The sequence below is a fragment of the Bombus fervidus genome, chromosome 9 (assembly GCF_041682495.2).
Source record: "Bombus fervidus isolate BK054 chromosome 9, iyBomFerv1, whole genome shotgun sequence".
Classification (NCBI taxonomy): domain Eukaryota; kingdom Metazoa; phylum Arthropoda; class Insecta; order Hymenoptera; family Apidae; genus Bombus; species Bombus fervidus.
This window is the reverse complement of record NC_091525.1, coordinates 5673060-5817238: the sequence shown is the minus strand read 5'-3', so window position 1 is coordinate 5817238 and position 144179 is coordinate 5673060.

Below are 144179 nucleotides of genomic sequence, written 5' to 3'. Positions count from 1 at the left end.
GTATAACGTTATGTAGCACTACGTTATAACGTATAACGTTATGTAGCACTACGTTATAACGTATAACGTTATAAACTATTACCTTATAACGTATAACGTTACGTAGCAATACGTTATAACGTATATCGTTATATATTGTTACCTTATAACGTTATACGTTATATACTATTACCTTATAACGTATAACGGTATGTAGCATTATGTTATAACGTATATCGTTGTATACTATTACGTTGTAACGTATAACGTTATGTAGCACTACTTTATAACGTATAACTTTATGTAGCACTACGTTATAACGTGTAACGTTATATACTATTACCTCATAACGTATAACGTTATGTAGCATTACGTTATAATGTATATCGTTATATATTGTTACCTTATAACGTTATACGTTATATACTATTACCTTATAACGTATATCGATGTATACTATTACGTTGTAACGTATAACGTTATGTAGCACTACGTTATAAGGTATAACGTTATATACTAACTCCTTATAACGTATAACGTTATGTAGCTCTACGTTACAACGTATAACGTTATGTAGCACTACGTTATAACGTATAACGTTGTATAATGTTACCTTATAACGTATAACGTTATGTAGCACTACGTTATAACGTATAACGATATATAGCACTACGTTATAACGTATAACGTTATATACTACTACCTTATAACGTATAACGTTATGTAGCTTTACGTTATAAGGTATAACGTTATATACTATTACCTTATAACGTATAACGTTATGTAGCATTACCTTATAACGTATAACGTTATATACTATTACGTTATAACGTATAACGTTATGTAGCACTACTTTATAACGTATAACGTTATGTAGCAATACGGTATAACGTATAACGTTATATACTATTACCTTACAACGTATAACGTTATATACTATTACCTTACAACGTATAACGTTATGTAGCACTACGTTATAACGTATAACGTTATGTAGCACTACGTTATAACGTATAACGTTATGTCGCATTACGTTATATCGTATAACGTTATATACTATTACCTTATAACGTATAACGTGATGTAGCACTACACTATAACGTACAACGTTGTACACTATTACGTTATAACGTATAACGTTGTGCAGAACTACGTTATAACGTGTAACATTGTATACTGTTACGTTATAGCGTACAACGTTATGTAGCACTACGTTATAACGTATAACGTTATATACTATTACCTTATAACGTATAACGTTATGTCGCATTACGTTATATCGTATACCGCTATATACTATTACCTTATAACGTATAACGTTATGTAGCATTACGTTATAACGTATATCGCTATATATTGTACCTTATAACGTTATACGTTATATAGTATTACGTTATAACGTATAACGTTATGTAGCACTACGTTATAACGTATAACGTTATGTAGCACTACGTTATAACGTATAACGTTATAAACTATTACCTTATAACGTATAACGTTACGTAGCAATACGTTATAACGTATATCGTTATATATTGTTACCTTATAACGTTATACGTTATATACTATTACCTTATAACGTATAACGGTATGTAGCATTATGTTATAACGTATATCGTTGTATACTATTACGTTGTAACGTATAACGTTATGTAGCACTACTTTATAACGTATAACTTTATGTAGCACTACGTTATAACGTGTAACGTTATATACTATTACCTCATAACGTATAACGTTATGTAGCATTACGTTATAATGTATATCGTTATATATTGTTACCTTATAACGTTATACGTTATATACTATTACCTTATAACGTATAACGTTATGTAGCACTACGTTATAACGTATAACGATATATAGCACTACGTTATAACGTATAACGTTATATACTACTACCTTATAACGTATAACGTTATGTAGCAATACGGTATAACGTATAACGTTATATACTATTACCTTACAACGTATAACGTTATGTAGCACTACGTTATAACGTATAACGTTATGTAGCACTACGTTATAACGTATAACGTTATGTCGCATTACGTTATATCGTATAACGTTATATACTATTACCTTATAACGTATAACGTGATGTAGCACTACACTATAACGTACAACGTTGTATACTATTACGTTATAACGTATAACGTTGTACAGAACTACGTTATAACGTGTAACATTGTATACTGTTACGTTATAGCGTGCAACGTTATGTAGCACTACGTTATAACATATAACGTTATATGCTATTACCTTATAACGTATAACGTTATGTAGCATTACTTTATAACGTATACCGTTATATACTATTACCTTATAACGTATAACGTTATGTCGCATTACGTTATATCGTATACCGTTATATACTATTACCTTATAACGTATAACGTTATGTAGCATTACGTTATAACGTATATCGCTATATATTGTACCTTATAACGTTATACGTTATATAGTATTACCTTATAACGTATAACGTTATGTAGCATTACGTTATAACGTATAACGTTATAAACAATTACACTATAACGCATAACGTTACGTAGCAATACGTTATAACGTATATCGTTATATATTGTTACCTTATAACGTTATACGTTATATACTACTACCTTATAACATATAACGTTATGTAGCATTACGTTATAACGTATAACGTTGTATAATGTTACCTTATAACGTACAACGTTATGTAGCATTACTTTATAACGTATACCGTTATATACTATTACCTTATAACGTATAACGCTATGTAGCAATACGTTATAACGTATATCGTTGTATACTATTACGTTGTAACGTTTAACGTTATGGAGCACTACGTTATAACGTATAACGTTATGTAGCACTACGTTATAACGTATAACGTTATAAACTATTACCTTATAACGTATAACGTTACGTAGCATTACGTTATAACGTATATCGTTATATATTGTTACCTTATAACGTTATACGTTATATACTATTACGTTATAACGTATAACGTTATGTAGCACAACGTTGTAACATATAACGTTATGTAGCACTACGTTATAACGTATAACGTTATATGCTACTACCTTATAACGTATAACGTTATGTAGCAGTACGTTATAACGTATAACGTTATGTAGCACTACGTTATAACGTATAACGTTATATACTATTACCTCATAACGTATAACGTTATGTAGCAGTACGTTATAACGTATATCGTTATATATTGTTACCTTATAACGTTATACGTTATATACTATTACCTTATAACATATAACGTTATGTAGCATTTCGTTATAACGTATAACGTTGTGTAATGTTACCTTATAACGTACAACGTTATGTAGCATTACTTTATAACGTATACCGTTATATACTATTACCTTATAACGTATAACGCTATGTAGCAATACGTTATAACGTATATCGTTGTATACTATTACGTTGTAACGTATAACGTTATGTAGCACTACGTTATAACGTATTACGTTATGTAACACTACGTTATAACGGATAACGTTATATACTACTACCTTATAACGTATAACGTTATTTAGCATTACGTTATAAGGTATAACGTTATATACTATTACCTTATAACGTATAACGTTATGTAGCATTACGTTATAACGTATATCGTTATATATTGTTACCTTATAACGTTATACGTTATATACTATTACCTTGTAACGTATAACGTTATGTAGCACTACGTTATAACGTATAACGTTATGTAGCACTACGTAATAACGTATAACGTTATATACTATTACCTTATAACGTATAACGTTATGTAGCACTACGTTATAACGTATAACGTTATGTAGCACTACGTTATAACGTATAACGTTATGTAGCACTACGTTATAACGTATAACGTTATGTAGCACTACGTTATAACGTATAACGTTATATACTATTACCTTATAACGTATAACGTTATGTAGCAGTACGTTATAACGTATATCGTTATATATTGTTACCTTATAACGTTATACGCAATATACTATTACCTTATAACGTATAACGTTATGTAGCACTACGTTATAACGTATATCGTTATGTATTGTTACCTTACAACGTTATACGTTATATACTATTACGTTATAACGTATAACGTTATGTAGCACTACGTTATAACGTATAACGTTATGTAGCACTACGTTATAACGTATAACGTTATATACTAATACCTTATAACGTATAACGTTATGTAGCACTACGTTATGACATATAACGTGATATGCTATTACCTTATAACGTATAACGTTATGTAGCAATACGTTATAACGTATAACGTTATGTAGCGCTACGTTATAACGTATAACGTTATGTCGCATTACGTTATAACATATAACGTTATATGCTATTACCTTATAACGTATAACGTTATGTAGCATTTCGTTATAACGTATAACGTTGTGTAATGTTACCTTATAACGTACAACGTTATGTAGCATTACTTTATAACGTATACCGTTATATCCTATTACCTTATAACGTATAACGCTATGTAGCAATACGTTATAACGTATATCGTTGTATACTATTACGTTGTAACGTATAACGTTATGTAGCACTACGTTATAACGTATTACGTTATGTAACACTACGTTATAACGGATAACGTTATATACTACTACCTTATAACGTATAACGTTATGTAGCATTACGTTATAAGGTATAACGTTATATACTATTACCTTATAACGTATAACGTTATGTAGCATTACGTTATAACGTATATCGTTATATATTGTTACCTTATAACGTTATACGTTATATACTATTACCTTATAACGTATAACGTTATGTAGCACTACGTTATAACGTATAACGTTATGTAGCACTACGTAATAACGTATAACGTTATATACTATTACCTTATAATGTATAACGTTATGTAGCACTACGTTATAACGTATAACGTTATGTAGCACTACGTTATAACGTATAACGTTATGTAGCACTACGTTATAACGTATAACGTTATGTAGCACTACGTTATAACGTATAACGTTATATACTATTACCTTATAACGTATAACGATATGTAGCAGTACGTTATAACGTATATCGTTATATATTGTTACCTTATAACGTTATACGCAATATACTATTACCTTATAACGTATAACGTTATGTAGCACTACGTTATAACGTATATCGTTATGTATTGTTACCTTACAACGTTATACGTTATATACTATTACGTTATAACGTATAACGTTATGTAGCACTACGTTATAACGTATAACGTTATATACTACTACCTTATAACGTATAACGTTATGTAGCACTACGTTATGACATATAACGTGATATGCTATTACCTTATAACGTATAACGTTATGTAGCAATACGTTATAACGTATAACGTTATGTAGCACTACGTTATAACGTATAACGTTATGTCGCATTACGTTATAACATATAACGTTATATGCTATTACCTTATAACGTATAACGTTATGTAGCACTACGTTATAACGTATAACGTTATGTAGCACTACGTTATAACGTATAACGTTATGTAGCACTACGTTATAACGTATAACGTTATATACAATTACCTTATAACGTATAACATTATGTCGCATTACGTTATATCGTATACCGTTATATACTATTTCCTTATAACGTATAACGTTATGTAGCATTACGTTATAACGTATATCGCTATATATTGTTACCTTATAACGTTATACGTTATATAGTATTACCTTATAACGTATAACGTTATGTAGCATTACGTTATAACGTATAACGTTATATGCTATTACCTTATAACGTATAACGTTACGTAGCATTACGTTATAACGTATATCGTTATATATTGTTACCTTATAACGTTATACGTTATATACTATTACGTTATAACGTATAACGTTATGTAGCACTACGTTATAACATATAACGTTATATATTGTTACCTTATAACGTATAACGCTATGTAGCAATACGTTATAACGTATATCGTTGTATACTATTACGTTGTAACGTATAACGTTATGTAGCACTACGTTATAACGTATAACGTTATGTAGCACTACGTTATAACGTATAACGTTATATACTATTACCTTATAGCGTATAACGTTATGTAGCATTTTTTTTTTTTTTTTTTTTTTTTTTTTTTTATCGTGGGGAAATCCTCATGGACACTCGGCGCTGCGTAGCAACGACCGTGTAGTGTCGGACTCCTACCGACTAAAACCCCACGGTGGTCATCCCGACGTTCGGAGGTGCACCCGGGGTCTCTTGCGAATCACTACCGAGTGCAGCCTCGTCGTCCATCTCCCTGCCGTTGTAGTTGTCTAGGGAGGCATCCCGGCTTGAGTTGGGAAGCTAGGGGGAACCACTCCTCCTAGCGCCACGTCCCCTAATCTGGCGCACCCGGGGCAGCGACGGCGGCGCCGCGCCCCTGCGTCGTACGGAGCCCCTGCGACGTTGATGCGATGATCTACTGGGATCGGCTCTTCTCTTCCGGTCCCTCTCTGCCCGCTCCTTTCTCTGCATAACCTCCTCGCAGTAGGCGCGGACAGCGTTAAACTCCCGGGGCCCTCGGAGCATGGCCTCAACGACCGCTTCCGGAGCCAACCTCTCGCCGATGTCGAGCTGCAGGACGCGCCGCGGTTCCGCCCACGCTGGACAGAACTCCAGCGTGTGCTGTGCCGTGTCCTCCTCTTCCCCGCAGTGGTGACAGGTGGACGTCACCTCCCGCCCGATCTTCAGCAGGTACTCACCGAAGACCCCGTGTCCGGCGAGCATCTGTGTCGTCCTGAAGGTGAGCGGAACCCCGCCTTGATCTCTCCAAGCCTCCCAATTGGGAAGCACGGCGCGGACGGCTCGGTGTGGCCGCCTGGCGTCCTCCTCCATCAGCTGGGAGCGCCACCGCTCCCAGATGTAGCATTACGTTATAACGTATATCGTTATATATTGTTACCATATAACGTTATACGTTATATACTATTACCTTATAACGTATTACGTTATGTAGCACTACGTTATAACGGATAACGTTATGTAGTACTACCTTATAACGTATAACGTTATGTAGCATTACGTTATAAGGTATAACGTTATATACTATTACCTTATAACGTATAACGTTATGTAGCATTACGTTATAACGTATAACGTTATGTAGCACTACGTTATAACGTATAACGTTATATACATTTACCTTATAACGTATAACATTATGTAGCATTACGTTATAACGTATATCGTTGTATACTATTACGTTGTAACGTATAACGTTATGTAGCACTACGTTATAAGGTATAACGTTATATACTAACTCCTTATAACGTATAACGTTATGTAGCTCTACGTTACAACGTATAACGTTATGTAGCACTACGTTATAACGTATAACGTTGTATAATGTTACCTTATAACGTACAACGTTATGTAGCATTACTTTATAACGTATACCGTTATATACTATTACCTTATAACGTATAACGGTATGTAGCATTATGTTATAACGTATATCGTTGTATACTATTACGTTGTAACGTATAACGTTATGTAGCACTACGTTATAACGTATAACTTTATGTAGCACTACGTTATAACGTGTAACGTTATATACTATTACCTCATAACGTATAACGTTATGTAGCATTACGTTATAATGTATATCGTTATATATTGTTACCTTATAACGTTATACGTTATATACTATTACCTTATAACGTATAACGTTATGTAGCACTACGTTATAACGTATAACGATATATAGCACTACGTTATAACGTATAACGTTATATACTACTACCTTATAACGTATAACGTTATGTAGCTTTACGTTATAAGGTATAACGTTATATATTATTACCTTATAACGTATAACGTTATGTAGCATTACCTTATAACGTATAACGTTATATACTATTACGTTATAACGTATAACGTTATGTAGCACTACTTTATAACGTATAACGTTATGTAGCAATACGGTATAACGTATAACGTTATATACTATTACCTTACAACGTATAACGTTATGTAGCACTACGTTATAACGTATAACGTTATGTAGCACTACGTTATAACGTATAACGTTATGTCGCATTACGTTATATCGTATAAAGTTATATACTATTACCTTATAACGTATAACGTGATGTAGCACTACACTATAACGTACAACGTTGTATACTATTACGTTATAACGTATAACGTTGTGCAGAACTACGTTATAACGTGTAACATTGTATACTGTTACGTTATAGCGTGCAACGTTATGTAGCACTACGTTATAACATATAACGTTATATGCTATTACCTTATAACGTATAACGTTATGTAGCATTACTTTATAACGTATACCGTTATATACTATTACCTTATAACGTATAACGTTATGTCGCATTACGTTATATCGTATACCGTTATATACTATTACCTTATAACATATAACGTTATGTAGCATTACGTTATAACGTATATCGCTATATATTGTACCTTATAATGTTATACGTTATATAGTATTACCTTATAACGTATAACGTTATGTAGCATTACGTTATAACGTATAACGTTATAAACTATTACACTATAACGCATAACGTTACGTAGCAATACGTTATAACGTATATCGTTATATATTGTTACCTTATAACGTTATAGGTTATATACTACTACCTTATAACATATAACGTTATGTAGCATTACGTTATAACGTATAACGTTGTATAATGTTACCTTATAACGTACAACGTTATGTAGCATTACTTTATAACGTATACCGTTATATACTATTACCTTATAACGTATAACGCTATGTAGCAATACGTTATAACGTATATCGTTGTATACTATTACGTTGTAACGTTTAACGTTATGGAGCACTACGTTATAACGTATAACGTTATGTAGCACTACGTTATAACGTATAACGTTATAAACTATTACCTTATAACATATAACGTTACGTAGCATTACGTTATAACGTATATCGTTATATATTGTTACCTTATAACGTTATACGTTATATACTATTACGTTATAACGTATAACGTTATGTAGCACTACGTTATAACATATAACGTTATGTAGCACTACATTATACGTATAACGTTATATGCTACTACCTTATAACGTATAACGTTATGTAGCAGTACGTTATAACGTATAACGTTATGTAGCACTACGTTATAACGTATAACGTTATATACTATTACCTCATAACGTATAACGTTATGTAGCAGTACGTTATAACGTATATCGTTATATATTGTTACCTTATAACGTTATACGTTATATACTATTACCTTATAACATATAACGTTATGTAGCATTTCGTTATAACGTATAACGTTGTGTAATGTTACCTTATAACGTACAACGTTATGTAGCATTACTTTATAACGTATACCGTTATATACTATTACCTTATAACGTATAACGCTATGTAGCAATACGTTATAACGTATATCGTTGTATACTATTACGTTGTAACGTATAACGTTATGTAGCACTACGTTATAACGTATTACGTTATGTAACACTACGTTATAACGGATAACGTTATATACTACTACCTTATAACGTATAACGTTATTTAGCATTACGTTATAAGGTATAACGTTATATACTATTACCTTATAACGTATAACGTTATGTAGCATTACGTTATAACGTATATCGTTATATATTGTTACCTTATAACGTTATACGTTATATACTATTACCTTATAACGTATAACGTTATGTAGCACTACGTTATAACGTATAACGTTATGTAGCACTACGTAATAACGTATAACGTTATATACTATTACCTTATAACGTATAACGTTATGTAGCACTACGTTATAACGTATAACGTTATGTAGCACTACGTTATAACGTATAACGTTATGTAGCACTACGTTATAACGTATAACGTTATGTAGCACTACGTTATAACGTATAACGTTATATACTATTACCTTATAACGTATAACGTTATGTAGCAGTACGTTATAACGTATATCGTTATATATTGTTACCTTATAACGTTATACGCAATATACTATTACCTTATAACGTATAACGTTATGTAGCACTACGTTATAACGTATATCGTTATGTATTGTTACCTTACAACGTTATACGTTATATACTATTACGTTATAACGTATAACGTTATGTAGCACTACGTTATAACGTATAACGTTATATACTAATACCTTATAACGTATAACGTTATGTAGCACTACGTTATGACATATAACGTGATATGCTATTACCTTATAACGTATAACGTTATGTAGCAATACGTTATAACGTATAACGTTATGTAGCACTACGTTATAACGTATAACGTTATGTCGCATTACGTTATAACATATAACGTTATATGCTATTACCTTATAACGTATAACGTTATGTAGCATTTCGTTATAACGTATAACGTTGTGTAATGTTACCTTATAACGTACAACGTTATGTAGCATTACTTTATAACGTATACCGTTATATACTATTACCTTATAACGTATAACGCTATGTAGCAATACGTTATAACGTATATCGTTGTATACTATTACGTTGTAACGTATAACGTTATGTAGCACTACGTTATAACGTATTACGTTATGTAACACTACGTTATAACGGATAACGTTATATACTACTACCTTATAACGTATAACGTTATGTAGCAGTACGTTATAACGTATATCGTTATATATTGTTACCTTATAACGTTATACGCAATATACTATTACCTTATAACGTATAACGTTATGTAGCACTACGTTATAACGTATATCGTTATGTATTGTTACCTTACAACGTTATACGTTATATACTATTACGTTATAACGTATAACGTTATGTAGCACTACGTTATAACGTATAACGTTATATACTACTACCTTATAACGTATAACGTTATGTAGCACTACGTTATGACATATAACGTGATATGCTATTACCTTATAACGTATAACGTTATGTAGCAATACGTTATAACGTATAACGTTATGTAGCACTACGTTATAACGTATAACGTTATGTCGCATTACGTTATAACATATAACGTTATATGCTATTACCTTATAACGTATAACGTTATGTAGCACTACGTTATAACGTATAACGTTATGTAGCACTACGTTATAACGTATAACGTTATATACAATTACCTTATAACGTATAACATTATGTCGCATTACGTTATATCGTATACCGTTATATACTATTTCCTTATAACGTATAACGTTATGTAGCATTACGTTATAACGTATATCGCTATATATTGTTACCTTATAACGTTATACGTTATATAGTATTACCTTATAACGTATAACGTTATGTAGCATTACGTTATAACGTATAACGTTATATGCTATTACCTTATAACGTATAACGTTACGTAGCATTACGTTATAACGTATATCGTTATATATAGTTACCTCATAACGTTATACGTTATATACTATTACGTTATAACGTATAACGTTATGTAGCACTACGTTATAACGTATAACGTTATGTAGCACTACGTTACAACGTATAACGTTATATACTATTACCTTACAACGTATAACGTTATGTAGCACTACGTTATAACGTATAACGTTATGTAGCACTACGTTATAACGTATAACGTTATGTAGCACTACGTTATAACGTATAACGTTATATACTACTACCTTATAACGTATAACGTTATGTAGCAGTACGTCATAACGTATATCGTTATATATTGTTACCTTATGACGTTATACGCTATATACTATTACCTTATAACGTATAACGTTATGTAGCACTACGTTATAACGTATATCGTTATGTATTGTTACCTTATAACGTTATACGTTATATACTATTACGTTATAACGTATAACGTTATGTAGCACTACGTTATAACGTATAACGTTATATACTACTACCTTATAACGTATAACGTTATGTAGCACTACGTTATAACGTATATCGTTATGTATTGTTACCTTATAACGTTATACGTTATATACTATTACGTTATAACGTATAACGTTATGTAGCACTACGTTATAACGTATAACGTTATATACTACTACCTTATAACGTAAAACGATATGTAGCACTACGTAATAACGTATAACGTTATATACTATTACCTTACACCGTATAACGTTATGTAGCACTACGTTATAACGTATAACGTTATGTAGCACTACGTTATAACGTATAACGTTATGTAGCACTACGTAATAACGTATAACGTTATATACTATTACCTTACAACGTATAACGTTATGTAGCACTACGTTATAACGTATAACGTTATGTAGCACTACGTTATAACGTATAACGTTATATACTATTACCTTATAACGTATAACGTGATGTAGCACTACGCTATAACGTACAACGTTGTATACTATTACGTTATAACGTACAACGTTATGTAGCACTACGTTATAACGTATAACGTTATATACTATTACCTTATAACGTATAACGTTATGTAGCATTATGTTATAACGTATAACGTTATATACTACTACCTTATAACGTATAACGTTACGTAGCATTACGTTATAACGTATATCGTTATATATTGTTACCTTATAACGTTATACGTTATATACTATTACGTTATAACGTATAACGTTATGTAGCACTACGTTATAACGTATAACGTTATGTAGCACTACATTATAACGTATAACGTTATATACTACTACCTTATAACGTATAACGTTACGTAGCATTACGTTATAACGTATATCGTTATATATTGTTACCTTATAACGTTATGTAGCACTACGTTATAACGTATAACGTTATATACTAATACCTTATAACGTATAACGTTATGTAGCACTACGTTATGACATATAACGTGATATGCTATTACCTTATAACGTATAACGTTATGTAGCAATACGTTATAACGTATAACGTTATGTAGCGCTACGTTATAACGTATAACGTTATGTCGCATTACGTTATAACATATAACGTTATATGCTATTACCTTATAACGTATAACGTTATGTAGCATTTCGTTATAACGTATAACGTTGTGTAATGTTACCTTATAACGTACAACGTTATGTAGCATTACTTTATAACGTATACCGTTATATCCTATTACCTTATAACGTATAACGCTATGTAGCAATACGTTATAACGTATATCGTTGTATACTATTACGTTGTAACGTATAACGTTATGTAGCACTACGTTATAACGTATTACGTTATGTAACACTACGTTATAACGGATAACGTTATATACTACTACCTTATAACGTATAACGTTATGTAGCATTACGTTATAAGGTATAACGTTATATACTATTACCTTATAACGTATAACGTTATGTAGCATTACGTTATAACGTATATCGTTATATATTGTTACCTTATAACGTTATACGTTATATACTATTACCTTATAACGTATAACGTTATGTAGCACTACGTTATAACGTATAACGTTATGTAGCACTACGTAATAACGTATAACGTTATATACTATTACCTTATAATGTATAACGTTATGTAGCACTACGTTATAACGTATAACGTTATGTAGCACTACGTTATAACGTATAACGTTATGTAGCACTACGTTATAACGTATAACGTTATGTAGCACTACGTTATAACGTATAACGTTATATACTATTACCTTATAACGTATAACGATATGTAGCAGTACGTTATAACGTATATCGTTATATATTGTTACCTTATAACGTTATACGCAATATACTATTACCTTATAACGTATAACGTTATGTAGCACTACGTTATAACGTATATCGTTATGTATTGTTACCTTACAACGTTATACGTTATATACTATTACGTTATAACGTATAACGTTATGTAGCACTACGTTATAACGTATAACGTTATATACTACTACCTTATAACGTATAACGTTATGTAGCACTACGTTATGACATATAACGTGATATGCTATTACCTTATAACGTATAACGTTATGTAGCAATACGTTATAACGTATAACGTTATGTAGCACTACGTTATAACGTATAACGTTATGTCGCATTACGTTATAACATATAACGTTATATGCTATTACCTTATAACGTATAACGTTATGTAGCACTACGTTATAACGTATAACGTTATGTAGCACTACGTTATAACGTATAACGTTATGTAGCACTACGTTATAACGTATAACGTTATATACAATTACCTTATAACGTATAACATTATGTCGCATTACGTTATATCGTATACCGTTATATACTATTTCCTTATAACGTATAACGTTATGTAGCATTACGTTATAACGTATATCGCTATATATTGTTACCTTATAACGTTATACGTTATATAGTATTACCTTATAACGTATAACGTTATGTAGCATTACGTTATAACGTATAACGTTATATGCTATTACCTTATAACGTATAACGTTACGTAGCATTACGTTATAACGTATATCGTTATATATTGTTACCTTATAACGTTATACGTTATATACTATTACGTTATAACGTATAACGTTATGTAGCACTACGTTATAACATATAACGTTATATATTGTTACCTTATAACGTATAACGCTATGTAGCAATACGTTATAACGTATATCGTTGTATACTATTACGTTGTAACGTATAACGTTATGTAGCACTACGTTATAACGTATAACGTTATGTAGCACTACGTTATAACGTATAACGTTATATACTATTACCTTATAGCGTATAACGTTATGTAGCATTTTTTTTTTTTTTTTTTTTTTTTTTTTTTTTATCGTGGGGAAATCCTCATGGACACTCGGCGCTGCGTAGCAACGACCGTGTAGTGTCGGACTCCTACCGACTAAAACCCCACGGTGGTCATCCCGACGTTCGGAGGTGCACCCGGGGTCTCTTGCGAATCACTACCGAGTGCAGCCTCGTCGTCCATCTCCCTGCCGTTGTAGTTGTCTAGGGAGGCATCCCGGCTTGAGTTGGGAAGCTAGGGGGAACCACTCCTCCTAGCGCCACGTCCCCTAATCTGGCGCACCCGGGGCAGCGACGGCGGCGCCGCGCCCCTGCGTCGTACGGAGCCCCTGCGACGTTGATGCGATGATCTACTGGGATCGGCTCTTCTCTTCCGGTCCCTCTCTGCCCGCTCCTTTCTCTGCATAACCTCCTCGCAGTAGGCGCGGACAGCGTTAAACTCCCGGGGCCCTCGGAGCATGGCCTCAACGACCGCTTCCGGAGCCAACCTCTCGCCGATGTCGAGCTGCAGGACGCGCCGCGGTTCCGCCCACGCTGGACAGAACTCCAGCGTGTGCTGTGCCGTGTCCTCCTCTTCCCCGCAGTGGTGACAGGTGGACGTCACCTCCCGCCCGATCTTCAGCAGGTACTCACCGAAGACCCCGTGTCCGGCGAGCATCTGTGTCGTCCTGAAGGTGAGCGGAACCCCGCCTTGATCTCTCCAAGCCTCCCAATTGGGAAGCACGGCGCGGACGGCTCGGTGTGGCCGCCTGGCGTCCTCCTCCATCAGCTGGGAGCGCCACCGCTCCCAGATGTAGCATTACGTTATAACGTATATCGTTATATATTGTTACCATATAACGTTATACGTTATATACTATTACCTTATAACGTATTACGTTATGTAGCACTACGTTATAACGGATAACGTTATGTAGTACTACCTTATAACGTATAACGTTATGTAGCATTACGTTATAAGGTATAACGTTATATACTATTACCTTATAACGTATAACGTTATGTAGCATTACGTTATAACGTATAACGTTATGTAGCACTACGTTATAACGTATAACGTTATATACATTTACCTTATAACGTATAACATTATGTAGCATTACGTTATAACGTATATCGTTGTATACTATTACGTTGTAACGTATAACGTTATGTAGCACTACGTTATAAGGTATAACGTTATATACTAACTCCTTATAACGTATAACGTTATGTAGCTCTACGTTACAACGTATAACGTTATGTAGCACTACGTTATAACGTATAACGTTGTATAATGTTACCTTATAACGTACAACGTTATGTAGCATTACTTTATAACGTATACCGTTATATACTATTACCTTATAACGTATAACGGTATGTAGCATTATGTTATAACGTATATCGTTGTATACTATTACGTTGTAACGTATAACGTTATGTAGCACTACGTTATAACGTATAACTTTATGTAGCACTACGTTATAACGTGTAACGTTATATACTATTACCTCATAACGTATAACGTTATGTAGCATTACGTTATAATGTATATCGTTATATATTGTTACCTTATAACGTTATACGTTATATACTATTACCTTATAACGTATAACGTTATGTAGCACTACGTTATAACGTATAACGATATATAGCACTACGTTATAACGTATAACGTTATATACTACTACCTTATAACGTATAACGTTATGTAGCTTTACGTTATAAGGTATAACGTTATATATTATTACCTTATAACGTATAACGTTATGTAGCATTACCTTATAACGTATAACGTTATATACTATTACGTTATAACGTATAACGTTATGTAGCACTACTTTATAACGTATAACGTTATGTAGCAATACGGTATAACGTATAACGTTATATACTATTACCTTACAACGTATAACGTTATGTAGCACTACGTTATAACATATAACGTTATATATTGTTACCTTATAACGTATAACGCTATGTAGCAATACGTTATAACGTATATCGTTGTATACTATTACGTTGTAACGTATAACGTTATGTAGCACTACGTTATAACGTATAACGTTATGTAGCACTACGTTATAACGTATAACGTTATATACTATTACCTTATAGCGTATAACGTTATGTAGCATTTTTTTTTTTTTTTTTTTTTTTTTTTTTTTTATCGTGGGGAAATCCTCATGGACACTCGGCGCTGCGTAGCAACGACCGTGTAGTGTCGGACTCCTACCGACTAAAACCCCACGGTGGTCATCCCGACGTTCGGAGGTGCACCCGGGGTCTCTTGCGAATCACTACCGAGTGCAGCCTCGTCGTCCATCTCCCTGCCGTTGTAGTTGTCTAGGGAGGCATCCCGGCTTGAGTTGGGAAGCTAGGGGGAACCACTCCTCCTAGCGCCACGTCCCCTAATCTGGCGCACCCGGGGCAGCGACGGCGGCGCCGCGCCCCTGCGTCGTACGGAGCCCCTGCGACGTTGATGCGATGATCTACTGGGATCGGCTCTTCTCTTCCGGTCCCTCTCTGCCCGCTCCTTTCTCTGCATAACCTCCTCGCAGTAGGCGCGGACAGCGTTAAACTCCCGGGGCCCTCGGAGCATGGCCTCAACGACCGCTTCCGGAGCCAACCTCTCGCCGATGTCGAGCTGCAGGACGCGCCGCGGTTCCGCCCACGCTGGACAGAACTCCAGCGTGTGCTGTGCCGTGTCCTCCTCTTCCCCGCAGTGGTGACAGGTGGACGTCACCTCCCGCCCGATCTTCAGCAGGTACTCACCGAAGACCCCGTGTCCGGCGAGCATCTGTGTCGTCCTGAAGGTGAGCGGAACCCCGCCTTGATCTCTCCAAGCCTCCCAATTGGGAAGCACGGCGCGGACGGCTCGGTGTGGCCGCCTGGCGTCCTCCTCCATCAGCTGGGAGCGCCACCGCTCCCAGATGTAGCATTACGTTATAACGTATATCGTTATATATTGTTACCATATAACGTTATACGTTATATACTATTACCTTATAACGTATTACGTTATGTAGCACTACGTTATAACGGATAACGTTATGTAGTACTACCTTATAACGTATAACGTTATGTAGCATTACGTTATAAGGTATAACGTTATATACTATTACCTTATAACGTATAACGTTATGTAGCATTACGTTATAACGTATAACGTTATGTAGCACTACGTTATAACGTATAACGTTATATACATTTACCTTATAACGTATAACATTATGTAGCATTACGTTATAACGTATATCGTTGTATACTATTACGTTGTAACGTATAACGTTATGTAGCACTACGTTATAAGGTATAACGTTATATACTAACTCCTTATAACGTATAACGTTATGTAGCTCTACGTTACAACGTATAACGTTATGTAGCACTACGTTATAACGTATAACGTTGTATAATGTTACCTTATAACGTACAACGTTATGTAGCATTACTTTATAACGTATACCGTTATATACTATTACCTTATAACGTATAACGGTATGTAGCATTATGTTATAACGTATATCGTTGTATACTATTACGTTGTAACGTATAACGTTATGTAGCACTACGTTATAACGTATAACTTTATGTAGCACTACGTTATAACGTGTAACGTTATATACTATTACCTCATAACGTATAACGTTATGTAGCATTACGTTATAATGTATATCGTTATATATTGTTACCTTATAACGTTATACGTTATATACTATTACCTTATAACGTATAACGTTATGTAGCACTACGTTATAACGTATAACGATATATAGCACTACGTTATAACGTATAACGTTATATACTACTACCTTATAACGTATAACGTTATGTAGCTTTACGTTATAAGGTATAACGTTATATATTATTACCTTATAACGTATAACGTTATGTAGCATTACCTTATAACGTATAACGTTATATACTATTACGTTATAACGTATAACGTTATGTAGCACTACTTTATAACGTATAACGTTATGTAGCAATACGGTATAACGTATAACGTTATATACTATTACCTTACAACGTATAACGTTATGTAGCACTACGTTATAACGTATAACGTTATGTCGCATTACGTTATATCGTATAAAGTTATATACTATTACCTTATAACGTATAACGTGATGTAGCACTACACTATAACGTACAACGTTGTATACTATTACGTTATAACGTATAACGTTGTGCAGAACTACGTTATAACGTGTAACATTGTATACTGTTACGTTATAGCGTGCAACGTTATGTAGCACTACGTTATAACATATAACGTTATATGCTATTACCTTATAACGTATAACGTTATGTAGCATTACTTTATAACGTATACCGTTATATACTATTACCTTATAACGTATAACGTTATGTCGCATTACGTTATATCGTATACCGTTATATACTATTACCTTATAACATATAACGTTATGTAGCATTACGTTATAACGTATATCGCTATATATTGTACCTTATAACGTTATACGTTATATAGTATTACCTTATAACGTATAACGTTATGTAGCATTACGTTATAACGTATAACGTTATAAACTATTACACTATAACGCATAACGTTACGTAGCAATACGTTATAACGTATATCGTTATATATTGTTACCTTATAACGTTATACGTTATATACTACTACCTTATAACATATAACGTTATGTAGCATTACGTTATAACGTATAACGTTGTATAATGTTACCTTATAACGTACAACGTTATGTAGCATTACTTTATAACGTATACCGTTATATACTATTACCTTATAACGTATAACGCTATGTAGCAATACGTTATAACGTATATCGTTGTATACTATTACGTTGTAACGTTTAACGTTATGGAGCACTACGTTATAACGTATAACGTTATGTAGCAATACGTTATAACGTATAACGTTATGTAGCACTACGTTATAACGTATAACGTTATGTCGCATTACGTTATAACATATAACGTTATATGCTATTACCTTATAACGTATAACGTTATGTAGCACTACGTTATAACGTATAACGTTATGTAGCACTACGTTATAACGTATAACGTTATATACAATTACCTTATAACGTATAACATTATGTCGCATTACGTTATATCGTATACCGTTATATACTATTTCCTTATAACGTATAACGTTATGTAGCATTACGTTATAACGTATATCGCTATATATTGTTACCTTATAACGTTATACGTTATATAGTATTACCTTATAACGTATAACGTTATGTAGCATTACGTTATAACGTATAACGTTATATGCTATTACCTTATAACGTATAACGTTACGTAGCATTACGTTATAACGTATATCGTTATATATAGTTACCTCATAACGTTATACGTTATATACTATTACGTTATAACGTATAACGTTATGTAGCACTACGTTATAACGTATAACGTTATGTAGCACTACGTTACAACGTATAACGTTATATACTATTACCTTACAACGTATAACGTTATGTAGCACTACGTTATAACGTATAACGTTATGTAGCACTACGTTATAACGTATAACGTTATGTAGCACTACGTTATAACGTATAACGTTATATACTACTACCTTATAACGTATAACGTTATGTAGCAGTACGTCATAACGTATATCGTTATATATTGTTACCTTATGACGTTATACGCTATATACTATTACCTTATAACGTATAACGTTATGTAGCACTACGTTATAACGTATATCGTTATGTATTGTTACCTTATAACGTTATACGTTATATACTATTACGTTATAACGTATAACGTTATGTAGCACTACGTTATAACGTATAACGTTATATACTACTACCTTATAACGTATAACGTTATGTAGCACTACGTTATAACGTATATCGTTATGTATTGTTACCTTATAACGTTATACGTTATATACTATTACGTTATAACGTATAACGTTATGTAGCACTACGTTATAACGTATAACGTTATATACTACTACCTTATAACGTAAAACGATATGTAGCACTACGTAATAACGTATAACGTTATATACTATTACCTTACAACGTATAACGTTATGTAGCACTACGTTATAACGTATAACGTTATGTAGCACTGCGTTATAACGTATAACGTTATGTAGCACTACGTAATAACGTATAACTTTATATACTATTACCTTACAACGTATAACGTTATGTAGCACTACGTTATAACGTATAACGTTATGTAGCACTACGTTATAACGTATAACGTTATATACTATTACCTTATAACGTATAACGTGATGTAGCACTACGCTATAACGTACAACGTTGTATACTATTACGTTATAACGTACAACGTTATGTAGCACTACGTTATAACGTATAACGTTATATACTATTACCTTATAACGTATATCGTTATGTAGCATTATGTTATAACGTATAACGTTATATACTACTACGTTATAACGTATAACGTTATGTAGCACTACTTTATAACGTATAACGTTATGTAGCAATACGGTATAACGTATAACGTTATATACTATTACCTTACAACGTATAACGTTATGTAGCACTACGTTATAACGTATAACGTTATGTCGCATTACGTTATATCGTATAAAGTTATATACTATTACCTTATAACGTATAACGTGATGTAGCACTACACTATAACGTACAACGTTGTATACTATTACGTTATAACGTATAACGTTGTGCAGAACTACGTTATAACGTGTAACATTGTATACTGTTACGTTATAGCGTGCAACGTTATGTAGCACTACGTTATAACATATAACGTTATATGCTATTACCTTATAACGTATAACGTTATGTAGCATTACTTTATAACGTATACCGTTATATACTATTACCTTATAACGTATAACGTTATGTCGCATTACGTTATATCGTATACCGTTATATACTATTACCTTATAACATATAACGTTATGTAGCATTACGTTATAACGTATATCGCTATATATTGTACCTTATAACGTTATACGTTATATAGTATTACCTTATAACGTATAACGTTATGTAGCATTACGTTATAACGTATAACGTTATAAACTATTACACTATAACGCATAACGTTACGTAGCAATACGTTATAACGTATATCGTTATATATTGTTACCTTATAACGTTATACGTTATATACTACTACCTTATAACATATAACGTTATGTAGCATTACGTTATAACGTATAACGTTGTATAATGTTACCTTATAACGTACAACGTTATGTAGCATTACTTTATAACGTATACCGTTATATACTATTACCTTATAACGTATAACGCTATGTAGCAATACGTTATAACGTATATCGTTGTATACTATTACGTTGTAACGTTTAACGTTATGGAGCACTACGTTATAACGTATAACGTTATGTAGCAATACGTTATAACGTATAACGTTATGTAGCACTACGTTATAACGTATAACGTTATGTCGCATTACGTTATAACATATAACGTTATATGCTATTACCTTATAACGTATAACGTTATGTAGCACTACGTTATAACGTATAACGTTATGTAGCACTACGTTATAACGTATAACGTTATATACAATTACCTTATAACGTATAACATTATGTCGCATTACGTTATATCGTATACCGTTATATACTATTTCCTTATAACGTATAACGTTATGTAGCATTACGTTATAACGTATATCGCTATATATTGTTACCTTATAACGTTATACGTTATATAGTATTACCTTATAACGTATAACGTTATGTAGCATTACGTTATAACGTATAACGTTATATGCTATTACCTTATAACGTATAACGTTACGTAGCATTACGTTATAACGTATATCGTTATATATAGTTACCTCATAACGTTATACGTTATATACTATTACGTTATAACGTATAACGTTATGTAGCACTACGTTATAACGTATAACGTTATGTAGCACTACGTTACAACGTATAACGTTATATACTATTACCTTACAACGTATAACGTTATGTAGCACTACGTTATAACGTATAACGTTATGTAGCACTACGTTATAACGTATAACGTTATGTAGCACTACGTTATAACGTATAACGTTATATACTACTACCTTATAACGTATAACGTTATGTAGCAGTACGTCATAACGTATATCGTTATATATTGTTACCTTATGACGTTATACGCTATATACTATTACCTTATAACGTATAACGTTATGTAGCACTACGTTATAACGTATATCGTTATGTATTGTTACCTTATAACGTTATACGTTATATACTATTACGTTATAACGTATAACGTTATGTAGCACTACGTTATAACGTATAACGTTATATACTACTACCTTATAACGTATAACGTTATGTAGCACTACGTTATAACGTATATCGTTATGTATTGTTACCTTATAACGTTATACGTTATATACTATTACGTTATAACGTATAACGTTATGTAGCACTACGTTATAACGTATAACGTTATATACTACTACCTTATAACGTAAAACGATATGTAGCACTACGTAATAACGTATAACGTTATATACTATTACCTTACAACGTATAACGTTATGTAGCACTACGTTATAACGTATAACGTTATGTAGCACTACGTTATAACGTATAACGTTATGTAGCACTACGTAATAACGTATAACTTTATATACTATTACCTTACAACGTATAACGTTATGTAGCACTACGTTATAACGTATAACGTTATGTAGCACTACGTTATAACGTATAACGTTATATACTATTACCTTATAACGTATAACGTGATGTAGCACTACGCTATAACGTACAACGTTGTATACTATTACGTTATAACGTACAACGTTATGTAGCACTACGTTATAACGTATAACGTTATATACTATTACCTTATAACGTATATCGTTATGTAGCATTATGTTATAACGTATAACGTTATATACTACTACCTTATAACGTATAACGTTACGTAGCATTACGTTATAACGTATATCGTTATATATTGTTACCTTATAACGTTATACGTTATATACTATTACGTTATAACGTATAACGTTATGTAGCACTACGTTATAACGTATAACGTTATGTAGCACTACATTATAACGTATAACGTTATATACTACTACCTTATAACGTATAACGTTACGTAGCATTACGTTATAACGTATATCGTTATATATTGTTACCTTATAACGTTATACGTTATATACTATTACGTTTAAACGTATAACGTTATGTAGCACTACGTTATAACGTATAACGTTATGTAGCACTACGTTATAACGTATAACGTTATGTCGCATTACGTTATATCGTATAACGTTATATACTATTACCTTATAACGTATAACGTGATGTAGCACTACACTATAACGTACAACGTTGTATACTATTACGTTATAACGTATAACGTTGTGCAGAACTACGTTATAACGTGTAACATTGTATACTGTTACGTTATAGCGTGCAACGTTATGTAGCACTACGTAATAACATATAACGTTATATGCTATTACCTTATAACGTATAACGTTATGTAGCATTACTTTATAACGTATACCGTTATATACTATTACCTTATAACGTATAACGTTATGTCGCATTACGTTATATCGTATACCGTTATATATTGTTACCTTATAACGTTATACGTTATATAGTATTACCTTATAACGTATAACGTTATGTAGCATTACGTTATAACGTATAACGTTATAAACTATTACACTATAACGCATAACGTTACGTAGCAATACGTTATAACGTATATCGTTATATATTGTTACCTTATAACGTTATACGTTATATACTACTACCTTATAACATATAACGTTATGTAGCATTACGTTATAACGTATAACGTTGTATAATGTTACCTTATAACGTACAACGTTATGTAGCATTACGTTATAACATATAACGTTATATGCTATTACCTTATAACGTATACCGTTATATACTATTACCTTATAACGTATAACGCTATGTAGCAATACGTTATAACGTATATCGTTGTATACTATTACGTTGTAACGTTTAACGTTATGGAGCACTACGTTATAACGTATAACGTTATGTAGCACTACGTTATAACGTATAACGTTATAAACTATTACCTTATAACGTTTAACGTTACGTAGCATTACGTTATAACGTATATCGTTATATATTGTTACCTTATAACGTTATACGTTATATACTATTACGTTATAACGTATATCGTTATGTAGCACTACGTTATAACATATAACGTTATGTAGCACTACGTTATAACGTATAACGTTATATGCTACTACCTTATAACGTATAACGTTATGTAGCAGTACGTTATAACGTATAACGTTATGTAGCACTACGTTATAACGTATAACGTTATATACTATTACCTCATAACGTATAACGTTATGTAGCAGTACGTTATAACGTATATCGTTATATATTGTTACCTTATAACGTAATACGTTATATACTATTACCTTATAACATATAACGTTATGTAGCATTTCGTTATAACGTATAACGTTGTGTAATGTTACCTTATAACGTACAACGTTATGTAGCATTACTTTATAACGTATACCGTTATATACTATTACCTTATAACGTATAACGCTATGTAGCAATACGTTATAACGTATATCGTTGTATACTATTACGTTGTAACGTATAACGTTATGTAGCACTACGTTATAACGTATTACGTTATGTAACACTACGTTATAACGGATAACGTTATATACTACTACCTTATAACGTATAACGTTATGTAGCATTACGTTATAAGGTATAACGTTATATACTATTACCTTATAACGTATAACGTTATGTAGCATTACGTTATAACGTATATCGTTATATATTGTTACCTTATAACGTTATACGTTATATACTATTACCTTATAACGTATAACGTTATGTAGCACTACGTTATAACGTATAACGTTATGTAGCACTACGTAATAACGTATAACGTTATATACTATTACCTTACAACGTATAACGTTATGTAGCACTACGTTATAACGTATAACGTTATGTAGCACTACGTTATAACGTATAACGTTATGTAGCACTACGTTATAACGTATAACGTTATGTAGCACTACGTTATAACGTATAACGTTATATACTATTACCTTATAACGTATAACGTTATGTAGCAGTACGTTATAACGTATATCGTTATATATTGTTACCTTATAACGTTATACGCAATATACTATTACCTTATAACGTATAACGTTATGTAGCACTACGTTATAACGTATATCGTTATGTATTGTTACCTTACAACGTTATACGTTATATACTATTACGTTATAACGTATAACGTTATGTAGCACTACGTTATAACGTATAACGTTATGTAGCACTACATTATAACGTATAACGTTATATACTACTACCTTATAACGTATAACGTTATGTAGCATTATGTTATAACGTATATCGTTATATATTGTTACCTTATAACGTTATACGTTATATACAATTACCTTATAACGTATAACGTTATGTAGCACTACGTTATAACGGATAACGTTATATACTACTACCTTATAACGTATAACGTTATGTAGCATTACGTTATAAGGTATAACGTTATATACTATTACCTTATAACGTATAACGTTATGTAGCATTACGTTATAACGTATATCGTTATGTAGCACTACGTAATAGCGTTATACGTTATATACTATTACCTTACAAGGTATAACGTTATGTAGCACTACCTTATAACGTATGACGTTATATACTATTACCTTATAACCTATAACGTTATGTCGCATTACGTTATAACGTATAACGTTATATACTACTACCTTATAACGTATAACGTTATGTAGCACTACGTTATGACATATAACATTATATGCTATTACTTTATAACGTATAACGTTATGTAGCACTACGTTATAACGTATAACGTTATGTAGCACTACGTTATAACGTATAACGTTATATACTATTACCTTATAACGTATAACGTTATGTAGCATTACGTTATAACGTATATCGCTATATATTGTACCTTATAACGTTATACGTTATATAGTATTACCTTATAACGTATAACGTTATGTAGCATTACGTTATAACGTATAACGTTATGTAGCATTACGTTATAACGTATAACGTTATAAACTATTACCTTATAACGTATAACGTTACGTAGCATTACCTTATAACGTATATCGCTATATATTGTACCTTATAACGTTATACGTTATATGGTATTACCTTATAACGTATAAGGTTATGTAGCATTACGTTATAACGTATATCGTTATATATTGTTACCTTATAACGTTATACGTTATCTACTATTACCTTATAACATATAACGTTATGTAGCATTACGTTATAACGTATAACGTTGTATAATGTTACCTTATAATGTTATACGTTATATACTATTACCTTATAACGTATAACGTTATGTAGCAGTACGTTATAACGTATATCGTTATATATTGTTACCTTATAACGTTATACGTTATCTACTATTACCTTATAACATATAACGTTATGTAGCATTACGTTATAACGTATAACGTTGTATGATGTTACCTTATAATGTTATACGTTATATACTATTACCTTATAACGTATACCGTTATGTAGCTGTACGTTATAACGTATATCGTTATATATTGTTACCTTATAACGTTATACGATATATAGTATTACCTTATAACGTATAACGTTATGTAGCATTACGTTACAACGTATAACGTTATATACTATTACCTTACAACGTATAACCTTATGTAGCACTACATTATAACGTATAACGTTATATACTACTACCTTATAACGTATAACGTTATGTAGCACTACGTTATAACGTATAACGTTATATACTATTACCTTATAACGTATAACGTTATGTAGCACTACGTTATAACGTATAACGTTATGTAGCACTACGTTATAACGTATTACGTTATGTAGCACTACGTTATAACGTATAACGTTATATACTATTACCTTATAACGTATAACGTTATGTAGCAGTACGTTATAACGTATATAGTTATATATTGTTACCTTATAACGTTATACGATATATACTATTACCTTATAGCGTATAACGTTATGTAGCAGTTCGTTATAACGTATATCGTTATATATTGTTACCTTATAATGTTATACGTTATATACTATTACCTTATAACGTATAACGTTATGTAGCATTACGTTATAACGTATAACGTTGTATACTATTACCTTATAACGTATAGCGCTATGTAGCATTACGCTATAACGAATATCGTTGTATTCTATTACGTTATAACATATAACGTTACGTAGCACTACGTTATAACGTATAACGTTATATACTATTACCTTATAACGTATAACGTTATGTAGCATTACGTTATAACGTATAACGTTATATACTATTACCTTATAACGTATGACGTGATGTAGCACTACGCTATAACGTACAACGTTGTATACTATTACGTTATAACGTATAACGTTGTGCAGAACTACGTTATAACGTGTAACATTGTATACTGTTACGTTATAACGTATAACGTTATGTAGCACTACGTTATAACGTATAACGTTATATACTATTACCTTATAACGTATAACGTTATGTCGCATTACGTTATATCGTATACCGTTATATACTATTACCTTATAACGTATAACGTTATGTAGCATTACGTTATAACGTATATCGCTATATATTGTACCTTAATACGTTATACGTTATATAGTATTACCTTATAACGTATAACGTTATGTAGCATTACGTTATAACGTATAACGTTATGTAGCATTACGTTATAACGGATAACGTTATAAACTATTACCTTATAACGTATAACGTTACGTAGCATTACGTTATAACGTATATCGCTATATATTGTACCTTATAACGTTATACGTTATATAGTATTACCTTATAACGTATAACGTTATGTGGCATTACGCTATAACGTATATCGTTATAAGTTGTTACCTTATAACGTTATACGTTATATAGTTTTACCTTATAACGTATAACGTTATGTAGCATTCCGTTATAACGTATAACGTTATATACTATTACCTTATAACCTATAACGTTACGTAGCATTACGTTATAACGTACATCGTTATATGCTATTACCTTATAACGTATAACGTTATGTAGCACTACGTTATAACGCATAACGTTATGTAGCACTACGTTATAACGTATAACGTTATGTCGCATTAGGTTACATCGTATATCGTTATATACTATTACCTTATAACGTATAACGTGATGTAGCACTACGCTATAACGTACAACGTTGTATAGTATTACGTTATAACGTATAACGTTGTGCAGAACTACGTTATAACGTGTAACATTGTATACTGTTACGTTAGAACGTACAACGTTATGTAGCACTACGTTATAACATATAACGTTATATACTATTACCTTATAACGTATAACGTTATGTAGCATTACGTTATAACGTATAACGTTGTATACTATTACCTTATAACGTATAACGTTATGTAGCACTACGTTATAACGTATAACGTTATATACTATTACCTTATAACGTATAGCGTTATGTAGCATTACGTTATAACGTATAACGTTATATACTATTACCTTATAACGTATAACGTTATGTGGCATTACGCTATAACGTATATCGTTATATATTGTTACCTTATAACGTTATACGTTATATAGTATTACCTTATAACGTATAACGTTATGTAGCATTACGTTATAACGTATATCGTTATATATTGTTACCTTATAACGTTACACGCTATATAGTATTACCTTATAACGTATAACGTTATGTAGCATTACGTTATAACGTATAACGTTATATACTATTACCTTATAACGTATAACGTTATGTAGCATTACGTTATAACGTATAACGTTATATACTATTACCTTATAACGTATAACGTTATGTGGCATTACGCTATAACGTATATCGTTATATATTGTTACCTTATAACGTTATACGTTATATAGTATTACCTTATAACGTATAACGTTATGTAGCATTACGTTATAACGTATAACGTTATATACTACTACCTTATAACGTATAACTTTATGTAGCTTTACGTTATAAGGTATAACGTTATGTAGCACTACGTTATAACGTATAACGTTATATACTACTACCTTATAACGTATAACGTTATGCAGCATTACGTTATAAGGTATAACGTTATGTAGCACTACGTTATAACGTATAACGTTATGTAGCACTACGTTATAACGTATAACGTTATGTAGCACTACGTTATAACGTATAACGTTATATACTACTACCTTACAACGTATAACGTTATGTAGCACTACGTTATAACGTATAACGTTATGTAGCACTACGTTATAACGTATAACGTTATGTAGTACTACATTATAACGTATAACGTTATGTACTATTACCTTATAACGTATAACGTTATGTAGCACTACGTTATAACGTATAACGTTATGCAGCATTACGTTATAAGGTATAACGTTATGTAGCACTACGTTATAACGTATAACGTTATGTAGCACTACGTTATAACGTATAACGTTATGTAGCACTACGTTATAACGTATAACGTTATGTAGCACTACGTTATAACGTATAACGTTATGTAGCACTACGTTATAACGTATAACGTTATATACTACTACCTTACAACGTATAACGTTATGTAGCACTACGTTATAACGTATAACGTTATGTAGCACTACGTTATAACGTATAACGTTATGTAGCACTACCTTATAGCGTATAACGTTATGTAGCAGTACGTTACAACGTATATCGTTATATATTGTTACCTTATAACGTTATACGTTACATACTATTACCTTATAACGTATAACGTTATGTAGCACTACGTTATAACGTATAACGTTATGTAGTACTACATTATAACGTATAACGTTATATACTATTACCTTATAACGTATAACGTTATGTAGCACTACGTTATAACGTATAACGTTATGCAGCATTACGTTATAAGGTATAACGTTATGTAGCACTACGTTATAACGTATAACGTTATGTAGCACTACGTTATAACGTATAACGTTATGTAGCACTACGTTATAACGTATAACGTTATATACTACTACCTTACAACGTATAACGTTATGTAGCACTACGTTATAACGTATAACGTTATGTAGCACTACGTTATAACGTATAACGTTATGTAGCACTACCTTATAGCGTATAACGTTATGTAGCAGTACGTTACAACGTATATCGTTATATATTGTTACCTTATAACGTTATACGTTACATACTATTACCTTATAACGTATAACGTTATGTAGCACTACGTTATAACGTATAACGTTATATACTACTACCTTATAACGTATAACGTTATGTAGCACTACGTTATAACGTATAACGTTATGTAGCACTACGTTATAACGTATAACGTTATATACTATTACCTTATAACATATAACGTTATGTAGCATTACGTTATAACGTATATCGTTATATATTGTTACCTTATAACGTTATACGTTATATACTATTACGTTATAACGTATAACGTTATGTAGCACTACATTATAACGTATAACGTTATGTAGCACTACGTTATAACGTATAACGTTATATACTACTACCTTATAACGTATAACGTTATGTAGCTTTACGTTATAAAGTGTAACGTTATATACTATTACCTTATAACATATAACGTTATGTAGCATTACGTTATAACGTATGTCGTTATATATTGTTACCTTATAACGTTATACGTTATATACTATTACGTTATAACGTATAACGTTGTGTAGCACTACATTATAACGTATAACGTTATGTAGCACTACGCTATAACGTATAACGTTATGTAGCACTATGTTATAACGTATAACGTTATGTAGCACTACGTTATAACGTATATCGTTATATATTGTTACCTTCTAACGTTATACGTTATATACTATTACGTTATAACGTATAACGTTATGTAGCACTACGTTATAACGTATAACGTTATGTAGCACTACCTTATAACGTATAACGTTATGTACTACTACCTTATAACGTATAACGTTATGTAGCACTACGGTATAACCTATAACGTTATATACTACTAGCTTATAACGTATAACGTTATGTAGCACTACGTTATAACATATAACGTTATATACTATTACGTTATAACGTATAACGTTATGTAGCACTACGTTATAACGTATAACGTTATATACTACTACCTTATAACGTATAACGTTATGTAGCATTACGTTATAAGGTATAACGTTATATACTATTACCTTATAACGTATAACGCTATGTAGCACTACGTTCTAACGTATATCGTTATATATTGTTACCTTCTAACGTTATACGTTATATACTATGACGTTATAACGTATAACGTTATGTAGCACTACCTTATAACGTATAACGTTATATACTACTACCTTATAACGTATAACGTTATGTAGCACTACGTTATAACCTATAACGTTATATACTGCTACCTTATAACGTATAACGTTATGTTGCATTACGCTATAACGTATATCGTTATATATTGTTACCTTATAACGTTATACGTTATATAGTATTACCTTATAACGTATAACGTTATGTAGCATTACGTTATAACGTATAACGTTATATACTACTACCTTATAATGTATAACTTTATGTAGCTTTACGTTATAAGGTATAACGTTATGTAGCACTACGTTATAACGTATAACGTTATATACTACTACCTTATAACGTATAACGTTATGCAGCATTACGTTATAAGGTATAACGTTATGTAGCACTACGTTATAACGTATAACGTTATGTAGCACTACGTTATAACGTATAACGTTATGTAGCACTACGTTATAACGTATAACGTTATATACTACTACCTTACAACGTATAACGTTATGTAGCACTACGTTATAACGTATAACGTTATGTAGCACTACGTTATAACGTATAACGTTATGTAGTACTACATTATAACGTATAACGTTATATACTATTACCTTATAACGTATAACGTTATGTAGCACTACGTTATAACGTATAACGTTATGCAGCATTACGTTATAAGGTATAACGTTATGTAGCACTACGTTATAACGTATAACGTTATGTAGCACTACGTTATAACGTATAACGTTATGTAGCACTACGTTATAACGTATAACGTTATATACTACTACCTTACAACGTATAACGTTATGTAGCACTACGTTATAACGTATAACGTTATGTAGCACTACGTTATAACGTATAACGTTATGTAGCACTACCTTATAGCGTATAACGTTATGTAGCAGTACGTTACAACGTATATCGTTATATATTGTTACCTTATAACGTTATACGTTACATACTATTACCTTATAACGTATAACGTTATGTAGCACTACGTTATAACGTATAACGTTATGTAGCACTACGTTATAACGTATAACGTTATATACTACTACCTTATAACGTATAACGTTATGTAGCTTTACGTTATAAAGTGTAACGTTATATACTATTACCTTATAACTTATATCGTTATATATTGTTACCTTACAACGTATAACGTTATGTAGCACTACGCTATAACGTATAACGTTATGTAGCACTACGTTATAACGCATAACGTTATGTAGCACTACGTTATAACGTATATCGTTATATATTGTTACCTTCTAACGTTATACGTTATATACTATTACGTTATAACGTATAACGTTATGTAGCACTACGTTATAACGTATAACGTTATGTAGCACTACCTTATAACGTATAACGTTATGTACTACTACCTTATAACGTATAACGTTATGTAGCACTACGGTATAACCTATAACGTTATATACTACTAGCTTATAACGTATAACGTTATGTAGCACTACGTTATAACATATAACGTTATATACTATTACGTTATAACGTATAACGTTATGTAGCACTACGTTATAACGTATAACGTTATATACTACTACCTTATAACGTATAACGTTATGTAGCATTACCTTATAACGTATAACGTTATATACTACTACCTTATAACGTATAACGTTATGTAGCACTACCTTATAACGTATAACGTTATATACTACTACCTTATAACGTATAACGTTATGTAGCACTACGTTATAACGTATAACGTTATGTAGCACTACCTTATAACGTATAACGTTATATACTACTACCTTATAACGTATAACGTTATGTAGCACTACGTTATAACCTATAACGTTATATACTGCTACCTTATAACGTATAACGTTATGTAGCACTACGTTATAACATATAGCGTTATATACTATTACGTTATAACGTATAACGTTATGTAGCACTACGTTATAACGTATAACGTTATATACTGCTACCTTATAACGTATAACGTTATGTAGCATTACGTTATAAGGTATAACGTTATATACTATTACCTTATAACGTATAACGCTATGTAGCACTACGTTATAACGTATAACGTTATGTAGCACTACGTAATAACGTTATACGTTATATACTATTACCTTACAACGTATAACGTTATGTAGCACTACGTTATAACGTATGACGTTATATACTACTACCTTACAACGTATAACGTTATGTAGCACTACGTTATAACGTATAACGTTATGTAGCACTACGTTATAACGTATAACGTTATATACTATTACCTTATAACATATAACGTTATGTAGCATTACGTTATAACGTATATCGTTATATATTGTTACCTTATAACGTTATACGTTATATACTATTACGTTATAACGTATAACGTTATGTAGCACTACATTATAACGTATAACGTTATGTAGCACTACGTTATAACGTATAACGTTATATACTACTACCTTATAACGTATAACGTTATGTAGCTTTACGTTATAAAGTGTAACGTTATATACTATTACCTTATAACTTATATCGTTATATATTGTTACCTTACAACGTATAACGTTATGTAGCACTACGCTATAACGTATAACGTTATGTAGCACTACGTTATAACGTATAACGTTATGTAGCACTACGTTATAACGTATATCGTTATATATTGTTACCTTCTAACGTTATACGTTATATACTATTACGTTATAACGTATAACGTTATGTAGCACTACGTTATAACGTATAACGTTATGTAGCACTACCTTCTAACGTATAACGTTATGTACTACTACCTTATAACGTATAACGTTATGTAGCACTACGGTATAACCTATAACGTTATATACTACTAGCTTATAACGTATAACGTTATGTAGCACTACGTTATAACATATAACGTTATATACTATTACGTTATAACGTATAACGTTATGTAGCACTACGTTATAACGTATAACGTTATATACTACTACCTTATAACGTATAACGTTATGTAGCATTACGTTATAAGGTATAACGTTATATACTATTACCTTATAACGTATAACGCTATGTAGCACTACGTTCTAACGTATATCGTTATATATTGTTACCTTCTAACGTTATACGTTATATACTATTACGTTATAACGTATAACGTTATGTAGCACTACGTTATAACGTATAACGTTATGTAGCACTACCTTATAACGTATAACGTTATATACTACTACCTTATAACGTATAACGTTATGTAGCACTACGTTATAACGTATAACGTTATGTAGCACTACCTTATAACGTATAACGTTATATACTACTACCTTATAACGTATAACGTTATGTAGCACTACGTTATAACCTATAACGTTATATACTGCTACCTTATAACGTATAACGTTATGTAGCACTACGTTATAACATATAACGTTATATACTATTACGTTATAACGTATAACGTTATGTAGCACTACGTTATAACGTATAACGTTATATACTGCTACCTTATAACGTATAACGTTATGTAGCATTACGTTATAAGGTATAACGTTATATACTATTACCTTATAACGTATAACGCTATGTAGCACTACGTTATAACGTATAACGTTATGTAGCACTACGTAATAACGTTATACGTTATATACTATTACCTTACAACGTATAACGTTATGTAGCACTACGTTATAACGTATGACGTTATATACTATTACCTTATAACGTATAACGTTATGTAGCACTACGTAATAACGTATAACGTTATATACTATTACCTTACAACGTATAACGTTATGTAGCACTACGTAATAACGTATAACGTTATATACTATTACCTTACAACGTATAACGTTATGTAGCACTACGTTATAACGTATAACGTTATATACTATTACCTTATAACGTATAACGTTATGTAGCACTACGTAATAACGTATAACGTTATATACTATTACTTTACAACGTATAACGTTATGTAGCACTACGTTATAACGTATAACGTTATATACTATTACGTTATTACGTATAACGTTATGTAGCACTACGTTATAACGTATAACGTTATATACTACTACCTTATAACGTATAACGTTATGTAGCATTACGTTATAAGGTATAACGTTATATACTATTACCTTATAACGTATAACGCTATGTAGCACTACGTTCTAACGTATATCGTTATATACTATTACGTTATAACGTATAACGTTATGTAGCACTACGTTATAACGTATAACGTTATATACTATTACGTTATAACGTATAACGTTATATAGCACTACGTTATAACGTATAACGTTATGTAGCACTACCTTATAACGTATAACGTTATGCAGCACTACGTTATAACGTATAACGTTATATACTGTTACGTTATAACGTATAACGTTATGTAGCACTACGTAATAACGTATAACGTTATATACTATTACCTTACAACGTATAACGTTATGTAGCACTACGTTATAACGTATAACGTTATGTAGCACTACGTTATAACGTATAACGTTATGTAGCACTACGTTTTAACGTATAACGTTATATACTGTTACCTTATAACGTATAACGTTATGTAGCATTACGTTATAACGTATAACGTTGTATAATGTTTCCTTATAACGTACAACGTTATGTAGCATTACTTTATAACGTATACCGTTATATACTATTACCTTATAAGGTATAACGCTACGTAGCATTACGTTATAACGTATATCGTTATATATTGTTACCTTATAACGTTATACGTTATATAGTATTACCTTATAACGTATAACGTTATGTAGCATTACGTTATAACGTATAACGTTATATACTATTACCTTATAACGTATAACGTTACGTAGCATTACGTTATAAGGTATAACGTTATATACTATTACCTTATAACGTATAACGTTATATAGCACTACGTTATAACATATAACGTTATATACTATTACGTTATAACGTATAACGTTGTGCAGCACTACGTTATAACGTGTAACATTGTATACTGTTATGTTATAACGTACAACGTTATGTTGCACTACGTTATAACGTATAACGTTATATACTATTACCTTATATCGTATAACGTTATGTGGCATTACGCTATAACGTATATCGTTATATATTGTTACCTTATAACGTTATACGTTATATAGTATTACCTTATAACGTATAACGTTATGTAGCATTACGTTATAACGTATAACGTTATGTAGCACTACGTTATAACGTATAACGTTATATACTACTACCTTATAACGTATAACGTTATGTAGCATTACGTTATAAGGTATAACGTTATATACTATTACGTTATAACGTATAACGTTATGTAGCACTACGTTATAACGTATAACGTTATATACTATTACGTTATAACGTATAACGTTATGTAGCACTACGTTATAACGTATAACGTTATATACTACTACCTTATAACGTATAACGTTATGTAGCATTACGTTATAAGGTATAACGTTATATACTACTACCTTATAACGTATAACGTTATGTAGCATTACGTTATAAGGTATAACGTTATATACTATTACGTTATAACGTATAACGTTATGTAGCACTACGTTATAACGTATAACGTTATATACTATTACGTTATAACGTATAACGTTATGTAGCACTACGTTATAACGTATAACGTTATGTAGCACTACCTTATAACGTATAACGTTATGTACTACTACCTTATAACGTATAACGTTATGTAGCACTACCTTATAACGTATAACGTTATATACTACTACCTTATAACGTATAACGTTATGTAGCACTACGTTATAACGTATAACGTTATGTAGCACTACCTTATAACGTATAACGTTATATACTACTACCTTATAACGTATAACGTTATGTAGCACTACGTTATAACCTATAACGTTATATACTGCTACCTTATAACGTATAACGTTATGTAGCACTACGTTATAACATATAACGTTATATACTATTACGTTATAACGTATAACGTTATGTAGCACTACGTTATAACGTATAACGTTATATACTGCTACCTTATAACGTATAACGTTATGTAGCATTACGTTATAAGGTATAACGTTATATACTATTACCTTATAACGTATAACGCTATGTAGCACTACGTTATAACGTATAACGTTATGTAGCACTACGTAATAACGTTATACGTTATATACTATTACCTTACAACGTATAACGTTATGTAGCACTACGTTATAACGTATGACGTTATATACTATTACCTTATAACGTATAACGTTATGTAGCACTACGTAATAACGTATAACGTTATATACTATTACCTTACAACGTATAACGTTATGTAGCACTACGTAATAACGTATAACGTTATATACTATTACCTTACAACGTATAACGTTATGTAGCACTACGTTATAACGTATAACGTTATATACTATTACCTTATAACGTATAACGTTATGTAGCACTACGTAATAACGTATAACGTTATATACTATTACTTTACAACGTATAACGTTATGTAGCACTACGTTATAACGTATAACGTTATATACTATTACGTTATTACGTATAACGTTATGTAGCACTACGTTATAACGTATAACGTTATATACTACTACCTTATAACGTATAACGTTATGTAGCATTACGTTATAAGGTATAACGTTATATACTATTACCTTATAACGTATAACGCTATGTAGCACTACGTTCTAACGTATATCGTTATATACTATTACGTTATAACGTATAACGTTATGTAGCACTACGTTATAACGTATAACGTTATATACTATTACGTTATAACGTATAACGTTATATAGCACTACGTTATAACGTATAACGTTATGTAGCACTACCTTATAACGTATAACGTTATGCAGCACTACGTTATAACGTATAACGTTATATACTGTTACGTTATAACGTATAACGTTATGTAGCACTACGTAATAACGTATAACGTTATATACTATTACCTTACAACGTATAACGTTATGTAGCACTACGTTATAACGTATAACGTTATGTAGCACTACGTTATAACGTATAACGTTATGTAGCACTACGTTTTAACGTATAACGTTATATACTGTTACCTTATAACGTATAACGTTATGTAGCATTACGTTATAACGTATAACGTTGTATAATGTTTCCTTATAACGTACAACGTTATGTAGCATTACTTTATAACGTATACCGTTATATACTATTACCTTATAAGGTATAACGCTACGTAGCATTACGTTATAACGTATATCGTTATATATTGTTACCTTATAACGTTATACGTTATATAGTATTACCTTATAACGTATAACGTTATGTAGCATTACGTTATAACGTATAACGTTATATACTATTACCTTATAACGTATAACGTTACGTAGCATTACGTTATAAGGTATAACGTTATATACTATTACCTTATAACGTATAACGTTATATAGCACTACGTTATAACATATAACGTTATATACTATTACGTTATAACGTATAACGTTGTGCAGCACTACGTTATAACGTGTAACATTGTATACTGTTATGTTATAACGTACAACGTTATGTTGCACTACGTTATAACGTATAACGTTATATACTATTACCTTATATCGTATAACGTTATGTGGCATTACGCTATAACGTATATCGTTATATATTGTTACCTTATAACGTTATACGTTATATAGTATTACCTTATAACGTATAACGTTATGTAGCATTACGTTATAACGTATAACGTTATGTAGCACTACGTTATAACGTATAACGTTATATACTACTACCTTATAACGTATAACGTTATGTAGCATTACGTTATAAGGTATAACGTTATATACTATTACGTTATAACGTATAACGTTATGTAGCACTACGTTATAACGTATAACGTTATATACTATTACGTTATAACGTATAACGTTATGTAGCACTACGTTATAACGTATAACGTTATATACTACTACCTTATAACGTATAACGTTATGTAGCATTACGTTATAAGGTATAACGTTATATACTACTACCTTATAACGTATAACGTTATGTAGCATTACGTTATAAGGTATAACGTTATATACTATTACGTTATAACGTATAACGTTATGTAGCACTACGTTATAACGTATAACGTTATATACTATTACGTTATAACGTATAACGTTATGTAGCACTACGTTATAACGTATAACGTTATGTAGCACTACCTTATAACGTATAACGTTATGTACTACTACCTTATAACGTATAACGTTATGTAGCACTACGGTATAACCTATAACGTTATATACTACTAGCTTATAACGTATAACGTTATGTAGCACTACGTTATAACATATAACGTTATATACTATTACGTTATAACGTATAACGTTATGTAGCACTACGTTATAACGTATAACGTTATATACTACTACCTTATAACGTATAACGTTATGTAGCATTACGTTATAAGGTATAACGTTATATACTATTACCTTATAACGTATAACGCTATGTAGCACTACGTTCTAACGTATATCGTTATATATTGTTACCTTCCAACGTTATACGTTATATACTATTACGTTATAACGTATAACGTTATGTAGCACTACGTTATAACGTATAACGTTATGTAGCACTACGTAATAACGTTATACGTTATATACTATTACCTTACAACGTATAACGTTATGTAGCACTACGTTATAACGTATGACGTTATATACTATTACCTTATAACGTATAACGTTATGTAGCACTACGTAATAACGTATAACGTTATATACTATTACCTTACAACGTATAACGTTATGTAGCACTACGTAATAACGTATAACGTTATATACTATTACCTTACAACGTATAACGTTATGTAGCACTACGTTATAACGTATAACGTTATGTAGCACTACGTTATAACGTATAACGTTATGTAGCACTACGTTTTAACGTATAACGTTATATACTGTTACCTTATAACGTATAACGTTATGTAGCATTACGTTATAACGTATAACGTTGTATAATGTTTCCTTATAACGTACAACGTTATGTAGCATTACTTTATAACGTATACCGTTATATACTATTACCTTATAAGGTACAACGCTACGTAGCATTACGTTATAACGTATATCGTTATATATTGTTACCTTATGACGTTATACGTTATATAGTATTACCTTATAACGTATAACGTTATGTAGCATTACGTTATAACGTATAACGTTATATACTATTACCTTATAACGTATAACGTTACGTAGCATTACGTTATAAGGTATAACGTTATATACTATTACCTTATAACGTATAACGTTATATAGCACTACGTTATAACATATAACGTTATATACTATTACGTTATAACGTATAACGTTGTGCAGCAGATACGTTATAACGTGTAACATTGTATACTGTTACGTTATAACGTACAACGTTCTGTTGCTCTACGTTATAACATATAACGTTATATACTATTACCTTATCACGTATAACGTTATGTAGCATTACGTTATAACGTATAACGTTGTATACTATTACCTTATAACGTATAACGTTATGTAGCACTACGTTATAACGTATAACGTTATATACTATTACCTTATAACGTATAACGTTATGTAGCATTACGTGATAACGTATAACGTTATATACTATTACCTTATAACGTATAACGTTATGTGGCATTACGCTATAACGTATATCGTTATATATTGTTACCTCATAACGTTATACGTTATATACTATTACCTTATAACGTATAACGTTATGTAGCACTACGTTATAGCGGATAACGTTATATACTACTACCTTATAACGTATAACGTTATGTAGCATTACGTTATAAGGTATAACGTTATATACTATTACCTTATAACGTATAACGTTATATAGCACTACGTTTTAACATATAACGTTATATACTATTACGTTATAACGAATAACGTTGTGCAGCACTACGTTATAACGTGTAACATTGTATACTGTCACGTTATAACGTACAACGTTATGTTGCACTACGTTATAACATATAACGTTATATACTATTACCTTATAACGTATGACGTTATGTAGCATTACGTTATAACGTATAACGTTGTATACTATTACCTTATAACGTATATCGCTATGTAGCATTACGTTATAACGAATACTGTTGTATTCTATTACGTTATAACGTATAACGTTATGTAGCACTACGTTATAACGTATAACGTTATATACTATTACCTTATAACGTATAACGTTATGTAGCATTACGTTATAACGTTTAACGTTATATACTATTACCTTATAACGTATAACGTTATGTGGCATTACGCTATAACGTATATCGTTATATATTGTTACCTTATAACGTTATACGTTATATAGTATTATCTTATAACGTATAACGTTACGTAGCATTACGTTATAACGTACATCGTTATATATTGTTACCTTATAACGTTATACGTTATATACTATTACGTTATAACGTATAACGTTATGTAGCACTACGTTATAACGTATAACGTTATGTAGCACTACGTTATAACGTATAACGTTATATACTATTACCTTATAACGTATAACGTTATGTAGCACTACGTTATAACGTATATCGTTATATATTGTTACCTTCTAACGTTATACGTTATATACTATTACGTTATAACGTATAACGTTATGTAGCACTACGTTATAACGTATAACGTTATGTAGCACTACCTTATAACGTATAACGTTATGTACTACTACCTTATAACGTATAACGTTATGTAGCACTACGGTATAACCTATAACGTTATATACTACTAGCTTATAACGTATAACGTTATGTAGCACTACGTTATAACATATAACGTTATATACTATTACGTTATAACGTATAACGTTATGTAGCACTACGTTATAACGTATAACGTTATATACTACTACCTTATAACGTATAACGTTATGTAGCATTACGTTATAAGGTATAACGTTATATACTATTACCTTATAACGTATAACGCTATGTAGCACTACGTTCTAACGTATATCGTTATATATTGTTACCTTCTAACGTTATACGTTATATACTATTACGTTATAACGTATAACGTTATGTAGCACTACGTTATAACGTATAACGTTATGTAGCACTACCTTATAACGTATAACGTTATATACTACTACCTTATAACGTATAACGTTATGTAGCACTACGTTATAACGTATAACGTTATGTAGCACTACCTTATAACGTATAACGTTATATACTACTGCCTTATAACGTATAACGTTATGTAGCACTACGTTATAACCTATAACGTTATATACTGCTACCTTATAACGTATAACGTTATGTAGCACTACGTTATAACATATAACGTTATATACTATTACGTTATAACGTATAACGTTATGTAGCACTACGTTATAACGTATAACGTTATATACTGCTACCTTATAACGTATAACGTTATGTAGCATTACGTTATAAGGTATAACGTTATATACTATTACCTTATAACGTATAACGCTATGTAGCACTACGTTATAACGTATAACGTTATGTAGCACTACGTAATAACGTTATACGTTATATACTATTACCTTACAACGTATAACGTTATGTAGCACTACGTTATAACGTATAACGTTGTATACTATTACCTTATAACGTATAACGTTATGTAGCACTACGTTATAACGTATAACGTTATATACTGCTACCTTATAACGTATAACGTTATGTAGCACTACGTTATAACATATAACGTTATATACTATTACGTTATAACGTATAACGTTATGTAGCACTACGTTATAACGTATAACGTTATATACTATTACGTTATAACGTATAACGTTATGTAGCACTACGTTATAACGTATAACGTTATATACTACTACCTTATAACGTATAACGTTATGTAGCATTACGTTATAAGGTATAACGTTATATACTACTACCTTATAACGTATAACGTTATGTAGCATTACGTTATAAGGTATAACGTTATATACTATTACGTTATAACGTATAACGTTATGTAGCACTACGTTATAACGTATAACGTTATATACTATTACGTTATAACGTATAACGTTATGTAGCACTACGTTATAACGTATAACGTTATGTAGCACTACCTTATAACGTATAACGTTATGTACTACTACCTTATAACGTATAACGTTATGTAGCACTACGGTATAACCTATAACGTTATATACTACTAGCTTATAACGTATAACGTTATGTAGCACTACGTTATAACATATAACGTTATATACTATTACGTTATAACGTATAACGTTATGTAGCACTACGTTATAACGTATAACGTTATATACTACTACCTTATAACGTATAACGTTATGTAGCATTACGTTATAAGGTATAACGTTATATACTATTACCTTATAACGTATAACGCTATGTAGCACTACGTTCTAACGTATATCGTTATATATTGTTACCTTCCAACGTTATACGTTATATACTATTACGTTATAACGTATAACGTTATGTAGCACTACGTTATAACGTATAACGTTATGTAGCACTACGTAATAACGTTATACGTTATATACTATTACCTTACAACGTATAACGTTATGTAGCACTACGTTATAACGTATGACGTTATATACTATTACCTTATAACGTATAACGTTATGTAGCACTACGTAATAACGTATAACGTTATATACTATTACCTTACAACGTATAACGTTATGTAGCACTACGTAATAACGTATAACGTTATATACTATTACCTTACAACGTATAACGTTATGTAGCACTACGTTATAACGTATAACGTTATGTAGCACTACGTTATAACGTATAACGTTATGTAGCACTACGTTTTAACGTATAACGTTATATACTGTTACCTTATAACGTATAACGTTATGTAGCATTACGTTATAACGTATAACGTTGTATAATGTTTCCTTATAACGTACAACGTTATGTAGCATTACTTTATAACGTATACCGTTATATACTATTACCTTATAAGGTACAACGCTACGTAGCATTACGTTATAACGTATATCGTTATATATTGTTACCTTATGACGTTATACGTTATATAGTATTACCTTATAACGTATAACGTTATGTAGCATTACGTTATAACGTATAACGTTATATACTATTACCTTATAACGTATAACGTTACGTAGCATTACGTTATAAGGTATAACGTTATATACTATTACCTTATAACGTATAACGTTATATAGCACTACGTTATAACATATAACGTTATATACTATTACGTTATAACGTATAACGTTGTGCAGCAGATACGTTATAACGTGTAACATTGTATACTGTTACGTTATAACGTACAACGTTCTGTTGCTCTACGTTATAACATATAACGTTATATACTATTACCTTATCACGTATAACGTTATGTAGCATTACGTTATAACGTATAACGTTGTATACTATTACCTTATAACGTATAACGTTATGTAGCACTACGTTATAACGTATAACGTTATATACTATTACCTTATAACGTATAACGTTATGTAGCATTACGTGATAACGTATAACGTTATATACTATTACCTTATAACGTATAACGTTATGTGGCATTACGCTATAACGTATATCGTTATATATTGTTACCTCATAACGTTATACGTTATATACTATTACCTTATAACGTATAACGTTATGTAGCACTACGTTATAGCGGATAACGTTATATACTACTACCTTATAACGTATAACGTTATGTAGCATTACGTTATAAGGTATAACGTTATATACTATTACCTTATAACGTATAACGTTATATAGCACTACGTTTTAACATATAACGTTATATACTATTACGTTATAACGAATAACGTTGTGCAGCACTACGTTATAACGTGTAACATTGTATACTGTCACGTTATAACGTACAACGTTATGTTGCACTACGTTATAACATATAACGTTATATACTATTACCTTATAACGTATGACGTTATGTAGCATTACGTTATAACGTATAACGTTGTATACTATTACCTTATAACGTATATCGCTATGTAGCATTACGTTATAACGAATACTGTTGTATTCTATTACGTTATAACGTATAACGTTATGTAGCACTACGTTATAACGTATAACGTTATATACTATTACCTTATAACGTATAACGTTATGTAGCATTACGTTATAACGTTTAACGTTATATACTATTACCTTATAACGTATAACGTTATGTGGCATTACGCTATAACGTATATCGTTATATATTGTTACCTTATAACGTTATACGTTATATAGTATTATCTTATAACGTATAACGTTACGTAGCATTACGTTATAACGTACATCGTTATATATTGTTACCTTATAACGTTATACGTTATATACTATTACGTTATAACGTATAACGTTATGTAGCACTACGTTATAACGTATAACGTTATGTAGCACTACGTTATAACGTATAACGTTATATACTATTACCTTATAACGTATAACGTTATGTAGCACTACGTTATAACGTATATCGTTATATATTGTTACCTTCTAACGTTATACGTTATATACTATTACGTTATAACGTATAACGTTATGTAGCACTACGTTATAACGTATAACGTTATGTAGCACTACCTTATAACGTATAACGTTATGTACTACTACCTTATAACGTATAACGTTATGTAGCACTACGGTATAACCTATAACGTTATATACTACTAGCTTATAACGTATAACGTTATGTAGCACTACGTTATAACATATAACGTTATATACTATTACGTTATAACGTATAACGTTATGTAGCACTACGTTATAACGTATAACGTTATATACTACTACCTTATAACGTATAACGTTATGTAGCATTACGTTATAAGGTATAACGTTATATACTATTACCTTATAACGTATAACGCTATGTAGCACTACGTTCTAACGTATATCGTTATATATTGTTACCTTCTAACGTTATACGTTATATACTATTACGTTATAACGTATAACGTTATGTAGCACTACGTTATAACGTATAACGTTATGTAGCACTACCTTATAACGTATAACGTTATATACTACTACCTTATAACGTATAACGTTATGTAGCACTACGTTATAACGTATAACGTTATGTAGCACTACCTTATAACGTATAACGTTATATACTACTGCCTTATAACGTATAACGTTATGTAGCACTACGTTATAACCTATAACGTTATATACTGCTACCTTATAACGTATAACGTTATGTAGCACTACGTTATAACATATAACGTTATATACTATTACGTTATAACGTATAACGTTATGTAGCACTACGTTATAACGTATAACGTTATATACTGCTACCTTATAACGTATAACGTTATGTAGCATTACGTTATAAGGTATAACGTTATATACTATTACCTTATAACGTATAACGCTATGTAGCACTACGTTATAACGTATAACGTTATGTAGCACTACGTAATAACGTTATACGTTATATACTATTACCTTACAACGTATAACGTTATGTAGCACTACGTTATAACGTATAACGTTGTATACTATTACCTTATAACGTATAACGTTATGTAGCACTACGTTATAACGTATAACGTTATATACTATTACCTTATAACGTATAACGTTATGTAGCATTACGTGATAACGTATAACGTTATACACTATTACCTTATAACGTATAACGTTATGTGGCATTACGCTATAACGTATATCGTTATATATTGTTACCTTATAACGTTATACGTTATATACTATTACCTTATAACGTATAACGTTATGTAGCACTACGTTATAGCGGATAACGTTATATACTACTACCTTATAACGTATAACGTTATGTAGCATTACGTTATAAGGTATAACGTTATATACTATTACCTTATAACGTATAACGTTATATAGCACTACGTTTTAACATATAACGTTATATACTATTACGTTATAACGTATAACGTTGTGCAGCACTACGTTATAACGTGTAACATTGTATACTGTCACGTTATAACGTACAACGTTATGTTGCACTACGTTATAACATATAACGTTATATACTATTACCTTATAACGTATGACGTTATGTAGCATTACGTTATAACGTATAACGTTGTATACTATTACCTTATAACGTATATCGCTATGTAGCATTACGTTATAACGAATACTGTTGTATTCTATTACGTTATAACGTATAACGTTATGTAGCACTACGTTATAACGTATAACGTTATATACTATTACCTTATAACGTATAACGTTATGTAGCATTACGTTATAACGTTTAACGTTATATACTATTACCTTATAACGTATAACGTTATGTGGCATTACGCTATAACGTATATCGTTATATATCGTTACCTTATAACGTTATACGTTATATAGTATTATCTTATAACGTATAACGTTACGTAGCATTACGTTATAACGTACATCGTTATATATTGTTACCTTATAACGTTATACGTTATATACTATTACGTTATAACGTATAACGTTATGTAGCACTACGTTATAACGTATAACGTTATGTAGCACTACGTTATAACGTATAACGTTATATACTATTACCTTATAACGTATAACGTTATGTAGCACTACGTTATAGCGGATAACGTTATATACTACTACCTTATAACGTATAACGTTATGTAGCATTACGTTATAAGGTATAACGTTATATACTATTACCTTATAACGTATAACGTTATATAGCACTACGTTTTAACATATAACGTTATATACTATTACGTTATAACGTATAACGTTGTGCAGCACTACGTTATAACGTGTAACATTGTATACTGTCACGTTATAACGTACAACGTTATGTTGCACTACGTTATAACATATAACGTTATATACTATTACCTTATAACGTATGACGTTATGTAGCATTACGTTATAACGTATACCGTTGTATACTATTACCTTATAACGTATATCGCTATGTAGCATTACGTTATAACGAATACTGTTGTATTCTATTACGTTATAACGTATAACGTTATGTAGCACTACGTTATAACGTATTACGTTATATACTATTACCTTATATTATGTAGCATTACGTTATAACGTTTAACGTTATATACTATTACCTTATAACGTATAACGTTATGTGGCATTACGCTATAACGTATATCGTTATATATTGTTACCTTATAACGTTATACGTTATATAGTATTATCTTATAACGTATAACGTTACGTAGCATTACGTTATAACGTACATCGTTATATATTGTTACCTTATAACGTTATACGTTATATACTATTACGTTATAACGTACATCGTTATATATTGTTACCTTATAACGTTATACGTTATATACTATTACGTTATAACGTATAACGTTATGTAGCACTACGTTATAACGTATAACGTTATGTAGCACTACGTTATAACGTATAACGTTATATACTATTACCTTATAACGTATTACGTTATGTAACACTACGTTATAACGTATAACGTTATGTAGCACTACGTAATAACGTATAACGTTATGTAGCACTACGTTATAACGTATAACGTTATATACTATTACCTTATAACGTATAACGTTATGTAGCAGTACGTTATAACGTATATCGTTATATATTGTTACCTTATAACGTTATACGTTATATACTATTACCTTATAACGTATAACGTTATGTAGCACTACGTTATAACGTATAACGTCATATACTACTACCTTATAACGTATAACGTTATGTAGCACTACGTTATAACGTACATCGTTATATATTGTTACCTTATAACGTTATACGTTATATACTATTACGTTATAACGTACAACGTTATGTAGCACTACGTTATAACGTATAACGTTATGAAGCACTACGTTATAACGTATAACGTTATATACTACTACCTTATAACGTATAACATTATGTAGCTTTACGTTATAATGTATAACGTTATATACTATTACCTTATAACGTATAACGTTATGTAGCACTACGTTACAACGTATAACGTTATGTAGCACTACGTTATAACGTATATCGTTATATACTATTACCTTATAACGTATAACGTTATATAGCATTACGTTATAACGTATATCGTTATTTATTGTTACCTTATAACGTTATATGTTATATACTATTACCTTATAACATATAACGTTATGTAGCATTACGTTATAACGTATAACGTTGTATAATGTTACCTTATAACGTACAACGTTATGTAGCATTACTTTATAACGTATACCGTTATATACTATTACCTTATAACGTATAACGTTATGTAGCATTACGTTATAATGTATATCGTTCTATATTGTTACCTTATAACGTTATACGTTATATACTATTACCTTATAGCGTATAACGTTATGTAGCAGTACGTTACAACGTATATCGTTATATATTGTTACCTTATAACGTTATACGTTACATACTATTACCTTATAACGTATAACGTTATGTAGCACTACGTTATAACGTATATCGTTATATACTACTACCTTATAACGTATAACGTTATGTGGCATTACGTTATAAGGTATAACGTTATGTAGCACTACGTAATAACGTACAACGTTATGTAGCACTACGTAATAACGTATAACGTTATATACCATTACCTTACAACGTATAACGTTATGTAGCACTACGTTATAACGTATGACGTTATATACTATTACCTTATAACGTATAACGTTATGTAGCACTACGTTATAACGTATAACGTTATATACTACTACCCTATAACGTATAACGTTATGTAGCATTACGTTATAAGGTATAAAGTTATATACTATTACGTTATAACGTATAACGTTATGTAGCACTACGTTACAACGTATAACGTTATGTAGCACAACGTTATAACGTACAACGTTATGTAGCACTACGTAATAACGTATAACGTTATATACTATTACCTTACAACGTATAACGTTATGTAGCACTACGTTATAACGTATGACGTTATATACTATTACCTTATAACGTATAACGTTATGTAGCATTACGTTATAACGTATAACTTTGTATAATGTTTTCTTATAACGTACAACGTTATGTAGCATTACGTTATAACGCATATCGTTATATATTGTTACCATATAACGTTATACGTTATATACTATTACGTTATAACGTATAACGTTATGTAGCATTACGTTATAACGTATAACGTTATGTAGCACTACGTTATAACGTATAACGTTATATACTACTGCCTTATAACGTATAACGTTATGTAGCACTACGTTATAACATATAACGTTATATACTATTACGTTATAACGTATAACGTTGTGCAGCACTACGTTATAACGTGTAACATTGTATACTGTTACGTTATAACGTACAACGTTATGTAGCACTACGTTATAGCGTGTAACGTTATGTAGCACTACGTTATAACGTATAACGTTATGTAGCGCTACGTTAAAACGTATAACGTTATGTAGCACTACGTTATAGCGTATAACGTTATGTAGCACTACGTTATAACGTATATCGTTATATATTGTTACCTTATAACGTTATACGTTATATACTATTACGCTATAACGTATAACGTTATGTAGCACTACGTTGTAACGTATAACGTTATGTAGCACTACGTTATAACGTATAACGTTATATACTACTACCTTATAACGTATAACGTTATGTAGCACTACGTTATAACATATAACGTTATATACTATTACGTTATAACGTATAACGTTGTGCAGCACTACGTTATAACGTGTAACATTGTATACTGTTACGTTATAACGTACAACGTTATGTAGCACTACGTTATAACATATAACGTTATATGCTATTACCTTATAACGTATAACGTTATGTAGCACTACGTTATAACGTATAACGTTATGTAGCACTACGTTATAACGTATAACGTTATGTAGCACTACGTTATAACGTATAACGTTATGTAGCACTACGTTATAACGTATAACGTTATGTAGCACTACGTTATAACGTATAACGTTATGTAGCACTACGTTATAACGTATAACGTTATGTAGCACTACGTTATAACGTATAACGTTATGTAGCACTACGTTATAACGTATAACGTTATGTAGCACTACGTTATAACGTATAACGTTATATACTATTACTTTATAACGTATAACGTTATGTAGCATTACGTTATAACCTATAACGTTATATACTATTACCTTATAACGTATAACGTTATGTAGCACTACGTTATAACGTATAACGTTATATACTAGTACCTTATAACGTATAACGTTATGTAGCATTACGTTATAAGGTATAACGTTATATAATATTACCTTATAACGTATAACGCTATGTAGCACTACGTTATAACGTATAACGTTATGTAGCACTACGTTATAACGTATAACGTCATATACTATTACCTTATAACGTATAACGTTATGTAGCAGTACGTTATAACGTTTATCGTTATATATTGTTACCTTATAACGTTATACGTTGTATACTATTACCTAATAACGTATAACGTTATGTAGCACTACGTTATAACGTATAACGTTATATACTACTACCTTATAATGTATAACGTTATGTAGCATTACGTTATAAGGTATAAAGTTATATAATATTACCTTATAACGTATAACGCTATGTAGCACTACTTTATAACGTATAACGTTATGTAGCACTACGTAATAGCGTTATACGTTATATACCATTACCTTACAACGTGTAACGTTATGTAGCACTACGTTATAACGTATATCGTTATATATTGTTACCTTATAACGTTATACGTTATATACTATTACGTTATAACGTATAACGTTATGTAGCACTACGTTATAACGTATAACGTTATGTAGCACTACGTTATAACGTATAACGTTATGTAGCACTACGTTTTAACGTATATCGTTATATATTGTTACCTTCTAACGTATAACGTTATGTAGCACTACGTTATAACGCATAACGTTATATACTACTACCTTATAACGTATAACGTTATGTAGCTTTACGTTATAAGGTATAACGTTATATACTATTACCTTATAACGTATAACGTTATGTAGCATTACGTTATAACGTATACCGTTATGTAGCACAACGTTATAAGGTATAACGATATGTAGCACTACGTAATAACGTATAACGTTATAGACTATTACCTTACAACGTATAACGTTATGTAGCACTACGTAATAACGTATAACGTTATATACTATTACCTTACAACGTATAACGTTATGTAGCACTACGTTATAACGTATAACGTTATGTAGCAACTACGTTATAACGTATAACGTTATATACTACTACCTTATAACGTATAACGTTATGTAGCAATACGTTGTAACCTATAACGTTATATACTATTACCTTACAACCTATAACGTTATGTAGCACTACGTTATAACGTATAACGTTATGTAGCACTACGTTATAACGTATAACGTCATATACTATTACCTTATAACGTATAACGTTATGTAGCAGTACGTTATAACGTTTATCGTTATATATTGTTACCTTATAACGTTATACGTTGTATACTATTACCTAATAACGTATAACGTTATGTAGCACTACGTTATAACGTATAACGTTATATACTACTACCTTATAACGTATAACGTTATGTAGCATTACGTTATAAGGTATAACGTTATATAATATTACCTTATAACGTATAACGCTATGTAGCACTACGTTATAACGTATAACGTTATGTAGCACTACGTAATAGCGTTATACGTTATATACTATTACCTTACAACGTGTAACGTTATGTAGCACTACGTTATAACGTATATCGTTATATATTGTTACCTTATAACGTTATACGTTATATACTATTACGTTATAACGTATAACGTTATGTAGCACTACGTTATAACGTATAACGTTATGTAGCACTACGTTATAACGTATAACGTTATGTAGCACTACGTTTTAACGTATATCGTTATATATTGTTACCTTCTAACGTATAACGTTATGTAGCACTACGTTATAACGCATAACGTTATATACTACTACCTTATAACGTATAACGTTATGTAGCTTTACGTTATAAGGTATAACGTTATATACTATTACCTTATAACGTATAACGTTATGTAGCATTACGTTATAACGTATACCGTTATGTAGCACAACGTTATAAGGTATAACGATATGTAGCACTACGTAATAACGTATAACGTTATAGACTATTACCTTACAACGTATAACGTTATGTAGCACTACGTAATAACGTATAACGTTATATACTATTACCTTACAACGTATAACGTTATGTAGCACTACGTTATAACGTATAACGTTATGTAGCAACTACGTTATAACGTATAACGTTATATACTACTACCTTATAACGTATAACGTTATGTAGCAATACGTTGTAACCTATAACGTTATATACTATTACCTTACAACCTATAACGTTATGTAGCACTACGTTATAACGTATAACGTTATGTAGCACTACGTAATAACGTATAACGTTATAGACTATTACCTTACAACGTATAACGTTATGTAGCACTACGTAATAACATATAACGTTATATACTATTACCTTACAACGTATAACGTTATGTAGCAATACGTTGTAACCTATAACGTTATATACTATTACCTTACAACCTATAACGTTATGTAGCACTACGTTATAACGTATAACGTTATGTAGCACAACGTTATAAGGTATAACGATATGTAGCACTACGTAATAACGTATAACGTTATAGACTATTACCTTACAACGTATAACGTTATGTAGCACTACGTAATAACGTATAACGTTATATACTATTACCTTATAGCGTATAGCGTTATGTAGCACTACGTTATAACGTATAACGTTATATACTATTACTTTATAACGTATAACGTTGTGTAGCAGTACGTTATAACGTATATCTTTATATATAGTTACCTTATAACGTTATACGTTACATACTGTTACCTTATAACGTATAACGTTATGTAGCACTACGTTATAACGTATATCGTTATATATTGTTACCTTATAACGTTATACGTTATATACTATTACGTTATAACGTACAACGTTATGTAGCACTACGTTATAACATATAACGTTATATGCTATTACCTTATAACGTATAACGTTATGTAGCATTACATTATAACGTATAACGTTATGTAGCACTACGTTATAACGAATAACGTTATATACTATTACCTTATAACGTATAACGTTATGTAGCATTACGTTATAACGTATAACGTTATATACTATTACCTTATAACGTATAACGTTGTGTAGCAGTACGTTATAACGTATATCGTTATATATTGTTACCTTATAACGTTATACGTTATATACTATTACCTTATAACGTATAACGTTATGTAGCACTACGTTATAACGTATAACGTTATATACTATTACCTTATAACGTTATACGTTATATACTATTACCTTATAACGTATAACGATATGTAGCATTACGTTATAACGTATAACGTTATACACTATTACCTTATAACGTATAACGTTGTGTAGCAGTACGTTATAACGTATATCGTTATATATTGTTACCTTATAACGTTATACGTTATATACTATTACCTTATAGCGTATAACGTTATGTAGCACTACGTTATAACGTATAACGTTATATACTATTACCTTATAACGTATAACGTTGTGTAGCAGTACGTTATAACGTATATCATTATATATTGTTACCTTATAACGTTATACGTTATATACTATTACCTTATAACGTATAACGTTATGTAGCACTACGTTATAACGTATATCGTTATATATTGTTACCTTATAACGTTATACGTTATATACTATTACCTTATAACGTATAACGTTATGTAGCACTACGTTATAACGTATAACGTTATGTTGCACTAAGTTATAACGTATAACGTTATATACTATTACCTTATAACGTATAACGTTATGTAGCAGTACGATATACCGTAAATCGTTATATATTGTTACCTTATAACGTTATACGTTATATACTATTACCTTATAACGTATAACGTTATGTAGCACTACGTTATAACATATAACGTTATGTAGCACTACGTTATAACGTATAACGTCATATACTATTACCTTATAACGTATAACGTTATGTACCACTACGTTATAACGTATAACGTTATATACTAGTACCTTAATACGTATAACGTTATGTAGCATTACGTTATAAGGTATAACGTTATATAATATTACCTTATAACGTATAACGCTATGTAGCACTACGTTATAACGTATAACGTTATGTAGCACTACGTTATAACGTATAACGTCATATACTATTACCTTATAACGTATAACGTTATGTAGCAGTACGCTATAACGTTTATCGTTATATATTGTTACCTTATAACGTTATACGTTGTATACTATTACCTAATAACGTATAACGTTATGTAGCACTACGTGATAACGTATAACGTTATATACTACTACCTTATAACGTATAACGTTATGTAGCATTACGTTATAAGGTATAACGTTATATAATACTACCTTATAACGTATAACGCTATGTAGCACTACGTTATAACGTATAACGTTATGTAGCACTACGTAATAGCGTTATACGTTATATACTATTACCTTACAACGTGTAACGTTATGTAGCACTACGTTATAACGTATATCGTTATATATTGTTACCTTATAACGTTATACGTTATATACTATTACGTTATAACGTATAACGTTATGTAGCTTTACGTTATAAGGTATAACGTTATATACTATTACCTTATAACGTATAACGTTATGTAGCATTACGTTATAACGTATACCGTTATGTAGCACAACGTTATAAGGTATAACGATATGTAGCACTACGTAATAACGTATAACGTTATAGACTATTACCTTACAACGTATAACGTTATGTAGCACTACGTAATAACGTATAACGTTATATACTATTACCTTACAACGTATAACGTTATGTAGCACTACGTTATAACGTATAACGTTATGTAGCAACTACGTTATAACGTATAACGTTATATACTACTACCTTATAACGTATAACGTTATGTAGCAATACGTTGTAACCTATAACGTTATATACTATTACCTTACAACCTATAACGTTATGTAGCACTACGTTATAACGTATAACGTTATGTAGCACTACGTAATAACGTATAACGTTATAGACTATTACCTTACAACGTATAACGTTATGTAGCACTACGTAATAACATATAACGTTATATACTATTACCTTACAACGTATAACGTTATGTAGCAATACGTTGTAACCTATAACGTTATATACTATTACCTTACAACCTATAACGTTATGTAGCACTACGTTATAACGTATAACGTTATGTAGCACAACGTTATAAGGTATAACGATATGTAGCACTACGTAATAACGTATAACGTTATAGACTATTACCTTACAACGTATAACGTTATGTAGCACTACGTAATAACGTATAACGTTATATACTATTACCTTATAGCGTATAGCGTTATGTAGCACTACGTTATAACGTATAACGTTATATACTATTACTTTATAACGTATAACGTTGTGTAGCAGTACGTTATAACGTATATCTTTATATATAGTTACCTTATAACGTTATACGTTACATACTGTTACCTTATAACGTATAACGTTATGTAGCACTACGTTATAACGTATATCGTTATATATTGTTACCTTATAACGTTATACGTTATATACTATTACGTTATAACGTACAACGTTATGTAGCACTACGTTATAACATATAACGTTATATGCTATTACCTTATAACGTATAACGTTATGTAGCATTACATTATAACGTATAACGTTATGTAGCACTACGTTATAACGAATAACGTTATATACTATTACCTTATAACGTATAACGTTATGTAGCATTACGTTATAACGTATAACGTTATATACTATTACCTTATAACGTATAACGTTGTGTAGCAGTACGTTATAACGTATATCGTTATATATTGTTACCTTATAACGTTATACGTTATATACTATTACCTTATAACGTATAACGTTATGTAGCACTACGTTATAACGTATAACGTTATATACTATTACCTTATAACGTTATACGTTATATACTATTACCTTATAACGTATAACGATATGTAGCATTACGTTATAACGTATAACGTTATATACTATTACCTTATAACGTATAACGTTGTGTAGCAGTACGTTATAACGTATATCGTTATATATTGTTACCTTATAACGTTATACGTTATATACTATTACCTTATAGCGTATAACGTTATGTAGCACTACGTTATAACGTATAACGTTATATACTATTACCTTATAACGTATAACGTTGTGTAGCAGTACGTTATAACGTATATCATTATATATTGTTACCTTATAACGTTATACGTTATATACTATTACCTTATAACGTATAACGTTATGTAGCACTACGTTATAACGTATATCGTTATATATTGTTACCTTATAACGTTATACGTTATATACTATTACCTTATAACGTATAACGTTATGTAGCACTACGTTATAACGTATAACGTTATGTTTCACTAAGTTATAACGTATAACGTTATATACTATTACCTTATAACGTATAACGTTATGTAGCAGTACGATATACCGTAAATCGTTATATATTGTTACCTTATAACGTTATACGTTATATACTATTGCCTTATAACGTATAACGTTATGTAGCACTACGTTATAACGTATATCGTTATATATTGTTACCTTATAACGTTATACGTTATATACTATGACGTTATAACGTATAACGTTATGTAGCACTACGTTATAACGTATAACGTTATGTAGCACTACGTTATAACGTATAACGTTATATACTACTACCTTATAACGTATAACGTTATGTAGCACTACGTTATAACATATAACGTTATGTAGCACTACGTTATAACGTATAACGTCATATACTATTACCTTATAACGTATAACGTTATGTAGCACTACGTTATAACGTATAACGTTATATACTAGTACCTTATAACGTATAACGTTATGTAGCATTACGTTATAAGGTATAACGTTATATAATATTACCTTATAACGTATAACGCTATGTAGCACTACGTTATAACGTATAACGTTATGTAGCACTACGTTATAACGTATAACGTCATATACTATTACCTTATAACGTATAACGTTATGTAGCACTACGTTATAACGTATATCGTTATATACTACTACCTTATAACGTATAACGTTATGTAGCATTACGTTATAAGGTATAACGTTATGTAGCACTACGTAATAACGTACAACGTTATGTAGCACTACGTAATAACGTATAACGTTATATACCATTACCTTACAACGTATAACGTTATGTAGCACTACGTTATAACGTATGACGTTATATACTATTACCTTATAACGTATAACGTTATGTAGCACTACGTTATAACGTATAACGTTATATACTACTACCCTATAACGTATAACGTTATGTAGCATTACGTTATAAGGTATAAAGTTATATACTATTACGTTATAACGTATAACGTTATGTAGCACTACGTTACAACGTATAACGTTATGTAGCACAACGTTATAACGTACAACGTTATGTAGCACTACGTAATAACGTATAACGTTATATACTATTACCTTACAACGTATAACGTTATGTAGCACTACGTTATAACGTATAACGTTATACACTGTTACCTTATAACGTATAACGTTATGTAGCATTACGTTATAACGTATAACTTTGTATAATGTTTTCTTATAACGTACAACGTTATGTAGCATTACGTTATAACGCATATCGTTATATATTGTTACCATATAACGTTATACGTTATATACTATTACGTTATAACGTATAACGTTATGTAGCATTACGTTATAACGTATAACGTTATGTAGCACTACGTTATAACGTATAACGTTATATACTACTGCCTTATAACGTATAACGTTATGTAGCACTACGTTATAACATATAACGATATATACTATTACGTTATAACGTATAACGTTGTGCAGCACTACGTTATAACGTGTAACATTGTATACTGTTACGTTATAACGTACAACGTTATGTAGCACTACGTTATAGCGTATAACGTTATGTAGCACTACGTTATAACGTATAACGTTATGTAGCGCTACATTAAAACGTATAACGTTATGTAGCACTACGTTATAGCGTATAACGTTATGTAGCACTACGTTATAACGTATATCGTTATATATTGTTACCTTATAACGTTATACGTTATATACTATTACGCTATAACGTATAACGTTATGTAGCACTACGTTGTAACGTATAACGTTATGTAGCACTACGTTATAACGTATAACGTTATGTAGCGCTACGTTAAAACGTATAACGTTATGTAGCACTACGTTATAGCGTATAACGTTATGTAGCACTACGTTATAACGTATATCGTTATATAGTGTTACCTTATAACGTTATACGTTATATACTATTACGCTATAACGTATAACGTTATGTAGCATTACGTTATAACCTATAACGTTATATACTATTACCTTATAACGTATAACGTTATGTAGCACTACGTTATAACGTATAACGTTATATACTAGTACCTTATAACGTATAACGTTATGTAGCATTACGTTATAAGGTATAACGTTATATAATATTACCTTATAACGTATAACGCTATGTAGCACTACGTTATAACGTATAACGTTATGTAGCACTACGTTATAACGTATAACGTCATATACTATTACCTTATAACGTATAACGTTATGTAGCAGTACGTTATAACGTTTATCGTTATATATTGTTACCTTATAACGTTATACGTTGTATACTATTACCTAATAACGTATAACGTTATGTAGCACTACGTTATAACGTATAACGTTATGTAGCATTACGTTATAAGGTATAACGTTATATAATATTACCTTATAACGTATAACGCTATGTAGCACTACGTTATAACGTATAACGTTATGTAGCACTACGTAATAGCGTTATACGTTATATACTATTACCTTACAACGTGTAACGTTATGTAGCACTACGTTATAACGTATATCGTTATATATTGTTACCTTATAACGTTATACGTTATATACTATTACGTTATAACGTATAACGTTATGTAGCACTACGTTATAACGTATAACGTTATGTAGCACTACGTTATAACGTATAACGTTATGTAGCACTACGTTTTAACGTATATCGTTATATATTGTTACCTTCTAACGTATAACGTTATGTAGCACTACGTTATAACGCATAACGTTATATACTACTACCTTATAACGTATAACGTTATGTAGCTTTACGTTATAAGGTATAACGTTATATACTATTACCTTATAACGTATAACGTTATGTAGCATTACGTTATAACGTATACCGTTATGTAGCACAACGTTATAAGGTATAACGATATGTAGCACTACGTAATAACGTATAACGTTATAGACTATTACCTTACAACGTATAACGTTATGTAGCACTACGTAATAACGTATAACGTTATATACTATTACCTTATAGCGTATAGCGTTATGTAGCACTACGTTATAACGTATAACGTTATATACTATTACTTTATAACGTATAACGTTGTGTAGCAGTACGTTATAACGTATATCTTTATATATAGTTACCTTATAACGTTATACGTTACATACTGTTACCTTATAACGTATAACGTTATGTAGCACTACGTTATAACGTATATCGTTATATATTGTTACCTTATAACGTTATACGTTATATACTATTACGTTATAACGTACAACGTTATGTAGCACTACGTTATAACATATAACGTTATATGCTATTACCTTATAACGTATAACGTTATGTAGCATTACATTATAACGTATAACGTTATGTAGCACTACGTTATAACGAATAACGTTATATACTATTACCTTATAACGTATAACGTTATGTAGCATTACGTTATAACGTATAACGTTATATACTATTACCTTATAACGTATAACGTTGTGTAGCAGTACGTTATAACGTATATCGTTATATATTGTTACCTTATAACGTTATACGTTATATACTATTACCTTATAACGTATAACGTTATGTAGCACTACGTTATAACGTATAACGTTATATACTATTACCTTATAACGTTATACGTTATATACTATTACCTTATAACGTATAACGATATGTAGCATTACGTTATAACGTATAACGTTATATACTATTACCTTATAACGTATAACGTTGTGTAGCAGTACGTTATAACGTATATCGTTATATATTGTTACCTTATAACGTTATACGTTATATACTATTACCTTATAGCGTATAACGTTATGTAGCACTACGTTATAACGTATAACGTTATATACTATTACCTTATAACGTATAACGTTGTGTAGCAGTACGTTATAACGTATATCATTATATATTGTTACCTTATAACGTTATACGTTATATACTATTACCTTATAACGTATAACGTTATGTAGCACTACGTTATAACGTATATCGTTATATATTGTTACCTTATAACGTTATACGTTATATACTATTACCTTATAACGTATAACGTTATGTAGCACTACGTTATAACGTATAACGTTATGTTTCACTAAGTTATAACGTATAACGTTATATACTATTACCTTATAACGTATAACGTTATGTAGCAGTACGATATACCGTAAATCGTTATATATTGTTACCTTATAACGTTATACGTTATATACTATTACCTTATAACGTATAACGTTATGTAGCACTACGTTATAACATATAACGTTATGTAGCACTACGTTATAACGTATAACGTCATATACTATTACCTTATAACGTATAACGTTATGTACCACTACGTTATAACGTATAACGTTATATACTAGTACCTTATAACGTATAACGTTATGTAGCATTACGTTATAAGGTATAACGTTATATAATATTACCTTATAACGTATAACGCTATGTAGCACTACGTTATAACGTATAACGTTATGTAGCACTACGTTATAACGTATAACGTCATATACTATTACCTTATAACGTATAACGTTATGTAGCAGTACGCTATAACGTTTATCGTTATATATTGTTACCTTATAACGTTATACGTTGTATACTATTACCTAATAACGTATAACGTTATGTAGCACTACGTGATAACGTATAACGTTATATACTACTACCTTATAACGTATAACGTTATGTAGCATTACGTTATAAGGTATAACGTTATATAATACTACCTTATAACGTATAGCGCTATGTAGCACTACGTTATAACGTATAACGTTATGTAGCACTACGTAATAGCGTTATACGTTATATACTATTACCTTACAACGTGTAACGTTATGTAGCACTACGTTATAACGTATATCGTTATATATTGTTACCTTATAACGTTATACGTTATATACTATTACGTTATAACGTATAACGTTATGTAGCTTTACGTTATAAGGTATAACGTTATATACTATTACCTTATAACGTATAACGTTATGTAGCATTACGTTATAACGTATACCGTTATGTAGCACAACGTTATAAGGTATAACGATATGTAGCACTACGTAATAACGTATAACGTTATAGACTATTACCTTACAACGTATAACGTTATGTAGCACTACGTAATAACGTATAACGTTATATACTATTACCTTACAACGTATAACGTTATGTAGCACTACGTTATAACGTATAACGTTATGTAGCAACTACGTTATAACGTATAACGTTATATACTACTACCTTATAACGTATAACGTTATGTAGCAATACGTTGTAACCTATAACGTTATATACTATTACCTTACAACCTATAACGTTATGTAGCACTACGTTATAACGTATAACGTTATGTAGCACTACGTAATAACGTATAACGTTATAGACTATTACCTTACAACGTATAACGTTATGTAGCACTACGTAATAACATATAACGTTATATACTATTACCTTACAACGTATAACGTTATGTAGCAATACGTTGTAACCTATAACGTTATATACTATTACCTTACAACCTATAACGTTATGTAGCACTACGTTATAACGTATAACGTTATGTAGCACAACGTTATAAGGTATAACGATATGTAGCACTACGTAATAACGTATAACGTTATAGACTATTACCTTACAACGTATAACGTTATGTAGCACTACGTAATAACGTATAACGTTATATACTATTACCTTATAGCGTATAGCGTTATGTAGCACTACGTTATAACGTATAACGTTATATACTATTACTTTATAACGTATAACGTTGTGTAGCAGTACGTTATAACGTATATCTTTATATATAGTTACCTTATAACGTTATACGTTACATACTGTTACCTTATAACGTATAACGTTATGTAGCACTACGTTATAACGTATATCGTTATATATTGTTACCTTATAACGTTATACGTTATATACTATTACGTTATAACGTACAACGTTATGTAGCACTACGTTATAACATATAACGTTATATGCTATTACCTTATAACGTATAACGTTATGTAGCATTACATTATAACGTATAACGTTATGTAGCACTACGTTATAACGAATAACGTTATATACTATTACCTTATAACGTATAACGTTATGTAGCATTACGTTGTAACGTATAACGTTATATACTATTACCTTATAACGTATAACGTTGTGTAGCAGTACGTTATAACGTATATCGTTATATATTGTTACCTTATAACGTTATACGTTATATACTATTACCTTATAACGTATAACGTTATGTAGCACTACGTTATAACGTATAACGTTATATACTATTACCTTATAACGTTATACGTTATATACTATTACCTTATAACGTATAACGATATGTAGCATTACGTTATAACGTATAACGTTATATACTATTACCTTATAACGTATAACGTTGTGTAGCAGTACGTTATAACGTATATCGTTATATATTGTTACCTTATAACGTTATACGTTATATACTATTACCTTATAGCGTATAACGTTATGTAGCACTACGTTATAACGTATAACGTTATATACTATTACCTTATAACGTATAACGTTGTGTAGCAGTACGTTATAACGTATATCATTATATATTGTTACCTTATAACGTTATACGTTATATACTATTACCTTATAACGTATAACGTTATGTAGCACTACGTTATAACGTATATCGTTATATATTGTTACCTTATAACGTTATACGTTATATACTATTACCTTATAACGTATAACGTTATGTAGCACTACGTTATAACGTATAACGTTATGTTTCACTAAGTTATAACGTATAACGTTATATACTATTACCTTATAACGTATAACGTTATGTAGCAGTACGATATACCGTAAATCGTTATATATTGTTACCTTATAACGTTATACGTTATATACTATTACCTTATAACGTATAACGTTATGTAGCACTACGTTATAACGTATATCGTTATATATTGTTACCTTATAACGTTATACGTTATATACTATGACGTTATAACGTATAACGTTATGTAGCACTACGTTATAACGTATAACGTTATGTAGCACTACGTTATAACGTATAACGTTATATACTACTACCTTATAACGTATAACGTTATGTAGCACTACGTTATAACATATAACGTTATGTAGCACTACGTTATAACGTATAACGTCATATACTATTACCTTATAACGTATAACGTTATGTAGCACTACGTTATAACGTATAACGTTATATACTAGTACCTTATAACGTATAACGTTATGTAGCATTACGTTATAAGGTATAACGTTATATAATATTACCTTATAACGTATAACGCTATGTAGCACTACGTTATAACGTATAACGTTATGTAGCACTACGTTATAACGTATAACGTTATGTAGCACTACGTTATAACGTATAACGTTATATACTACTACCTTATAACGTATAACGTTATGTAGCACTACGTTATAACGTATATCGTTATATACTACTACCTTATAACGTATAACGTTATGTAGCATTACGTTATAAGGTATAACGTTATGTAGCACTACGTAATAACGTACAACGTTATGTAGCACTACGTAATAACGTATAACGTTATATACCATTACCTTACAACGTATAACGTTATGTAGCACTACGTTATAACGTATGACGTTATATACTATTACCTTATAACGTATAACGTTATGTAGCACTACGTTATAACGTATAACGTTATATACTACTACCCTATAACGTATAACGTTATGTAGCATTACGTTATAAGGTATAAAGTTATATACTATTACGTTATAACGTATAACGTTATGTAGCACTACGTTACAACGTATAACGTTATGTAGCACAACGTTATAACGTACAACGTTATGTAGCACTACGTAATAACGTATAACGTTATATACTATTACCTTACAACGTATAACGTTATGTAGCACTACGTTATAACGTATAACGTTATACACTGTTACCTTATAACGTATAACGTTATGTAGCATTACGTCATAACGTATAACTTTGTATAATGTTTTCTTATAACGTACAACGTTATGTAGCATTACGTTATAACGCATATCGTTATATATTGTTACCATATAACGTTATACGTTATATACTATTACGTTATAACGTATAACGTTATGTAGCATTACGTTATAACGTATAACGTTATGTAGCACTACGTTATAACGTATAACGTTATATACTACTGCCTTATAACGTATAACGTTATGTAGCACTACGTTATAACATATAACGATATATACTATTACGTTATAACGTATAACGTTGTGCAGCACTACGTTATAACGTGTAACATTGTATACTGTTACGTTATAACGTACAACGTTATGTAGCACTACGTTATAGCGTATAACGTTATGTAGCACTACGTTATAACGTATAACGTTATGTAGCGCTACATTAAAACGTATAACGTTATGTAGCACTACGTTATAGCGTATAACGTTATGTAGCACTACGTTATAACGTATATCGTTATATATTGTTACCTTATAACGTTATACGTTATATACTATTACGCTATAACGTATAACGTTATGTAGCACTACGTTGTAACGTATAACGTTATGTAGCACTACGTTATAACGTATAACGTTATGTAGCGCTACGTTAAAACGTATAACGTTATGTAGCACTACGTTATAGCGTATAACGTTATGTAGCACTACGTTATAACGTATATCGTTATATATTGTTACCTTATAACGTTATACGTTATATACTATTACGCTATAACGTATAACGTTATGTAGCATTACGTTATAACCTATAACGTTATATACTATTACCTTATAACGTATAACGTTATGTAGCACTACGTTATAACGTATAACGTTATATACTAGTACCTTATAACGTATAACGTTATGTAGCATTACGTTATAAGGTATAACGTTATATAATATTACCTTATAACGTATAACGCTATGTAGCACTACGTTATAACGTATAACGTTATGTAGCACTACGTTATAACGTATAACGTCATATACTATTACCTTATAACGTATAACGTTATGTAGCAGTACGTTATAACGTTTATCGTTATATATTGTTACCTTATAACGTTATACGTTGTATACTATTACCTAATAACGTATAACGTTATGTAGCACTACGTTATAACGTATAACGTTATGTAGCATTACGTTATAAGGTATAACGTTATATAATATTACCTTATAACGTATAACGCTATGTAGCACTACGTTATAACGTATAACGTTATGTAGCACTACGTAATAGCGTTATACGTTATATACTATTACCTTACAACGTGTAACGTTATGTAGCACTACGTTATAACGTATATCGTTATATATTGTTACCTTATAACGTTATACGTTATATACTATTACGTTATAACGTATAACGTTATGTAGCACTACGTTATAACGTATAACGTTATGTAGCACTACGTTATAACGTATAACGTTATGTAGCACTACGTTTTAACGTATATCGTTATATATTGTTACCTTCTAACGTATAACGTTATGTAGCACTACGTTATAACGCATAACGTTATATACTACTACCTTATAACGTATAACGTTATGTAGCTTTACGTTATAAGGTATAACGTTATATACTATTACCTTATAACGTATAACGTTATGTAGCATTACGTTATAACGTATACCGTTATGTAGCACAACGTTATAAGGTATAACGATATGTAGCACTACGTAATAACGTATAACGTTATAGACTACTACCTTACAACGTATAACGTTATGTAGCACTACGTAATAACGTATAACGTTATATACTATTACTTTATAACGTATAACGTTGTGTAGCAGTACGTTATAACGTATATCTTTATATATAGTTACCTTATAACGTTATACGTTACATACTGTTACCTTATAACGTATAACGTTATGTAGCACTACGTTATAACGTATATCGTTATATATTGTTACCTTATAACGTTATACGTTATATACTATTACGTTATAACGTACAACGTTATGTAGCACAACGTTATAAGGTATAACGATATGTAGCACTACGTAATAACGTATAACGTTATAGACTATTACCTTACAACGTATAACGTTATGTAGCACTACGTAATAACGTATAACGTTATATACTATTACCTTACAACGTATAACGTTATGTAGCACTACGTTATAACGTATAACGTTATGTAGCAACTACGTTATAACGTATAACGTTATATACTACTACCTTATATCGTATAACGTTATGTAGCACTACGTTATAACCTATAACGTTATGTAGCACTACGTTATAACGTATAACGTTATGTAGCACTACGTAATAACGTATAACGTTATAGACTATTACCTTACAACGTATAACGTTATGTAGCACTACGTAATAACATATAACGTTATATACTATTACCTTACAACGTATAACGTTATGTAGCAATACGTTGTAACCTATAACGTTATATACTATTACCTTACAACCTATAACGTTATGTAGCACTACGTTATAACGTATAACGTTATGTAGCACAACGTTATAAGGTATAACGATATGTAGCACTACGTAATAACGTATAACGTTATAGACTACTACCTTACAACGTATAACGTTATGTAGCACTACGTAATAACGTATAACGTTATATACTATTACTTTATAACGTATAACGTTGTGTAGCAGTACGTTATAACGTATATCTTTATATATAGTTACCTTATAACGTTATACGTTACATACTGTTACCTTATAACGTATAACGTTATGTAGCACTACGTTATAACGTATATCGTTATATATTGTTACCTTATAACGTTATACGTTATATACTATTACGTTATAACGTACAACGTTATGTAGCACTACGTTATAACATATAACGTTATATGCTATTACCTTATAACGTATAACGTTATGTAGCAGTACGTTATAACGTATATCGTTATATATTGTTACCTTATAACGTTATACGTTATATACTATTACCTTATAACGTATAACGTTATGTAGCACTACGTTATAACGTATAACGTTATATACTATTACCTTATAACGTTATACGTTATATACTATTACCTTATAACGTATAACGATATGTAGCATTACGTTATAACGTATAACGTTATATACTATTACCTTATAACGTATAACGTTGTGTAGCAGTACGTTATAACGTATATCGTTATATATTGTTACCTTATAACGTTATACGTTATATACTATTACCTTATAGCGTATAACGTTATGTAGCACTACGTTATAACGTATAACGTTATATACTATTACCTTATAACGTATAACGTTGTGTAGCAGTACGTTATAACGTATATCATTATATATTGTTACCTTATAACGTTATACGTTATATACTATTACCTTATAACGTATAACGTTATGTAGCACTACGTTATAACGTATATCGTTATATATTGTTACCTTATAACGTTATACGTTATATACTATTACCTTATAACGTATAACGTTATGTAGCACTACGTTATAACGTATAACGTTATGTTGCACTAAGTTATAACGTATAACGTTATATACTATTACCTTATAACGTATAACGTTATGTAGCATTACGTTATAACGTATACCGTTATGTAGCACAACGTTATAAGGTATAACGATATGTAGCACTACGTAATAACGTATAACGTTATAGACTATTACCTTACAACGTATAACGTTATGTAGCACTACGTAATAACGTATAACGTTATATACTATTACCTTACAACGTATAACGTTATGTAGCACTACGTTATAACGTATAACGTTATGTAGCACTACGTTATAACGTATAACGTTATGTAGCACTACGTAATAACGTATAACGTTATAGACTATTACCTTATAACGTATAACGATATGTAGCATTACGTTATAACGTATAACGTTATATACTATTACCTTATAACGTATAACGTTGTGTAGCAGTACGTTATAACGTATATCGTTATATATTGTTACCTTATAACGTTATACGTTATATACTATTACCTTATAACGTATAACGTTATGTAGCACTACGTTATAACCTATAACGTTATGTAGCACTACGTTATAACGTATAACGTTATGTAGCACTACGTAATAACGTATAACGTTATAGACTATTACCTTACAACGTATAACGTTATGTAGCACTACGTAATAACATATAACGTTATATACTATTACCTTACAACGTATAACGTTATGTAGCAATACGTTGTAACCTATAACGTTATATACTATTACCTTACAACCTATAACGTTATGTAGCACTACGTTATAACGTATAACGTTATGTAGCACAACGTTATAAGGTATAACGATATGTAGCACTACGTAATAACGTATAACGTTATAGACTACTACCTTACAACGTATAACGTTATGTAGCACTACGTAATAACGTATAACGTTATATACTATTACTTTATAACGTATAACGTTGTGTAGCAGTACGTTATAACGTATATCTTTATATATAGTTACCTTATAACGTTATACGTTACATACTGTTACCTTATAACGTATAACGTTATGTAGCACTACGTTATAACGTATATCGTTATATATTGTTACCTTATAACGTTATACGTTATATACTATTACGTTATAACGTACAACGTTATGTAGCACTACGTTATAACATATAACGTTATATGCTATTACCTTATAACGTATAACGTTATGTAGCAGTACGTTATAACGTATATCGTTATATATTGTTACCTTATAACGTTATACGTTATATACTATTACCTTATAACGTATAACGTTATGTAGCACTACGTTATAACGTATAACGTTATATACTATTACCTTATAACGTTATACGTTATATACTATTACCTTATAACGTATAACGATATGTAGCATTACGTTATAACGTATAACGTTATATACTATTACCTTATAACGTATAACGTTGTGTAGCAGTACGTTATAACGTATATCGTTATATATTGTTACCTTATAACGTTATACGTTATATACTATTACCTTATAGCGTATAACGTTATGTAGCACTACGTTATAACGTATAACGTTATATACTATTACCTTATAACGTATAACGTTGTGTAGCAGTACGTTATAACGTATATCATTATATATTGTTACCTTATAACGTTATACGTTATATACTATTACCTTATAACGTATAACGTTATGTAGCACTACGTTATAACGTATATCGTTATATATTGTTACCTTATAACGTTATACGTTATATACTATTACCTTATAACGTATAACGTTATGTAGCACTACGTTATAACGTATAACGTTATGTTGCACTAAGTTATAACGTATAACGTTATATACTATTACCTTATAACGTATAACGTTATGTAGCAGTACGATATACCGTAAATCGTTATATATTGTTACCTTATAACGTTATACGTTATATACTATTACCTTATAACGTATAACGTTATGTAGCACTACGTTATAACGTATATCGTTATATATTGTTACCTTATAACGTTATACGTTATATACTATGACGTTATAACGTATAACGTTATGTAGCACTACGTTATAACGTATAACGTTATGTAGCACTACGTTATAACGTATAACGTTATATACTACTACCTTATAACGTATAACGTTATGTAGCACTACGTTATAACATATAACGTTATGTACCACTACGTTATAACGTATAACGTCATATACTATTACCTTATAACGTATAACGTTATGTAGCACTACGTTATAACGTATAACGTTATATACTAGTACCTTATAACGTATAACGTTATGTAGCATTACGTTATAAGGTATAACGTTATATAATATTACCTTATAACGTATAACGCTATGTAGCACTACGTTATAACGTATAACGTTATGTAGCACTACGTTATAACGTATAACGTCATATACTATTACCTTATAACGTATAACGTTATGTAGCAGTACGCTATAACGTTTATCGTTATATATTGTTACCTTATAACGTTATACGTTGTATACTATTACCTAATAACGTATAACGTTATGTAGCACTACGTTATAACGTATAACGTTATATACTACTACCTTATAACGTATAACGTTATGTAGCATTACGTTATAAGGTATAACGTTATATAATACTACCTTATAACGTATAACGCTATGTAGCACTACGTTATAACGTATAACGTTATGTAGCACTACGTAATAGCGTTATACGTTATATACTATTACCTTACAACGTGTAACGTTATGTAGCACTACGTTATAACGTATATCGTTATATATTGTTACCTTATAACGTTATACGTTATATACTATTACGTTATAACGTATAACGTTATGTAGCACTACGTTATAACGTATAACGTTATGTAGCACTACGTTATAACGTATAACGTTATGTAGCACTACGTTTTAACGTATATCGTTATATATTGTTACCTTCTAACGTATAACGTTATGTAGCACTACGTTATAACGCATAACGTTATATACTACTACCTTATAACGTATAACGTTATGTAGCTTTACGTTATAAGGTATAACGTTATATACTATTACCTTATAACGTATAACGTTATGTAGCATTACGTTATAACGTATACCGTTATGTAGCACAACGTTATAAGGTATAACGATATGTAGCACTACGTAATAACGTATAACGTTATAGACTATTACCTTACAACGTATAACGTTATGTAGCACTACGTAATAACGTATAACGTTATATACTATTACCTTACAACGTATAACGTTATGTAGCACTACGTTATAACGTATAACGTTATGTAGCACTACGTTATAACGTATAACGTTATATACTACTACCTTATAACGTATAACGTTATGTAGCAATACGTTGTAACCTATAACGTTATATACTATTACCTTATAACGTATAACGTTGTGTAGCAGTACGTTATAACGTATATCGTTATATACTATTACCTTATAACGTATAACGTTGTGTAGCAGTACGTTATAACGTATATCGTTATATATTGTTACCTTATAACGTTATACGTTATATACTATTACGTTATAACGTACAACGTTATGTAGCACTACGTTATAACATATAACGTTATATGCTATTACCTTATAACGTATAACGTTATGTAGCATTACATTATAACGTATAACGTTATGTAGCACTACGTTATAACGAATAACGTTATATACTATTACCTTATAACGTATAACGTTATGTAGCATTACGTTATAACGTATAACGTTATATACTATTACCTTATAACGTATAACGTTGTGTAGCAGTACGTTATAACGTATATCGTTATATATTGTTACCTTATAACGTTATACGTTATATACTATTACCTTATAACGTATAACGTTATGTAGCACTACGTTATAACGTATAACGTTATATACTATTACCTTATAACGTTATACGTTATATACTATTACCTTATAACGTATAACGATATGTAGCATTACGTTATAACGTTATACGTTATATACTATTACCTTATAACGTATAACGTTATGTAGCACTACGTTATAACGTATATCGTTATATATTGTTACCTTATAACGTTATACGTTATATACTATTACCTTATAACGTATAACGTTATGTAGCACTACGTTATAACGTATAACGTTATGTTGCACTAAGTTATAACGTATAACGTTATATACTATTACCTTATAACGTATAACGTTATGTAGCAGTACGTTATACCGTATATCGTTATATATTGTTACCTTATAACGTTATACGTTATATACTATTACCTTATAACGTATAACGTTATGTAGCACTACGTTATAACGTATATCGTTATATATTGTTACCTTATAACGTTATACGTTATATACTATGACGTTATAACGTATAACGTTATGTAGCACTACGTTATAACGTATAACGTTATGTAGCACTACGTTATAACGTATAACGTTATATACTACTACCTTATAACGTATAACGTTATGTAGCACTACGTTATAACATATAACGTTATATACTATTACGTTATAACGTATAACGTTGTGCAGCACTCCGTTATAACGTATAACGTTATATACTATTACCTTATAACGTATAACGTTATGTAGCATTACGTTATAACGTATAACGTTATGTAGCACTACGTTATAACGAATAACGTTATATACTATTACCTTATAACGTATAACGTTATGTAGCATTACGTTATAACGTATAACGTTATATATTGTTACCTTATAACGTTATACGTTATATACTATTACCTTATAACGTATAACGTTATGTAGCACTACGTTATAACGTATATCGTTATATATTGTTACCTTATAACGTTATACGTTATATACTATTACCTTATAACGTATAACGTTATGTAGCACTACGTTATAACGTATATCGTTATATACTATTACCTTATAACGTATAACGTTGTGTAGCAGTACGTTATAACGTATATCGTTATATATTGTTACCTTATAACGTTATACGTTATATACTATTACCTTATAACGTATAACGTTATGTAGCACTACGTTAAAACGTATATCGTTATATATTGTTACCTTATAACGTTATACGTTATATACTATTACCTTATAACGTATAACGTTATGTAGGACTACGTTATAACGTATATCGTTATATATTGTTACCTTATAACGTTATACGTTATATACTATTACGTTATAACGTATAACGTTATGTAGCACTACGTTATAACGTATAACGTTATGTAGCACTACGTTATAACGTATAACGTTATATACTACTACCTTATAACGTATAACGTTATGTAGCACTACGTTATAACATATAACGTTATATACTATTACGTTATAACGTATAACGTTGTGCAGCACTACGTTATAACGTGTAACATTGTATACTGTTACGTTATAACGTACAACGTTATGTAGCACTACGTTATAACATATAACGTTATATGCTATTACCTTATAACGTATAACGTTATGTAGCATTACGTTATAACGTATAACGTTATGTAGCACTACGTTATAACGTATAACGTTATGTCGCATTACGTTATAACGTATAACGTTATATACTACTACCTTATAACGAATAACGTTTTGTAGCACAACGTTATAACATATAACGTTATATGCTATTACCTTATAACGTATAACGTTATGTAGCACTACGTTATAACGTATAACGTTATGTAGCACTACGTTATAACGTATAACGTTATATACTATTACCTTATAACGTATAACGTTATGTCGCATTACGTTATATCGTATACCGTTATATACTATTACCTTATAACGTATAACGTTATGTAGCACTACATTATAACGTATAACGTTGTATACTATTACGTTGTAACGTATAACGTTATGTAGCACTACGTTATGACGTATAACGTTATGTAGCACTACGTTATAACGTATAACGTTATATACTATTACCTTATAACGTATAACGTTATGTAGCAGTACGTTATAACGTATAACGTTATATACTACTACCTTATAACGAATAACGTTTTGTAGCACTACGTTATAACATATAACGTTATATGCTATTACCTTATAACGTATAACGTTATGTAGCACTACGTTATAACGTATAACGTTATGTAGCACAACGTTATAACGTATAACGTTATGTCGCATTACGTTATAACGTATAACGTTATATACTATTACCTTATAACGTATAACGTTATGTAGCACTACGTTATGACGTATAACGTTATGTAGCACTACGTTATAACGTATAACGTTATATACTATTACCTTATAACGTATAACGTTATGTAGCAGTACGTTATAACGTATATCGTTATATATTGTTACCTTATAACGTTATACGTTATATACTATTACCTTATAACGTATAACGTTATGTAGCACTACGTTATAACGTATAACGATATATACTACTACCTTATAACGTATAACGTTATGTAGCATTACGTTGTAACCTATAACGTTATATACTATTACCTTACAACGTATAACGTTATGTAGCACTACGTTATAACGTATAACGTTATGTAGCACTACGTTATAACGTATAACGTTATGTAGCACTACGTTATAACGTATATCGTTATATATTGTTACCTTATAACGTTATACGTTATATACTATTACCTTATAACGTATAACGTTATGTAGCACTACGTTATAACGTATATCGTTATATACTGTTACCTTATAACGTTATACGTTATATACTATTACGTTATAACGTATAACGTTATGTAGCACTACGTTATAACGTATAACGTTATGTAGCACTACGTTATAACGTATAACGTTATGTAGCACTACGTTATAACGTATAACGTTATATACTATTACCTTATAACGTATAACGTTGTGTAGCAGTACGTTATAACGTATATCGTTATATATTGTTACCTTATAACGTTATACGTTATATACTATTACCTTATAGCGTATAGCGTTATGTAGCACTACGTTATAACGTATAACGTTATATTCTATTACTTTATAACGTATAACGTTGTGTAGCAGTACGTTATAACGTATATCTTTATATATATTTACCTTATAACGTTATACGTTATATACTATTACCTTATAACGTATAACGTTATCTAGCAGTACGTTATAACATATATCGTTATATATTGTTACCTTATAACGTTATACGTTATATACTATTACCTTATAGCGTATAGCGTTATGTAGCACTACGTTATAACGTATAACGTTATATACTATTACTTTATAACGTATAACGTTGTGTAGCAGTACGTTATAACGTATATCTTTATATATAGTTACCTTATAACGTTATACGTTATATACTGTTACCTTATAACGTATAACGTTATGTAGCACTACGTTATAACGTATAACGTTATATACTACTACCTTATAACGAATAACGTTGTGTAGCAGTACGTTATAACGTATATCGTTATATACTATTACCTTATAACGTATAACGTTGTGTAGCAGTACGTTATAACGTATATCGTTATATATTGTTACCTTATAACGTTATACGTTATATACTATTACCTTATAACGTATAACGTTGTGTAGCAGTACGTTATAACGTATATCGTTATATACTATTACGTTATAACGTATAACGTTATGTAGCACTACGTTATAACGTATAACGTTATGTAGCACTACGTTATAACGTATAACGTTATATACTACTACCTTATAACGTATAACGTTATGTAGCACTACGTTATAACATATAACGTTATATACTATTACGTTATAACGTATAACGTTGTGCAGCACTACGTTATAACGTGTAACATTGTATAATATTACCTTATAACGTATAACGCTATGTAGCACTACGTTATAACGTATAACGTTATGTAGCATTACGTTATAACGTATAACGTTATATATTGTTACCTTATAACGTTATACGTTATATACTATTACCTTATAACGTATAACGTTATGTAGCACTACGTTATAACGTATATCGTTATATATTGTTACCTTATAACGTTATACGTTATATACTATTACATTATAACGTATAACGTTATGTAGCACTACGTTATAACGTATAACGTTATATACTATTACGTTATAACGTATAACGTTATGTAGCACTACGTTATAACGTGTAACATTGTATAATATTACCTTATAACGTATAACGCTATGTAGCACTACGTTATAACGTATAACGTTATGTAGCATTACGTTATAACGTATAACGTTATATATTGTTACCTTATAACGTTATACGTTATATACTATTACCTTATAACGTATAACGTTATGTAGCACTACGTTATAACGTATAACGATATATACTACTACCTTATAACGTATAACGTTATGTAGCATTACGTTGTAACCTATAACGTTATATACTATTACCTTACAACGTATAACGTTATGTAGCACTACGTTATAACGTATAACGTTATGTAGCACTACGTTATAACGTATAACGTTATGTAGCACTACGTTATAACGTATAAGGATATATACTATTACCTTATAACGTATAACGTTATGTAGCATTACGTTATAAGGTATAACGTTATATACTACTACCTTATAACGTATAACGTTATGTAGCAGTACGTTATAACGTATAACGTTATGTAGCACTACGTTATAACGTATAACCTTATGTAGCATTACGTTATAACGTATATCGTTATATATTGTTACCTTATAACGTTATACGTTATATACTATTACCTTATAACGTATAACGTTATGTAGCACTACGTTATAACGTATATCGTTATATATTGTTACCTTATAACGTTATACGTTATATACTATTACCTTATAACGTATAACGTTATGTAGCACTACGTTATAACGTATATCGTTATATACCGTTACCTTATAACGTTATACGTTATATACTATTACGTTATAACGTATAACGTTATGTAGCACTACGTTATAACGTATAACGTTATGTAGCACTACGTTATAACGTATAACGTTATGTAGCACTACGTTATAACGTATAACGTTATATACTATTACCTTATAACGTATAACGTTGTGTAGCAGTACGTTATAACGTATATCGTTATATATTGTTACCTTATAACGTTATACGTTATATACTATTACCTTATAGCGTATAGCGTTATGTAGCACTACGTTATAACGTATAACGTTATATTCTATTACTTTATAACGTATAACGTTGTGTAGCAGTACGTTATAACGTATATCTTTATATATATTTACCTTATAACGTTATACGTTATATACTATTACCTTATAACGTATAACGTTATCTAGCAGTACGTTATAACATATATCGTTATATATTGTTACCTTATAACGTTATACGTTATATACTATTACCTTATAGCGTATAGCGTTATGTAGCTCTACGTTATAACGTATAACGTTATATACTATTACTTTATAACGTATAACGTTGTGTAGCAGTACCTTATAACGTATATCTTTATATATAGTTACCTTATAACGTTATACGTTATATACTGTTACCTTATAACGTATAACGTTATGTAGCACTACGTTATAACGTATAACGTTATATACTACTACCTTATAACGAATAACGTTGTGTAGCAGTACGTTATAACGTATATCGTTATATACTATTACGTTATAACGTATAACGTTATGTAGCACTACGTTATAACGTATAACGTTATATACTACTACCTTATAACGTATAACGTTATGTAGCACTACGTTATAACATATAACGTTATATACTATTACGTTATAACGTATAACGTTGTGCAGCACTACGTTATAACGTGTAACATTGTATAATATTACCTTATAACGTATAACGCTATGTAGCACTACGTTATAACGTATAACGTTATGTAGCATTACGTTATAACGTATAACGTTATATATTGTTACCTTATAACGTTATACGTTATATACTATTACATTATAACGTATAACGTTATGTAGCACTACGTTATAACGTATAACGTTATATACTATTACCTTATAACGTATAACGTTGTGTAGCAGTACGTTATAACGTATATCGTTATATACTATTACCTTATAACGTATAACGTTGTGTAGCAGTACGTTATAACGTATATCGTTATATATTGTTACCTTATAACGTTATACGTTATATACTATTACCTTATAACGTATAACGTTATGTAGCACTACGTTATAACGTATATCGTTATATACTGTTACCTTATAACGTTATACGTTATATACTATTACGTTATAACGTATAACGTTATGTAGCACTACGTTATAACGTTATACGTTATATACTATTACCTTATAGCGTATAGCGTTATGTAGCACTACGTTATAACGTATAACGTTATATTCTATTACTTTATAACGTATAACGTTGTGTAGCAGTACGTTATAACGTATATCTTTATATATATTTACCTTATAACGTTATACGTTATATACTATTACCTTATAACGTAAAACGTTATCTAGCAGTACGTTATAACATATATCGTTATATATTGTTACCTTATAACGTTATACGTTATATACTATTACCTTATAGCGTATAGCGTTATGTAGCACTACGTTATAACGTATAACGTTATATACTATTACTTTATAACGTATAACGTTGTGTAGCAGTACGTTATAACGTATATCTTTATATATAGTTACCTTATAACGTTATACGTTATATACTGTTACCTTATAACGTATAACGTTATGTAGCACTACGTTATAACGTATATCGTTATATATTGTTACCTTATAACGTTATACGTTATATACTATTACGTTATAACGTATAACGTTATGTAGCACTACGTTATAACATATAACGTTATATACTATTACGTTATAACGTATAACGTTGTGCAGCACTACGTTATAACGTGTAACATTGTATACTGTTACGTTATAACGTACAACGTTATGTAGCACTACGTTATAACATATAACGTTATATGCTATTACCTTATAACGTATAACGTTATGTAGCATTACATTATAACGTATAACGTTATGTAGCACTACGTTATAACGAATAACGTTATATACTATTACCTTATAACGTATAACGTTATGTAGCATTACGTTATAACGTATAACGTTATATACTATTACCTTATAACGTATAACGTTGTGTAGCAGTACGTTATAACGTATATCGTTATATATTGTTACCTTATAACGTTATACGTTATATACTATTACCTTATAACGTATAACGTTATGTAGCACTACGTTATAACGTATAACGTTATATACTATTACCTTATAACGTTATACGTTATATACTATTACCTTATAACGTATAACGATATGTAGCATTACGTTATAACGTATAACGTTATATACTATTACCTTATAACGTATAACGTTGTGTAGCAGTACGTTATAACGTATATCGTTATATATTGTTACCTTATAACGTTATACGTTATATACTATTACCTTATAGCGTATAACGTTATGTAGCACTACGTTATAACGTATAACGTTATATACTATTACCTTATAACGTATAACGTTGTGTAGCAGTACGTTATAACGTATATCGTTATATATTGTTACCTTATAACGTTATACGTTATATACTATTACCTTATAACGTATAACGTTATGTAGCACTACGTTATAGCGTATATCGTTATATATTGTTACCCTATAACGTTATACGTTATATACTATTACCTTATAACGTATAACGTTATGTAGCACTACGTTATAACGTATAACGTTATGTTGCACTAAGTTATAACGTATAACGTTATATACTATTACCTTATAACGTATAACGTTATGTAGCAGTACGTTATACCGTATATCGTTTATATTGTTACCTTATAACGTTATACGTTATATACTATTACCTTATAACGTATAACGTTATGTAGCACTACGTTATAACGTATATCGTTATATATTGTTACCTTATAACGTTATACGTTATATACTATTACGTTATAACGTATAACGTTATGTAGCACTACGTTATAACGTATAACGTTATGTAGCACTACGTTATAACGTATAACGTTATATACTACTACCTTATAACGTATAACGTTATGTAGCACTACGTTATAACATATAACGTTATATACTATTACGTTATAACGTATAACGTTGTGCAGCACTCCGTTATAACGTATAACGTTATATACTATTACCTTATAACGTATAACGTTATGTAGCATTACGTTATAACGTATAACGTTATGTAGCACTACGTTATAACGAATAACGTTATATACTATTACCTTATAACGTATAACGTTATGTAGCATTACGTTATAACGTATAACGTTATATATTGTTACCTTATAACGTTATACGTTATATACTATTACCTTATAACGTATAACGTTATGTAGCACTACGTTATAACGTATATCGTTATATATTGTTACCTTATAACGTTATACGTTATATACTATTACATTATAACGTATAACGTTATGTAGCACTACGTTATAACGTATAACGTTATATACTATTACCTTATAACGTATGTAGCAGTACGTTATAACGTATATCGTTATATATTGTTACCTTATAACGTTATACGTTATATACTATTACATTATAACGTATAACGTTCTGTAGCACTACGTTATAACGTATAACGTTATATACTACTACCTTATAACGTATAACGTTATGTAGCACTACGTTATAACATATAACGTTATATACTATTACGTTATAACGTATAACGTTGTGCAGCACTCCGTTATAACGTATAACGTTATATACTATTACCTTATAACGTATAACGTTATGTAGCATTACGTTATAACGTATAACGTTGTGTAGCAGTACGTTATAACGTATATCGTTATATATTGTTACCTTATAACGTTATACGTTATATACTATTACCTTATAACGTATAACGTTATGTAGCACTACGTTATAACGTATATCGTTATATATTGTTACCTTATAACGTTATACGTTATATACTATTACGTTATAACGTATAACGTTATGTAGCACTACGTTATAACGTATAACCTTATGTAGCATTACGTTATAACGTATATCGTTATATATTGTTACCTTATAACGTTATACGTTATATACTATTACCTTATAACGTATAACGTTATGTAGCACTACGTTATAACGTATATCGTTATATATTGTTACCTTATAACGTTATACGTTATATACTATTACCTTATAACGTATAACGTTATGTAGCACTACGTTATAACGTATATCATTATATACTGTTACCTTATAACGTTATACGTTATATACTATTACGTTATAACGTATAACGTTATGTAGCACTACGTTATAACGTATAACGTTATGTAGCACTACGTTATAACGTATAACGTTATGTAGCACTACGTTATAACGTATAACGTTATATACTATTACCTTATAACGTATAATGTTGTGTAGCAGTACGTTATAACGTATATCGTTATATATTGTTACCTTATAACGTTATACGTTATATACTATTACCTTATAGCGTATAGCGTTATGTAGCACTACGTTATAACGTATAACGTTATATTCTATTACTTTATAACGTATAACGTTGTGTAGCAGTACGTTATAACGTATATCTTTATATATATTTACCTTATAACGTTATACGTTATATACTATTACCTTATAACGTATAACGTTATCTAGCAGTACGTTATAACATATATCGTTATATATTGTTACCTTATAACGTTATACGTTATATACTATTACCTTATAGCGTATAGCGTTATGTAGCACTACGTTATAACGTATAACGTTATATACTATTACTTTATAACGTATAACGTTGTGTAGCAGTACCTTATAACGTATATCTTTATATATAGTTACCTTATAACGTTATACGTTATATACTGTTACCTTATAACGTATAACGTTATGTAGCACTACGTTATAACGTATATCGTTATATATTGTTACCTTATAACGTTATACGTTATATACTATTACCTTATAACGTATAACGATATGTAGCATTACGTTATAACGTATAACGTTATATACTATTACCTTATAACGTATAACGTTGTGTAGCAGTACGTTATAACGTATATCGTTATATATTGTTACCTTATAACGTTATACGTTATATACTATTACCTTATAGCGTATAACGTTATGTAGCACTACGTTATAACGTATAACGTTATATACTATTACCTTATAACGTATAACGTTGTGTAGCAGTACGTTATAACGTATATCGTTATATATTGTTACCTTATAACGTTATACGTTATATACTATTACCTTATAACGTATAACGTTATGTAGCACTACGTTATAGCGTATATCGTTATATATTGTTACCCTATAACGTATAACGTTATGTAGCACTACGTTATAACGTATAACGTTATGTTGCACTAAGTTATAACGTATAACGTTATATACTATTACCTTATAACGTATAACGTTATGTAGCAGTACGTTATACCGTATATCGTTATATATTGTTACCTTATAACGTTATACGTTATATACTATTACCTTATAACGTATAACGTTATGTAGCACTACGTTATAACGTATATCGTTATATATTGTTACCTTATAACGTTATACGTTATATACTATTACGTTATAACGTATAACGTTATGTAGCACTACGTTATAACGTATAACGTTATGTAGCACTACGTTATAACGTATAACGTTATATACTACTACCTTATAACGTATAACGTTATGTAGCACTACGTTATAACATATAACGTTATATACTATTACGTTATAACGTATAACGTTGTGCAGCACTCCGTTATAACGTATAACGTTATATACTATTACCTTATAACGTATAACGTTATGTAGCATTACGTTATAACGTATAACGTTATGTAGCACTACGTTATAACGAATGACGTTATATACTATTACCTTATAACGTATAACGTTATGTAGCATTACGTTATAACGTATAACGTTATATATTGTTACCTTATAACGTTATACGTTATATACTATTACCTTATAACGTATAACGTTATGTAGCACTACGTTATAACGTATATCGTTATATATTGTTACCTTATAACGTTATACGTTATATACTATTACATTATAACGTATAACGTTATGTAGCACTACGTTATAACGTATAACGTTATATACTATTACCTTATAACGTATGTAGCAGTACGTTATAACGTATATCGTTATATATTGTTACCTTATAACGTTATACGTTATATACTATTACATTATAACGTATAACGTTATGTAGCACTACGTTATAACGTATAACGTTATATACTACTACCTTATAACGTATAACGTTATGTAGCACTACGTTATAACATATAACGTTATATACTATTACGTTAAAACGTATAACGTTGTGCAGCACTCCGTTATAACGTATAACGTTATATACTATTACCTTATAACGTATAACGTTATGTAGCACTACGTTATAACGTATATCGTTATATATTGTTACCTTATAACGTTATACGTTATATACTATTACCTTATAGCGTATAACGTTATGTAGCACTACGTTATAACGTATAACGTTATATACTATTACCTTATAACGTATAACGTTGTGTAGCAGTACGTTATAACGTATATCGTTATATATTGTTACCTTATAACGTTATACGTTATATACTATTACCTTATAACGTATAACGTTATGTAGCACTACGTTATAGCGTATACCGTTATATATTGTTACCCTATAACGTTATACGTTATATACTATTACCTTATAACGTATAACGTTATGTAGCACTACGTTATAACGTATAACGTTATGTTGCACTAAGTTATAACGTATAACGTTATATACTATTACCTTATAACGTATAACGTTATGTAGCACTACGTTATAACGTATATCGTTATATATTGTTACCTTATAACGTTATACGTTATATACTATTACGTTATAACGTATAACGTTATGTAGCACTACGTTATAACGTATAACGTTATGTAGCACTACGTTATAACGTATAACGTTATATACTACTACCTTATAACGTATAACGTTATGTAGCACTACGTTATAACATATAACGTTATATACTATTACGTTATAACGTATAACGTTGTGCAGCACTCCGTTATAACGTATAACGTTATATACTATTACCTTATAACGTATAACGTTATGTAGCATTACGTTATAACGTATAACGTTATGTAGCACTACGTTATAACGAATAACGTTATATACTATTACCTTATAACGTATAACGTTATGTAGCATTACGTTATAACGTATAACGTTATATATTGTTACCTTATAACGTTATACGTTATATACTATTACATTATAACGTATAACGTTATGTAGCACTACGTTATAACGTATAACGTTATATACTACTACCTTATAACGTATAACGTTATGTAGCACTACGTTATAACATATAACGTTATATACTATTACGTTAAAACGTATAACGTTGTGCAGCACTCCGTTATAACGTATAACGTTATATACTATTACCTTATAACGTATAACGTTATGTAGCACTACGTTATAACGTATATCGTTATATATTGTTACCTTATAACGTTATACGTTATATACTATTACCTTATAGCGTATAACGTTATGTAGCACTACGTTATAACGTATAACGTTATATACTATTACCTTATAACGTATAACGTTGTGTAGCAGTACGTTATAACGTATATCGTTATATATTGTTACCTTATAACGTTATACGTTATATACTATTACCTTATAACGTATAACGTTATGTAGCACTACGTTATAACGTATAACGTTATATACTATTACCTTATAACGTATGTAGCAGTACGTTATAACGTATATCGTTATATATTGTTACCTTATAACGTTATACGTTATATACTATTACATTATAACGTATAACGTTATGTAGCACTACGTTATAACGTATAACGTTATATACTACTACCTTATAACGTATAACGTTATGTAGCACTACGTTATAACATATAACGTTATATACTATTACGTTATAACGTATAACGTTGTGCAGCACTCCGTTATAACGTATAACGTTATATACTATTACCTTATAACGTATAACGTTATGTAGCATTACGTTATAACGTATAACGTTGTGTAGCAGTACGTTATAACGTATATCGTTATATATTGTTACCTTATAACGTTATACGTTATATACTATTACCTTATAACGTATAACGTTATGTAGCACTACGTTATAACGTATAACGTTATGTTGCACTAAGTTATAACGTATAACGTTATATACTATTACCTTATAACGTATAACGTTATGTAGCAGTACGTTATACCGTATATCGTTATATATTGTTACCTTATAACGTTATACGTTATATACTATTACCTTATAACGTATAACGTTATGTAGCACTACGTTATAACGTATATCGTTATATATTGTTACCTTATAACGTTATACGTTATATACTATTACGTTATAACGTATAACGTTATGTAGCACTACGTTATAACGTATAACGTTATGTAGCACTACGTTATAACGTATAACGTTATATACTACTACCTTATAACGTATAACGTTATGTAGCACTACGTTATAACATATAACGTTATATACTATTACGTTATAACGTATAACGTTGTGCAGCACTCCGTTATAACGTATAACGTTATATACTATTACCTTATAACGTATAACGTTATGTAGCATTACGTTATAACGTATAACGTTGTGTAGCAGTACGTTATAACGTATATCGTTATATATTGTTACCTTATAACGTTATACGTTATATACTATTACATTATAACGTATAACGTTATGTAGCACTACGTTATAACGTATAACGTTATATACTATTACCTTATAACGTATGTAGCAGTACGTTATAACGTATATCGTTATATATTGTTACCTTATAACGTTATACGTTATATACTATTACATTATAACGTATAACGTTATGTAGCACTACGTTATAACGTATAACGTTATATACTACTACCTTATAACGTATAACGTTATGTAGCACTACGTTATAACGTATATCGTTATATATTGTTACCTTATAACGTTATACGTTATATACTATTACGTTATAACGTATAACGTTATGTAGCACTACGTTATAACGTATAACGTTATGTAGCACTACGTTATAACGTATAACGTTATATACTACTACCTTATAACGTATAACGTTATGTAGCACTACGTTATAACATATAACGTTATATACTATTACGTTATAACGTATAACGTTGTGCAGCACTCCGTTATAACGTATAACGTTATATACTATTACCTTATAACGTATAACGTTATGTAGCATTACGTTATAACGTATAACGTTGTGTAGCAGTACGTTATAACGTATATCGTTATATATTGTTACCTTATAACGTTATACGTTATATACTATTACATTATAACGTATAACGTTATGTAGCACTACGTTATAACGTATAACGTTATATACTATTACCTTATAACGTATGTAGCAGTACGTTATAACGTATATCGTTATATATTGTTACCTTATAACGTTATACGTTATATACTATTACATTATAACGTATAACGTTATGTAGCACTACGTTATAACGTATAACGTTATATACTACTACCTTATAACGTATAACGTTATGTAGCACTACGTTATAACATATAACGTTATATACTATTACGTTATAACGTATAACGTTGTGCAGCACTCCGTTATAACGTATAACGTTATATACTATTACCTTATAACGTATAACGTTATGTAGCATTACGTTATAACGTATAACGTTGTGTAGCAGTACGTTATAACGTATATCGTTATATATTGTTACCTTATAACGTTATACGTTATATACTATTACCTTATAACGTATAACGTTATGTAGCACTACGTTATAACGTATATCGTTATATATTGTTACCTTATAACGTTATACGTTATATACTATTACGTTATAACGTATAACGTTATGTAGCACTACGTTATAACGTATAACGTTATGTAGCACTACGTTATAGCGTATATCGTTATATATTGTTACCCTATAACGTTATACGTTATATACTATTACCTTATAACGTATAACGTTATGTAGCACTACGTTATAACGTATAACGTTATGTTGCACTAAGTTATAACGTATAACGTTATATACTATTACCTTATAACGTATAACGTTATGTAGCAGTACGTTATACCGTATATCGTTATATATTGTTACCTTATAACGTTATACGTTATATACTATTACCTTATAACGTATAACGTTATGTAGCACTACGTTATAACGTATATCGTTATATATTGTTACCTTATAACGTTATACGTTATATACTATTACGTTATAACGTATAACGTTATGTAGCACTACGTTATAACGTATAACGTTATGTAGCACTACGTTATAACGTATAACGTTATATACTACTACCTTATAACGTATAACGTTATGTAGCACTACGTTATAACATATAACGTTATATACTATTACGTTATAACGTATAACGTTGTGCAGCACTCCGTTATAACGTATAACGTTATATACTATTACCTTATAACGTATAACGTTATGTAGCATTACGTTATAACGTATAACGTTGTGTAGCAGTACGTTATAACGTATATCGTTATATATTGTTACCTTATAACGTTATACGTTATATACTATTACATTATAACGTATAACGTTATGTAGCACTACGTTATAACGTATAACGTTATATACTATTACCTTATAACGTATGTAGCAGTACGTTATAACGTATATCGTTATATATTGTTACCTTATAACGTTATACGTTATATACTATTACATTATAACGTATAACGTTATGTAGCACTACGTTATAACGTATAACGTTATATACTACTACCTTATAACGTATAACGTTATGTAGCACTACGTTATAACATATAACGTTATATACTATTACGTTATAACGTATAACGTTGTGCAGCACTCCGTTATAACGTATAACGTTATATACTATTACCTTATAACGTATAACGTTATGTAGCATTACGTTATAACGTATAACGTTGTGTAGCAGTACGTTATAACGTATATCGTTATATATTGTTACCTTATAACGTTATACGTTATATACTATTACCTTATAACGTATAACGTTATGTAGCACTACGTTTTAACGTATATCGTTATATATTGTTAACTTATAACGTTATACGTTATATACTATTACGTTATAACGTATAACGTTATGTAGCACTACGTTATAACGTATAACCTTATGTAGCATTACGTTATAACGTATATCGTTATATATTGTTACCTTATAACGTTATACGTTATATACTATTACCTTATAACGTATAACGTTATGTAGCACTACGTTATAACGTATATCGTTATATATTGTTACCTTATAACGTTATACGTTATATACTATTACCTTATAACGTATAACGTTATGTAGCACTACGTTATAACGTATATCGTTATATACTGTTACCTTATAACGTTATACGTTATATACTATTACGTTATAACGTATAACGTTATGTAGCACTACGTTATAACGTATAACGTTATGTAGCACTACGTTATAACGTATAACGTTATGTAGCACTACGTTATAACGCATAACGTTATATACTATTACCTTATAACGTATAACGTTGTGTAGCAGTACGTTATAACGTATATCGTTATATATTGTTACCTTATAACGTTATACGTTATATACTATTACCTTATAGCGTATAGCGTTATGTAGCACTACGTTATAACGTATAACGTTATATTCTATTACTTTATAACGTATAACGTTACGTAGCATTACGTTATAACGTATATCGTAATATATTGATACCTTATAACGTTATACGTTATATACTATTACGATATAACGTATAACGTTATGTAGCACTACGTTATAACGTATAACGTTATATGCTACTACCTTATAACGTATAACGTTATGTGGCATTACGCTATAACGTATATCGTTACATATTGTTACCTTATAACGTTATACGTTATATAGTATTACCTTATAACGTATAACGTGATGTAGCACTACGTTATAACATATAACCTTATGTAGCATTACGTTATAACGTATATCGTTATATATTGTTACCTTATAACGTTATACGTTATATACTATTACGTTATAACGTATAACGTTATGTAGCACTACGTTATAACGTATAACGTTATATATTGTTACCTTATAACGTTATACGTTATATACTATTACCTTATAACGTATAACATTATGTAGCACTACATTATAACGTATAACGTTGTATACTATTACGTTGTAACGTATAACGTTATGTAGCACTAAGTTATGACGTATAACGTTATGTAGCACTACGTTATAACGTATAACGTTATATACTATTACCTTATAACGTATAACGTTATGTAGCAGTACGTTATAACGTATATCGTTATATATTGTTACCTTATAACGTTATACGTTATATAACGTTATGTAGCACTACGTTATAACGTATAACGATATATACTACTATGTTATAACGTATAACGTTATGTAGCATTACGTTGTAACCTATAACGTTATATGCTATTACCTTACAACGTATAACGTTATGTAGCACTACGTTATAACGTATAACGTTATGTAGCACTACGTTATAACGTATAACGTTATGTAGCACTACGTTATAACGTATAAGGTTATATACTATTACCTTATAACGTATAACGTTATGTAGCATTACGCTATAAGGTATAACGTTATATATTGTTACCTTATAACGTTATACGTTATATACTATTACCTAATAACGTATAACGTTATGTAGCACTACGTTATAACGTATAACCTTATGTAGCATTACGTTATAACGTATACCGTTATATATTGTTACCTTATAACGTTATACGTTATATACTATTACCTTATAACGTATAATGTTATGTAGCATTACGTTAGAACGTATACCGTTATATATTGTTACCTTATAACGTTATACGTTATATACTATTACCTTATAACGTATAACGTTATATAGCAATACGTTATAACGTATATCGTTATATATTGTTACCTTATAACGTTATACGCTATATACTATTACATTATAACGTATAACGTTATGTAGCACTACGTTATAACGTATAACGTTATATACTATTACCTTATAACGTATGACGTTGTGTAGCAGTACGTTATTACGTATATCGTTATATACTATTACCTTATAACGTATAACGTTGTGTAGCAGTACGTTATAACGTATATCGTTATATATTGTTACCTTATAACGTTATACGTTATATACTATTACCTTATAACGTATAACGTTATGTAGCACTACGTTTTAAAGTATGTCGTTATATATTGTTACCTTATAGCGTTATACGTTATATACTATTACCTTATAACGTATAACGTTATGTAGCAGTACGTTATAACGTATATCGTTATATATTGTTACCTTATAACGTTATACGTTATATACTATTACCTTATAACGTATAACGTTATGTAGCACTACGGTATAACGTATAACGATATATACTACTACCTTATAACGTATAACGTTATGTAGCATTACGTTATAACGTATAACGTTATATACTATTGCCTTATAACGTATAACGTTGTGTAGCAGTACGTTATAACGTATATCGTTATATATTGTTACCTTATAACGTTATACGTTATATACTATTACCTTATAACGTATAACGTTATGTAGCACTACTTTATAACGTATAACGTTATGTAGCACTACGTTATAACGTATAACGTTATATACTATTACCTTATAACGTATAACGTTATGTAGCACTACGTTATAACGTATAACGTTATATACTACTACCTTATAACGTATAACGTTATGTAGCACTACGTTGTAACATATAACGTTATATACTATTACGTTATAACGTATAACGTTGTGCAGCACTACGTTATAACGTGTAACATTGTATGCTGTTACGTTATAACGTACAACGTTATGTAGCATTACGTTATAACGTATAACGTTATGTAGCACTACGTTATAACGAATAACGTTATATACTATTATCTTATAACGTACAACGTTATGTAGCATTACGTTATAACGTATAACGTTATATACTATTACCTTATAACGTATAACGTTGTGTAGCAGTACGTTATAACGTATATCGTTATATATTGTTACCTTATAACGTTATACGTTATATACTATTACCTTATACCGTATAACGTTATGTAGCACTACTTTATAACGTATAACGTTATGTAGCACTACGTTATAACGTATAACGTTGTATACTATTACCTTATAACGTATAACGTTGTGTAGCAGTACGTTATAAGGTATATCGTTATATATTGTTACCTTATAACGTTATACGTTATATAGTATTACCTTATAACGTATAACGTTATGTAGCATTACGTTATAACGTATAACGTTATATACTATTACCTTATAACGTATAACGTTACGTAGCATTACGTTATAGCGTATATCGTAATATATTGATACCTTATAACGTTATACGTTATATACTATTACGATATAACGTATAACGTTATGTAGCACTACGTTATAACGTATAACGTTATATGCTACTACCTTATAACGTATAACGTTATGTGGCATTACGCTATAACGTATATCGTTACATATTGTTACCTTATAACGTTATACGTTATATAGTATTACCTTATAACGTATAACGTGATGTAGCACTACGTTATAACATATAACCTTATGTAGCATTACGTTATAACGTATACCGTTATATATTGTTACCTTATAACGTTATACGTTATATACTATTACCTTATAACGTATAACGTTATGTAGCATTACGTTATAACGTATACCGTTATATATTGTTACCTTATAACGTTATACGTTATATACTATTACCTTATAACGTATAACGTTATGTAGCACTACATTATAACGTATAACGTTGTATACTATTACGTTGTAACGTATAACGTTATGTAGCACTACGTTATGACGTATAACGTTATGTAGCACTACGTTATAACGTATAACGTTATATACTATTACCTTATAACGTATAACGTTATGTAGCAGTACGTTATAACGTATATCGTTATATATTGTTACCTTATAACGTTATACGTTATATAACGTTATGTAGCACTACGTTATAACGTATAACGATATATACTACTATCTTATAACGTATAACGTTATGTAGCATTACGTTGTAACCTATAACGTTATATACTATTACCTTACAACGTATAACGTTATGTAGCACTACGTTATAACGTATAACGTTATGTAGCACTACGTTATAACGTATAACGTTATGTAGCACTACGTTATAACGTATAAGGTTATATACTATTACCTTATCACGTATAACGTTATGTAGCATTACGTTATAAGGTATAACGTTATATATTGTTACCTTATAACGTTATACGTTATATAGTATTACCTTATAACGTATAACGATATGTAGCATTACGTTATAACGTATAACGTTATATACTATTACCTTATAACGTATAACGTTGTGTAGCAGTACGTTATAACGTATATCGTTATATATTGTTACCTTATAACGTTATACGTTATATACTATTACCTTATAGCGTATAACGTTATGTAGCACTACGTTATAACGTATAACGTTATATACTATTACCTTATAACGTATAACGTTGTGTAGCAGTACGTTATAACGTATATCGTTATATATTGTTACCTTATAACGTTATACGTTATATACTATTACCTTATAACGTATAACGTTATGTAGCACTACGTTATAGCGTATATCGTTATATATTGTTACCCTATAACGTTATACGTTATATACTATTACCTTATAACGTATAACGTTATGTAGCACTACGTTATAACGTATAACGTTATGTTGCACTAAGTTATAACGTATAACGTTATATACTATTACCTTATAACGTATAACGTTATGTAGCAGTACGTTATACCGTATATCGTTATATATTGTTACCTTATAACGTTATACGTTATATACTATTACCTTATAACGTATAACGTTATGTAGCACTACGTTATAACGTATATCGTTATATATTGTTACCTTATAACGTTATACGTTATATACTATTACGTTATAACGTATAACGTTATGTAGCACTACGTTATAACGTATAACGTTATGTAGCACTACGTTATAACGTATAACGTTATATACTACTACCTTATAACGTATAACGTTATGTAGCACTACGTTATAACATATAACGTTATATACTATTACGTTATAACGTATAACGTTGTGCAGCACTCCGTTATAACGTATAACGTTATATACTATTACCTTATAACGTATAACGTTATGTAGCATTACGTTATAACGTATAACGTTGTGTAGCAGTACGTTATAACGTATATCGTTATATATTGTTACCTTATAACGTTATACGTTATATACTATTACCTTATAACGTATAACGTTATGTAGCACTACGTTATAACGTATATCGTTATATATTGTTACCTTATAACGTTATACGTTATATACTATTACGTTATAACGTATAACGTTATGTAGCACTACGTTATAACGTATAACGTTATGTAGCACTACGTTATAGCGTATATCGTTATATATTGTTACCCTATAACGTTATACGTTATATACTATTACCTTATAACGTATAACGTTATGTAGCACTACGTTATAACGTATAACGTTATGTTGCACTAAGTTATAACGTATAACGTTATATACTATTACCTTATAACGTATAACGTTATGTAGCAGTACGTTATACCGTATATCGTTATATATTGTTACCTTATAACGTTATACGTTATATACTATTACCTTATAACGTATAACGTTATGTAGCACTACGTTATAACGTATATCGTTATATATTGTTACCTTATAACGTTATACGTTATATACTATTACGTTATAACGTATAACGTTATGTAGCACTACGTTATAACGTATAACGTTATGTAGCACTACGTTATAACGTATAACGTTATATACTACTACCTTATAACGTATAACGTTATGTAGCACTACGTTATAACATATAACGTTATATACTATTACGTTATAACGTATAACGTTGTGCAGCACTCCGTTATAACGTATAACGTTATATACTATTACCTTATAACGTATAACGTTATGTAGCATTACGTTATAACGTATAACGTTGTGTAGCAGTACGTTATAACGTATATCGTTATATATTGTTACCTTATAACGTTATACGTTATATACTATTACATTATAACGTATAACGTTATGTAGCACTACGTTATAACGTATAACGTTATATACTATTACCTTATAACGTATGTAGCAGTACGTTATAACGTATATCGTTATATATTGTTACCTTATAACGTTATACGTTATATACTATTACATTATAACGTATAACGTTATGTAGCACTACGTTATAACGTATAACGTTATATACTACTACCTTATAACGTATAACGTTATGTAGCACTACGTTATAACATATAACGTTATATACTATTACGTTATAACGTATAACGTTGTGCAGCACTCCGTTATAACGTATAACGTTATATACTATTACCTTATAACGTATAACGTTATGTAGCATTACGTTATAACGTATAACGTTGTGTAGCAGTACGTTATAACGTATATCGTTATATATTGTTACCTTATAACGTTATACGTTATATACTATTACCTTATAACGTATAACGTTATGTAGCACTACGTTTTAACGTATATCGTTATATATTGTTAACTTATAACGTTATACGTTATATACTATTACGTTATAACGTATAACGTTATGTAGCACTACGTTATAACGTATAACCTTATGTAGCATTACGTTATAACGTATATCGTTATATATTGTTACCTTATAACGTTATACGTTATATACTATTACCTTATAACGTATAACGTTATGTAGCACTACGTTATAACGTATATCGTTATATATTGTTACCTTATAACGTTATACGTTATATACTATTACCTTATAACGTATAACGTTATGTAGCACTACGTTATAACGTATATCGTTATATACTGTTACCTTATAACGTTATACGTTATATACTATTACGTTATAACGTATAACGTTATGTAGCACTACGTTATAACGTATAACGTTATGTAGCACTACGTTATAACGTATAACGTTATGTAGCACTACGTTATAACGTATAACGTTATATACTATTACCTTATAACGTATAACGTTGTGTAGCAGTACGTTATAACGTATATCGTTATATATTGTTACCTTATAACGTTATACGTTATATACTATTACCTTATAGCGTATAGCGTTATGTAGCACTACGTTATAACGTATAACGTTATATTCTATTACTTTATAACGTATAACGTTACGTAGCATTACGTTATAACGTATAACGTTACGTAGCATTACGTTATAACGTATATCGTAATATATTGATACCTTATAACGTTATACGTTATATACTATTACGATATAACGTATAACGTTATGTAGCACTACGTTATAACGTATAACGTTATATGCTACTACCTTATAACGTATAACGTTATGTGGCATTACGCTATAACGTATATCGTTACATATTGTTACCTTATAACGTTATACGTTATATAGTATTACCTTATAACGTATAACGTGATGTAGCACTACGTTATAACATATAACCTTATGTAGCATTACGTTATAACGTATATCGTTATATATTGTTACCTTATAACGTTATACGTTATATACTATTACGTTATAACGTATAACGTTATGTAGCACTACGTTATAACGTATAACGTTATATATTGTTACCTTATAACGTTATACGTTATATACTATTACCTTATAACGTATAACATTATGTAGCACTACATTATAACGTATAACGTTGTATACTATTACGTTGTAACGTATAACGTTATGTAGCACTAAGTTATGACGTATAACGTTATGTAGCACTACGTTATAACGTATAACGTTATATACTATTACCTTATAACGTATAACGTTATGTAGCAGTACGTTATAACGTATATCGTTATATATTGTTACCTTATAACGTTATACGTTATATAACGTTATGTAGCACTACGTTATAACGTATAACGATATATACTACTATGTTATAACGTATAACGTTATGTAGCATTACGTTGTAACCTATAACGTTATATGCTATTACCTTACAACGTATAACGTTATGTAGCACTACGTTATAACGTATAACGTTATGTAGCACTACGTTATAACGTATAAGGTTATATACTATTACCTTATAACGTATAACGTTATGTAGCATTACGCTATAAGGTATAACGTTATATATTGTTACCTTATAACGTTATACGTTATATACTATTACCTAATAACGTATAACGTTATGTAGCACTACGTTATAACGTATAACCTTATGTAGCATTACGTTATAACGTATACCGTTATATATTGTTACCTTATAACGTTATACGTTATATACTATTACCTTATAACGTATAATGTTATGTAGCATTACGTTAGAACGTATACCGTTATATATTGTTACCTTATAACGTTATACGTTATATACTATTACCTTATAACGTATAACGTTATATAGCAATACGTTATAACGTATATCGTTATATATTGTTACCTTATAACGTTATACGCTATATACTATTACATTATAACGTATAACGTTATGTAGCACTACGTTATAACGTATAACGTTATATACTATTACCTTATAACGTATGACGTTGTGTAGCAGTACGTTATTACGTATATCGTTATATACTATTACCTTATAACGTATAACGTTGTGTAGCAGTACGTTATAACGTATATCGTTATATATTGTTACCTTATAACGTTATACGTTATATACTATTACCTTATAACGTATAACGTTATGTAGCACTACGTTTTAAAGTATGTCGTTATATATTGTTACCTTATAGCGTTATACGTTATATACTATTACCTTATAACGTATAACGTTATGTAGCAGTACGTTATAACGTATATCGTTATATATTGTTACCTTATAACGTTATACGTTATATACTATTACCTTATAACGTATAACGTTATGTAGCACTACGGTATAACGTATAACGATATATACTACTACCTTATAACGTATAACGTTATGTAGCATTACGTTATAACGTATAACGTTATATACTATTGCCTTATAACGTATAACGTTGTGTAGCAGTACGTTATAACGTATATCGTTATATATTGTTACCTTATAACGTTATACGTTATATACTATTACCTTATAACGTATAACGTTATGTAGCACTACTTTATAACGTATAACGTTATGTAGCACTACGTTATAACGTATAACGTTATATACTATTACCTTATAACGTATAACGTTATGTAGCACTACGTTATAACGTATAACGTTATATACTACTACCTTATAACGTATAACGTTATGTAGCACTACGTTGTAACATATAACGTTATATACTATTACGTTATAACGTATAACGTTGTGCAGCACTACGTTATAACGTGTAACATTGTATGCTGTTACGTTATAACGTACAACGTTATGTAGCATTACGTTATAACGTATAACGTTATGTAGCACTACGTTATAACGAATAACGTTATATACTATTATCTTATAACGTACAACGTTATGTAGCATTACGTTATAACGTATAACGTTATATACTATTACCTTATAACGTATAACGTTGTGTAGCAGTACGTTATAACGTATATCGTTATATATTGTTACCTTATAACGTTATACGTTATATACTATTACCTTATACCGTATAACGTTATGTAGCACTACTTTATAACGTATAACGTTATGTAGCACTACGTTATAACGTATAACGTTGTATACTATTACCTTATAACGTATAACGTTGTGTAGCAGTACGTTATAAGGTATATCGTTATATATTGTTACCTTATAACGTTATACGTTATATAGTATTACCTTATAACGTATAACGTTATGTAGCATTACGTTATAACGTATAACGTTATATACTATTACCTTATAACGTATAACGTTACGTAGCATTACGTTATAGCGTATATCGTAATATCTTGATACCTTATAACGTTATACGTTATATACTATTACGATATAACGTATAACGTTATGTAGCACTACGTTATAACGTATAACGTTATATGCTACTACCTTATAACGTATAACGTTATGTGGCATTACGCTATAACGTATATCGTTACATATTGTTACCTTATAACGTTATACGTTATATAGTATTACCTTATAACGTATAACGTGATGTAGCACTACGTTATAACATATAACCTTATGTAGCATTACGTTATAACGTATACCGTTATATATTGTTACCTTATAACGTTATACGTTATATACTATTACCTTATAACGTATAACGTTATGTAGCATTACGTTATAACGTATACCGTTATATATTGTTACCTTATAACGTTATACGTTATATACTATTACCTTATAACGTATAACGTTATGTAGCACTACATTATAACGTATAACGTTGTATACTATTACGTTGTAACGTATAACGTTATGTAGCACTACGTTATGACGTATAACGTTATGTAGCACTACGTTATAACGTATAACGTTATATACTATTACCTTATAACGTATAACGTTATGTAGCAGTACGTTATAACGTATATCGTTATATATTGTTACCTTATAACGTTATACGTTATATAACGTTATGTAGCACTACGTTATAACGTATAACGATATATACTACTATCTTATAACGTATAACGTTATGTAGCATTACGTTGTAACCTATAACGTTATATACTATTACCTTACAACGTATAACGTTATGTAGCACTACGTTATAACGTATAACGTTATGTAGCACTACGTTATAACGTATAACGTTATGTAGCACTACGTTATAACGTATAAGGTTATATACTATTACCTTATAACGTATAACGTTATGTAGCATTACGTTATAAGGTATAACGTTATATATTGTTACCTTATACCGTTATACGTTATATAGTATTACCTTATAACGTATAACGATATGTAGCACTACGTTATAACGTATAACGTTATATACTATTACCTTATAACGTATAACGTTGTGTAGCAGTACGTTATAACGTATATCGTTATATATTGTTACCTTATAACGTTATACGTTATATACTATTACCTTATAGCGTATAACGTTATGTAGCACTACGTTATAACGTATAACGTTATATACTATTACCTTATAACGTATAACGTTGTGTAGCAGTACGTTATAACGTATATCGTTATATATTGTTACCTTATAACGTTATACGTTATATACTATTACCTTATAACGTATAACGTTATGTAGCACTACGTTATAGCGTATATCGTTATATATTGTTACCCTATAACGTTATACGTTATATACTATTACCTTATAACGTATAACGTTATGTAGCACTACGTTATAACGTATAACGTTATGTTGCACTAAGTTATAACGTATAACGTTATATACTATTACCTTATAACGTATAACGTTATGTAGCAGTACGTTATACCGTATATCGTTATATATTGTTACCTTATAACGTTATACGTTATATACTATTACCTTATAACGTATAACGTTATGTAGCACTACGTTATAACGTATATCGTTATATATTGTTACCTTATAACGTTATACGTTATATACTATTACGTTATAACGTATAACGTTATGTAGCACTACGTTATAACGTATAACGTTATGTAGCACTACGTTATAACGTATAACGTTATATACTACTACCTTATAACGTATAACGTTATGTAGCACTACGTTATAACATATAACGTTATATACTATTACGTTATAACGTATAACGTTGTGCAGCACTCCGTTATAACGTATAACGTTATATACTATTACCTTATAACGTATAACGTTATGTAGCATTACGTTATAACGTATAACGTTATGTAGCACTACGTTATAACGAATAACGTTATATACTATTACCTTATAACGTATAACGTTATGTAGCATTACGTTATAACGTATAACGTTATATATTGTTACCTTATAACGTTATACGTTATATACTATTACCTTATAACGTATAACGTTATGTAGCACTACGTTATAACGTATATCGTTATATATTGTTACCTTATAACGTTATACGTTATATACTATTACATTATAACGTATAACGTTATGTAGCACTACGTTATAACGTATAACGTTATATACTATTACCTTATAACGTATGTAGCAGTACGTTATAACGTATATCGTTATATATTGTTACCTTATAACGTTATACGTTATATACTATTACATTATAACGTATAACGTTATGTAGCACTACGTTATAACGTATAACGTTATATACTACTACCTTATAACGTATAACGTTATGTAGCACTACGTTATAACATATAACGTTATATACTGTTACGTTATGACGTATAACGTTGTGCAGCACTCCGTTATAACGTATAACGTTATATACTATTACCTTATAACGTATAACGTTATGTAGCATTACGTTATAACGTATAACGTTGTGTAGCAGTACGTTATAACGTATATCGTTATATATTGTTACCTTATAACGTTATACGTTATATACTATTACCTTATAACGTATAACGTTATGTAGCACTACGTTATAACGTATATCGTTATATATTGTTACCTTATAACGTTATACGTTATATACTATTACGTTATAACGTATAACGTTATGTAGCACTACGTTATAACGTATAACGTTATGTAGCACTACGTTATAACGTATAACGTTATATACTACTACCTTATAACGTATAACGTTATGTAGCACTACGTTATAACATATAACGTTATATACTATTACGTTATAACGTATAACGTTGTTCAGCACTACGTTATAACGTGTAACATTGTATACTGTTACGTTATAACGTACAACGTTATGTAGCACTACGTTATAACATATAACGTTATATGCTATTACCTTGTAACGTATAACGTTATGTAGCATTACGTTATAACGTATAACGTTATGTAGCACTACGTTATAACGAATAACGTTATATACTATTATCTTATAACGTATAACGTTATGTAGCATTACGTTATAACGTATAACGTTATATACTATTACCTTATAACGTATAACGTTATGTAGCATTACGTTATAACGTATAACGTTGTGTAGCAGTACGTTATAACGTATATCGTTATATATTGTTACCTTATAACGTTATACGTTATATACTATTACCTTATAACGTATAACGTTATGTAGCACTACGTTATAACGTATTTCGTTATATATTGTTACCTTATAACGTTATACGTTATATACTATTACGTTATAACGTATAACGTTATGTAGCACTACGTTATAACGTATAACGTTATGTAGCACTACGTTATAGCGTATATCGTTATATATTGTTACCCTATAACGTTATACGTTATATACTATTACCTTATAACGTATAACGTTATGTAGCACTACGTTATAACGTATAACGTTATGTTGCACTAAGTTATAACGTATAACGTTATATACTATTACCTTATAACGTATAACGTTATGTAGCAGTACGTTATACCGTATATCGTTATATATTGTTACCTTATAACGTTATACGTTATATACTATTACCTTATAACGTATAACGTTATGTAGCACTACGTTATAACGTATATCGTTATATATTGTTACCTTATAACGTTATACGTTATATACTATTACGTTATAACGTATAACGTTATGTAGCACTACGTTATAACGTATAACGTTATGTAGCACTACGTTATAACGTATAACGTTATATACTACTACCTTATAACGTATAACGTTATGTAGCACTACGTTATAACATATAACGTTATATACTATTACGTTATAACGTATAACGTTGTGCAGCACTCCGTTATAACGTATAACGTTATATACTATTACCTTATAACGTATAACGTTATGTAGCATTACGTTATAACGTATAACGTTGTGTAGCAGTACGTTATAACGTATATCGTTATATATTGTTACCTTATAACGTTATACGTTATATACTATTACATTATAACGTATAACGTTATGTAGCACTACGTTATAACGTATAACGTTATATACTATTACCTTATAACGTATGTAGCAGTACGTTATAACGTATATCGTTATATATTGTTACCTTATAACGTTATACGTTATATACTATTACATTATAACGTATAACGTTATGTAGCACTACGTTATAACGTATAACGTTATATACTATTACCTTATAACGTATGTAGCAGTACGTTATAACGTATATCGTTATATATTGTTACCTTATAACGTTATACGTTATATACTATTACATTATAACGTATAACGTTATGTAGCACTACGTTATAACGTATAACGTTATATACTACTACCTTATAACGTATAACGTTATGTAGCACTACGTTATAACATATAACGTTATATACTATTACGTTATAACGTATAACGTTGTGCAGCACTCCGTTATAACGTATAACGTTATATACTATTACCTTATAACGTATAACGTTATGTAGCATTACGTTATAACGTATAACGTTGTGTAGCAGTACGTTATAACGTATATCGTTATATATTGTTACCTTATAACGTTATACGTTATATACTATTACCTTATAACGTATAACGTTATGTAGCACTACGTTTTAACGTATATCGTTATATATTGTTAACTTATAACGTTATACGTTATATACTATTACGTTATAACGTATAACGTTATGTAGCACTACGTTATAACGTATAACCTTATGTAGCATTACGTTATAACGTATATCGTTATATATTGTTACCTTATAACGTTATACGTTATATACTATTACCTTATAACGTATAACGTTATGTAGCACTACGTTATAACGTATATCGTTATATATTGTTACCATATAACGTTATACGTTATATACTATTACCTTATAACGTATAACGTTATGTAGCACTACGTTATAACGTATATCGTTATATACTGTTACCTTATAACGTTATACGTTATATACTATTACGTTATAACGTATAACGTTATGTAGCACTACGTTATAACGTATAACGTTATGTAGCACTACGTTATAACGTATAACGTTATGTAGCACTACGTTATAACGTATAACGTTATATACTATTACCTTATAACGTATAACGTTGTGTAGCAGTACGTTATAACGTATATCGTTATATATTGTTACCTTATAACGTTATACGTTATATACTATTACCTTATAGCGTATAGCGTTATGTAGCACTACGTTATAACGTATAACGTTATATTCAATTACTTTATAACGTATAACGTTACGTAGCATTACGTTATAACGTATATCGTAATATATTGATACCTTATAACGTTATACGTTATATACTATTACGATATAACGTATAACGTTATGTAGCACTACGTTATAACGTATAACGTTATATGCTACTACCTTATAACGTATAACGTTATGTGGCATTACGCTATAACGTATATCGTTACATATTGTTACCTTATAACGTTATACGTTATATAGTATTACCTTATAACGTATAACGTGATGTAGCACTACGTTATAACATATAACCTTATGTAGCATTACGTTATAACGTATACCGTTATATATTGTTACCTTATAACGTTATACGTTATATACTATTACCTTATAACGTATAACGTTATGTAGCATTACGTTATAACGTATACCGTTATATATTGTTACCTTATAACGTTATACGTTATATACTATTACCTTATAACGTATAACGTTATGTAGCACTACATTATAACGTATAACGTTGTATACTATTACGTTGTAACGTATAACGTTATGTAGCACTAAGTTATGACGTATAACGTTATGTAGCACTACGTTATAACGTATAACGTTATATACTATTACCTTATAACGTATAACGTTATGTAGCACTACGTTATAACGTATAACGTTATATACTATTACCTTATAACGTATGACGTTGTGTAGCAGTACGTTATTACGTATATCGTTATATACTATTACCTTATAACGTATAACGTTGTGTAACAGTACGTTATAACGTATATCGTTATATATTGTTACCTTATAACGTTATACGTTATATACTATTACCTTATAACGTATAACGTTATGTAGCACTACGTTTTAAAGTATGTCGTTATATATTGTTACCTTATAGCGTTATACGTTATATACTATTACCTTATAACGTATAACGTTATGTAGCAGTACGTTATAACGTATATCGTTATATATTGTTACCTTATAACGTTATACGTTATATACTATTACCTTATAACGTATAACGTTATGTAGCACTACGGTATAACGTATAACGATATATACTACTACCTTATAACGTATAACGTTATGTAGCATTACGTTATAACGTATAACGTTATATACTATTACCTTATAACGTATAACGTTGTGTAGCAGTACGTTATAACGTATATCGTTATATATTGTTACCTTATAACGTTATACGTTATATACTATTACCTTATAACGTATAACGTTATGTAGCACTACTTTATAACGTATAACGTTATGTAGCACTACGTTATAACGTATAACGTTATATACTATTACCTTATAACGTATAACGTTATGTAGCACTACGTTATAACGTATAACGTTATATACTACTACCTTATAACGTATAACGTTATGTAGCACTACGTTGTAACATATAACGTTATATACTATTACGTTATAACGTATAACGTTGTGCAGCACTACGTTATAACGTGTAACATTGTATGCTGTTACGTTATAACGTACAACGTTATGTAGCATTACGTTATAACGTATAACGTTATGTAGCACTACGTTATAACGAATAACGTTATATACTATTATCTTATAACGTACAACGTTATGTAGCATTACGTTATAACGTATAACGTTATATACTATTACCTTATAACGTATAACGTTGTGTAGCAGTACGTTATAACGTATATCGTTATATATTGTTACCTTATAACGTTATACGTTATATACTATTACCTTATAACGTATAACGTTATGTAGCACTACTTTATAACGTATAACGTTATGTAGCACTACGTTATAACGTATAACGTTGTATACTATTACCTTATAACGTATAACGTTGTGTAGCAGTACGTTATAAGGTATATCGTTATATATTGTTACCTTATAACGTTATACGTTATATAGTATTACCTTATAACGTATAACGTTATGTAGCATTACGTTATAACGTATAACGTTATATACTATTACCTTATAACGTATAACGTTACGTAGCATTACGTTATAGCGTATATCGTAATATATTGATACCTTATAACGTTATACGTTATATACTATTACGATATAACGTATAACGTTATGTAGCACTACGTTATAACGTATAACGTTATATGCTACTACCTTATAACGTATAACGTTATGTGGCATTACGCTATAACGTATATCGTTACATATTGTTACCTTATAACGTTATACGTTATATAGTATTACCTTATAACGTATAACGTGATGTAGCACTACGTTATAACATATAACCTTATGTAGCATTACGTTATAACGTATACCGTTATATATTGTTACCTTATAACGTTATACGTTATATACTATTACCTTATAACGTATAACGTTATGTAGCATTACGTTATAACGTATACCGTTATATATTGTTACCTTATAACGTTATACGTTATATACTATTACCTTATAACGTATAACGTTATGTAGCACTACATTATAACGTATAACGTTGTATACTATTACGTTGTAACGTATAACGTTATGTAGCACTACGTTATGACGTATAACGTTATGTAGCACTACGTTATAACGTATAACGTTATATACTATTACCTTATAACGTATAACGTTATGTAGCAGTACGTTATAACGTATATCGTTATATATTGTTACCTTATAACGTTATACGTTATATAACGTTATGTAGCACTACGTTATAACGTATAACGATATATACTACTATCTTATAACATATAACGTTATGTAGCATTACGTTGTAACCTATAACGTTATATACTATTACCTTACAACGTATAACGTTATGTAGCACTACGTTATAACGTATAACGTTATGTAGCACTACGTTATAACGTATAACGTTATGTAGCACTACGTTATAACGTATAAGGTTATATACTATTACCTTATAACGTATAACGTTATGTAGCATTACGTTATAAGGTATAACGTTATATATTGTTACCTTATAACGTTATACGTTATATACTATTACCTTATAACGTATAACGTTATGTAGCACTACGTTATAAAGTATAACCTTATGTAGCATTACGTTATAACGTATACCGTTATATATTGTTACCTTATAACGTTATACGTTATATACTATTACCTTATAACGTATAACGTTATGTAGCATTACGTTATAACGTATACCGTTATATATTGTTACCTTATAACGTTATACGTTATATACTATTACCTTATAACGTATAACGTTATGTAGCACTACGTTATAACGTATATCGTTATATATTGTTACCTTATAACGTTATACGTTATATACTATTACATTATAACGTATAACGTTATGTAGCACTACGTTATAACGTATAACGTTATATACTATTACCTTATAACGTATAACGTTGTGTAGCAGTACGTTATTACGTATATCGTTATATACTATTACCTTATAACGTATAACGTTGTGTAGCAGTACGTTATAACGTATATCGTTATATATTGTTACCTTATAACGTTATACGTTATATACTATTACCTTATAACGTATAACGTTATGTAGCACTACGTTATAAAGTATATCGTTATATATTGTTACCTTATAACGGTATACGTTATATACTATTACCTTATAACGTATAACGTTATGTAGCACTACGTTATAACGTATATCGTTATATATTGTTACCTTATAACGTTATACGTTATATACTATTACGTTATAACGTATAACGTTATGTAGCACTACGTTATAACGTATAACGTTATGTAGCACTACGTTATAACGTATAACGTTATGTAGCACTACGTTATAACGTATAACGTTATATACTACTACCTTATAACGTATAACGTTATGTAGCACTACGTTATAACATATAACGTTATATACTATTACGTTATAACGTATAACGTTGTGCAGCACTACGCTATAACGCGTAACATTGTATACTGTTACGTTATAACGTACAACGTTATGTAGCACTACGTTATAACATATAACGTTATATGCTATTACCTTATAACGTATAACGTTATGTAGCATTACGTTATAACGTATAACGTTATGTAGCACTACGTTATAACGAATAACGTTATATACTATTATCTTATAACGTATAACGTTATGTAGCATTACGTTATAACGTATAACGTTATATACTATTACCTTATAACGTATAACGTTGTGTAGCAGTACGTTATAACGTATATCGTTATATGTTGTTACCTTATAACGTTATACGTTATATACTATTACCTTATAACGTATAACGTTATGTAGCACTACGTTATAACGTATAACGATATATACTACTATCTTATAACGTATAACGTTATGTAGCATTACGTTATAACGTATATCGTTATATATTGTTACCTTATAACGTTATACGTTATATACTATTACCTTATAACGTATAACGTTATGTAGCACTACATTATAACGTATAACGTTGTATACTATTACGTTGTAACGTATAACGTTATGTAGCACTACGTTATGACGTATAACGTTATGTAGCACTACGTTATAACGTATAACGTTATATACTATTACCTTATAACGTATAACGTTATGTAGCAGTACGTTATAACGTATATCATTATATATTGTTACCTTATAACGTTATACGTTATATAACGTTATGTAGCACTACGTTATAACGTATAACGATATATACTACTATCTTATAACGTATAACGTTATGTAGCATTACGTTGTAACCTATAACGTTATATACTATTACCTTACAACGAATAACGTTATGTAGCACTACGTTATAACGTATAACGTTATGTAGCACTACGTTATAACGTATATCGTTATATATTGTTACCTTATAACGTTATACGTTATATACTATTACCTTATAACGTATAACGTTATGTAGCACTACGTTATAACGTATATCGTTATATATTGTTACCTTATAACGTTATACGTTATATACTATTACGTTATAACGTATAACGTTATGTAGCACTACGTTATAACGTATAACGTTATGTAGCACTACGTTATAACGTATAACGTTATATACTACTACCTTATAACGTATAACGTTATGTAGCAGTACGTTATAACATATAACGTTATATACTATTACGTTATAACGTATAACGTTGTGCAGCACTACGTTATAACGTGTAACATTGTATACTGTTACGCTATAACGTACAACGTTATGTAGCACTACGTTATAACGTATAACCTTATGTAGCATTACGTTATAACGTATACCGTTATATATTGTTACCTTATAACGTTATACGTTATATACTATTACCTTATAACGTATAACGTTATGTAGCATTACGTTATAACGTATACCGTTATATATTGTTACCTCATAACGTTATGCGTTATATACTATTACCTTATAACGTATAACGTTATGTAGCACTACGTTATAACGTATATCGTTATATATTGTTACCTTATAACGTTATACGTTATATACTATTACCTTATAACGTATAACGTTATGTAGCACTACGTTATAACGTATATCGTTATATATTGTTACCTTATAACGTATAACGTAGTGTAGCAGTACGTTATAACGTATCTCGTTATATATTGTTACCTTATAACGTTATACGTTATATACTATTACCTTATAACGTATAACGTTATGTAGCACTACGTTATAACGTATAACGTTATATACTATTACCTTATAACGTATAACGTTGTGTAGCAGTACGTTATTACGTATATCGTTATATACTATTACCTTATAACGTATAACGTAGTGTAGCAGTACGTTATAACGTATCTCGTTATATATTGTTACCTTATAACGTTATACGTTATATACTATTACCTTATAACGTATAACGTTATGTAGCACTACGTTATAACGTATATCGTTATATATTGTTACCTTAAAACGTTATACGTTATATACTATTACCTTATAACGTATAACGTTATGTAGCACTACGTTATAACGTATATCGTTATATATTGTTACCTTATAACGTTATACGTTATATACTATTACCTTATAACGTATAACGTTATGTAGCACTACGTTTTAAAGTATGTCGTTATATATTGTTACCTTATAACGTTATACGTTATATACTATTACCTTATAACGTATAACGTTATGTAGCAGTACGTTATAACGTATATCGTTATATATTGTTACCTTATAACGTTATACGTTATATACTATTACCTTATAACGTATAACGTTATGTAGCACTACGGTATAACGTATAACGATATATACTACTATCTTATAACGTGTAACGTTATGTAGCATTACGTTATAACGTATAACGTTATATACTATTACCTTATAACGTATAACGTTGTGTAGCAGTACGTTATAACGTATATCGTTATATATTGTTACCTTATAACGTTATACGTTATATACTATTACCTTATAACGTATAACGTTATGTAGCACTACTTTATAACGTATAACGTTATGTAGCACTACGTTATAACGTATAACGTTATATACTATTACCTTATAACGTATAACGTTATGTAGCACTACGTTATAACGTATAACGTTATATACTACTACCTTATAACGTATAACGTTATGTAGCACTACGTTGTAACATATAACGTTGTATACTATTACGTTGTAACGTATAACGTTATGTAGCACTACGTTATGACGTATAACGTTATGTAGCACTACGTTATAACGTATAACGTTATATACTATTACCTTATAACGTATAACGTTATGTAGCAGTACGTTATAACGTATATCGTTATATATTGTTACCTTATAACGTTATACGTTATATAACGTTATGTAGCACTACGTTATAACGTATAACGATATATACTACTATCTTATAACGTATAACGTTATGTAGCATTACGTTGTAACCTATAACGTTATATACTATTACCTTACAACGTATAACGTTATGTAGCACTACGTTATAACGTATAACGTTATGTAGCACTACGTTATAACGTATAACGTTATGTAGCACTACGTTATAACGTATAAGGTTATATACTATTACCTTATAACGTATAACGTTATGTTTCATTACGTTATAAGGTATAACGTTATATATTGTTACCTTATAACGTTATACGTTATATACTATTACCTTATAACGTATAACGTTATGTAGCACTACGTTATAAAGTATAACCTTATGTAGCATTACGTTATAACGTATACCGTTATATATTGTTACCTTATAACGTTATACGTTATATACTATTACCTTATAACGTATAACGTTATGTAGCATTACGTTATAACGTATACCGTTATATATTGTTACCTTATAACGTTATACGTTATATACTATTACCTTATAACGTATAACGTTATGTAGCACTACGTTATAACGTATATCGTTATATATTGTTACCTTATAACGTTATACGTTATATACTATTACATTATAACGTATAACGTTATGTAGCACTCCGTTATAACGTATAACGTTATATACTATTACCTTATAACGTATAACGTTGTGTAGCAGTACGTTATTACGTATATCGTTATATACTATTACCTTATAACGTATAACGTTGTGTAGCAGTACGTTATAACGTATATCGTTATATATTGTTACCTTATAACGTTATACGTTATATACTATTACCTTATAACGTATAACGTTATGTAGCACTACGTTATAAAGTATATCGTTATATATTGTTACCTTATAACGTTATACGTTATATACTATTACCTTATAACGTATAACGTTATGTAGCACTACGTTATAACGTATATCGTTATATATTGTTACCTTATAACGTTATACGTTATATACTATTACGTTATAACGTATAACGTTATGTAGCACTACGTTATAACGTATAACGTTATGTAGCACTACGTTATAACGTATAACGTTATGTAGCACTACGTTATAACGTATAACGTTATATACTACTACCTTATAACGTATAACGTTATGTAGCACTACGTTATAACATATAACGTTATATACTATTACGTTATAACGTATAACGTTGTGCAGCACTACGCTATAACGCGTAACATTGTATACTGTTACGTTATAACGTACAACGTTATGTAGCACTACGTTATAACATATAACGTTATATGCTATTACCTTATAACGTATAACGTTATGTAGCATTACGTTATAACGTATAACGTTATGTAGCACTACGTTATAACGAATAACGTTATATACTATTATCTTATAACGTATAACGTTATGTAGCATTACGTTATAACGTATAACGTTATATACTATTACCTTATAACGTATAACGTTGTGTAGCAGTACGTTATAACGTATATCGTTATATGTTGTTACCTTATAACGTTATACGTTATATACTATTACCTTATAACGTATAACGTTATGTAGCACTACGTTATAACGTATAACGATATATACTACTATCTTATAACGTATAACGTTATGTAGCATTACGTTATAACGTATATCGTTATATATTGTTACCTTATAACGTTATACGTTATATACTATTACCTTATAACGTATAACGTTATGTAGCACTACATTATAACGTATAACGTTGTATACTATTACGTTGTAACGTATAACGTTATGTAGCACTACGTTATGACGTATAACGTTATGTAGCACTACGTTATAACGTATAACGTTATATACTATTACCTTATAACGTATAACGTTATGTAGCAGTACGTTATAACGTATATCATTATATATTGTTACCTTATAACGTTATACGTTATATAACGTTATGTAGCACTACGTTATAACGTATAACGATATATACTACTATCTTATAACGTATAACGTTATGTAGCATTACGTTGTAACCTATAACGTTATATACTATTACCTTACAACGTATAACGTTATGTAGCACTACGTTATAACGTATAACGTTATGTAGCACTACGTTATAACGTATAACGTTATGTAGCACTACGTTATAACGTATAACGTTATGTAGCACTACGTTATAACGTATATGGTTATATACTGTTACCTTACAACGTATAACGTTATGTAGCATTACGTTATAAGGTATAACGTTATATATTGTTACCTTATAACGTTATACGTTATATACTATTACCTAATAACGTATAACGTTATGTAGCACTACGTTATAACGTATAACCTTATGTAGCATTACGTTATAACGTATACCGTTATATATTGTTACCTTATAACGTTATACGTTATATACTATTACCTTATAACGTATAACGTTATGTAGCATTACGTTATAACGTATACCGTTATATATTGTTACCTCATAACGTTATGCGTTATATACTATTACCTTATAACGTATAACGTTATGTAGCACTACGTTATAACGTATATCGTTATATATTGTTACCTTATAACGTTATACGTTATATACTATTACATTATAACGTATAACGTTATGTAGCACTACGTTATAACGTATAACGTTATATACTATTACCTTATAACGTATAACGTTGTGTAGCAGTACGTTATTACGTATATCGTTATATACTATTACCTTATAACGTATAACGTAGTGTAGCAGTACGTTATAACGTATCTCGTTATATATTGTTACCTTATAACGTTATACGTTATATACTATTACCTTATAACGTATAACGTTATGTAGCACTACGTTATAACGTATATCGTTATATATTGTTACCTTATAACGTTATACGTTATATACTATTACCTTATAACGTATAACGTTATGTAGCACTACGTTATAACGTATATCGTTATATATTGTTACCTTATAACGTTATACGTTATATACTATTACGTTATAACGTATAACGTTATGTAGCACTACGTTATAACGTATAACGTTATGTAGCACTACGTTATAACGTATAACGTTATATACTACTACCTTATAACGTATAACGTTATGTAGCAGTACGTTATAACATATAACGTTATATACTATTACGTTATAACGTATAACGTTGTGCAGCACTACGTTATAACGTGTAACATTGTATACTGTTACGTTATAACGTACAACGTTATGTAGCACTACGTTATAACGTATAACCTTATGTAGCATTACGTTATAACGTATACCGTTATATATTGTTACCTTATAACGTTATACGTTATATACTATTACCTTATAACGTATAACGTTATGTAGCATTACGTTATAACGTATACCGTTATATATTGTTACCTCATAACGTTATGCGTTATATACTATTACCTTATAACGTATAACGTTATGTAGCACTACGTTATAACGTATATCGTTATATATTGTTACCTTATAACGTTATACGTTATATACTATTACCTTATAACGTATAACGTTATGTAGCACTACGTTATAACGTATATCGTTATATATTGTTACCTTATAACGTATAACGTAGTGTAGCAGTACGTTATAACGTATCTCGTTATATATTGTTACCTTATAACGTTATACGTTATATACTATTACCTTATAACGTATAACGTTATGTAGCACTACGTTATAACGTATAACGTTATATACTATTACCTTATAACGTATAACGTTATGTAGCAGTACGTTATAACGTATATCGTTATATATTGTTACCTTATAACGTTATACGTTATATACTATTACCTTATAACGTATAACGTTATGTAGCACTACGTTATAACGTATAACGATATATACTACTATCTTATAACGTATAACGTTATGTAGCATTACGTTGTAACCTATAACGTTATATACTATTACCTTACAACGTATAACGTTATGTAGCATTACGTTATAAGGTATAACGTTATATATTGTTACCTTATAACGTTATACGTTATATACTATTACCTTATAACGTATAACGTTATGTAGCATTACGTTAGAACGTATACCGTTATATATTGTTAACTTATAACGTTATACGTTATATACTATTACCTTATAACGTATAACGTTATGTAGCACTACGTTATAACGTATATCGTTATATATTGTTACCTTATAACGTTATACGTTATATACTATTACATTATAACGTATAACGTTATGTAGCACTACGTTATAACGTATAACGTTATATACTATTACCTTATAACGTATAACGTTATGTAGCAGTACGTTATAACATATAACGTTATATACTATTACGTTATAACGTATAACGTTGTGCAGCACTACGTTATAACGTGTAACATTGTATACTGTTACGTTATTACGTACAACGTTATGTAGCACTACGTTATAACGAATAACGTTATATACTATTATCTTATAACGTATAACGTTATGTAGCATTACGTTATAACGTATAACGTTATATACTATTACCTTATAACGTATAACGTTGTGTAGCAGTACGTTATAACGTATATCGTTATATATTGTTACCTTATAACGTTATACGTTATATACTATTACCTTATAACGTATAACGTTATGTAGCACTACGTTATAACGTATAACGATATATACTACTATCTTATAACGTATAACGTTATGTAGCATTACGTTGTAACCTATAACGTTATATACTATTACCTTACAACGTATAACGTTATGTAGCAGTACGTTATAACGTATATCGTTATATATTGTTACCTTATAACGTTATACGTTATATACTATTACCTTATAAAGTATAACGTTATGTAGCACTACATTATAACGTATAATGTTGTATACTATTACGTTGTAACGTATAACGTTATGTAGCACTACGTTATGACGTATAACGTTATGTAGCACTACGTTATAACGTATAACGTTATATACTATTACCTTATAACGTATAACGTTATGTAGCAGTACGTTATAACGTATATCGTTATATATTGTTACCTTATAACGTTATACGTTATATACTATTACCTTATAACGTATAACGTTATGTAGCACTACGTTATAACGTATAACGATATATACTACTATCTTATAACGTATAACGTTATGTAGCATTACGTTGTAACCTATAACGTTATATACTATTACCTTACAACGTATAACGTTATGTAGCATTACGTTATAAGGTATAACGTTATATATTGTTACCTTATAACGTTATACGTTATATACTATTACCTTATAACGTATAACGTTATGTAGCATTACGTTAGAACGTATACCGTTATATATTGTTACCTTATAACGTTATACGTTATATACTATTACCTTATAACGTATAACGTTATGTAGCACTACGTTATAACGTATATCGTTATATATTGTTACCTTATAACGTTATACGTTATATACTATTACATTATAACGTATAACGTTATGTAGCACTACGTTATAACGTATAACGTTATATACTATTACCTTATAACGTATGACGTTGTGTAGCAGTACGTTATTACGTATATCGTTATATACTATTACCTTATAACGTATAACGTTGTGTAGCAGTCCGTTATAACGTATATCGTTATATATTGTTACCTTATAACGTTATACGTTATATACTATTACCTTATAACGTATAACGTTATGTAGCACTACGTTATAACGTATAACGTTATGTAGCACTACGTTATAACGTATAACGTTATATACTACTACCTTATAACGTATAACGTTATGTAGCACTACGTTATAACATATAACGTTACATACTATTACGTTATAACGTATAACGTTGTGCAGCACTACGTTATAACGTGTAACATTGTATACTGTTACGTTATAACGTACAACGTTATGTAGCACTACGTTATAACATATAACGTTATATGCTATTACCTTATAACGTATAACGTTATGTAGCATTACGTTATAACGTATAACGTTATGTAGCACTACGTTATAACGAATAACGTTATATACTATTATCTTATAACGTATAACGTTATGTAGCATTACGTTATAACGTATAACGTTATATACTATTACCTTATAACGTATAACGTTGTGTAGCAGTACGTTATAACGTATATCGTTATATGTTGTTACCTTATAACGTTATACGTTATATACTATTACCTTATAACGTATAACGTTATGTAGCACTACGTTATAACGTATAACGATATATACTACTATCTTATAACGTATAACGTTATGTAGCATTACGTTGTAACCTATAACGTTATATACTATTACCTTACAACGTATAACGTTATGTAGCAGTACGTTATAACGTATATCGTTATATATTGTTACCTTATAACGTTATACGTTATATACTATTACCTTATAACGTATAACGTTATGTAGCACTACATTATAACGTATAACGTTGTATACTATTACGTTGTAACGTATAACGTTATGTAGCACTACGTTATGACGTATAACGTTATATACTACTACCTTATAACGAATAACGTTTTGTAGCACTACGTTATAACGTATAACGTTATATACTATTACCTTATAACGTATAACGTTATGTAGCAGTACTTTATAACGTTTATCGTTATATATTGTTACCTTATAACGTTATACGTTATATACTATTACCTTATAACGTATAACGTTATGTAGCACTACGTTATAACGTATAACGTTATATACTACTACCTTATAACGAATAACGTTTTGTAGCACTACGTTATAACATATAACGTTATATGCTATTACCTTATAACGTATAACGTTATGTAGCACTACGTTATTACGTATAACGTTATGTAGCACTACGTTATAACGTATAACGTTATGTCGCATTACGTTATAACGTATAACGTTATATACTATTACCTTATAACGTATAACGTTATGTCGCATTACGTTATATCGTATACCGTTATATACTATTACCTTATAACGTATAACGTTATGTCGCACTACATTATAACGTATAACGTTGTATACTATTACGTTGTAACGTATAACGTTATGTAGCACTACGTTATGACGTATAACGTTATGTAGCACTACGTTATAACGTATAACATTATATACTATTACCTTATAACGTATAACGTTATGTAGCAGTACGTTATAACGTATATCGTTATATATTGTTACCTTATAACGTTATACGTTATATACTATTACCTTATAACGTATAACGTTATGTAGCACTACGTTATAACGTATAACGATATATACTACTATCTTATAACGTATAACGTTATGTAGCATTACCTTATAACGTTATACGTTATATACTATTACCTTATAACGTATAACGTTATGTAGCACTACTTTATAACGTATAACGTTATGTAGCACTACGTTATAACGTATAACGTTATATACTATTACCTTATAACGTATAACGTTATGTAGCACTACGCTATAACGTATAACGTTATATACTACTACCTTATAACGTATAACGTTATGTAGCACTACGTTATAACATATAACGTTATATACTATTACGTTATAACGTATAACGTTGTGCAGCACTACGTTATAACGTGTAACATTGTATACTGTTACGTTATAACGTACAACGTTATGTAGCATTACGTTATAACGTATAACGTTATGTAGCACTACGTTATAACGAATAACGTTATATACTATTATCTTATAACGTACAACGTTATGTAGCATTACGTTATAACGTATAACGTTATATACTATTACCTTATAACGTATAACGTTGTGTAGCAGTACGTTATAACGTATATCGTTATATATTGTTACCTTATAACGTTATACGTTATATACTATTACCTTATAACGTATAACGTTATGTAGCACTACTTTATAACGTATAACGTTATGTAGCACGACGTTATAACGTACAACGTTGTATACTATTACTTTATAACGTATAACGTTGTGTAGCAGTACGTTATAACGTATATCGTTATATATTGTTACCTTATAACGTTATACGTTATATAGTATTACCTTATAACGTATAACGTTATGTAGCATTACGTTATAACGTATAACGTTATATACTATTACCTTATAACGTATAACGTTACGTAGCATTACTTTATAACGTATATCGTAATATATTGATACCTTATAACGTTATACGTTATATACTATTACGATATAACGTATAACGTTATGTAGCACTACGTTATAACGTATAACGTTATATGCCACTACCTTATAACGTATAACGTTATGTGGCATTACGCTATAACGTATATCGTTACATATTGTTACCTTATAACGTTATACGTTATATAGTATTACCTTATAACGTATAACGTGATGTAGCACTACGTTATAACATATAACCTTATGTAGCATTACGTTATAACGTATACCGTTATATATTGTTACCTTATAACGTTATACGTTATATACTATTACCTTATAACGTATAACGTTATGTAGCATTACGTTATAACGTATACCGTTATATATTGTTACCTTATAACGTTATACGTTATATACTATTACCTTATAACGTATAACGTTATGTAGCACTACATTATAACGTATAACGTTGTATACTATTACGTTGTAACGTATAACGTTATGTAGCACTACGTTATGACGTATAACGTTATGTAGCACTACGTTATAACGTATAACGTTATATACTATTACCTTATAACGTATAACGTTATGTAGCAGTACGTTATAACGTATATCGTTATATATTGTTACCTTATAACGTTATACGTTATATAACGTTATGTAGCACTACGTTAAAACGTATAACGATATATACTAATATCTTATAACGTATAACGTTATGTAGCACTACATTATAACGTATAACGTTGTATACTATTACGTTGTAACGTATAACGTTATGTAGCACTACGTTATGACGTATAACGTTATGTTGCACTACGTTATAACGTATAACGTTGTATACTATTACGTTGTAACGTATAACGTTATGTAGCACTACGTTATGACGTATAACGTTATATACTACTACCTTATAACGAATAACGTTTTGTAGCACTACGTTATAACGTATAACGTTATATACTATTACCTTATAACGTATAACGTTATGTAGCAGTACTTTATAACGTTTATCGTTATATATTGTTACCTTATAACGTTATACGTTATATACTATTACCTTATAACGTATAACGTTATGTAGCACTACGTTATAACGTATAACGTTATATACTACTACCTTATAACGAATAACGTTTTGTAGCACTACGTTATAACATATAACGTTATATGCTATTACCTTATAACGTATAACGTTGTGTAGCAGTACGTTATAACGTATAACGTTATGTAGCACTACGTTATAACGAATAACGTTATATACTATTATCTTATAACGTATAACGTTATGTAGCATTACGTTATAACGTATAACGTTATATACTATTACCTTATAACGTATAACGTTGTGTAGCAGTACGTTATAACGTATATCGTTATATGTTGTTACCTTATAACGTTATACGTTATATACTATTACCTTATAACGTATAACGTTATGTAGCACTACGTTATAACGTATAACGATATATACTACTATCTTATAACGTATAACGTTATGTAGCATTACGTTGTAACCTATAACGTTATATACTATTACCTTACAACGTATAACGTTATGTAGCAGTACGTTATAACGTATATCGTTATATATTGTTACCTTATAACGTTATACGTTATATACTATTACCTTATAACGTATAACGTTATGTAGCACTACATTATAACGTATAACGTTGTATACTATTACGTTGTAACGTATAACGTTATGTAGCACTACGTTATGACGTATAACGTTATATACTACTACCTTATAACGAATAACGTTTTGTAGCACTACGTTATAACGTATAACGTTATATACTATTACCTTATAACGTATAACGTTATGTAGCAGTACTTTATAACGTTTATCGTTATATATTGTTACCTTATAACGTTATACGTTATATACTATTACCTTATAACGTATAACGTTATGTAGCACTACGTTATAACGTATAACGTTATATACTACTACCTTATAACGAATAACGTTTTGTAGCACTACGTTATAACATATAACGTTATATGCTATTACCTTATAACGTATAACGTTATGTAGCACTACGTTATTACGTATAACGTTATGTAGCACTACGTTATAACGTATAACGTTATGTCGCATTACGTTATAACGTATAACGTTATATACTATTACCTTATAACGTATAACGTTATGTCGCATTACGTTATATCGTATACCGTTATATACTATTACCTTATAACGTATAACGTTATGTCGCACTACATTATAACGTATAACGTTGTATACTATTACGTTGTAACGTATAACGTTATGTAGCACTACGTTATGACGTATAACGTTATGTAGCACTACGTTATAACGTATAACATTATATACTATTACCTTATAACGTATAACGTTATGTAGCAGTACGTTATAACGTATATCGTTATATATTGTTACCTTATAACGTTATACGTTATATACTATTACCTTATAACGTATAACGTTATGTAGCACTACGTTATAACGTATAACGATATATACTACTATCTTATAACGTATAACGTTATGTAGCATTACCTTATAACGTTATACGTTATATACTATTACCTTATAACGTATAACGTTATGTAGCACTACTTTATAACGTATAACGTTATGTAGCACTACGTTATAACGTATAACGTTATATACTATTACCTTATAACGTATAACGTTATGTAGCACTACGCTATAACGTATAACGTTATATACTACTACCTTATAACGTATAACGTTATGTAGCACTACGTTATAACATATAACGTTATATACTATTACGTTATAACGTATAACGTTGTGCAGCACTACGTTATAACGTGTAACATTGTATACTGTTACGTTATAACGTACAACGTTATGTAGCATTACGTTATAACGTATAACGTTATGTAGCACTACGTTATAACGAATAACGTTATATACTATTATCTTATAACGTACAACGTTATGTAGCATTACGTTATAACGTATAACGTTATATACTATTACCTTATAACGTATAACGTTGTGTAGCAGTACGTTATAACGTATATCGTTATATATTGTTACCTTATAACGTTATACGTTATATACTATTACCTTATAACGTATAACGTTATGTAGCACTACTTTATAACGTATAACGTTATGTAGCACGACGTTATAACGTATAACGTTGTATACTATTACCTTATAACGTATAACGTTGTGTAGCAGTACGTTATAACGTATATCGTTATATATTGTTACCTTATAACGTTATACGTTATATAGTATTACCTTATAACGTATAACGTTATGTAGCATTACGTTATAACGTATAACGTTATATACTATTACCTTATAACGTATAACGTTACGTAGCATTACTTTATAACGTATATCGTAATATATTGATACCTTATAACGTTATACGTTATATACTATTACGATATAACGTATAACGTTATGTAGCACTACGTTATAACGTATAACGTTATATGCCACTACCTTATAACGTATAACGTTATGTGGCATTACGCTATAACGTATATCGTTACATATTGTTACCTTATAACGTTATACGTTATATAGTATTACCTTATAACGTATAACGTGATGTAGCACTACGTTATAACATATAACCTTATGTAGCATTACGTTATAACGTATACCGTTATATATTGTTACCTTATAACGTTATACGTTATATACTATTACCTTATAACGTATAACGTTATGTAGCATTACGTTATAACGTATACCGTTATATATTGTTACCTTATAACGTTATACGTTATATACTATTACCTTATAACGTATAACGTTATGTAGCACTACATTATAACGTATAACGTTGTATACTATTACGTTGTAACGTATAACGTTATGTAGCACTACGTTATGACGTATAACGTTATGTAGCACTACGTTATAACGTATAACGTTATATACTATTACCTTATAACGTATAACGTTATGTAGCAGTACGTTATAACGTATATCGTTATATATTGTTACCTTATAACGTTATACGTTATATAACGTTATGTAGCACTACGTTAAAACGTATAACGATATATACTAATATCTTATAACGTATAACGTTATGTAGCACTACATTATAACGTATAACGTTGTATACTATTACGTTGTAACGTATAACGTTATGTAGCACTACGTTATGACGTATAACGTTATGTTGCACTACGTTATAACGTATAACGTTGTATACTATTACGTTGTAACGTATAACGTTATGTAGCACTACGTTATGACGTATAACGTTATATACTACTACCTTATAACGAATAACGTTTTGTAGCACTACGTTATAACGTATAACGTTATATACTATTACCTTATAACGTATAACGTTATGTAGCAGTACTTTATAACGTTTATCGTTATATATTGTTACCTTATAACGTTATACGTTATATACTATTACCTTATAACGTATAACGTTATGTAGCACTACGTTATAACGTATAACGTTATATACTACTACCTTATAACGAATAACGTTTTGTAGCACTACGTTATAACATATAACGTTATATGCTATTACCTTATAACGTATAACGTTGTGTAGCAGTACGTTATAACGTATAACGTTATGTAGCACTACGTTATAACGAATAACGTTATATACTATTATCTTATAACGTATAACGTTATGTAGCATTACGTTATAACGTATAACGTTATATACTATTACCTTATAACGTATAACGTTGTGTAGCAGTACGTTATAACGTATATCGTTATATGTTGTTACCTTATAACGTTATACGTTATATACTATTACCTTATAACGTATAACGTTATGTAGCACTACGTTATAACGTATAACGATATATACTACTATCTTATAACGTATAACGTTATGTAGCATTACGTTGTAACCTATAACGTTATATACTATTACCTTACAACGTATAACGTTATGTAGCAGTACGTTATAACGTATATCGTTATATATTGTTACCTTATAACGTTATACGTTATATACTATTACCTTATAACGTATAACGTTATGTAGCACTACATTATAACGTATAACGTTGTATACTATTACGTTGTAACGTATAACGTTATGTAGCACTACGTTATGACGTATAACGTTATATACTACTACCTTATAACGAATAACGTTTTGTAGCACTACGTTATAACGTATAACGTTATATGCTATTACCTTATAACGTATAACGTTATGTAGCACTACGTTATTACGTATAACGTTATATGCTATTACCTTATAACGTATAACGTTATGTAGCACTACGTTATTACGTATAACGTTATGTAGCACTACGTTATAACGTATAACGTTATGTCGCATTACGTTATAACGTATAACGTTATATACTACTACCTTATAACGAATAACGTTTTGTAGCACTACGTTATAACATATAACGTTATATGCTATTACCTTATAACGTATAACGTTATGTAGCACTACGTTATTACGTATAACGTTATGTAGCACTACGTTATAACGTATAACGTTATGTCGCATTACGTTATAACGTATAACGTTATATACTATTACCTTATAACGTATAACGTTATGTCGCATTACGTTATATCGTATACCGTTATATACTATTACCTTATAACGTATAACGTTATGTCGCACTACATTATAACGTATAACGTTGTATACTATTACGTTGTAACGTATAACGTTATGTAGCACTACGTTATGACGTATAACGTTATGTAGCACTACGTTATAACGTATAACATTATATACTATTACCTTATAACGTATAACGTTATGTAGCAGTACGTTATAACGTATATCGTTATATATTGTTACCTTATAACGTTATACGTTATATACTATTACCTTATAACGTATAACGTTATGTAGCACTACGTTATAACGTATAACGATATATACTACTATCTTATAACGTATAACGTTATGTAGCATTACCTTATAACGTTATACGTTATATACTATTACCTTATAACGTATAACGTTATGTAGCACTACTTTATAACGTATAACGTTATGTAGCACTACGTTATAACGTATAACGTTATATACTATTACCTTATAACGTATAACGTTATGTAGCACTACGCTATAACGTATAACGTTATATACTACTACCTTATAACGTATAACGTTATGTAGCACTACGTTATAACATATAACGTTATATACTATTACGTTATAACGTATAACGTTGTGCAGCACTACGTTATAACGTGTAACATTGTATACTGTTACGTTATAACGTACAACGTTATGTAGCATTACGTTATAACGTATAACGTTATGTAGCACTACGTTATAACGAATAACGTTATATACTATTATCTTATAACGTACAACGTTATGTAGCATTACGTTATAACGTATAACGTTATATACTATTACCTTATAACGTATAACGTTGTGTAGCAGTACGTTATAACGTATATCGTTATATATTGTTACCTTATAACGTTATACGTTATATACTATTACCTTATAACGTATAACGTTATGTAGCACTACTTTATAACGTATAACGTTATGTAGCACGACGTTATAACGTATAACGTTGTATACTATTACCTTATAACGTATAACGTTGTGTAGCAGTACGTTATAACGTATATCGTTATATATTGTTACCTTATAACGTTATACGTTATATAGTATTACCTTATAACGTATAACGTTATGTAGCATTACGTTATAACGTATAACGTTATATACTATTACCTTATAACGTATAACGTTACGTAGCATTACTTTATAACGTATATCGTAATATATTGATACCTTATAACGTTATACGTTATATACTATTACGATATAACGTATAACGTTATGTAGCACTACGTTATAACGTATAACGTTATATGCCACTACCTTATAACGTATAACGTTATGTGGCATTACGCTATAACGTATATCGTTACATATTGTTACCTTATAACGTTATACGTTATATAGTATTACCTTATAACGTATAACGTGATGTAGCACTACGTTATAACATATAACCTTATGTAGCATTACGTTATAACGTATACCGTTATATATTGTTACCTTATAACGTTATACGTTATATACTATTACCTTATAACGTATAACGTTATGTAGCATTACGTTATAACGTATACCGTTATATATTGTTACCTTATAACGTTATACGTTATATACTATTACCTTATAACGTATAACGTTATGTAGCACTACATTATAACGTATAACGTTGTATACTATTACGTTGTAACGTATAACGTTATGTAGCACTACGTTATGACGTATAACGTTATGTAGCACTACGTTATAACGTATAACGTTATATACTATTACCTTATAACGTATAACGTTATGTAGCAGTACGTTATAACGTATATCGTTATATATTGTTACCTTATAACGTTATACGTTATATAACGTTATGTAGCACTACGTTAAAACGTATAACGATATATACTAATATCTTATAACGTATAACGTTATGTAGCACTACATTATAACGTATAACGTTGTATACTATTACGTTGTAACGTATAACGTTATGTAGCACTACGTTATGACGTATAACGTTATGTTGCACTACGTTATAACGTATAACGTTGTATACTATTACGTTGTAACGTATAACGTTATGTAGCACTACGTTATGACGTATAACGTTATATACTACTACCTTATAACGAATAACGTTTTGTAGCACTACGTTATAACGTATAACGTTATATACTATTACCTTATAACGTATAACGTTATGTAGCAGTACCTTATAACGTTTATCGTTATATATTGTTACCTTATAACGTTATACGTTATATACTATTACCTTATAACGTATAACGTTATGTAGCACTACGTTATAACGTATAACGTTATATACTACTACCTTATAACGAATAACGTTTTGTAGCACTACGTTATAACATATAACGTTATATGCTATTACCTTATAACGTATAACGTTGTGTAGCAGTACGTTATAACGTATATCGTTATATATTGTTACCTTATAACGTTATACGTTATATACTATTACCTTATAACGTATAACGTTATGTAGCACTACTTTATAACGTATAACGTTATGTAGCACTACGTTATAACGTATAACGTTATATACTATTACCTTATAACGTATAACGTTATGTAGCACTACGTTATAACGTATAACGTTATATACTACTACCTTATAACGTATAACGTTATGTAGCACTACGTTATAACATATAACGTTATATACTATTACGTTATAACGTATAACGTTGTGCAGCACTACGTTATAACGTGTAACATTGTATACTGTTACGTTATAACGTACAACGTTATGTAGCATTACGTTATAACGTATAACGTTATGTAGCACTACGTTATAACGAATAACGTTATATACTATTATCTTATAACGTACAACGTTATGTAGCATTACGTTATAACGTATAACGTTATATACTATTACCTTATAACGTATAACGTTGTGTAGCAGTACGTTATAACGTATATCGTTATATATTGTTACCTTATAACGTTATACGTTATATACTATTACCTTATAACGTATAACGTTATGTAGCACTACTTTATAACGTATAACGTTATGTAGCACGACGTTATAACGTATAACGTTGTATACTATTACCTTATAACGTATAACGTTGTGTAGCAGTACGTTATAACGTATATCGTTATATATTGTTACCTTATAACGTTATACGTTATATGGTATTACCTTATAACGTATAACGTTATGTAGCATTACGTTATAACGTATAACGTTATATACTATTACCTTATAACGTATAACGTTACGTAGCATTACGTTATAACGTATATCGTAATATATTGATACCTTATAACGTTATACGTTATATACTATTACGATATAACGTATAACGTTATGTAGCACTACGTTATAACGTATAACGTTATATGCTACTACCTTATAACGTATAACGTTATGTGGCATTACGCTATAACGTATATCGTTACATATTGTTACCTTATAACGTTATACGTTATATAGTATTACCTTATAACGTATAACGTGATGTAGCACTACGTTATAACATATAACCTTATGTAGCATTACGTTATAACGTATACCGTTATATATTGTTACCTTATAACGTTATACGTTATATACTATTACCTTATAACGTATAACGTTATGTAGCATTACGTTATAACGTATACCGTTATATATTGTTACCTTATAACGTTATACGTTATATACTATTACCTTATAACGTATAACGTTATGTAGCACTACATTATAACGTATAACGTTGTATACTATTACGTTGTAACGTATAACGTTATGTAGCACTACGTTATGACGTATAACGTTATGTAGCACTACGTTATAACGTATAACGTTATATACTATTACCTTATAACGTATAACGTTATGTAGCAGTACGTTATAACGTATATCGTTATATATTGTTACCTTATAACGTTATACGTTATATAACGTTATGTAGCACTACGTTAAAACGTATAACGATATATACTACTATCTTATAACGTATAACGTTATGTAGCATTACGTTGTAACGTATACCGTTATATATTGTTACCTTATAACGTTATACGTTATATACTATTACCTTATAACGTATAACGTTATGTAGCACTACATTATAACGTATAACGTTGTATACTATTACGTTGTAACGTATAACGTTATGTAGCACTACGTTATGACGTATAACGTTATGTAGCACTACGTTATGACGTATAACGTTATGTAGCACTACGTTATAACGTATAACGTTATATACTATTACCTTATAACGTATAACGTTATGTAGCACTACGTTATAACGAATAACGTTATATACTATTATCTTATAACGTATAACGTTATGTAGCATTACGTTATAACGTATAACGTTATATACTATTACCTTATAACGTATAACGTTGTGTAGCAGTACGTTATAACGTATATCGTTATATATTGTTACCTTATAACGTTATACGTTATATACTATTACCTTATAACGTATAACGTTATGTAGCACTACGTTATAACGTATAACGATATATACTACTATCTTATAACGTATAACGTTATGTAGCATTACGTTGTAACCTATAACGTTATATACTATTACCTTACAACGTATAACGTTATGTAGCAGTACGTTATAACGTATATCGTTATATATTGTTACCTTATAACGTTATACGTTATATACTATTACCTTATAAAGTATAACGTTATGTAGCACTACATTATAACGTATAACGTTGTATACTATTACGTTGTAACGTATAACGTTATGTAGCACTACGTTATGACGTATAACGTTATGTAGCACTACGTTATAACGTATAACGTTATATACTATTACCTTATAACGTATAACGTTATGTAGCAGTACGTTATAACGTATATCGTTATATATTGTTACCTTATAACGTTATACGTTATATACTATTACCTTATAACGTATAACGTTATGTAGCACTACGTTATAACGTATAACGATATATACTACTATCTTATAACGTATAACGTTATGTAGCATTACGTTGTAACCTATAACGTTATATACTATTACCTTACAACGTATAACGTTATGTAGCATTACGTTATAAGGTATAACGTTATATATTGTTACCTTATAACGTTATACGTTATATACTATTACCTTATAACGTATAACGTTATGTAGCATTACGTTATAACGTATACCGTTATATATTGTTACCTCATAACGTTATGCGTTATATACTATTACCTTATAACGTATAACGTTATGTAGCACTACGTTGTAACGTATATCGTTATATATTGTTACCTTATAACGTATAACGTTATATACTATTACCTTATAACGTATAACGTTGTGTAGCAGTACGTTATTACGTATATCGTTATATACTATTACCTTATAACGTATAACGTAGTGTAGCAGTACGTTATAACGTATCTCGTTATATATTGTTACCTTATAACGTTATACGTTATATACTATTACCTTATAACGTATAACGTTATGTAGCACTACGTTATAACGTATAACGATATATACTACTATCTTATAACGTATAACGTTATGTAGCATTACGTTGTAACCTATAACGTTATATACTATTACCTTACAACGTATAACGTTATGTAGCAGTACGTTATAACGTATATCGTTATATATTGTTACCTTATAACGTTATACGTTATATACTATTACCTTATAACGTATAACGTTATGTAGCACTACGTTATAACGTATAACGATATATACTACTATCTTATAACGTATAACGTTATGTAGCACTACGTTATGACGTATAACGTTATGTAGCACTACGTTATAACGTATAACATTATATACTATTACCTTATAACGTATAACGTTATGTAGCAGTACGTTATAACGTATATCGTTATATATTGTTACCTTATAACGTTATACGTTATATACTATTACCTTATAACGTATAACGTTATGTAGCACTACGTTATAACGTATAACGATATATACTACTATCTTATAACGTATAACGTTATGTAGCATTACGTTATAACGTATAACGTTATATACTATTACCTTATAACGTATAACGTTGTGTAGCAGTACGTTATAACGTATATCGTTATATATTGTTACCTTATAACGTTATACGTTATATACTATTACCTTATAACGTATAACGTTATGTAGCACTACTTTATAACGTATAACGTTATGTAGCACTACGTTATAACGTATAACGTTATATACTATTACCTTATAACGTATAACGTTATGTAGCACTACGTTATAACGTATAACGTTATATACTACTACCTTATAACGTATAACGTTATGTAGCACTACGTTATAACATATAACGTTATATACTATTACGTTATAACGTATAACGTTGTGCAGCACTACGTTATAACGTGTAACATTGTATACTGTTACGTTATAACGTACAACGTTATGTAGCATTACGTTATAACGTATAACGTTATGTAGCACTACGTTATAACGAATAACGTTATATACTATTATCTTATAACGTACAACGTTATGTAGCATTACGTTATAACGTATAACGTTATATACTATTACCTTATAACGTATAACGTTGTGTAGCAGTACGTTATAACGTATATCGTTATATATTGTTACCTTATAACGTTATACGTTATATACTATTACCTTATAACGTATAACGTTATGTAGCACTACTTTATAACGTATAACGTTATGTAGCACGACGTTATAACGTATAACGTTGTATACTATTACCTTATAACGTATAACGTTGTGTAGCAGTACGTTATAACGTGTATCGTTATATATTGTTACCTTATAACGTTATACGTTATATAGTATTACCTTATAACGTATAACGTTATGTAGCATTACGTTATAACGTATAACGTTATATACTATTACCTTATAACGTATAACGTTACGTAGCATTACGTTATAACGTATATCGTAATATATTGATACCTTATAACGTTATACGTTATATACTATTACGATATAACGTATAACGTTATGTAGCACTACGTTATAACGTATAACGTTATATGCTACTACCTTATAACGTATAACGTTATGTGGCATTACGCTATAACGTATATCGTTACATATTGTTACCTTATAACGTTATACGTTATATAGTATTACCTTATAACGTATAACGTGATGTAGCACTACGTTATAACATATAACCTTATGTAGCATTACGTTATAACGTATACCGTTATATATTGTTACCTTATAACGTTATACGTTATATACTATTACCTTATAACGTATAACGTTATGTAGCATTACGTTATAACGTATACCGTTATATATTGTTACCTTATAACGTTACACGTTATATACTATTACCTTATAACGTATAACGTTATGTAGCACTACATTATAACGTATAACGTTGTATACTATTACGTTGTAACGTATAACGTTATGTAGCACTACGTTATGACGTATAACGTTATGTAGCACTACGTTATAACGTATAACGTTATATACTATTACCTTATAACGTATAACGTTATGTAGCAGTACGTTATAACGTATATCGTTATATATTGTTACCTTATAACGTTATACGTTATATAACGTTATGTAGCACTACGTTAAAACGTATAACGATATATACTACTATCTTATAACGTATAACGTTATGTAGCATTACGTTGTAACCTATAACGTTATATACTATTACCTTACAACGTATAACGTTATGTAGCACTACGTTATAACGTATAACGTTATGTAGCACTACGTTATAACGTATAACGTTATGTAGCACTACGTTATAACGTATAAGGTTATATACTATTACCTTATAACGTACAACGTTATGTAGCATTACGTTATAACGTATAACGTTATGTAGCACTACGTTATAACGAATAACGTTATATACTATTATCTTATAACGTACAACGTTATGTAGCATTACGTTATAACGCATAACGTTATATACTATTACCTTATAACGTATAACGTTGTGTAGCAGTACGTTATAACGTATATCGTTATATATTGTTACCTTATAACGTTATACGTTATATACTATTACCTTATAACGTATAACGTTATGTAGCACTACATTATAACGTATAACGTTGTATACTATTACGTTGTAACGTATAACGTTATGTAGCACTACGTTATGACGTATAACGTTATGTAGCACTACGTTATAACGTATAACGTTATATACTATTACCTTATAACGTATAACGTTATGTAGCAGTACGTTATAACGTATATCGTTATATATTGTTACCTTATAACGTTATACGTTATATAACGTTATGTAGCACTACGTTAAAACGTATAACGATATATACTACTATCTTATAACGTATAACGTTATGTAGCATTACGTTGTAACCTATAACGTTATATACTATTACCTTACAACGTATAACGTTATGTAGCACTACGTTATAACGTATAACGTTATGTAGCACTACGTTATAACGTATAACGTTATGTAGCACTACGTTATAACGTATAAGGTTATATACTATTACCTTATAACGTACAACGTTATGTAGCATTACGTTATAACGTATAACGTTATGTAGCACTACGTTATAACGAATAACGTTATATACTATTATCTTATAACGTACAACGTTATGTAGCATTACGTTATAACGTATAACGTTATATACTATTACCTTATAACGTATAACGTTGTGTAGCAGTACGTTATAACGTATATCGTTATATATTGTTACCTTATAACGTTATACGTTATATAGTATTACCTTATAACGTATAACGTTATGTAGCATTACGTTATAACGTATAACGTTATATACTATTACCTTATAACGTATAACGTTACGTAGCATTACGTTATAACGTATATCGTAATATATTGATACCTTATAACGTTATACGTTATATACTATTACGATATAACGTATAACGTTATGTAGCACTACGTTATAACGTATAACGTTATATGCTACTACCTTATAACGTATAACGTTATGTGGCATTACGCTATAACGTATATCGTTACATATTGTTACCTTATAACGTTATACGTTATATAGTATTACCTTATAACGTATAACGTGATGTAGCACTACGTTATAACATATAACCTTATGCAGCATTACGTTATAACGTATACCGTTATATATTGTTACCTTATAACGTTATACGTTATATACTATTACCTTATAACGTATAACGTTATGTAGCACTACATTATAACGTATAACGTTGTATACTATTACGTTGTAACGTATAACGTTATGTAGCACTACGTTATGACGTATAACGTTATGTAGCATTACGTTATAACGTATAACGTTATATACTATTACCTTATAACGTATAACGTTGTGTAGCAGTACGTTATAACGTATATCGTTATATATTGTTACCTTATAACGTTATACGTTATATACTATTACCTTATAACGTATATCGTTATGTAGCACTACGTTATAACGTATAACGATATATACTACTATCTTATAACGTATAACGTTATGTAGCATTACGTTGTAACCTATAACGTTATATACTATTACCTTACAACGTATAACGTTATGTAGCAGTACGTTATAACGTATATCGTTATATATTGTTACCTTATAACGTTATACGTTATATACTATTACCTTATAACGTATAACGTTATGTAGCACTACATTATAACGTATAACGTTGTATACTATTACGTTGTAACGTATAACGTTATGTAGCACTACGTTATGACGTATAACGTTATGTAGCACTACGTTATAACGTATAACGTTATATACTATTACCTTATAACGTATAACGTTATGTAGCAGTACTTTATAACGTATATCGTTATATATTGTTACCTTATAACGTTATACGTTATATACTATTACCTTATAACGTATAACGTTATGTAGCACTACGTTATAACGTATAACGTTATGTCGCATTACGTTATAACGTATAACGTTATATACTATTACCTTATAACGTATAACGTTATGTCGCATTACGTTATATCGTATACCGTTATATACTATTACCTTATAACGTATAACGTTATGTAGCACTACATTATAACGTATAACGTTGTATACTATTACGTTGTAACGTATAACGTTATGTAGCACTACGTTATAACGTATAACGATATATACTACTATCTTATAACGTATAACGTTATGTAGCATTACGTTGTAACCTATAACGTTATATACTATTACCTTACAACGTATAACGTTATGTAGCACTACGTTATAACGTATAACGTTATGTAGCACTACGTTATAACGTATAACGTTATGTAGCACTACGTTATAACGTATAACGTTATGTAGCACTACGTTATAACGTATAAGGTTATATACTATTACCTTATAACGTATAACGTTATGTAGCATTACGTTATAAGGTATAACGTTATATATTGTTACCTTATAACGTTATACGTTATATACTATTACCTAATAACGTATAACGTTATGTGGCACTACGTTATAACGTATAACCTTATGTAGCATTACGTTATAACGTATACCGTTATATATTGTTACCGTATAACGTTATACGATATATACTATTACCTTATAACGTATAACGTTATGTAGCATTACGTTATAACGTATACCGTTATATATTGTTACCTTATAACGTTATACGTTATATACTATTACCTTATAACGTATAACGTTATGTAGCACTACATTGTAACGTATAACGTTGTATACTATTACGTTGTAACGTATAACGTTATGTAGCACTACGTTATGACGTATAACGTTATGTAGCACTACGTTATAACGTATAACGTTTTATACTATTACCTTATAACGTATAACGTTATGTAGCAGTACGTTATAACGTATATCGTTATATATTGTTACCTTATAACGTTATACGTTATATAACGTTATGTAGCACTACGTTATAACGTATAACGATATATACTACTATCTTATAACGTATAACGTTATGTAGCATTACGTTGTAACCTATAACGTTATATACTATTACCTTACAACGTATAACGTTATGTAGCACTACGTTATAACGTATAACGTTATGTAGCACTACGTTATAACGTATAACGTTATGTAGCACTACGTTATAACGTATAAGGTTATATACTGTTACCTTATAACGTATAACGTTATGTAGCATTACGTTATAAGGTAAAACGTTATATATTGTTACCTTATAACGTTATACGTTATATACTATTACCTAATAACGTATAACGTTATGTAGCACTACGTTATAACGTATAACCTTATGTAGCATTACGTTATAACGTATACCGTTATATATTGTTACCTTATAACGTTATACGTTATATACTATTACCTTATAACGTATAACGTTATGTAGCATTACGTTATAACGTATACCGTTATATATTGTTACCTCATAACGTTATACGTTATATACTATTACCTTATAACGTATAACGTTATGTAGCACTACGTTATAACGTATATCGTTATATATTGTTACCTTATAACGTTATACGTTGTATACTATTACGTTGTAACGTATAACGTTATGTAGCACTACGTTATGACGTATAACGTTATGTAGCACTACGTTATAACGTATAACGTTATATACTATTACCTTATAACGTATAACGTTATGTAGCAGTACGCTATAACGTATATCGTTATATATTGTTACCTTATAACGTTATACGTTATATACTATTACCTTATAACGTATAACGTTATGTAGCACTACGTTATAAAGTATATCGTTATATATTGTTACCTTATAACGTTATACGTTATATACTATTACCTTATAACGTATAACGTTATGTAGCACTACGTTATAACGTATATCGTTATATATTGTTACCTTATAACGTTATACGTTATATACTATTACGTTATAACGTATAACGTTATGTAGCACTACGTTATAACGTATAACGTTATGTAGCACTACGTTATAACGTATAACGTTATGTAGCACTACGTTATAACGTATAACGTTATATACTACTACCTTATAACGTATAACGTTATGTAGCACTACGTTATAACATATAACGTTATATACTATTACGTTATAACGTATAACGTTGTGCAGCACTACGCTATAACGCGTAACATTGTATACTGTTACGTTATAACGTACAACGTTATGTAGCACTACGTTATAACATATAACGTTATATGCTATTACCTTATAACGTATAACGTTATGTAGCATTACGTTATAACGTATAACGTTATGTAGCACTACGTTATAACGAATAACGTTATATACTATTATCTTATAACGTATAACGTTATGTAGCATTACGTTATAACGTATAACGTTATATACTATTACCTTATAACGTATAACGTTGTGTATCAGTACGTTATAACGTATATCGTTATATGTTGTTACCTTATAACGTTATACGTTATATACTATTACCTTATAACGTATAACGTTATGTAGCACTACGTTATAACGTATAACGATATATACTACTATCTTATAACGTATAACGTTATGTAGCATTACGTTGTAACCTATAACGTTATATACTATTACCTTTCAACGTATAACGTTATGTAGCAGTACGGTATAACGTATATCGTTATATATTGTTACCTTATAACGTTATACGTTATATACTATTACCTTATAACGTATAACGTTATGTAGCACTACATTATAACGTATAACGTTGTATACTATTACGTTGTAACGTATAACGTTATGTAGCACTACGTTATGACGTATAACGTTATGTAGCACTACGTTATAACGTATAACGTTATATACTATTACCTTATAACGTATAACGTTATGTAGCAGTACTTTATAACGTATATCGTTATATATTGTTACCTTATAACGTTATACGTTATATACTATTACCTTATAACGTATAACGTTATGTAGCACTACGTTATAACGTATAACGTTATATACTACTACCTTATAACGAATAACGTTTTGTAGCACTACGTTATAACATATAACGTTATATGCTATTACCTTATAACGTATAACGTTATGTAGCACTACGTTATAACGTATAACGTTATGTAGCACTACGTTATAACGTATAACGTTATGTCGCATTACGTTATAACGTATAACGTTATATACTATTACCTTATAACGTATAACGTTATGTCGCATTACGTTATATCGTATACCGTTATATACTACTACCTTATAACGTATAACGTTATGTAGCACTACATTATAACGTATAACGTTGTATACTATTACGTTGTAACGTATAACGTTATGTAGCACTACGTTATAACGTATAACGATATATACTACTATCTTATAACGTATAACGTTATGTAGCATTACGTTGTAACCTATAACGTTATATACTATTACCTTACAACGTATAACGTTATGTAGCACTACGTTATAACGTATAACGTTATGTAGCACTACGTTATAACGTATAACGTTATGTAGCACTACGTTATAACGTATAAGGTTATATACTATTACCTTATAACGTATAACGTTATGTAGCATTACGTTATAAGGTATAACGTTATATATTGTTACCTTATAACGTTATACGTTATATACTATTACCTAATAACGTATAACGTTATGTAGCACTACGTTATAACGTATAACCTTATGTAGCATTACGTTATAACGTATACCGTTATATATTGTTACCTTATAACGTTATACGATATATACTATTACCTTATAACGTATAACGTTATGTAGCATTACGTTATAACGTATACCGTTATATATTGTTACCTTATAACGTTATACGTTATATACTATTACCTCATAACGTATAACGTTATGTAGCACTACATTATAACGTATAACGTTGTATACTATTACGTTGTAACGTATAACGTTATGTAGCACTACGTTATGACGTATAACGTATATGTAGCACTACGTTATAACGTATAACGTTATATACTATTACCTTATAACGTATAACGTTATGTAGCAGTACGTTATAACGTATATCGTTATATATTGTTACCTTATAACGTTATACGTTATATAACGTTATGTAGCACTACGTTATAACGTATAACGATATATACTACTATCTTATAACGTATAACGTTATGTAGCATTACGTTGTAACCTATAACGTTATATACTATTACCTTACAACGTATAACGTTATGTAGCACTACGTTATAACGTATAACGTTATGTAGCACTACGTTATAACGTATAACGTTATGTAGCACTACGTTATAACGTATAACGTTATGTAGCACTACGTTATAACGTATAAGGTTATATACTGTTACCTTATAACGTATAACGTTATGTAGCATTACGTTATAAGGTAAAACGTTATATATTGTTACCTTATAACGTTATACGTTATATACTATTACCTAATAACGTATAACGTTATGTAGCACTACGTTATAACGTATAACCTTATGTAGCACTACGTTATAACGTATACCCCTATATATTGTTACCTTATAACGTTATACGTTATATACTATTACCTTATAACGTATAACGTTATGTAGCATTACGTTATAACGTATACCGTTATATATTGTTACCTCATAACGTTATACGTTATATACTATTACCTTATAACGTATAACGTTATGTAGCACTACGTTATAACGTATATCGTTATATATTGTTACCTTATAACGTTATACGTTATATACTATTACATTATAACGTATAACGTTATGTAGCACTACGTTATAACGTATAACGTTATATACTATTACCTTATAACGTATAACGTTGTGTAGCAGTACGTTATTACGTATATCGTTATATACTATTACCTTATAACGTATAACGTAGTGTAGCAGTACGTTATAACGTATCTCGTTATATATTGTTACCTTATAACGTTATACGTTATATACTATTACCTTATAACGTATAACGTTATGTAGCACTACGTTATAACGTATATCGTTATATATTGTTACCTTATAACGTTATACGTTATATACTATTACCTTATAACGTATAACGTTATGTACCACTACGTTATAACGTATATCGTTATATATTGTTACCTTATAACGTTATACGTTATATACTATTACGTTATAACGTATAACGTTATGTAGCACTACGTTATAACGTATAACGTTATGTAGCACTACGTTATAACGTATAACGTTATATACTACTACCTTATAACGTATAACGTTATGTAGCAGTACGTTATAACATATAACGTTATATACTATTACGTTATAACGTATAACGTTGTGCAGCACTACGTTATAACGTGTAACATTGTATACTGTTACGTTATAACGTACAACGTTATGTAGCACTACGTTATAACATATAACGTTATATGCTATTACCTTATAACATATAACGTTATGTAGCATTACGTTATAACGTATAACGTTATGTAGCACTACGTTAAAACGAATAACGTTATATACTATTATCTTATAACGTATAACGTTATGTAGCATTACGTTATAACGTATAACGTTATATACTATTACCTTATAACGTATAACGTTGTGTAGCAGTACGTTATAACGTATATCGTTATATATTGTTACCTTATAACGTTATACGTTATATACTATTACCTTATAACGTATAACGTTATGTAGCACTACGTTATAACGTATAACGATATATACTACTATCTTATAACGTATAACGTTATGTAGCATTACGTTGTAACCTATAACGTTATATACTATTACCTTACAACGTATAACGTTATGTAGCAGTACGTTATAACGTATATCGTTATATATTGTTACCTTATAACGTTATACGTTATATACTATTACCTTATAAAGTATAACGTTATGTAGCACTACATTATAACGTATAACGTTGTATACTATTACGTTGTAACGTATAACGTTATGTAGCACTACGTTATGACGTATAACGTTATGTAGCACTACGTTATAACGTATAACGTTATATACTATTACCTTATAACGTATAACGTTATGTAGCAGTACGTTATAACGTATATCGTTATATATTGTTACCTTATAACGTTATACGTTATATACTATTACCTTATAACGTATAACGTTATGTAGCACTACGTTATAACGTATAACGATATATACTACTATCTTATAACGTATAACGTTATGTAGCATTACGTTGTAACCTATAACGTTATATACTATTACCTTACAACGTATAACGTTATGTAGCATTACGTTATAAGGTATAACGTTATATATTGTTACCTTATAACGTTATACGTTATATACTATTACCTAATAACGTATAACGTTATCTAGCACTACGTTATAACGTATAACCTTATGTAGCATTACGTTATAACGTATATCGTTATATATTGTTACCTTATAACGTTATACGTTATATACTATTACCTTATAACGTATAACGTTATGTAGCATTACGTTATAACGTATACCGTTATATATTGTTACCTTATAACGTTATACGTTATATACTATTACCTTATAACGTATAACGTTATGTAGCACTACGTTATAACGTATATCGTTATATACTGTTACCTTATAACGTTATACGTTATATACTATTACGTTATACCGTATAACGTTATGTAGCACTACGTTATAACGTATAACGTTATGTAGCACTACGTTATAACGTATAACGTTATATACTACTACCTTATAACGTATAACGTTATGTAGCACTACGTTATAACATATAACGTTATATACTATTACGTTATAGCGTATAACGTTGTGCAGCACTACGTTATAACGTATAACGTTATGTAGCACTACGTTATGACGTATAACGTTATGTAGCAGTACGTTATAACGTATATCGTTATATATTGTTACCTTATAACGTTATACGTTATATACTATTACCTTATAACGTATAACGTTATGTAGCACTACGTTATAACGTATATCGTTATATACTGTTACCTTATAACGTTATACGTTATATACTATTACGTTATAACGTATAACGTTATGTAGCACTACGTTATAACGTATATCGTTATATACTGTTACCTTATAACGTTATTCGTTATATACTATTACGTTATAACGTATAACGTTATGTAGCGCTACGTTATAACGTATAACGTTATGTAGCACTACGTTATAACGTATAACGTTATATACTACTACCTTATAACGTATAACGTTATGTAGCACTACGTTATAACGAATAACGTTATATACTATTATCTTATAACGTATAACGTTATGTAGCATTACGTTATAACGTATAACGTTATATACTATTACCTTATAACGTATAACGTTGTGTAGCAGTACGTTATAACGTATATCGTTATATATGGTTACCTTATAACGTTATACGTTATATACTATTACCTTATAACGTATAACGTTATGTAGCACTACGTTATAACGTATAACGTTATATACTATTACCTCATAACGTATAACGTTGTGTAGCAGTACGTTATAACGTATATCGTTATATATTGTTACCTTATAACGTTATACGTTATATAGTATTACCTTATAACGTATAACGTTATGTAGCATTACGTTATAACGTATAACGTTATATACTATTACCTTATAACGTATAACGTTACGTAGCATTACGTTATAACGTATATCGTTATATATTGATACCTTATAACGTTATACGTTATATACTATTACCTTATAACGTATAACGTTATGTAGCATTACGTTATAACGTATAACGTTATATACTATTACCTTATAACGTATAACGTTGTGTAGCAGTACGTTATAACGTATATCGTTATATATTGTTACCTTATAACGTTATACGTTATATACTATTACCTTATAACGTATAACGTTATGTAGCACTACGTTATAACGTATATCGTTATATACTGTTACCTTATAACGTTATACGTTATATACTATTACGTTATAACGTATAACGTTATGTAGCACTACGTTATAACGTATATCGTTATATACTGTTACCTTATAACGTTATACGTTATATACTATTACGTTATAACGTATAACGTTATGTAGCACTGCGTTATAACGTATAACGTTATGTAGCACTACGTTATAACGTATAACGTTATATACTACTACCTTATAACGTATAACGTTATGTAGCACTACGTTATAACGAATAACGTTATATACTATTATCTTATAACGTATAACGTTATGTAGCATTACGTTATAACGTATAACGTTATATACTATTACCTTATAACGTATAACGTTGTGTAGCAGTACGTTATAACGTATATCGTTATATATGGTTACCTTATAACGTTATACGTTATATACTATTACCTTATAACGTATAACGTTATGTAGCACTACGTTATAACGTATAACGTTATATACTATTACCTTATAACGTATAACCTTGTGTAGCAGTACGTTATAACGTATATCGTTATATATTGTAACCTTATAACGTTATACGTTATATAGTATTACCTTATAACGTATAACGTTATGTAGCATTACGTTATAACGTATAACGTTATATACTATTACCTTATAACGTATAACGTTACGTAGCATTACGTTATAACGTATATCGTTATATATTGATACCTTATAACGTTATACGTTATATACTATTACCCTATAACGTATAACGTTATGTAGCATTACGTTATAACGTATAACGTTATATACTATTACCTTATAACGTATAACGTTGTGTAGCAGTACGTTATAACGTATATCGTTATATATTGTTACCTTATAACGTTATACGTTATATACTATTACATTATAACGTATAACGTTATGTAGCACTACGTTATAACGTATAACGTTATATACTATTACCTTATAACGTATGACGTTGTGTAGCAGTACGTTATTACGTATATCGTTATATACTATTACCTTATAACGTATAACGTTGTGTAGCAGTACGTTATAACGTATATCGTTATATATTGTTACCTTATAACGTTATACGTTATATAGTATTACCTTATAACGTATAACGTTATGTAGCATTACGTTATAACGTATAACGTTATATACTATTACCTTATAACGTATAACGTTACGTAGCATTACGTTATAACGTATATCGTTATATATTGATACCTTATAACGTTATACGTTATATACTATTACCTTATAACGTATAACGTTATGTAGCATTACGTTATAACGTATAACGTTATATACTA